General features: G+C 26.6%; 28 protein-coding genes across 28 annotated transcripts; 6 read left to right on the forward strand and 22 right to left on the reverse strand.

Moving 5' to 3' along the window:
- Positions 1 to 4627: 4627 nt before the first annotated feature.
- On the reverse strand, positions 4628 to 8945 carry OCT59_023872 (uncharacterized protein; the record flags this gene model as incomplete). Its single annotated transcript, XM_025329302.2, has 11 exons — positions 4628 to 4949; positions 5019 to 5089; positions 5147 to 5193; positions 5262 to 5507; positions 5580 to 5706; positions 5767 to 6513; positions 6585 to 6631; positions 6706 to 7003; positions 7529 to 7765; positions 7833 to 7911; positions 8116 to 8945. 11 exons carry the CDS (start codon positions 8943 to 8945, stop codon positions 4628 to 4630), a joined length of 3051 nt encoding a protein of 1016 aa, XP_025173229.2.
- A 1358-nt stretch (positions 8946 to 10303) lies between these two features.
- OCT59_023873 (uncharacterized protein) lies at positions 10304 to 12967 on the forward strand (the record flags this gene model as incomplete). Its single annotated transcript, XM_066135023.1, has 6 exons — positions 10304 to 10540; positions 10617 to 10689; positions 10765 to 10940; positions 11034 to 11370; positions 11441 to 11806; positions 12030 to 12967. 6 exons carry the CDS (start codon positions 10304 to 10306, stop codon positions 12965 to 12967), a joined length of 2127 nt encoding a protein of 708 aa, XP_065991093.1.
- Positions 12968 to 19213: 6246 nt separating this feature from the next.
- On the reverse strand, positions 19214 to 21644 carry OCT59_023874 (uncharacterized protein; the record flags this gene model as incomplete). The annotated part of the gene is made up of 5 exons (XM_025319661.2): positions 19214 to 20455; positions 20541 to 20877; positions 20974 to 21158; positions 21227 to 21290; positions 21393 to 21644. The coding sequence occupies 5 exons, from the start codon at positions 21642 to 21644 to the stop codon at positions 19401 to 19403; spliced, it is 1893 nt and encodes a 630-aa protein (XP_025173231.2). The 3' UTR covers positions 19214 to 19400.
- Positions 21645 to 24709: 3065 nt separating this feature from the next.
- OCT59_023875 (uncharacterized protein) lies at positions 24710 to 27395 on the reverse strand (the record flags this gene model as incomplete). The annotated part of the gene is made up of 7 exons (XM_066135024.1): positions 24710 to 25438; positions 25561 to 25790; positions 25918 to 26250; positions 26322 to 26658; positions 26751 to 26926; positions 27009 to 27087; positions 27153 to 27395. The coding sequence occupies 7 exons, from the start codon at positions 27393 to 27395 to the stop codon at positions 24923 to 24925; spliced, it is 1914 nt and encodes a 637-aa protein (XP_065991094.1). The 3' UTR covers positions 24710 to 24922.
- A 12444-nt stretch (positions 27396 to 39839) lies between these two features.
- Positions 39840 to 40651, reverse strand: OCT59_023876 (uncharacterized protein; the record flags this gene model as incomplete). The annotated part of the gene is made up of 1 exon (XM_066135026.1): positions 39840 to 40651. One exon carries the CDS (start codon positions 40649 to 40651, stop codon positions 40310 to 40312), a length of 342 nt encoding a protein of 113 aa, XP_065991095.1. The 3' UTR covers positions 39840 to 40309.
- A 63-nt stretch (positions 40652 to 40714) lies between these two features.
- Positions 40715 to 42521, reverse strand: OCT59_023877 (uncharacterized protein; the record flags this gene model as incomplete). Its single annotated transcript, XM_066135027.1, has 1 exon — positions 40715 to 42521. The coding sequence occupies exon 1, from the start codon at positions 42194 to 42196 to the stop codon at positions 40715 to 40717; it is 1482 nt and encodes a 493-aa protein (XP_065991096.1). The 5' UTR covers positions 42197 to 42521.
- A 1719-nt stretch (positions 42522 to 44240) lies between these two features.
- On the forward strand, positions 44241 to 45797 carry OCT59_023878 (uncharacterized protein; the record flags this gene model as incomplete). Its single annotated transcript, XM_066135028.1, has 2 exons — positions 44241 to 44379; positions 45790 to 45797. The coding sequence occupies 2 exons, from the start codon at positions 44241 to 44243 to the stop codon at positions 45795 to 45797; spliced, it is 147 nt and encodes a 48-aa protein (XP_065991097.1).
- A 13486-nt stretch (positions 45798 to 59283) lies between these two features.
- On the reverse strand, positions 59284 to 59550 carry OCT59_023879 (uncharacterized protein; the record flags this gene model as incomplete). The annotated part of the gene is made up of 1 exon (XM_066135029.1): positions 59284 to 59550. The coding sequence occupies one exon, from the start codon at positions 59548 to 59550 to the stop codon at positions 59284 to 59286; it is 267 nt and encodes an 88-aa protein (XP_065991098.1).
- Positions 59551 to 60430: 880 nt separating this feature from the next.
- OCT59_023880 (uncharacterized protein) lies at positions 60431 to 62093 on the reverse strand (the record flags this gene model as incomplete). Its single annotated transcript, XM_066135030.1, has 2 exons — positions 60431 to 60454; positions 60645 to 62093. The coding sequence occupies 2 exons, from the start codon at positions 62091 to 62093 to the stop codon at positions 60431 to 60433; spliced, it is 1473 nt and encodes a 490-aa protein (XP_065991099.1).
- A 3953-nt stretch (positions 62094 to 66046) lies between these two features.
- OCT59_023881 (uncharacterized protein) lies at positions 66047 to 67597 on the reverse strand (the record flags this gene model as incomplete). The annotated part of the gene is made up of 1 exon (XM_025330574.1): positions 66047 to 67597. One exon carries the CDS (start codon positions 67595 to 67597, stop codon positions 66047 to 66049), a length of 1551 nt encoding a protein of 516 aa, XP_025173239.1.
- A 1730-nt stretch (positions 67598 to 69327) lies between these two features.
- Positions 69328 to 70965, reverse strand: OCT59_023882 (uncharacterized protein; the record flags this gene model as incomplete). Its single annotated transcript, XM_025327030.1, has 1 exon — positions 69328 to 70965. The coding sequence occupies one exon, from the start codon at positions 70963 to 70965 to the stop codon at positions 69328 to 69330; it is 1638 nt and encodes a 545-aa protein (XP_025173240.1).
- A 2396-nt stretch (positions 70966 to 73361) lies between these two features.
- Positions 73362 to 75018, reverse strand: OCT59_023883 (uncharacterized protein; the record flags this gene model as incomplete). The annotated part of the gene is made up of 5 exons (XM_066135031.1): positions 73362 to 73657; positions 73727 to 73960; positions 74037 to 74088; positions 74158 to 74199; positions 74275 to 75018. 5 exons carry the CDS (start codon positions 75016 to 75018, stop codon positions 73362 to 73364), a joined length of 1368 nt encoding a protein of 455 aa, XP_065991100.1.
- A 498-nt stretch (positions 75019 to 75516) lies between these two features.
- OCT59_023884 (uncharacterized protein) lies at positions 75517 to 77850 on the forward strand (the record flags this gene model as incomplete). Its single annotated transcript, XM_025329304.1, has 1 exon — positions 75517 to 77850. One exon carries the CDS (start codon positions 75517 to 75519, stop codon positions 77848 to 77850), a length of 2334 nt encoding a protein of 777 aa, XP_025173241.1.
- A 6315-nt stretch (positions 77851 to 84165) lies between these two features.
- OCT59_023885 (uncharacterized protein) lies at positions 84166 to 85625 on the forward strand (the record flags this gene model as incomplete). Its single annotated transcript, XM_025330575.2, has 3 exons — positions 84166 to 84973; positions 85083 to 85262; positions 85348 to 85625. The coding sequence occupies 3 exons, from the start codon at positions 84166 to 84168 to the stop codon at positions 85623 to 85625; spliced, it is 1266 nt and encodes a 421-aa protein (XP_025173242.2).
- Positions 85626 to 87815: 2190 nt separating this feature from the next.
- On the reverse strand, positions 87816 to 90129 carry OCT59_023886 (uncharacterized protein; the record flags this gene model as incomplete). The annotated part of the gene is made up of 7 exons (XM_066135033.1): positions 87816 to 88987; positions 89057 to 89114; positions 89219 to 89395; positions 89475 to 89659; positions 89766 to 89838; positions 89924 to 90064; positions 90124 to 90129. 7 exons carry the CDS (start codon positions 90127 to 90129, stop codon positions 87816 to 87818), a joined length of 1812 nt encoding a protein of 603 aa, XP_065991101.1.
- Positions 90130 to 92309: 2180 nt separating this feature from the next.
- Positions 92310 to 93761, forward strand: OCT59_023887 (uncharacterized protein; the record flags this gene model as incomplete). The annotated part of the gene is made up of 1 exon (XM_066135034.1): positions 92310 to 93761. One exon carries the CDS (start codon positions 92310 to 92312, stop codon positions 93759 to 93761), a length of 1452 nt encoding a protein of 483 aa, XP_065991102.1.
- Positions 93762 to 95823: 2062 nt separating this feature from the next.
- Positions 95824 to 96274, reverse strand: OCT59_023888 (uncharacterized protein; the record flags this gene model as incomplete). The annotated part of the gene is made up of 3 exons (XM_066135035.1): positions 95824 to 95873; positions 95963 to 95998; positions 96097 to 96274. 3 exons carry the CDS (start codon positions 96272 to 96274, stop codon positions 95824 to 95826), a joined length of 264 nt encoding a protein of 87 aa, XP_065991103.1.
- Positions 96275 to 98757: 2483 nt separating this feature from the next.
- Positions 98758 to 99021, forward strand: OCT59_023889 (uncharacterized protein; the record flags this gene model as incomplete). Its single annotated transcript, XM_066135036.1, has 1 exon — positions 98758 to 99021. The coding sequence occupies one exon, from the start codon at positions 98758 to 98760 to the stop codon at positions 99019 to 99021; it is 264 nt and encodes an 87-aa protein (XP_065991104.1).
- A 2498-nt stretch (positions 99022 to 101519) lies between these two features.
- On the reverse strand, positions 101520 to 102221 carry OCT59_023890 (uncharacterized protein; the record flags this gene model as incomplete). The annotated part of the gene is made up of 1 exon (XM_066135037.1): positions 101520 to 102221. The coding sequence occupies one exon, from the start codon at positions 102219 to 102221 to the stop codon at positions 101520 to 101522; it is 702 nt and encodes a 233-aa protein (XP_065991105.1).
- Positions 102222 to 103483: 1262 nt separating this feature from the next.
- On the reverse strand, positions 103484 to 105413 carry OCT59_023891 (uncharacterized protein; the record flags this gene model as incomplete). Its single annotated transcript, XM_025333338.2, has 6 exons — positions 103484 to 103932; positions 104007 to 104276; positions 104347 to 104683; positions 104761 to 104936; positions 105017 to 105086; positions 105165 to 105413. 6 exons carry the CDS (start codon positions 105411 to 105413, stop codon positions 103484 to 103486), a joined length of 1551 nt encoding a protein of 516 aa, XP_025173245.2.
- Positions 105414 to 108896: 3483 nt separating this feature from the next.
- Positions 108897 to 111797, reverse strand: OCT59_023892 (uncharacterized protein; the record flags this gene model as incomplete). Its single annotated transcript, XM_025323580.2, has 5 exons — positions 108897 to 110664; positions 110735 to 111071; positions 111146 to 111321; positions 111401 to 111470; positions 111549 to 111797. The coding sequence occupies 5 exons, from the start codon at positions 111795 to 111797 to the stop codon at positions 108989 to 108991; spliced, it is 2508 nt and encodes an 835-aa protein (XP_025173246.2). The 3' UTR covers positions 108897 to 108988.
- Positions 111798 to 116029: 4232 nt separating this feature from the next.
- On the reverse strand, positions 116030 to 117502 carry OCT59_023893 (uncharacterized protein; the record flags this gene model as incomplete). Its single annotated transcript, XM_025332347.2, has 1 exon — positions 116030 to 117502. The coding sequence occupies one exon, from the start codon at positions 117500 to 117502 to the stop codon at positions 116030 to 116032; it is 1473 nt and encodes a 490-aa protein (XP_025173247.1).
- A 343-nt stretch (positions 117503 to 117845) lies between these two features.
- Positions 117846 to 118058, reverse strand: OCT59_023894 (uncharacterized protein; the record flags this gene model as incomplete). The annotated part of the gene is made up of 1 exon (XM_066135039.1): positions 117846 to 118058. One exon carries the CDS (start codon positions 118056 to 118058, stop codon positions 117846 to 117848), a length of 213 nt encoding a protein of 70 aa, XP_065991106.1.
- Positions 118059 to 119446: 1388 nt separating this feature from the next.
- On the reverse strand, positions 119447 to 121920 carry OCT59_023895 (uncharacterized protein; the record flags this gene model as incomplete). Its single annotated transcript, XM_025327032.2, has 5 exons — positions 121523 to 121920; positions 121370 to 121436; positions 121096 to 121280; positions 120670 to 121018; positions 119447 to 120552 (listed from the first exon to the last, which is right to left on the reverse strand). Exons 1-5 carry the CDS (start codon positions 121763 to 121765, stop codon positions 119447 to 119449), a joined length of 1950 nt encoding a protein of 649 aa, XP_025173248.1. The 5' UTR covers positions 121766 to 121920.
- Positions 121921 to 122912: 992 nt separating this feature from the next.
- OCT59_023896 (uncharacterized protein) lies at positions 122913 to 125212 on the reverse strand (the record flags this gene model as incomplete). The annotated part of the gene is made up of 6 exons (XM_066135040.1): positions 122913 to 123173; positions 123288 to 124031; positions 124108 to 124450; positions 124533 to 124714; positions 124809 to 124878; positions 124985 to 125212. The coding sequence occupies 6 exons, from the start codon at positions 125210 to 125212 to the stop codon at positions 122971 to 122973; spliced, it is 1770 nt and encodes a 589-aa protein (XP_065991107.1). The 3' UTR covers positions 122913 to 122970.
- A 3215-nt stretch (positions 125213 to 128427) lies between these two features.
- On the reverse strand, positions 128428 to 130922 carry OCT59_023897 (uncharacterized protein; the record flags this gene model as incomplete). The annotated part of the gene is made up of 5 exons (XM_066135041.1): positions 128428 to 129479; positions 129553 to 129877; positions 129959 to 130143; positions 130228 to 130300; positions 130686 to 130922. The coding sequence occupies 5 exons, from the start codon at positions 130920 to 130922 to the stop codon at positions 128428 to 128430; spliced, it is 1872 nt and encodes a 623-aa protein (XP_065991108.1).
- Positions 130923 to 136330: 5408 nt separating this feature from the next.
- OCT59_023898 (uncharacterized protein) lies at positions 136331 to 138921 on the reverse strand (the record flags this gene model as incomplete). Its single annotated transcript, XM_066135042.1, has 5 exons — positions 136331 to 137454; positions 137531 to 137855; positions 138245 to 138429; positions 138522 to 138594; positions 138694 to 138921. The coding sequence occupies 5 exons, from the start codon at positions 138919 to 138921 to the stop codon at positions 136331 to 136333; spliced, it is 1935 nt and encodes a 644-aa protein (XP_065991109.1).
- Positions 138922 to 143344: 4423 nt separating this feature from the next.
- OCT59_023899 (uncharacterized protein) lies at positions 143345 to 143827 on the reverse strand (the record flags this gene model as incomplete). The annotated part of the gene is made up of 2 exons (XM_066135043.1): positions 143345 to 143726; positions 143811 to 143827. The coding sequence occupies 2 exons, from the start codon at positions 143825 to 143827 to the stop codon at positions 143345 to 143347; spliced, it is 399 nt and encodes a 132-aa protein (XP_065991110.1).
- Positions 143828 to 144179: the final 352 nt, after the last annotated feature.

Here is a 144179-nt window from a genome sequence, read left to right on the forward strand (position 1 = left end):
GGAAATGCATCTGGAATTAATAATTTAGGACAATGTTATGAAAATGGAATTGAAATTGATATTGATTATCAAAAAGCATTTAAATTATATCAAAAGGCAGCAGATTTAGGAAATGCGTTTGGAATAAATAATTTAGGATTTTGCTATCAAAATGGATTTGGTACTATTGTTGATAAGAAAAAAGCATTTGAATTATATCAAAAGGCAACAGATTTAGGAAATGCATTTGGAATAAGTAATTTAGGGCAATGCTATGAAAATGGATTTGGTACTGATATTGATAAGAAAAAAGCATTTGAATTATATCAAAAAGCAGCAGGTTTAGGAAATGCATTTGGAATAAATAATTTAGGATATTGTTATGAAAATGGATTTGGTACTGATATTGATAAGAAAAAAGCATTTGAATTATATCAAAAAGCAGCAGATTTAGGAAATGCATTTGGAATAAATAATTTAGGACAAAGTTATCAAAATGGAAATGGAATTGATATTGATTATCAAAAGGCATTTAAATTATATCAAAAAGCAGCAGATTTAGGAAATGCATTTGGAATAAATAATTTAGGATATTGTTATAAAAATGGATTTGGTACTAATATTGATAATAAAAAAGCATTTGAATTATATCAAAAAGCAGCAGAATTAGGAAATTCAACTGGAATAAATAATTTAGGAGATTGCTATCAATATGGAATTGGAACTGATATTGATAAGAAAAAAGCATTTGAATTATATCAAAAAGCAGCAGATTTAGGAAATGCATTTGGAATAAATAATTTAGGATATTGTTATGAAAATGGAATTGGTACTGATATTGATTATCAAAAAGCATTTGAATTATATCAAAGGGCAGCAGATTTAGGAAATGCATTTGGAATAAATAATTTAGGACAATGTTATCAAAATGGAAATGGAATTGATATTGATTATCAAAAAGCATTTAAATTATATCAAAAAGCAGCAGATTTAGGAAATGCATTTGGAATAAATAATCTAGGATATTGTTATAAAAATGGATTTGGTACTAATATTGATAATAAAAAAGCATTTGAATTATATCAAAAAGCAGCAGAATTAGGAAATTCAACTGGAATAAATAATTTAGGAGATTGCTATCAATATGGAATTGAAACTGATATTGATAGGAAAAGAGCATTTGAATTATATCAAAAAGCAGCAGATTTAGGAAATGCATTTGGAATAAATAATTTAGGATTTTGTTATGAAAATGGAATTGGAATTGATATTGATAAGAAAAAAGCATTTAAATTATATCAAAAGGCAACAGATTTAGGAATTGCAATTGGAATAAATAATTTGGGATATTGTTATGAAAATGGATTTGGTACTGATATTGATAAGAACAAAGCATTTGAATCATATCAAAAGGCAGCAGATTTAGGAAATGTATTTGGAATAAATAATTTAGGATGCTGTTATGAAAATGGATTTGGTACTAATATTGATAAGAAAAAAGCATTTGAATCATATCAAAAAGCAGCAGATTTAGAAAATACATTTGGAATAACCAATTTAGGAAATTGTTATCTTAATGGAATTGGGACTGGTATTGATTATCAAAAGGCATTTGAATTATATGAAAAGGCGTCAAATTTAGGGATTAGTGTAGCTCAATATAATCTTGCTATGATGTATGAGAATGGAAAAGGAACTGTGAAAAATATAAATGAAGCAATTTATTGGTACAAAAAATCTGCTGAACAAGGAAATCAAGGTGCTCAAAATAAATTAGAGGAGCTTAAATAGAAAAATAAAGAATAATTCATGTAAAAGTAAATTAAGAATATTTGATTAAACATTTAAATAAAATAACACATAACAATCATTATTTTTTAAATATTATTAAATTGTCATTTATATTTTTAACTAAAATTTATTTTTAGTATATTTAATAAGAAATTTTTCATTACAATTGATAATTGCTTGTAACTATAAACAATTTATGTACTGATATCTAGTACCTATTTATTAACAATAATTTAATCTATTACTAGGAAACGGGAACCGTTGTAAGTCCGGAGCGAAAAACTAAAATTTACGATTTCATTGGTGACGATCACGTGGCGGACAGAGAATTTCACGTGATCGATTTTTTTTCATAGTGCGTAGACATATATTGTCCGGAGCGAAGCGAAGGACAATTATAATATTACTAAACTAAAACTGTTGTCAAGCATCTCCTTCAATTTCATCAAATAGTTACGTTATTGTAACGATCAATAAATTAAAAGCTATTACTAATCAATCTATCATTTGGGGCCATAATTAACAAATTTTTATTTTAGAATTATTAAATTTAATAATACAGTCGTTCCAGGGCCTCCGAACTATTTTTATTTAAAATTACTTGATTTAATAACAATAAATAGTCAGTTGGGTACATAATTATTAATTACCGTATAGAACTGCCTAAAGTACTCCAAGTCTAAATTAATTTAAATTTAAAAAAAAAGTAGTTAAAAAAAAAAATGAAAATGAAAGATGATTAATAAGAAAATCAAACTTTTTTGTTAACATTATCTCATTAGTAAAAAAAAATATACACACATGACTATAATAGCAAACCAAATTATTAATCTATAGTAAATAACATGTCACGCAATTCAAATTATTTATAAGGAGGGTAATCCAAATAAATATCACTGGGTAATCCAAATATCACCGGAGTTTTTTTAGTTATAATATATGTCCCCTTTATTCTTACAGTATGCGGAAATTTGTTTTGCTGAAGATAGTAATAAATAATATTTGCAAAAAAAAATTATAAAAATAAATGTATTTACTTAATGTCTCAAAAAAAATACAATGAAGATACTTGTACAACAGTATTTAATCAGCAAACAGAATAGATTTATTTAATTTAATAATCTCATGTCAAAATTTTCTTTAAGTTAAATATAAAAAAAAATTTCAGATTTAGCGATTTTTTAACCAATTTACTAAAATTCAGCGTATAAAACGAAATAAAAGTTGACATAACACCAATCGACACTTTGCTATTACCACTGTTTTTAATTTAGCCCCTAATTGTGTAACCAATGCAAATTTCCCGATTTCCTCCATTTTTTTCAATTGCTTTTAATAAAAGTTTCTTGTTAAGTTTATTTTTTGCAAATTTTCCATGATTTTATAAACATTTTATGACAATCTATATACTTGCAAAGTTATAAGTATGATATTTACCAGGTAAGAGTTGGTTTTCAAGTTATGAAGTTTTACAGATTTCCTTCGGGTTTCTTTTTATGCAAAAATTGTCTTAAACCTATTAAAATTTAGCATAGATATAATTCGTTAATGTTGCAACTGTCGAACATTTGTAGATCCTATATACTATTAAATTTTTATTTTTATTTTTATTACCCAAGGTATACTAAGTGTCAGTACAAATTATATATATACTATTAAAATCCATTACGTTATACTGTATGTAGGTGGTAGTCACACCACGTTTTTTAAAAAATAAGTTTATTTTTCTAAATCTTTAGCCTCTTGCGTGTTAGATTCAAGTGTCAGATCCCATAGATCTCGTTAACTACAGGAAATGAATGAAGAAACCTTATAAAAACCTTTTATTAAACATTTTGTTTATGATAAGTTTGCTTTCTTAATTTAATACCTAAAACGTTAGCAGTTAAAATTTAAAAACACAAATTTCCATTCATTAATAAATAATTTAGAACTTATAAAGTTATTCATTATTAATGTCTATTTGTTTTATTATAGGTTTTATGAGCCAAACTGAATATTTTATATTATTTATATAATAATAAGGTCATGTATCCCTAAATAATTATAGCTATAGATAGACATATTGAATTATTATGATTCTATATTTGTTAGAAAGAGTTTTGTTCGCTCTTTTATAGAAATCAAAGATTGTTCAAATTGAATCACAAGAAGCTTAGATATTAATTTTTAAATATAAATTATTAATTAATTAATTTCTTGTTATTCTATGATTTATTTTAGATTATTCTTATGCTGTAAGAATGGATATAGTTTCTTTTTATTGGTTATTAGTCACTGAAGAGTTTTGTCGTTTCAAAAATTATAAATTTAAAAAAGAATGAAAGTCAATGAATAGTCACGTGATCTGAATTTCATAGTTTATTGGCTAATCAATGTCGATCATCACATGAAATTAAACCAATGAATGGATTTTTAATTTATACTATAATTATGTATATTTAAATGGTTATATGTATAGTCATGTCAGATTAAAATAACTTTAAAGTATTAGGATAAGCTTTGTTTGTTCTTTTAGAATATTAAAAATTATTTAAGTGCCGGTCCTTATATGATCGACATAAAATTATTATGCAGATCCGGGGGGAATTTACTATGAAAAACTATGATATACAAATAATTGTCAACAATACCGATAAGGAAAACCCCAAATGTTGTGTAAACAGACACAAAAAAAATCACATTACTCTGTTCTTCATAGCCCGTTCAAACAATATATATATAAAAAAAAATACTCTCTTTATTATTTAAAACGCACTTATAGTACGGTCGACGTTGGATTTTGGTATAAAGAAGTATATTACTAGTAAAATTGCAATTTCTAAAATTTATTACAACCAAACCAAAAACCCATTATTCATGTATTTTTTGAAGATTCTGCTTCTTCCAAAGCACGAAGTGAAGCAGAAGCTTTAAAAGTTCTAGTATAATTTGCAATCCAGTTTTGAATGGTTTGAACTTTTGGAATATCATTTTCTTCTATTTCTTCTTGTGACGCACGTTCTGTAAGATTATCATACATTTCTTGTGCGGACATTTTCTTTCTTTTGTCAATATTTCCATTCAAAAACATTGTTTCCATTAGCGCTTTAATTTCTGGTTTTATTCTTTTTACCGTTCCTCGCTGATTTATTATTTGTTTTTCTTTTAGTGCCCACCCCGCAAAGAAGATACCACGTCTATAAATGAATAAATATTAACAAATTGACCAATGGCAAGAAAATATCACAATGTATTATAAAACTTACATTGTGTTTTGTTGTGTATTTTCTTTATTTGTGAGGTCAACCAAATCCAAATCAACAGAAGAAATTATGATCTAATTGGGAATTGGGTTAATATTTGTACAGTAAATAAAGGGATTGTAAGTATTTACCGTATTTATTTTCTGATTATTGTTTTGGATATTATTTATTTCTGATGCTAATAAAAAAGTATTGGAAATTTAAGATTAGAGTTCAAAATTAACAAAAATACGATCAATAACTTACAAATTGGTCTTAATATTGGAGTTACCCATTGATTAGTTGCTTTAGAAGGAGTAGTAAAACTAGGATTTGGTTTTGTAGTTGGAGTTTTTTCCAACTTTTTTATTTTCGCTGGCGTAATCGTTGTCCATTCATTTATATGAGGTAAGGCACGTGCAAGTATATGACCTGCATTAGGACCATCAACTGGCCAAGACCATTCATTCCAATTATTTATACCAGCTATAGTTCCGATCTTTGTTTTTTTGTCTATTCAAAAAAATTGTATCAAAAATTCAATCTAATATCTAAAAAATCAATATATTTTTTTTTAATTCTTACCAAATTCACGATCAGGTGTCAGTTGTGAAATGCGAGCTCCTGAAATATTCTGTATTGCTTTTTGAATATCTTCTCCATCAGTAATATTCAATCCAAGTCGTACATAACGTTTTATTGCTTGTGAAATCTACAAAAATAAAATAATGTAAGTAATAAAAAAAATAATTTTCTTCAAGTTTTACATTACTTGAGCATGATGGGAATCTATTGATGTTTTGGCTTCTCCAGCCTCTAAGAATATCCACCGTCTCACTTCTACGTTGTACCAATCATACCAATAAGAAAGGATGATCATCAGTTGTGTATTGTGATAATGTGGACCATTATCAGAAATAATCGTTATCCATTTAGGTTTTTGTTCAAGATTTTCTATTACAGCATGGAGAGAAGAGGCAGTGAACCAAGCATCTTGCTTGGTGTCATCAGACCAGTGATCGAATGCTTCAATATTCATAGTTTGTGTACCTTTGATTTTTTGATACACAAGAACTGAATGCAAAGTCCATCCGCGTTTTCCAAAAAATTCAGATTTTGTCTCACGAGAAGTTTGTGGAAGAATTCTCATCTTATAATCAACAATAAGGACTGCACCTTCATCATCCAACTCTTGAAGTCTAATATTAAATTGTGAATTTAGGTAAAATTTTCTTATAAGGTGAGATAACCAGAATATTAGTTGCTTTAGTTTAATATTCAAAAATTCGTGATGCTCGGCTGATAATTGTTTTTTTAACAGCTCAAAGATGAAAAATAATTTATTGCATTGTGAACATGCATCAGTATGTGATTCTGAACATATTCCAAAAGCATGAATTAAGCAATGACAGATACAAGGATTGTGTTTTGGTTTTCCGGTAATATCAACTTTCAACTCTTTTTCAAAATCCTTTCTGAGATATCGTCGAAGAATCTGTAATTGTTTACATAAATCGTTCTTTTTTCAAATAATAGACGCTATTATTATTATTATAACGTGATAATTACAAAGGTACATGAAATATTTACCTTCAATTGCGTATTTACAATATTATTTTCTATCAATTTTTCAAGATCTAAAAATACCTCATAAAAATTTTCATTGCATATTGAACACAGTCCCCCTAAATTTCCTTATAGACAAATCTACCACTTTCCAATCGTGTCATAAAGGATGTACGTCCCATACCATTAGGATAAAGTTCTGTGAACTTTTCCCATAAAGATTTTTTATTATTCTGCAGGTACAAGATAGGTAATCCACTTTCATTATCCGTCTTATAGGATGACATGTTTACATTATTTTTATCAGAAAAAAAAGAGTCAAATTGATCTAATTTTTCTTGTGATAATCTCATACGATGTGTGACAGGCTTCAACATCGGAGGGCAGCCGTAACCACATAATCGTGAATGTCGCTTTGCATCAATTATTGTGTGACTTCCAACCTATGATTTATAATAGGTGCATGGTGTAACAAAAAAAAATCATACGATCTTAATTTTTTTGAATAATTTTTTCAAATAATTTTTTTTTTCGAATAATTTTTTTGAATAATTTTTTCAAATAATTTTTTTTTCGGATAATTTTTTCAAATAATTTTTTTTTGAATAATTTTTTTCAAATTATAATCTCATTTTATTATCAAATAATAAATCAAATAATATATTTTTTCTAATATTTATACATAAAATCTATTCAAAATGTTTTTGTTTCTATGAACGTATATATATTTCTAAAATCTATATTTCTATGAATGTATGTATATTTCTATGAATGTATAAGTCTATATTCTATGAATGTATATAGTCTATATTCTATGAATGTATAAGTCTATATTTCTATGAACGGATAAGTCTATCAAAAATGTTTGTATTTCTATGAATGTATAAAATAAAATCTAAATAGATAAAAATTGGGCTAAATCCTTTCTGTTTGTAAGTGTGCTTTTGTTGTTATTATATTACACTTACCTTCAGGTTTTTTTCAAGTTGGGAGTATGTGAATTGATCAGCAATTATAGATATAACCCTACGCTTACCATCATGGGTTTTTTTATTTTCTTTTATAGCACGATCAAAACAATACCAAAATTTTTTTGTCGAATTTGGCATATGAATGGGTGTTGATACAAGAAAGCCCATTTTGTAAAGATTTGAAATTGTATCACTATCTTTTATAGGATTAGAGGCTCGCGTCCAGAACTGAAACTTTTTATAATAAAGTTAGTATGCAGATTGAATTATCTCTTTTATATATCAAATACAAAAAACTAACCTTTGATTCATCAGAATTGAAAGGAGTGATCAGATGAGCACCAGCCGCTTTTAGCAAAGCTCGCCATGCACGCAATTCCCTATCCCCAAATTTATGACGTTTTGGATAAATTTTTTTCAGATTTGAATAAAGCTCAAAAATATCACTATCTTGTTTTCCCCAATGACACTACTAGAAAACAATATAAAATTTCGGTAGGTTAATTAATGTTATGAATTGTTAATTTTTGACAGTGCATGTTCCATTTAAGTCTTTAAGATAACCTATATCAAAAATTGTATACCAATTAATCTTTGAAATAGTTCGTCTCTTTAGATGATATTCAAATAATTTTGACATCAGAGACAGATTACCCCAATTACTAGGCGTGCATGTGGGAACATGATGCACGCGTAATGAATTTTGTGTTTTTTGATCTTTGAGACCATAAAGTTCGCTCCCATCATACTTTTCCATAAACCATGATTTGCGCCAAACTTCACTTGGTGTAGAGCCACGAATTATTTTTATTTTTTGTGCTTGTTGATAGATTTCAATAATACATTCATTATCAACAATTCTTGAAACAAATAACGCTTGTTTCTTATTGTAAAAGTGAAGGAGAGATGATGAATAGCCTGAACCAGCATTATGCCACTCGGGATGAGATGATACCCCTAAGTCATGTATAAAAATTTTATATTTATCAATTGTAATTTGAAATGGAATAAATCTAAAACCACGAGATATTTCTTCTATTATTTTTGGATCGTTTTGTCCTATTATTGTTGGTCCCGAAAATTTAGTTGAGTTATGAAAAATTTCATTATATAAAGAGCTAATAGCTCTAGTAGGAGAGGTTTCTATTTTCCCAGAAAATGAACCTGAACTACAAAAATATCCAGGCTGTCTAGGGTGTTCTGAATTTCCAAGAACCACTGAAACTATAAACTCCCGATTATTGCGAAAAACACGAGTCTTCTGACCCAAGCGAATAGGAAAAAAAATATGTTCGTTACTATCATTTGTAGATCGGGAACTCCACCAGTAACGGGCAAATGGTCCATAGTGTAAATTTTCATTAATAGTGCCTGGTGTTAACAATGTAACTGGAACTTCAAGGTGTTTTGCCATTATTTTTGTGAAAGTAAGAAGTCAACAGCAGATTTTAAACGCGACCTTTATTACTATGAGATTATCCCCGAATGTTATTATTATCGATATTAATAATCAATGTCGATCATAACCGGATTAGCACTTAAATTGAATCACAGGAAACAGTTATTAAACTTTAAAATTATACTTTTTTTCTTTTTTTTTGTTCAACGTGAAAAATCTGAAGACCTGATTTCCTATGATGAAATAATGAAAATTAGAAAGGTCGCACTAAGTTGAAAACAGCGATAAATAATTCAAGCTTAAAAATAAAAAAAAAATTCACATCATTTTAAAGTGATTTAATTATTTCTTGATAGTTTAAGATAAAATCCGTTATTTTACAAGATTCTAATTTGTATATTCAATAAGTAAATTCTATTATATTCCAAATAGAATTGATTGATAATGTTAAATTCGTAGTCTCCGAACCAGTGAACATTTTGGGAAATCGTTTTGCAAATTAATTACCCTTAAATGGCTTTTGAACTAATTTGCCCAGAAATTTTTTTTTAAATGTTATAGAATAATGTTCCGAATGATAAAATTTGCGTCATCATATTAGTTGATTAACATATACTTGCTAATTAAGGTTACGATGTTATACAAATTGGTGATATTAGCGTGATAAACTAGCCAAAATTTGTATTACAACCCCAATTGCTTAAAATTGAGAGAATCAAGGTTCGGCAAAATTATTATATTGTATGATTAGAAATTTTTTCTTTAGTGACGCTGGATTCCAGCCTTTAAAAACACTATATTATTCAATTACAGGAAGTGTACCGATCACAAACTTAATATTTTTTATTAAAATATTATTTATAGGTTGGTAAATAATTTATTTTAAAAGGCATGATAAACAAAAAAAAAATATAAAATATTAAATTATTTATTTCTATCGATCACAGGCTGACTAGCTTATTGTACCATGTTTTACTTATATTGAGCGGTATATCTAATTTTGAATGGTAGATACTTTTGGAATGTCAGTTTCTTCCAAACTACCTTTCTTTAATAAGTTCATATCACATTTCCTGCCTGCTATCATATCTATTGCTTTTATCTAAATTTGCTGCTAATTAATTTACAAAGATAATTCCTGAAATATAATAGTAGAATTCACCGGTTGGAAATAGGTCACCAACTAATATTTTTCTTTCTTAAGCTTTGTTAAAGAAATTTAGAAATTCTGATTGTGCTGAACTTTATTAACCGCAGTCCTGCATGCTGAAGATCAGTGAAATTTCGACATAAATAGTTTACAAAAGAAAAAAAATATTTTATTTTCAAAACGTAAAACTAAATTCTGCTGCAACATTATTGTATACCCAACAATGTCTAATAACGCTGAACTTACCAAAAATTCAAATGAGTATAATTGGATTGAAGATGCAATTTCTAAAAAACTTATTAAATATTATGAATTTGAACAATTTTGCGATCTGCAAGAAATTGGTTTCGGAGGTTTTGGAAAAGTTTATCGTGCAAGTTGGAAGAATTATTACAAACAATGTGCACTAAAATCCTTTTTTAATTTCAATGACTCTACAGTTAAAGGAATTGCCCGTGAGGTAATTTTAATATCGAACATATTTCAATTTATATATGTACATTTCTATTATTAACAAACTTCTATTTATTGCTTAGATTCAACTTCAGCGCGAAGTTGATTTTCATAATAACATAATCCGTTTTTATGGTGTCACAACTTCTAGTAAAGGTATCAAAAATTTTAGTAATAATATTTTTTTTTTATATTAAATAAACTAACTTGTAAATTTTTCTTTTTTAAAAGAAAATCAAAGAAAAAAGTATATGTTAGTAATGGAATATGCCGACAATGGTACCCTCCGAAAATATTTGAAAGAAAATTTGGAAAAACTCACTTGGAATGATAAATTCAATCTTGCATTCCAACTGGTTTGCGCAGTATCATGCTTACATAACGAAGGGATCATGCACCGCGATTTGGTAATTAATTTACATCTTATTATGATTTACGTAGTGTATTTTAGCAATTAGCTCATCTTAATTTAATTATTTTAATTTAATGTAATTGAATAGCACTCCAATAATATATTAGTTCATCAGAATACTGTCAAGCTAGCAGATTTTGGCTTATCAAAAAGAATTGAAGAAATACCCAACTCTCAATCAAAAACATTTGGATTAATTCCATATGTTGATCCAAAAAGTTTTAATAGTAGTACAACAGAATTATATGTATTAAATAAAAAAAGTGATGTTTATAGCATTGGCGTATTGTTATGGGAAATATCCAGTTGCCAGCCTTCTTTTCACGGTAAACCATATGATGTTGGTTTAGCTTTAAGTATTTTACAAGGCCTTAGAGAAACACCCACTCATGATACACCTAAAGAATATATTAAAATTTATATTGGTATGTATAAAATTACATTTATATGATCTAAATCATATAATTCTAATTAATTGAAGATAATTTTCTGTAGATTGTTGGAATTTTGAACCTGATAATCGTCCAACTATTGATCAGGTAGTTGAAGAATTAAAAGTACTCATAACGAAAGAAAACGTAATTATAAAAGATTTTCACTTATATAATAATACCAATAATACTCTGTCATCAAATAACCATCAACTTTCTAATTCAACTGTTAAAATTTCTGAAAGTACTAATTCATTAAACGGAGAATTACAATTTATTCCGAATACAAAAGATATAGAATCTTTAATGTCATCAAGTAACCAGTTTGAGAATAACTTTGATACAATAGTTATTAATACTATGTTCAATCTTTTTAATGATAGTGATGAAATAGGGAAGAAAAAGGTCTTAAGTTATCTCAATGAACAAAGTATAACTTTGCAATAGATCAATAATTTATTATTAAATAATCAAAATAACTCGCATTCTATTTACTTGGAAAATTTAACAATTTAGGAATTGGAATCAGTGTTGATAATAAAAAAGCATTCAAGTTATATCAAAAAGCAGCAGATTTAGGAAATTCACATGGAACAAATAATTTAGGGAATTGTTATCAATATGGAATTGGAACTGATATTGATAATAAAAAGCATTTGAATTGTATCAAAAGGTTGCAGATTTAGGAAATTCTTATGGAATAAATAGTTTAGGAGATTGTTATCAAAATGGAATTGGTACTGATATTGATTATCAAAAAGCATTTAAATTATATCAAAAGGCAGCAGATTTAGGAAATGAATTTGGGATAAATAGTATAGGATATTGTTATCAAAATGGATTTGGTACTGATATTGATAATAAAAAAGCATTTGAATTATATCAAAAGGCATCGGATTTAGGAAATTCATATGGAATAAATAATTTAGGACAAAGTTATCAAAATGGAATTGGAATTGATATTGATAATAAAAAAGCATTTAAATTATATCAAAAGGCAACAGATTTAGGAAATTCATATGGAATAAATAATTTAGGAAATTGTTATCAAAATGGAATTGGAATTGATATTGATAATAAAAAAGCATTTAAATTATATCAAAAGGCAGCAGATTTAGGAAATTCATATGGAATAAATAATTTAGGAAATTGTTATCAATATGGAATTGAAATTAATATTGATAATAAAAAAGCATTTGAATTATATCAAAAGGCATCAGATTTAGGAAATTCTTATGGAATAAATAGTTTAGGAGATTGTTATGAAAATGGAATTGGAACTGATATTGATAAGAAAAAAGCATTTGAATTATATCAAAAGGCAGCAGATTTAGAAAATACATTTGGAATAACCAACCTAGGAAATTGTTATCTTAATGGAATTGGGACTGGTATTGATTATCAAAAGGCATTTGAATTATATGAAAAGGTATCAAATTTAGGGATGAGTGTAGCTCAATATAATCTTGCTATGATGTATGAGAATGGAAAAGGAACTGTGAAAAATATAAATAAAGCAATTTATTGGTACAAAAAATCTGCTGAACAAGGAAATCAAGTTGCTCTAAATAAATTAGAGGAGCTTAAATAGAAAATAAAGAATAATTCATGTAAAAGTAAATTAAGAATATTTGATTAAATATTTAAATAAAATAGCACATAACTAGTAAACCATTATTTTTTAAATATTATTAAATTGCCATCTAATATTTTTAAATTAAAATTTATTAATAAAAATTTTTCATTTACAAGGTATGGTGCCAGAAGTCTATACTTGACAATAAAAATATAACACTTAAAAATCTTCAACTCCTTAAAAAAAAAATACAATTTAGAAAAAATAAATTGGTAACTATATTCTTTGAGGTAAGCTCTATCAAATTATCGGTCAGATTTTTAAAAGAAGATCTACGTAAAAAGTTATAAGCATTTGAAATTGCATGATTTTCATATGATCGGCCCAAGTTTGAAACAAAATATGTTGGCAGAACTTGTGATAATTTGGGCCGACTCTATGCATTGTGATAATGCCAGCTCGAATTATCATAATATGAATCAAATGTAATTTTTTTAAAAAAAAATTTTTTATCAATGTATAGCTTTTATGAAGTGGTAGTTGCGATTTATTTCCGAAATCTACTTTTTCTTATGTTTTATCTTGTTTGTAATAAAAAATTTTCAAAAACCGCATTTCATTAGTACTTTACACAAGAAATCCCGGATCACATGATATAGAATCGGCTCAGAAAATTGACCGTATAGACTTCCGGAACAATTTATGTGCTAATTACTATCTACCTATTTATTGTGCCAAGAAATTAGTATTAATTAAACAATAATTTAATCTATTATTATAATATTACTAGACTAAAGCTGTTCTCAAGCATCTCCTTCAATTTCATCAAATAGTTACGTTATTGTCACAATCAATAAATTGAAACGATGATTGAGCAATTGAAGGTCATTGAAGAAAAGTGGTTACTAATCAATCTATCATTAGGGGCCCTAATTAACCAATTTTTATTTTAGAATTATTAAATTTAACAATAAATACAGTCGTTCCAGGGCCTCGGAACTATTATTATTTAAAATTACTCGATTTAATAGCAACAATAAATAGTCAGTTGAGTACATTTTATATCATAATTATTAATTACCTTATAAAACTGCCTAAAGTATTCAAGGTCTAACAATTTAAATTGAATTATACCAGCAGGGAGGGTATTGATATTATACTATGGGCAGTATATTTCAAGGGAGATAGTACGCTACACAGCCAATATACCGAACAATTAATCAGAGTCGTTATTTATTGATCTATTTAAATGACGCTTTATTAGCAAATAAATACAATATCCATAAACGAAATTTTATTGATTAATGGTTGGTCTTAATCAAAAAAAAATTTTTTACGTCAAATGGTTCTGCCATGTAAAGAGAAAATTTAGGAGAGCATAGTAAACATGTAGTGTATGGTTGGCTATGTATGTAGGGTATGGTTAAACATCACATATAAAATGATCACGTGACCATACGTGTTACAAAATAGAACGGTCTAGGCCTTTCTATATTTGGTAATAAACAATGTAGATCTGTATGGAACGCGTGTGAAATTTTGCATACCCTACATACATAGGTATCCATACAATACATGTTATCGTAACACCCAAAATGTTTTTTAGCGATAAAATACTCAGTTATTATAATGAGAATATGCCAAGGGGAAGTTTTTTAGTCAGTGCTATACGGTAACTGTTTCTGAGGAAGAAGCTATTAGGAAACATGTTCCTGAATTTGTTTTTGTAAAATTATTTCCATAGTAAAACTTTATTATAAACTTTATTATGAACATTCAAGGCACAATAACAATATGAGAACTTTTTCACCTGCACCAAAGGAGTTAAAATTCGGACCACTTTCTTTAGAAAAGACGCTCACTCGAGGAAATTTACAAAAATTCTGCGCTAAAATGTCATGCTCCTTTACTTTCGCTTTTATTGACAAGCTAATTCTATATACGTTATATTAAAGTCTTCTTAGATGTCAATGCTTAAGAAAACAATAATGTTGATGTGAAAACATCCCAAAAGCATCCACAAGCCAGCTGCAATGTATGGAAACTTCTGAATACCGAGTAAATATGATAACGAAGAAATTTTAGCCAGTACTAAAGATCCATATCCTATAAAATTATAGACGGTTTTTTGACGTGCACTATGAATTAAGCCTTGAATTTTCTTTGAGTCAAAAAATTTTTACTCGTTTCATTAAAAACTGGCTTGCCGTTAAATGGTAATGTCTGAATATTGCTAAGAACTTGGAATTAGTATTAGCAAAAGTCAGTTGAATTTAGTGACTTTGACTCAGTTAATTAATAATTACTGTCAAAATTGATATAATGATTGCTATCATAAAATAGGATATGGAAAATATATGGTACAAGGGCAATTGTTTAAGTGCTAATATAGATGTAGCTTACGCGATTTAAAGAAATATTTAATGGCAATCATTATCTAAATTATGCGCTTAATGCCGTTATGTTTGCTTAATTAATTATAAAAAAAAATATCATTTGATTTGAACTCTAAGATAATAACAGAAAATATCATAAAAATATTATAAATTTCAATGTTTTTCTATTATTAAAGGTAAATGAATCACAAAGTTAATCATTGACATAGATTTTATTCGGGCAATTGTTAATTAACTTAATTATAATAATAATAGTATATACTTTACAAAAAAACCCAAATTCGACATAAGGCTAATAAAATTATTTTAATAGGCTGGTAATAGGAATAAATTAGACCTATCATCAAGCTCGTTAATAGTACTAGTAAGAAAATTGTAAACGAATATTTTAGGACTAAATAATAAGACTTTAAGCATTTTAGTATAATAGTAAAATAATTTTAATACAATATAAGTTTAATAACAACACTATGCAATATCACATTTAAAATAAAATTATAATAAAAATAATATTATTGAATATTTATTTAATATTCGCTAAAAATATTATATCTAATTACTATAAAGTGTCATATTGTTAATTTTCACCCAAATTACATCGCCAAAAATAAGAATCTATTTTGAAACAATAATACATAACAAATGATATGACTTCATTCAATTAAAAAATTTTTGTTTAAATATTACCTACAAAATACGTTAGTGTTTTTAATAAAAAAAAATGAAAAGAAAAGTTTCCAAAGTTAGTTAACTTCAAAACTTACCATCCAAGTCCAAAATCTATAAAAGAAGCAGGAAATGTTAATAATTGTTTCTTTAAAAAAGAAAATTAAATAAAAAAAAATTTGAAGTATGTAACTTTGAAACTCACCATTTTGACATCACGAAGAGCTTTAAGTCCAACTTCGAAACTAACCAAGGATTCCTAATTAACGTCCAAATTCAAAGCCAGAACCTATAAAAATAAGAAACCATTAGTTATTAAAAAATAAGGAAAACCCAAGTTTTGTAGGTGTTGCAAGACTTACCATTTTCATTCCCAGTGGTTTACTCATTTATATTCAAGAGTCCGAAACCTATAAAAGAAGAAAATGAAACATTAAAAATGTTTTATTTATTAATGGAACAATTCATTAAATTTCCTCTATCCTTAGTATTGAGGAACCAGTTACCTAAAAAAAAAAAATAAATAAAAATAATGAAGTGTTAATGATTATTTCGTCAAATTTTTTTTTTAAAAAATCCTAATATCCATTTCTCAAGATCTAGAAGAACTGACTGCGTATAAAAAATATTAATGATCATTTCATTAAAAAATGATGGATTTTTTTTTAAAATGAAAACCTTGATATCTATTTCTTGAGATGTGAAGAACTGACTGCCTACAAAATAAAAAAAAAGAACTGTTAGTAAGGTTCGTCAAAATAAAAAATTAAAAAAACAAAAACTTATAATATTACACTATATTGTTAGCCATTGAAATTCCACATGCCTAAAATGAACTGAAAGACCCAACTAAAAAAAAGAACCATTATAAACAGTTCATTAAAAAAAATTTTTTAAAAAAGGCAAGATTTTACCAGAATTCTATGCGTTTAAAAACCTTACAACAATTCGTTAGAATAAATAAATCATATATTTCCAGGTTTTCTTAACAAGATTCTGTATCTAAAGAGCTGCCTAATAAAGAAGAAACAAAGAATGTTAAAAATCATTTATCAAGATAAAATTTACAGGAATGTCATGTCCAAAAAACAGTCTAAAAGAAAAAAATCAAAACTAAAAATGTTTATTTAAATAAATAGTCCTTCGTTGCACTCCAGACTAATAATTTTTTTAATGGAAAGTTAAAGAAAAGAGGGAAAGGGAAAGGACGAAGGAAAGGAGATGGAAAAAAATAAGAGTTCTTTGATTGTGCGACTTTGATGATTATCGTTCTTATAATGTAATATAAAGTCATGTGATTTGCTTACGTTACTCTTGCAAATTGAAAAATATAAAAAAAGCTTAAAATATTGTGCCAGATAAATAAATACAATGAATAAATTAATAAGTTTAAAGAGATAATAATAAAAAGTTTAACTAAAAGAAGTTAAAAAAATAGCTTAATTTTTTATATACAGTATTTCATATTGGAGAACAATTAGACTTAGACTTATTTATAAACTTACTAACTAAATAGAAGAAAATCGTATAATAAATATTGTTGATAAAAATAAATATTAGCACAATACCAAAAATATAAAATTCATTAAATTAATTTTATTATTTTCCTCTGTAATAGCACTGTAATAGTAATATAATAGCTATATGAATTTTTTAGTGAATATGCAAAACTGTCGGAAATATTGAAACTCTATTGTTAGTGTATTATAAGCCTTTAATATGGCCTAGTGTAGGCCTATATTTTCAATTTTATGTAAAAAATTTGTTTAATATGCTTTTAATAGCCCACAATATGGCTAATTGTTAATAGATTTAGCATATTATAATGCTAATACCAAAATTCGAGATTTTTGTAAAGTATGTTTTATCAATATATTTCGTTTATGACATCAGTTGCACCTAAATAAAACAGGTTGGCGAGATACAAGTCTGACATCTCGATCAACAGAAATCAAGAAATCATAATTATATATTTCCTAGATATTGTAAGTTTTTACTATTTATGTGGTTTATATTGAACTGTCTTGAACTCTAAATAGAATTATTATTGTACGGTGTTGTTTTATATTGGTTAACGTCACGATAAGTAAATAGGCACAGTTACAACTCAAGTAGCTGTGAATTATATAAATATCAAATAAAAAATTTTTTACCATCTAACATTACTAAGTTCGACTGAAATCAAGAATTAATTTGTCAGCATTAAGGGGAGGGTGCACATACAGTATTTTAATGTACTATATATTTATATCCCAGGTCTTTTTTTTATTATATATACTAGCACTTCATAAAGTATCTCACGTTCTTAAAAATAATAATTTAAAAAATCTTTTATTGCAAGTTTTAACCAAAGTTAAAGTATTTCCAACTTAAATACTATTACTAAATAAAAATATACTAACACCGAAAATAAGGTTTCCTTAACTAATTATCTAATTTAAATATTGGTCTATTACTTAAGTAAATTGAATACTACATATTTAAAATTTACTATTTCCAGCAGAAATTTTCACTGTAGAAAACCAATATGCGAATACAATAAAAGATTCATTTTTTAGTTCGAACCAAAAAAAAAAGTAAAAAAAATTATTTTTCGTCATTGGAAAAAGGCAAGAATAAAAAAAATGAAAATAATAATTAAAAAAATTTTTTATTGGCTTAAAAAAATTCAGTCTATAGTAAGAACCGGGAGAAAATGAAAGGTGATTAATAAAAATTAAATTTTTTTTATTAACATTATTATCTTAGTAAAAAAAAATATCCGTTCAAAATTTCATTAACCGAAATTGATAAATTATTTATCTGTAGTAAATAACATGTCACACAATTCAAAATTATTTATAAAGAGGGTAATCCAAATATTACCGGAATTTTTTTAGTTATATAGATGATCCTTTTTATTTTAAAATTTATTTTTGCTGATATATAAATAATAAATCATATTTGTGATATATAATTAATGTATTACATATAAATCATTACAAATAATATATTAATATAATCAGGTTTCAAAAAATTATTAAATAGACTATAAATATAAACTCATGGTCCAATAAATTTAATCAATTTTTAACATTTCGGTTAAATATGACTACAAATTAATCCTTTAATAAGTTTTACAGTTTAGTTATACTTTTTAATACTTTTACTATAATAACAACATGATCTTGCGTGACTGACGCAATAACTATTATTTATTGTACGGACGCTTAACAATCTGATGTGGCGCTTCGCGCCACATCATACCATTATTAAGCACGCCCAAATTTCATATTTTATTTAAAATAACAAAATAATAATAATCATAAGCTAATATTATCTATACTATATATAAAATATGTATTATATAATATCCTATTTTTTTTAAAAAAAAATATATATATATATTATGACCCCACTTTTAAACTTTCTAATTTACTTTGAGCATTCGGATATCCTTGATTTGCGGAACGTTTATACCAGTAAATCGCTTGATTAATATCCTCATGTTCATACATACTTGCAAGATTATATTGAGCTACACTATACCCTAAATTTGCGGCTTGCTTATATAATTCAAGCGCCTTTTTATTATTAATATTAGTTCCAATTCCATTAAAATAACAATATCCTAACATTGAGATTCCTCTCAAATAATTTTTTTCTGCTAATTGTTTAAATATTTCAAAAGCTTTTTTATAATCTTTATTATTATCTTGATCACCTTTTTTATATATCATTGCAAGATTAAATTGAGCTGTTAAACTTCCATTATTTGCCGCCCTTTTATACCAATAATTTGCCATTCTTGAATCTTTTTTAACACCTATTCCTTTATCATAAAATAAACCAATTTTAAATTCTCCAGCTGCATGATTTTCGTTAGCTATTTCTTCATAATATTGAAAAGCAATTTCTTCACTTTTTAAAGCACCATCACCAAATTCATGACATAAACCAATATAATATTTTGCTAAATTATAATTTTTTTCCGCCGCTTTAGAGAATAAAGAAAATGCTTCTTCATAATTTTTTTCTATACAAATTCCACAATAATTAAAATATCCTAATAAAAAGATCAAATTTGTCTTATTATTAATTTGATTATTATTTAAGAACCAAGTATAAATTTCTTGTAAATTAATTTTACAACTATTATTAATATAATCCAAAATATTTTCTTTAATTTTAATATCATCATCATTTTTTTCATTAATTGATATATTAATTATTTCAATAATTTTATCAGATATCATAAAAAAATCTTTTGATAAATTATTTTTGTTTATAATTGATTCATTTGATGAAGTTGATGATGATGTTGGAGTTGTTGAAGTTCCAATTTCTTTAATATTCTTTTTTTCAAAATTTTGATAAACATTTTTTTGTAAAATTATTGTTGACAATTTTCTAACAACTTCTTGCATAGATGGTCTTTTATCCGGTTCAACGTCCCAACATTCTAATAATAATAATATTTATGAACTGGTTATTATTTTTTTTTTAATGAAAATATAAATATCATTTATATATAAATAAATATTTACCTGTATAAAGTTTTGCATAGTCACTAGGAGTTTCAGGTATAATAGATTCTCTGAGACCTTGTGAAATTTCTATGGCCAAACCGATATCATATTCACCATTAGTATTAAATGGAGTATATCCACAAGATATTATCCATAATAATACGCCTACGCTATAAACATCACTTTTTACATTTAATGAGGATAATGCATTACTATTTCGTAAACTAAAACATTTTGGATCGACGTACGGAATAATTTTATATAATATTGATTTGGATTCATTTCCAATTCTCTTCGATAATCCAAAATCACCTATTTTGATAGAATTCTGATGAACAAACACTTTTTTGGAGTGCTTTTTAAATAATTTCGTATTAGATTGATAAATTATATTAAGAGAGAGTTGCGATAAATATAAAAGTAATGAATAAATTAAATAAAATAAAATTACCAAACCACAATGTACGATTCCTGCTTCGTGCATAGTCGATACAGCGTAGGCTAATTGAAGCGCCATATTTAATTTATCATTCCATGTAAGGTCCTTAAAATGTATCTTCAAATAATCTTGAAGGGTACCGCCATTGGCATAATCCATTACTATCATATAACTATTTAACTTCTTATTTTGTATTTCTAAATAAAAAAAAATTTTTTAAGTAAATTTTTAATTATAAAAAACGTAATAAATATTTTTATCATACCTAGATTAGTAATGCCGTAAAGACGAATATTATCATGAAAATTGACCGTATGTTGAAGTTTGAACTTTAAATCATAAATAATATGAATTAATTAATTGTTAATTAGTTATTTAATAAATTATCTTAATATATATAATATATATATATATTTTTTTAGATAAATTACCTCGTAAAGAGTTTCTTTAACCATGACAGTATTGATATTTAGAAAAGATTTCAATACGAAACATTTTTGAGAATTCTTCCAGTTTGCTCGATAAACTTTACCAAAATTTCCTGAACCGATTTCTTGAATATTAGTAAAATCTTTAAATTCATAATGTTTAAGATAATTTTTAGAAATAGCATCGTTGATCCAATTGATCTCTTTTGAATTATCTGTGGAAACTTTATTAAGTTCCATAGTATTTTTTGACATGTTTGAAATTATTTTTTTTTTTTTTAAAAAAAAAGGTTATTTACTGCGGGAAAAAATTTAATTTTTAAATAAATGTTTAAAAAGAAAAAATTAATTTTTTTTTTTTTAGAAAAAAAAAATGAAAACTGCGTGTGTGCATATATATAATTCTTTGAACAAAAGCAATAAAAATAAATAAATAAATAAATAAATAAAAATACCGTATATCATGAACAAAAGCAAAAAATAAAAAAAATTTAATACTTTTATGGAAAAAAGTTTGTTGTACTGAAATTAGCCTGAAATAGATTTTAAGGCCGTGAAGATCTCGGCCCAAATTATTTTAAAAAATGGGGTTGATCAAATGATCAACAATTTGCAAATTATACAAATTTTACAAAATTATACTTGAATAACCAAAAGATAATCATATATATAAATTTTGATTAGTCCCCACTGGAGATTATGTAAACTTATTTTAGACGACAAAAAAAATTATAAAATAAAACAAATAATCTGAAAAAAAAAGTATTTTTATCGAAAAGTTACTAAATTATTATTTATCATCATTTGACCAAATAATCATAAAAGTTTTTCATTTATGGTAAATATCAATCTTTGTTTCTCGAATGTTATTGTTTTTGCTTTTGAGAATTGTTTATTTACAAATATAGTAATATAAGTAAACAATTACTTTTGTTATTGTTTACATAAGTATAAAATGAAGAATGTATCAAAATATTACTAAATTTACTTGTATTTTAACAGGATTTACAAGTACAACATGACAAAGCAATCGTAATTCTATGAAATTCTGAAATTCTGTTTGTTTCGGTGATCGTACAACATTATTTTGAAATTTCATATGAATAAATGTTTACTCCTGATACTCCAAATCGACCCAATGATTATATTTGTATATTGTTATTTTATAATCATTCAGCAAATAGAATTAATATGTTGATCATTGTTACAAGATTCTTGCTTTTTCGGTAGTAGCCGTTATGCGGTTTTGTGGTGAAGCCCTCTTCAGTCATACGATGAAACATAAATAAATACATGGATGGTAATATACTAATACATAAATAAACTCAATAACGAAATCATTGTACATTATTTAAGCATATATTCTTGGATAACTGCAATTTTTAATAAGTCGTTCTAGAAATATATTTAAAATAAGTAGCATTATCAAGTTTATTAAACTGGTCTAAGATACATAAGCATCGTTAACGTCTTTGTAACTGAAAGTTTAACTTTTTGCAAATCTTCATTTTTCTGACATTTATTAATTCTTGGTGGTTAAGATACGACACCGTATATACAGTACGTTCTTTTTTTTCCAGTAATGGTTGATGTATGAGATAGTGGATGTTTCTTTTGATAATTTCAGCGGTGTCAATCCCCGCTCGGGAGCCCCCTAAATGCGATAGCGCTGCGGATAATCGATGACTATTTTAGGTTTAAACAAAATGTTACAAAATCTATAAATAAGGCTTGCTTTCGGATTTTACCGTCTTCAATTTTAGTTTTCTGTCCAATAAAAATAATAAGCGAAATGCATGATACTGAAAACCGCACAAATTGGAAAAATGTTGAAAATTATTTAGCGTTAAATCTTTTTTTTAATTTAAACGTCATCGTAAATGTAAGGTAATTTTATTTATAGTGACTAGAATTTGCGTCTTGCAGAGGACTTCGTCCCTTAGCGTAATATTTTTATTATACGAATTAAATATATACAGTAGGTAATTCTAACCAATTTTCTTAATTTTGACTAATTTATTTAATTTAATTTATTAAATTAAATAAAAAAATGGCGACTTTGAATCATTATATCAAATTCCGACAAATCCGATTTGCGGATACGAATAAGAAAACTTTCAATTTTAATTAAAATTTTTATTTGGTTTTTTTTTAATAATAAACACATAATTTGGCTGGTAAGTCATTAATATTCACTGCGACTTTACAACACTATTATAAAAAATATACCGTGGGTAGTGTAGGTAGTATGAGTGGTGTTGTTGGTGATGAATTCCTAATTAGGGATTCCCATAATTAGAATCGATTTTAATCGCGATTAATCGTTTCCAATCGATTGTGCACCATAAAATTTGTGGCAAAGCAATTCCAATGATCACAAATTTAACATAAAAACTACTTGAAACCTCATTCTGTTTATTTTAGTGTTGGTTGCCGTAATAGTTATAACCGGTGCCGTAAAGTTTTATGTCGCAAAATGTATGTATCACGTGACTTATAGAATACTAAGCGATCGTCAAGAAGATTTCCTTTTTGGAAATCAGTGTAACGTCACGTGACATACGTGACATAACGCGAAGTAGAATTTAGTAATTCGGGCTGGCATTATAGTTTCGTTTTTTATTCGATAATCAAGTAAAATCTATTCTGATTCGATTTTCGGTTAATTCGATGAATTGATTCCAAATTATTCCCTCACTATTTAGTTAATTTAGTGTTAATTTCTTTACTGTGTAGATCTTCCAACAATTACGTTATACATTAGCTTATTTATAAATAAACATTTTCACCACATATAAAAATATATTATTTAAAGTAAATACAGTATTAGACTTCAGCAAACTTTTTTGTTCTTTTAAAATAAACATGAGCCAATAACCAAACTCAATACGTACCGTTACTATTTTAAAAATTAAAAATGTTAATGATTCTAAATAACATAGAATAAGAAACATTTCCTGTAGCAGTAGTGGCTTTACTATGGCAGTTAGTGGAAATTTTATTTGTAGTAACTGGAAAGAGGGATATTGGGCGTCTTCACGAACCCCGTGATTGAGATTAGGATTGAGATTGGGATTAAAGATCAGCATGAGATTAGGATTAACGGATTACAATAAGAATCATTAAAAAAAATTTGAGAGTTTTAAGAAACTATCAAAAAAACTCGTTAATAATTTTATTTTATAAAATTTAATTTTATGTCGAGACAATAATATTTTGTTTGAATCTTCATTATATAGTAAGAGTATAATACAAAAAAATAATAAATAACATCAAAAATGCAAATATAATATGCAATATAAATTCTACAAAGATTAAATAAGTAACATAAAGCTTATTTGTTTTATTGTACAAAAGTATAATATTATGCCTAGTAATATATTAATAGATTATGAATTTTATAAAAGTAAATAGACATCTGTTTATAGTTATTATAAGCAATCATAAATAAAAACTAAAATAATTATTATAATATTCTATTTAAATATTTGAACAAATACTGTATTCTTAATTTACTTGATATAAATTGCTTTTTATTCCCTATTAAGCATTTTTAATTTATTTTGAGCATATTGATTTCCTTGTTCAGCCGATTTTTCGTACCAATGAATTGCTTTATTTACATTCTTATCAATTCCTTCTCCATTCTCGTACATCTTAGCAAGAGCATATTGAGCTAAACTATCTCCTAGATCTGCTGCCTTTTGAAATAATTCAAAAGCTTTTTTCTCATCAATATCTGTTCCACTTCCATGATAATAGCAATATCCCAAATTACAATATATTCCAGGTGAATCTTCTAATCCTGCTGCATGTTGATATAATTCAAATGCTTTTTTATTATCAATATCAGTTCCAATTCCATTTTGATAACAATATGCTAAATCACATATTCCAGATGAATCTCCTAATTCTGCTACCTTTTGATATAATTCAAATGCTTTTTTCTTATCAATATCAGTTCCAATTCCATGTTGATAACACTTACCTAATTTATATATTCCATTTACGTCTCCCAAATCTGCTGCCTTTTGATATAATCCAAATGCCTTTCTTTTATCAACATTAGTTCCAACTCCATAATAATAATAATATCCTAAAAAAAATTTCCATTTGCATTTCCTAAATCTGCCGCCTTTTGAAAGAATTCAAATGCTTTATTCTTATCAACAGCAGTTTCAATTCCATATAAATAACTATATCCTAAATAAAGTATTCCAATTGCATTTCCTAAATCTGCCGCTTTTTGATATAATTTAAATGCCATTTTTTTATCAATATCAGTTCCAATTCCATGTACATAACAGTTTCCTAAATTGTTAATTCCAAATGCATTATTTAAATCTGCTGCCTTTTGATATAATTCAAATGCCTTTTTATTATCAACATTGAATCCAATTCCTAAATAATAAAATTTTCCAAGTAAAACAAGAGAATTTAAATTATTTTAATAAATTGTTAATCTCTTGCAATGTTATGTTATGATTATTAAGATAATTAAGGATTTTCTGTTTTTCTACTTCTTTACCATCATAATAAAGAAAATTAAGTATATCATTAACTATTTTATTGAAGTTATTTTCAAAACTGTTATTTGATGACATTGACATTTCTATATCTTTTGTATTCATCATATTAAAATTTTGAATAACTTGAGATAAATCTCCATGTAATGAATTAATATTTTTAGAAATTTCAACATCTAAAATTGGCTGTTTATCGTTTAATAATTGAGTATCCTTGTTATTATCATATAAGTGAAAATCTTTTATAATTATATTTTCTTTTGTCATAATTGCTTTTAATTCATCAACTACTTGATTGATAGTTGATCGATTATCAGGTTCAATATTCCAACAATCTACAGAAAATTATCTTCAATTAATTAAATTATATGGTTTATAATACATATAAACATAATTTTATAATTACCAGTATAAATTTTTATATAATCTATAGACGTATTGGGAATAGGTGTCTCTCTGAGGCCTTGTAGAATACTTAGAGCCAAACCAACATCATACGGTATGTCATGAAAAGGAGGCTGACCACTAGATATCTCCCATAGTAGTACACCAATGCTATAAACATCACTTTTATTATTTAATACATATAACGTTGTTGTACTTCTGTTAAAAATTTTTGGATCAGTATAAGGAATTATTCCAAATGTTTTTGATTGAGAGTTGGATGTTTCTTCAATTCTTTTTGATAAGCCAAAATCTGATAGCTTAATATTATTCTGATGGACTAACACATTATTGGAGTGCTATTTGATTATATTAAAATAGAATAATTAAATTAAGATAAACTAATCATTAAAATACATTAAGCAATCATAATTAGTTGTAAATTTATTACCAAATCACGATGCATGATCCCTTCGTTATGCAAACATGATACTGCACAAACCAATTGGAATGCAAGATTAAATTTATCATTCCAAGTGAGATTTTCAAAATTTTCTTTTAAATATTTTCGGAGAGTACCATTGTCGGCGTATTCCATTACTAACATATACTTTTTTCTTTGGTTTTCTTTTAGAAAAGAAAAAAATTCGCAAATTAGTTAATTAATCAAAGTTTAATATAAAAAATAATATTATTAGAACTTTGATACCTTTACTGGAAGTTGTGGCTGTGATACCATAAAAACTGATAACATTATCATGAAAATCAACTTCACGCTGAAGTTGAATCTAGCAATAAATAGAACTCAGAAATGTATATAAATAAATTGAAATATGCTCGATATTAAAATTACCTCATGAACAATTGCTTTAACTGTAGCGTCATCGAAATTAAAAAAGGATTTTAGAGCATAATTTTTGTAATAATTTTTCCAACTTGCACGATAAACTTTTCCAAAGCCTCCAGAACCAATTTTTTGAATATTACAAAATTGGTCAAATTCATAATATTTAATAAGTTTTTTAGAAATTGCTTCTTCTATCCAATTGTGCTCATTTGAATTTTTAGTAATAGTAAGTTCAGCGTTACTAGACATAGTTGAATACACAAAAATGTTTGCTGCGGAATTAATTTTACGTTTTCAAAATTGGGAAAAAAAATTCGAAATATTTTTTTTTTTTTTTGTAAAACCATTTAATAATAAAATGGTGTTACCGGACATAAATTTTGCTGATCTTCAGCATGCAGGACTAACTACCCTAGCGTTCCCCCAAAAAAAAGCACTGGTGGCCGGCATTATGCGGAATTATGCACTGTCACGTGAACAGTGCGGTGACAGATAAGGTGTGACAAATAAGTTTTTTCCAACTCGAAAAAAACTAAGTCCCTCAGATAAATATAAACAATGAAAACACTGAGGGGTGTGACGGATGTGATGATTTTTTACTTGGACACGTGACCAGTGCTTTTTTTTGGGGGAACGCTAGCAGGACTGCGCCTGAAAAAGATCAGCGCACTTGCACAGAGATTCAAATAAATAAAAAAGATTGGTTAGGATAGTATCATGCCATGTTTATATTTATTATGAAATTTTTTTTTCTTTTTTTTTTATAAACAATTTTTTTTAACAAAGCTTAACTGTTAAAAAGAAATATAATATTAAATATTTTGTCCCAAAATAAAAATAAAAATAAATATTTCCAAATTTTTTATCCTTTTGACCAGAAATTCTACTTTAATTAAATTAAAAAAAGTTGACACTTGACACAACGCAATTCTTTGTAAATCTTCTATTAATTTAACATTTTGCGCGTGGTTTTACTATTTTAATTCAAATGATACTAACAAAATTTATTCTCACATTAGAAAAAGTTAAATCACTTTAATGATGCATTGAAAATGAAGTAAAATTTTAACTTATATCGTTTTATACGCGAGAGTTTTAGCAAATGTGTTAAAAGGATCACTGAGTCTGAAACTTTTTATTTACATTAATATTAATGAAAAATAGAATTAAATTAAATTAATGTATCTTTAAAGAGAACTTTATCATGAAATTATTAAATCTGTTTGCTGATTAGATATTGTCGTACAAATATGAAATATCCTCGTTATATTATGATTTCTTTCGAGACTATAAGTACTGTAAATATATTTTTTGTACACTTTTTACAAATATGATTAATTAATATCTCAGCAAAATAAATTTCCGCATATTGCAAAAATAAAAATGTCATCACAAACTAAAACGTTTTTTTTAAAAAAAAATTCTATGCTTGAAGTAATATTAAGAATAAAATTTAAAGAGTTTTCTATTTGTACACTGTAGAGGTCGAAATTACCTGGTGAAATTATTAATTTTGGGGCGCAGTATTATATTTAATTTAAGTGTATAAAATTTTCTAAGTATTTTCCGGAATGACGTTAAACTATCAATTGACGTAACTTTGTTACGGCAGTTACGTCGGTAAAGTTTGTACCTCTATTTACTTTATTTTATTTTATATTTTATTTTATATTTTTTAGGGGATTAGCGTCCGTAATGACGTTAAACTATTCGTTGATTTTTATTAGATTAATAGTTATTAGATTTTTTATTGGTTAATTACTTTTATTTGGGATCGGGCTATTCGAGATTTCAAGATAACCCTGGAAATGATCTACATAATCGTTGACGAACATGAACGAATAATTTATGAGATCTAGAAAAAGAAATTATTAATTTAATTGGTTCTTTATTTCTTTTTAAAAGTATTACATTCAATCAGAAAAGTAGAAAATTTAGAATTTACCTTTCTTTCTTGAATTTTTCATTTTAATATTTGATTTTACATATTGTTATGAAACTCGGGAATTGTTTTAACTTTTATCAAAATTAATAAAATGTTTTTGTAGCTTGTGGTGGCAAACGTCTTTATGACGGGCACAAGTTCTGCAACACCGGGTGTTCAAACACGGGTTTCCAAAAAGTAAATTTCTATACCAATCATTTAATGTTGAAATCGAGTTTATTTAAACTTATAAAAAAAACAACGTAATTGTCTTATTAAATCTTTTATTTCTTAAGTTATTTATTACGAGCAGATATTCGAAATTATGCGAATTTTATCCATTTTAAAATTCTTGTCTTTAGTTTAAATTGATCGTTAAATTTGATGTTTTGTTTGTCGATTTCTGTTCAGACATAACGATAAGAATTTATTTTATATTTTCTCAATATTTCTTTTTTTGATATAGAAAATTTGAAATGAAAAATTAATTACATATTCTAAATTATATTTTATTGAAAAAATAAATTAGATTTTGAATGAGTAATAAATTTCTTGGAAAGGAATTTTTAGACGAGTTCAATCTAAGTTATTGTAGCGAAAAAAAATCAAGTTTCAGTCCCTTTTATGACTCACGTCACTTACTTTTTTGCCGAAATGACCAAAAAAATAAATTTTGAAACAAACAGTAAGTTCCATCTTTTAGGAAAACTTTTGGAAAAATTTTCATATTATACCCCTAGATGGTAAGTTTATTTATATCTTAATTATTATTATTTGCTAATTATTGTTTACTGCTAAATATCAAAACTTTAACATTTAAGATATATTTTTCATGTTACATTTTAAAGGGAGTATATTGTATCTTAATTATCAAATTATTAAATTATTTACTAATTACAATTATTAAAACATTTAAAACTTTAACTTTTGGATGTATATTTTACTTTATAGATGGTAAGTTTATCTATTTTGAAATATATTTTAAAACGAATTTTTTCTGAAAATATAATATTTTATGTTAATAAGATTTATCAAAATTATCATAGGACCAGTATCTTATCTCCAATACAAGCAGATGAAATTACAATCTATTTTTGGGAAATAATTGAATAATTAAATAATATCATTTTTATTATTAGAATCTAGATATATTACACAAACTTACAAATTTTCTTTGGGCGGTAATTCGGTAAGTGATTTATTTAAATTATTGATCTTTTTTTTTATCTTATCTTTAATATAGACTTGAACGAGGCTTATAATGGTTTAATTAACAACTCATATTTGCACTATTCATCGATCATTTAAATCTAGTGATAATTCGTTAACAGTTAGAATTTGGTAAATTAATTATAAGTATAAATTAAATCATTAAATCTTTTATTATTTAGCAATAGATTTTTATAGTTTTTTTTTTGCTATTTACTAAAGGAAAATCTCATATTTTATTAACTGAAATAATAAATAAGTTTAAAATATATCATTTTTGTAACAGGTATAAATAAAAAGAAAATAATAATAATAATATATTTATAAATGACAGTAAAATTATATGTTAAAATCACTCAATTTACAGTCGTCACTGGATATATCAAACCCTACCCTCTGTTCCAGGATGTTTAGTTCGAGTTCGATATAGGCGAACTCGTTATATACAGTAGTTGATTGAAATATCAGATATTGCATGTATCTCTGTTAAATATATTGTAACTTAATATTAGAATTATGTGTCAAACATATGCTGGAAATATAAGATCAAAATGTTTTTAGAATATGTTGAATACTAAATATGTTTTTGTTATATATAAAAAATATATTAAAATAGTTATTTTTATTGTAAATTAACCGTCTAAAAAAAAAAGAAAAAAAATGAAATGTTGGAAAACATTTTATTAAAGAAACAAATTAAAAGAAAAAAAAAGCCCTTTTATCTCCTGAAAATCTCGACTTACTAGTAATTTGATTGACACAGCTTAAAAAATGGTTTCAAAAAAACTCAAATGAAAACCTTTTTCGTATTAGTGTCTTAAATCTTAAGACACATTACACTTACAATAAATCATACCCCTTGCATTTTCACAGTTTTTGAGGTAGTCTAAAGTTGTTAGCTTTTACTTTCATCAATTTATCAATTGTTTTGGAATCATTCTTTTGTGTTAGTTGATCGAACAAATCAATAAATCTCTCTCAACCTAGCAGCTAGTAGTGTTTCATCCAATAACCGGATTCAACCGGACCCTGATAATTTTTTTTTGAATATCCAGATGGTCGCGAGATAAATTCCGGTTAAAAATATCCGGATTGATCCGAAATCCGGATAATAAAATAAAAAAAATATATATATTTAAATCGAATTTATGTACGTAATTGTGGCGCAGCAATTTTGAGAAATCGATATTATTGTCTTTTTGTATAATTCTTATATGTCTTATCTTTCATTTTCATGTTTTTTTTTAAAAAAAAATTTTTATATTATAATAATATATTTAGTGTGCAAGTGCCAAAAAAATTTACATTTTTTTCGAGTTTTCATAAAATTGAAACTACTAATATAATTCAAGCAAAATTCATAGTACCGGCCGACACGTTATATATATATAATTTTTAAAATAACAAAGTTGCCATGAATTTTTATTTACTGAGACCGGTCTACAAAAAAGAATTACAGCTGATTTCATAATTTACGAGAAACTTAGAGAACTCGGAAATATTCGGCAAAGCTCAAAATAAGATAAAATAAATTATACCACCATTCTCGGAATAGTACTCTAAAATTAGCGTATAATTTTTATTTTATATCAAGCTTTACCGAATATTCCGAGTTCAGGACCCAGAAATATAGTTTGCGTATTTTGAACTAAAAAATCATAATTTTTTGATAATACCAGTCAAAATTTTATTTCCTAATATAGTAATCGACTGACATTATCATAATTTCGGCCCTGAAAAAATGTGTACAGCTCATAGTAAAAAATTTTTTCATCACCTGACCCTATATATATTTCTGGATCCTCCAAGTTCTTTAAAACTTGTTAAGTGTCCCGTACATTATGAAATCAGCTGTAATATATATATCCTTATCCGGATTTTGGTTTCTATCCGGATCGAAACCCTCATAACCTTTATAATGGTAAAAGCAAATAGATGAGGAGCGTTAGGAAAAAATTATTTCATCCAAACATAGTCCTTGGAGTCATTACCTCTCTGCAAATTCAATTGCATAGTATTTTTTTTTTTGCATTTTCAGTTCTATTAATCGCCTTCTTTTTGACTTTTCCTAGAAATTGTAAGTGATCAATCCTTCTTTTCATTTGTCTTGAATGATATTTCTTTACGCACCAAAATTTAAAAAACATGTCTTCTAAAAAGGAAAATACAAAACTGTTAGAACGGTTCATTAAAATACATAAAGACAAAAATGAAGTACCAACTTCTAATGCATTAACATTACCGGGTAAAGAATAAAACGAAAAACTCATCAGAATAACAAATCCTTTTTGATATATTTTACACGTTACTTTTTCATTGAAATTGTATGCAAATAGCGATTGAAAAATCAATAATTGAAGATTGTCTGGAAACTGAAGTACATTTGGAGAGTTAGGAACACAAAGAAAATCTTTAGCACGGCACGAAAAGACAAATAACAGACAGCCCAACAGCAAGGATGGCAACTCACTTAAGAAATAAATCAAGTATGCTTCCCCACCCCATGGTTTTTTTTAATTCTCGACAATATTTTTAAACTTCCCACATAAACGACTATTCTGAAAAAAGAATGTAAAATGACAAAGTTATAACGATTATAAAATGAAAACCCCTTTATTGGAAAATTTAATTTAAAACCATTATTGATATAACTTATAAAAAATTATGTACGCCAAAATCTTTTTAAGAATGAACAATTGTAAAAGAGTTAACAGCACAATGATAGAGAATGAAAAAATTAATGACAAACTGAGATAAAAAATTGAGGTGATGAAAAAAAAAGAACTACGCAGGAAAAATTACACAAATCATGGATAACGATAGTCTAATATTTATTAAGTATCCTAATAGAGGAAAACTTTCATCTCCTTTTAGCTCTAATTTTCATTTAAATCAATCGCCATTGCTCCTAATATAAAAAAAAGTGAACGAACCTCTAACAAAACTTGCCAAGAAGGTTCAAAGCCTAAAATTAATTTATAATAGAAACTAACTTACAACAATTAGTCATTACTTATTAAACTCCAAAAGTCTGTTTAAAACAAAACTCTATTCGACAATATAGAATTATTAAATCCATCGAAAAAATAATTAGCGGAAGCTGGTAAAGAAAGTACGAAGAGAAAAAGTTTCGTTATATTTTTTTATATGACCGATAGTATAAGTGCGGCTGTTGCGTTCACGTGATATTTAATTACCGAAAAGTGCTAGGATGTCACACCGACTAATTAGATCAAAAGTATATCAGCTAGCTATAAAAATTTGTATATTGGAGGCTTATTGTTACACGAAACTTAAAATTGATCAAATTCATCAAATTCTTTATTAATTATTTTACTTTACTATAAAAAAACCCAAAATTCCCACGAACATCATATTTATTATTATTCTTTCTTTGGTTGGATACTATTCTTAAAAACTATTGCAAGGTAATTACGTTCATTTTTTCAAAGATTTTAAAAATGGGTTGATATTTCTTCTTAAAAGAAAATATTTGCAAAATATGATGTTCAAAACCAAATTCTTTTATATTAAAAGGTGAAATAGGTATCTGAACGTGACCTTGTTCTTAACCTATCTATAGACTTGCTGTAAAAATTTGAAAGTAAGTACACGTTTCAATAATAATGTGAAACATTTTTAAATATACTAATTAGCATATAATAATAGATAAAATGCTGAAGATCTCTAAGAAAAAAATTCAGTCATGTAGAGCGAGCTAACTTCTTTAGATAGACAAAAAGCAACCGTGCAAGACACAAGTAAAGCATGTGATGATGATCAATCAGAAAAATTTTGATTGACCTTCAAATGATAGTTGGTGTGATCATCAGATGACCTAATTTGAGTCAGTTCTTGAAGTCGGTTCGAAATCGGTTTGAAGTTCAGAACGGTTTTTATGGTTAAAAGTAGTTTTAAGCCTAAGAGATTCAGAATCTTTTAAATTTAAGATCGGTTCCAAAATCGACTCGAGTCGACTCATTTTGAACTGATTCCATCCCTACCAAGCACTCATACCGATTGCCATGAACTATTGTATTTATAATATTATTAAGTGTAACTGAAATATTCTAATGATTATCTCGTGCGATTCTGTATAGTTTACTGCGGTTTTTAAATACAATAAAAATCTCACAATATACAAATTTTATAGCTAGCTGATATTGCCTATAATTATCGTATCGTCTTAATTTAATTTGATGATCAAAATACTAACTAAGAAATTCAACATACGGTTAGTCGAATGCCAAATATAGTTAACATTGGCATCATCTGCCGTAATATTTGCTTACTTTGTAAAGGTTGTGCCGTATTTTCGTCCGACATATTGTAATTAATACATGTCACGTAACTTATATAATTGTGTAACACAACGCGAAGATTGACCCGGTATTATGAATTTGGCCGAAATTAAGCATGTGTCGTAATTTCGAGCCGTAAATCCGAAATTAGGACTACGACCCTCCAAAATGCGTAATTGTTATTTACGGCAAGCAACACTATTAACATTATATATGCTTATATGCTTATTTTAAGTTTAGAATACGCTTATACCTTCAAGCTTCAAGCTTTATGTGTTAGAATTTTAAAAAATATATTTGTCGATCACTTCCTTAATTATGATTTTTATATTGTATTAGCGATGGACTTTAACAGTTAACGGTTTCCGTTTTCCTCATTAATATATTATAATTATTGGATGAAGGACATTAGATCCACAGCTAGTTTATCCACGCATGGACCAGATGGTAGTTAATGTATATTGAAAAAAAAGTGATATGCATGGGGTAAATAAATGATGAACATAATAGCAATAAAATGATAGACGAAAAAAAAAGATATGCAAAAAACATAATAAAATGGTAAAAATGATAGACGTAAATAAATTTAAAACTTGTGAAAATGATTAATTTAGTAACATAATAGTAATTAATAGAATAAAGAAATTAGAAAGAAGTGCAACCCTCTGCGGGTTTTTATTTTTCATATTGAGATAGGTTTCACTACAGGGTTTCACCTTAGCAATAAAAAGTATCTTTTAAAAAAAAATCAAATCAAATAATTACTAGTAAGATTTTACTTTAATAGATAAACTTTAAAAGAAAAGTTCAATTAAACAAAAGTGAAAATAGGAAAACCAGTGATTCTTATCTGCGTCTTTGAAATCATCTATATTTTCAAATAAAATCTTATTTAATTTTATAAAATTATTTTAAAAAAATAATGTTTGTTTATTTTGCAAAAAATACATAAAATATAGCTTTCCAATTATACCGTAACACTATAAAGCATTGGTATAAAAATGCAAGACTAATTCGTCCCATGCCAGTCTCTTTTATTTTAGACGTATAATGAATAAGCAATAGTTCCATACAGAAATATTAGAAAAACATATTCTAAAAATGTGCGAGGTAGATGGCGACTGCAACAAGGAAATGACCTTAAACATACTAGTCGTGCTACTACTTTTATCATGAAAGGTCTCCATTTTTAACTCTTTTGCTAACATTTTTTTTGTCAAAAAATCTCCATCACTTATTTTTCAGACGTGAAAATCAGTAGTAAAAGTTCCCTAAATTATATAAATAATACATAAGAAATTCAATTTCTTTATTTAATTTTTAAAATAATAATATATTTAATATAAGAAAATCAATTTCTTGGCTTAATTTCAACTAATAATTCAGAAATTTTAATGCTATCATACGAAGTTTTAGTTTTAATAGGAGTACTCATATCTACTAAATTAATTTCATATTTCCTAAACAATAAAGCCATCAAACAAACTAATTCTATCATTACCAACTTTCTTCCCGGACATAATCTTAATCCTCCACCAAACATGATAAAAGAATTCTTTTTTGGCTCAAAATTTTCAACCATCCATCTATCAGGATTAAATTTATTAGGTTCTTCCCAATAATCATCATTATTATGAATGGCTTTAACATTAATTATAAACAATGTATCAGCTGGCCATTGATACCCTGCTATTTCATTGGGTTTATCAATATATCTTGTGAACGAGTGCATTATCGGGAAAACGCGAGCTACCTCTTTTACAATAGCTTCACAGTAACTTAAACTATAATAGTCATCTTTAGTGATTGATCGTTTTTTATTACCTTGAAATATACTATCAATTTCTTCTAGCATTTTCCTTTTCACATCCGGATTATGTACAATATAATAGACAATTAATGAAAGCATATTCGAAGTCTGTATTTGAAATAAAAAAAAGGAATGATTAATATTATTTTAAGTTGAAATTATAAGCGTAAAATAAACCAAAATTTACTTTACAAGTTCCATTAAAAATTCCATCAAATAAATTAACGCGAATTTCAGAATCAGTCATAAATCTACTGGCTCCATCATTTCCAATATAATTAACATCACGAAATGTATTTTTGATAATCAACGTCGTCAACATATCATGCGGTAAGGGTTTATCCAATGGTGTATTTTCAATTCCACGCCTACGTTTCTTAATGATTGCATCCAGTCTTTGATTAATAAATCCCATGTTTTGAAGTACATCATCTGATATATTTTTAAGAAACGGAACAAAATTTCGTAAGAAGGGAGGAATCAAGAAAAATATTGAATATCCCATAAGAACTTTACGAAGTGATTGGAATAATCTCACAGAATCTTCTACTATTATTGGTGGATAAAGAGATTTTTCGTTACTGAGAGTATCAAAATAAGCTACCATTGAATAAGATTTTTCACCAGTTAACATTCTAATAATCATGTCATTTGTGTAATGATTAAACCATTCAGGTAAATTCAATCTATTTTTATTTTCTTTAATAATTTCTCCTTTAAGAAATAACTTATTCCAATAATTTTCTAATTCATTGAAAAGTTTGTTTGTCCAACCAATAGCTTCATTAGTAAATTCCGGTGACAAAATAGCTTGATTAAAAACATGTCGATTAAATATCCACGATTTGAAATTATTATTAAACGTTATTCCTTTTCCTGCAATTCCCAATTCTTCTAATCCTTTGCTATTGTGAAATCTCATCTCATGCGTATTTTTTGACATAAAATCTTCAAGACATTCTGATCGACATAAAACAATTGTTCGTTCCATACCGTTATAGATCTCATGTACGTCACCATATTTCTCGTAACAATAATCGTAAAACATTGAGCCATTTCCATTAAACCACCAATAAATTTGAGGCAAGTTACCGATGAATGGTAATGGGAATGGACCGGGTAAAGGATTGACACGAGTAAAATACGTATAATAATAATGTGCCACAAATGTCACTAGCATTGTACTTAATAAAAAAATAAAGTCATTAATCATCTTATCTAATCAAATTTATTTCTTTTCTATTTTATTTATTTTTTTTATCTATCTTATCCCTTCTTTATTTTGTCTATTTTGTCTCTTTTTTTTTCGTTGAACAGCTCCTTCATATATTTTTGTGTTTTTTTTTATTCTATTTCATCTAACTTTCAACTTCACTATTTTTTTCGGGTATATTTATAAATTTTGTTATATCAAGCGATCTGCAAATTATTTTGTACACTCTGACATTTGAAAAAACATTCCCTTCACGAATGAAATAAATCATCATCCCGGTTTCCCAAAAGTAGGGGAATTCAATAAAGCTGATCTTTATAAGGATCTACCGATGTGGGCTGATGTGTAAATTTCAATGTTTTGACACGTGAACACGTGAGTACGTTTTGAACTTACATAGTAATAAATAATAAGATCGTTTGAAAATGGAATCTTTTCTTTCCTCTTCGTTTTGTAAAATGGCGCAGTAAAAGCCGCACCTTTTCGTGTAAAAAAATATTTTACTTTAGGTTCGGAACTCGGAAGATACAAAAAAAAAATTTATTTTACCTTCGTGTCATATATACTAAAATAAAGAGATTTTTAAGAGTATTAAATGACTTGATCCTTTCTCTATTCTTGAAAAAAAATTATATTACGAAGGTTTAACTACTTTATTCAGATTCCTTATTAATATGTACTAACTTTAAAATAAATTATGTTAAATTAGGAGTTCCATTTTAGATATTTCATTCTAAATTATAAAAACTCATTTGTTTTAACCTTTTATAAATTTACTTTATTACCTTTTTTAGAATTTTTTTTTTCGTTAAATTTTTAATCCCACGTTTTGTGGTAATCAGTATAATCAGTGAACGTGGCAAACGTGGCAAACTCATGCGCAATTTTGAAGATCAGACAAATGACATCGTCAGCTTATAAAAAAAATTAAATCTTTCCATTTTAGAGTAAGGTACACGTTGATCCAATCGTTTGCACAATTTATTATCACACTTATACAAATAATAAGACTTTAGATTATAACGTGACATCAACATCGAAGAAGAAAATATTAAATGTATTATATCGAAGATGACCTCTGACGGGACCCCGAAATATATATAAAAAGGTAAGGTGGGCCTTCGAACTTTTTACTAATAGCTGTACGCAAGGGTTTTCTATAAGTTACTGGAAAAAATGCGCAAATTAATTTTCTAACCACCGATCATCATGTGATTTACCTATTGTTTTTGTTGATCAAACTTAACTGTTAACGCTTATCGAAGAATAATTTTTTTAAAAATTTTAATAACTTTATATATATTATATAAATGTATTTATTAAATGTACAAGCATTACACATTTTTTTGCATTAAGTAAAGTGCTACATATTTTTTGCACTAATAGTTATTTATATTTATTTTATTTATCTCAATGAAATATATATATAAAAAATATATATATTTATTTTTATTTATCTCAATGAAATATATATATATAAAATATATACAGTATATATATGATCAGCCAAACTACTAAAATACGCAAAATAAACCCTTACTTAAACAATTTAATGGTCTGACCGTGGCAAAAAAATCCCCAGGTTGTACGTAAATCAATACCCAGAAATATATGTATAAGGGTCAGGTGGCGAAAATTTTTTTTACTATGAGCTGTATGCAGAGACTTTTTATATATGGGTAGTACGCATAATTGACACCTGATATTGAAAATCCTGCAAATAAAATTTCAGACATTAAGTTATTAATTATTTTATCATGACTTCTATATTATTTATAAAACCAAATACTAATGTGAAAAAAAATAGAATTTATTCTAATTTGCCATTTTTTCAGTAATATTTTCCAAAATTTTACTTTTTAATCCTTAGAAATTTCTTTCAATTAATACTAGCGGTTAACGTACAGTAAATATATAAGATTAGCCAAATTTAAGCCAAAAATACGCAAACTAATTTTTTACATATAAAATTTCGATAAAAAATACGTAATCTTGATGACCTAACTATGGATGAAAAATTCTTAGATTGTACGCAAATCAAAACTTTACTCTAATTTCACTATGATGGCGACGCATCTGTGTATCCTACCCCTGTATATATATTTCTGGGTCCCCATAAAATTTCTCTATGCTGGCGACGTAATTATGCACCTTACCCCTACATATATATTTCGGGGGGTCTTCCTCTGACATTTTTTGTCGACAAACTTTTAATCAATTTTTATTTTATTTTATTACTAGAAGAGTAGTACTCCAAAACTATTACAAATAAAAGAAAGACAACATTTACATGTTCTACAACTAATATACGTGTATAGAATTTTGGACGTTAATCCCCTACAGGACCTCACCCTTCGGACTATCTATTCAAAAAGCTAGGACTACGCTAACCTTTCAAATGGGAAAAAAGAAAAATAAAAAGTGAAACCCGCCCATCCGAAAGATAAAGAGACCTATAAAATAAAAGTAAATAAAATTTGTCCTAACTAAAATTGTCAATCTAAAAAGTAAAAATTAAAGATCCGTATTTTTCTTTCGGCCAAGGCCGCCACCTGTAAATACTGTAAGAGGTGGAATGGTTCACACTATTTTAAGTTGTTTGTAAAAATCAATATATATAAATGAATAAATGTAAAAAAAAATGTAGATTTAACTACTCGAAAAAGGGTAATTTGACTCTAACTAAAAAATTAAATATAAAATAAACTATTTTGAATTTGACGGTCCCGCTTCTTCAGAGTCATAATCAATATATGGAGCAGGGCGGGAACGTTTCGATGGTGTATCTATAGGTGAGGAAAAAGATATCCTATTATCATTGATGTTGCGTTTGTAAGGACGGGATTCTAAGGCTGCGGTATCATCCGAGACAACCAGGGGTTTGTATGAAGGGACGAAAATAGTAGTTTCTCGTCTAATTTTGTAATCTTTAAGAAATTTCTTCAGGTCTCGTTCGAGAAATTTAGTTGATCGACCCGTGTCGATACGCTCCTTTCTTTTTGTTAAATAATTGGGGATATATTTGTGGAATTCGTCTGTTGAGTACATTAAGAAATCAACTTGTGATTTACGAGCGTCCAGGTACTTGACACTAGTACCAAGGTGTATCGCCTATTGTTTGCGTTCCTCTATTTCTTTTGTTCTCCTTTCTTGGTTTTCTATGCGTGATCTCTCAAATGCTTGTGTTACTTCTCGATGTACACGTTCATTAAATTCTTGTTCAGCTTGTTCATCGATAGATTTTTCCAGATTATACATATATGTGAACCATTCACGAGAACCTGGAGTAATAAAGCAATTGTTAACGTAAATGGGGTCTTTGGGTATAATATCACGGTATTTTTTAGGAATAAACATGTTAGGAATAGGGTTGAACGGTTCGGTAACATCAGGAGGTTTTGGTGTGATTTTAGATGGTGTAGGTGGGTTTAAATGTTTCGATAAGGTGTTGATATTCTTCCAAGTTTTATTTTCATTGGGGTGTCGTTTAGCGTAAAATGGAACCAAAAATGGATAGTCCTCAGGATTCGGTTCGATAAAACTTTTCTTATATACTAAATGTCGAATGGGGAATTTAATGTACTGATTTTTTAAGAATATAAACTTGTGTTTTCTAGCTGTTGCTAATATAGCTTGGTGATCGTCTCCTATAGCTTTACCAAGAACGTGCCGACAAGCACGAGTAAATCTTTTTTCTTGTTTTTGTTGAGTACAGAGATTAGGACTAAAAATCCGTTGAAAGTTGGAAAAGACTTTTCTGTACATATGTTTACTGCCCAATTTAAGGATTGAATTAGCATCCCGAGCGTGGATTGAGCTGATGTAAGAAACGCCCGTTCTTTTGGAGTAATGATGTTTAGGCTGACTAGAAAGCCATCTGTGATATAAAAGGTTAGCATGAGAAGATTTATTGTTAATAAAATCTTCATTTGTTTGTTTTTTAAGTATATTATTTTTTGGTTTGATATTCTTGTAAAAATGGTGTTTAGCTAAATTTTGTTGATGATTGATGCAAGCACATCGATCATGTGACATAATAAAAGGACTAGGGATTCGACATAAGGGAGGTGTATAGGGGTTATCAGAATTGTTTTTGAATGAACAAGGGATATAAATTCCAAAATAAAAACGATATCTTTTGTAACTAAAATTAAAAAAAGTTTTCGTCATCGTGTTCTTTTTTGCCATCAAAGAAGCACGTGATTCAATAATTTTTCTTCTATCCAATAATTTGTTGCGAATTAAATTGAAATATTTTTGTTGTACACGACGGGGTATAACTCTTTGTAAAGAAAAAAAATGTGTGAGCATGCAACTAATTTGGTATTTGTCATTCGGGAATGAACTCGTGTTACTATAACTAATAGGTTTAGTGTTCATCTGATAATCATTTGTGTATATTTTTAAATGAATATTATTGGTGTTCGGGGAACGATCAGCGAGCTCAAAAAAGAAACTCCTAGATCGGCGTATTTCATATATCTTGTTAAAACCTGATCGATTTGGTTTGATCACGTGAAATTTTTTCAGGGACACCTGTAGGGGAGTTTTCGATAAAATTTTTTCCGAAGGAAAAATTTTTTCGGAAGACATATGTATAGTGTATAATATTTATTATAATAAAGGATAGTAAAAATGTATGTAAACGTGAAAATAAATGGTATATTTAAGCGACAGTAGGAATAAAGAAAAAACTCTACTATAACTGCAAGGTTGAATATTACGTAAGGGGGTATATATGACGTTGTCTATTGACTGTATAATTCTATTAAAAGTAAAACTTTTACCATATGTATATACTAAAAGATATGGAGTGACTTGAGAATATTCGCGAGTTGTTGTAAGATAAAGAAAAGTATTAGCAAGCGAAAAAAAAGTGTAAAAAAAACGTCTATTTTGTAATAATAAAAATATTTTACTGCGCCATTTTAGTAAAAATTGGGTTTATCGGAAAGAGTTTTTTTTTTCTCAAAACTTTTAATCAAATAAGGGATTAATTTTGAAACAATATAGTCCAGTGAGATCACGTGAACAAAATACGGCTAATAGGACAAACACAAACTAATTTAGATTTATTTAAGCAAGGAGGACCTTCCAATAACAAACAAGATAAATTAGCGGAAATATTGAATTTTGTTATTGACAATGATGTAGTTTTTAGTTGATTTTTAGTTGTTTTTTTATATTTTTTTTTCTTTTTTTCCTTTCGTAGGTTTTTTTTTTCATCTAGGTTTTCTCACGGCAGGAACTTGCAGCTTCGTAGTCAGGTTCAGTGTTTTTTCTAGGTATTTAGTTTTGTTTGTGTAGGACATTTTATATGCCTGGTTACTGTGGGTCGATGGGCAGTTGTTTATGCGGCTTTATATAGTCACTTAGATATACTGTACATATGGGTGTTTTTATTACACTTGGTATCTCTGATTATATACTTATCACATGAGTTCCATCGCTGTAGGACATGAACTAGTTTAGAATGTGGATTATGAAATTGTAATATACTTTATATGATTGATATTATAGTCATAGCTCGATATAACGATTCGAGATAAACCGATTTTGGCCCACAGCGAACTTTTTTCTTAAACAAAAACCATCTATAATTAATTTATCACTATATACCGACCTTATTATAAATTTCGCGATATTATATATAGCGAAGTTAATCATAAATCCATATTTATTTATTCGCGATATCTATGACTATGAGTCTCAATTTCGGTACAAATTTCTGTATGATAACATTGTATTGATAGTATAAACATATTCTAAACTCTAAAGTGATATAAAAATATGATTTTATAATATATTTTTTTAGATATACCGAATTTACTATACATACTTTTTAATATATAAATCGGTATAATAAAAATATTTGATTTATCGAATATTCGTTATAACGACCCAAAATCGGCTGAACAGAGGAGGGTTCGTTATATCGAGTTCTGACTATAATAACATGATTATAACGAGTAACGGAGTTAGTTCAAATATATTATAACAGATTAGTTCGGAATTTTCTTTTTTTTAAAAAAAATAATTACTTTTTATTGTTTATAACAAATAGAATTAATAAATTGGTAAATATAGTTAATTTTTTCGTAAATAATCAACTAAATGATAAGATTCATTTGAGTTACAATACATTAACACAGAGAAATTTCGTGTAATTCTTGGTAAAATTTTTCAGTGAATAATTTTCCGAAAAATTAAATTTTCGTATTAACTAATGATGTCATATTTCTAGAAAATAGTTAATTGCAACTATTGGACGTTACACTTGACTTGGCAGTGTGACTTATATAGTAATATCGAAATTCCATTCGTGAAACAGAAATAACGGAATATCGGATAAATATCGGCAATAATAAAAAATTAAGCTTGATCGACATTTTAATTTACTTAAACGTCAATTCATCATCTAAGCAGTATTAAAAAGTTACGTTAACGTTTGTTTCTTGGCAATGACTTTTTTTTCTTATAAATAAATCCACTAAAAAAATGTCTCGATTTTTTCAGAGCAATTTTAAAATACATTTAAAATACATTAGAAAAATTAAACAATTTTAAATATCATAACAATTCTTCTTTATCTACATTTCTTTTTTTTAATTTTATACAAATAATAATTTCATTGAGAATGCAACAAGAAAAGATTCCAACGATTATTATTGTCGGTGCAGGTATAGGGGGACTTTCTCTCTATCATGCTTTGATAAAGAACAAGGACAAAAAAGTATTCAATGTAAAAATCTATGAACGTGAATCTAGTCCTACAGGTATAAAAATTTCTAATTTCTAGTTAAATATGACGTTAACAACATTAAATTTAACTAACTCATAATATCACGTGTTAGATCGATGGCAAGGATATCATATAGCCTTATCCAATTACGGAGCTAAATCTCTTTTGAACTGTGTTCCGTCCTCGATCGCTTCAAATCTTCCAAAAGCAATGCCAAATCCAATTTCTGATGTAGAAACTCATGGAATAACTATCACTGATCAAATAGGAAATGTTTTACTTGCCCCTCCAACTAAATCATTTAAAGATGTTTACGAAATCGCAAAAATATCTCGTGGTCTATCATCAATTATTACTTATCGTAACCAGTTCAATGGAATAAAAAATGTATTAAATATGTAGAAACTCAAGAAGGAGTTTGGGTATTTTTTGAAGATGGTTCACAAGAATTCTGTAGTATTCTAGTTGGTGCAGATGGAATTAATTCTCCAAGTAAGTTATAAGGCATTTTTCAAATAATGTCTATTATTTAAATTATTCTCAATTAAACAACAAACATTTTTTTTTTATTTCCTATTAGTACGAAAACAAAAATTACCTGAATTACAAATAGTTAATTATGGAATAACTCATGTTAGTGCAGATGTTTCCGTACCTAAACATCTTATGGATAAGGTAAATAAAATCCATGGAAATGTTTTGATCCGTAAAACTCTTGGAACAGAAGGAGATTCAACACTCATGATGACACGTTTAATACCAATCAAACAAAAACAAAATGATGAGAAAAATGAACCTCATTATAGGGCAACATTAGTTTATTCTTATCCCTCTGAATTGGATAACGTTGATGTTGAATCTGATAAAGTTAAAGTTGATGATAATGATCCTGCATCAGTCATAGAACATGTTAAACGATTAATTCGAACATTAAGACCAGATTGTAAATTGACTGAATTATTGGTAGAATTGTGGGACTTGGCACCTAAAACAATTCCGAATGATCCAATAAATTTTCCATTTAAAACTTATAATCCTGTACAACGAAGAATGATGCGAGATATTGATCCAATGTCTATTAAATCATGGACAGAGTTGTATTATTAGGAGATGCTGCTCATGCTATGAGTCCTATATTAGGATTAGGAGCAAATAATGCTATTCAAGACGCTGATAAACTTTCTCAAGCATTACTTAAATATACGGACAATAATATTTCTTTTATTGAAGAATATGAAAAAGAAATGTTAAAGCGAACATCTGCAGATGTATTAAAATCAAGAGCAGCCACATTTAAGACTTCCATGCCACTTGGGCCTTTTGGTATTATGATTAGAAACAGCATTTTGAGGACTATAAACGTTATGATAAACCTTTATAGTTTTGCGGATAACTTAATTTTTAATAATTAAAAAACCATTAATATTTAATTTATTATTTTTAGAATTTTAGAATCTTTATTTATTTATATATAATATTTATATGTATTTATATACGTACAATATATGTATATGATTCTAAACACATAGAATATTAGAATATATAGTATATAGATAGAACAAATATTTATTTTTGTTAGAATTATCAAGAATAAAGAGACACTTTAAAAGTTTAATGACATGACTTATTTTTCCTTTAATTTTTACATTGTAAATTGAAGTAGCAATTATGTTTTCGATTTTAACTACTTTTTTTATTTATTTATATTTCACGTGCATCCTGTATATGACCTTGCAAATATAACTTTGTTTTTTTTACAGTCGTTATCAAAATTTTTTAAAAGTTTTTTTTCTTTTTATTCAAATAAAAATCTTTGAATTAATTCCAAATTTAGATATCGTAATATATAATATATTCGGAATCATCGGATTACTATATCTATTTTTTTATATTTTAAAGTTGCAACATATTTTAAAATGTTTATATAATAATGAAATTAGTGAAGAAAAAATAGTTTCTGACATGTGACACATTCCAAAAAATGGATTTTGCAGGGCTGTTCCTTAAAAAGTTAATTATAAACATTTCTCTAGTCCTTTTTTTTAATTACAGTCGGAACTCGATATAACGACTACAGTTGCCATTGGTTATACCGAACCTGTATATACTGAAAACTCGTTATACTGAACCAAGATTATTACGAATTTTATAATTTTGAAAACTGTAAAATAAAAAATAAAATAAGAAAATTGAGCACGAAATATTTTTGTATAAGGAACTAAAAGTCAATATCAATTACAAATGTAACCATAACAAACGATCGTAAATCATTTGCAGATTTTTTATTATCCTTTCTGAACAAAGTACGGTAACGTATTTTTTAAAAAAAAAATTAAACGTAGTAACATAATTTCAATGTCCTTTTAGTTTTATAAGGTTTTCCATAATCAAAAGGAATATTAACAAAGATTAAGATTTGATTCTAATTCAAGAACCAAGAATTAGGTTACAATGATACCAATTACCAAACAAATAAGTACTAGTTGATCTACATTAAGTATAAATTATGCAAGTTATTTACGCCCTCGTCTCGTTATATATTTATTTTTTCTTTTTAAAAAAGAAAATGTCTTCGAAATTTTTGAAAGAGTTATCCGACGATTATGAAAAACTTTTTGAAACAGAAATAGGATATGATGTTATTATATTATTATATATGCAGGAGAAGAACCAAATGTTAAAGAAATTCATGCTCATTCAAATATTTTATGCGCCAGATCTCAATATTTTCGTTCTGCATTTTCTAATGAATGGGCTAAAAAAGAAGATGGGAAATTTATTTTAAGAAAACCAAATATTCGACCACATTTATTTGATATTATTCTTAGGTAATACATGTATAACTTTTATTACGATAATTTTTATTTTTTATTTTTATTTTTTTTAAAAAAAAAATTTTTAAATTAATTATTAATGATTAATGTGTTGATTTACATTTGTAGATTCATTTATTGTGGAAATATAAAGGCCCTACTATTTGGATAGCAAAAATCAAAAATTCTACAAAATTAATTGGAGGTTATAATCCACTTGATTGGAATGGAGATTGTTGGAAAAGTACTAGAGATAGCTTTTTATTCAGTTTTGCAGATTGGAAAAATATTTCTAATACTACAACAAAGTTATCTTACATTGATGATGAAGATTATGCTGTTTATTGTAGTAATAATTTTGGACCACAAATGGGTGATTTTACTTGTAAAATAGTCAATAATTGGGAATATTATGGCCCTTCATATTACTACACTAGTTTAGAAATTCCAGAGCAAATTACAATAGAAGATTACGAAGTATTTCAAGTAATTAAAAAATAGTGTAATATTATTAAAATGGAAAGAAATTAGATAACAAGTAATAATAGTGAAGTTCGAATGAGTTGCTTTAATATCAACGTAAAAAATAATATAATTTATGTATGATTATAATGAAACATATGATTTTTTGATTTATAAAGTGAATGAGAAAAAAAAAATGCACGTATGTAAACTTCGATCATAAAATTTTTAATAACTGGAGAAAATTCATTTCAGTTCAACCCACAGTTATTGGTTTAATATCAGTCTAATAAAAGATTATAGCAAGTATTTTAATCAAAAATACAATAAAATTTATCCTTTGAAATTATAAAAAATAAATATTTCAATCTAAATATGAAAAAAGAAACTATAAAATTAAATATTATGAATTTTTCGTTAATTCTATACAATTCGAAACTCAACTTCTACAATAAAACTTCTATTTTGTGCAACTAATATTTAACCCATATAAACACAAATCACCATTTCCAAATGATGGACCGTAATTCCAACAGTTATGTGTAGCGCTCCTTTCATTTATTACGCGACTATAATTATTATTTCTAAAAGAAATATAAAACCATCTTTAGTAATACCATAAAGATTATTAGATTTCCATTCAATCAGATTATATCTTCCCAAAATTTTATCACCGTCTTTAACTTTAATAAATGTAACAGTACGGGCTTTGTTATCACAAATTTCATGGAATTTTTTAATCGTACATCCGTCACGAGATCCACGAAAAATTAATTTAAATTCATATCTTGTCCGTGTACTCTAACCTATCAATCCATTTTGAGATTAATTCAACATGTTGAAATGTAATGATTGTAGAATCAATATTTTTTGGTCTTATTGATCCTATTCCAGGTTCTGATATTTCATTGAAATCATCTTTTGAATAGTTTTCAATGTCGGATATTTTGAGCAAGTCCCCATTAATCACATGTTCCCAGACTTGTAATTCATTCAATTGATTAGTGATTAAATTAATGCAGTATTTTGAAGATGTAAAAAAGAATTATTTTCAAAACTCGTTCGATATATCAAATCAAAGTTTTGTTCCATTCAATCAGATTTTCTTTTAATCAAAAAGGTTTCTAAATAAAGAAATATTTCTTGAAGGCTAAGTTCATTAGCAGTGACTAAGATTTTGATGATATCGAAACCTCATATTCTTCCAAAGATAATTTTCCTCCATAAAAATATCTAAATAAACACTTTTGAATTAATAAAGTATAATGATTATAAATATTTATTTTATATATTTACTTTTTTTTTTTACCTTAAAACCACATTAAAAATTTCAGGTGAAATATTTGGTGCGCCAAAGTTCCATCATTTCTCTTTTTATTTGTTGACAAAACTCTTCGTAAATAAGGGGAACGATAATTTAAAATAAGTATATGAGCACGAAATATTTTACGTCAGGGTCATTGTCAACTTAAATTGTAATATCATAATATCTTCATCATTTAAAGATTTCAAGCAAATTTTGTGATAATTTTGGTAAAAGTTTATTATCAACAATTATTACAATTATTAAATGGTTAAGAAATTTAATTTATATTTATATATTTTAAATTTTTCATAGATTTTATAACAAGACCATTGATGTCAGTGCGAAGTAACGGGAGACTACTAATTTAAACTAACTAAATTATTAATTTATAAAATTATTTGAATTATTTGATAATTTCTTTTAGATTGTAGGTAAGTTACATATTATTTATATAATATTTGCATGTAAATATATATAACAAAAAAAATTGTCATCGCTTACTCTGTATAAAATTATAAATAGCCTTAGGAAAACACGTGATACCTTTACGCCTGATCTGAAAAGATTTTTTTGGTCGGAATTTTAATTTTTTTTTTTGAGGCTGAGAGGGCTGTGTAATTATTGATTAAATTGATCATGCGATCATGCATATTTGTATTCCTAAGCAGTCCAGCTAATGGCTAAGGTTTTGACTCTCCGCTGTATTTAAGGCAAAAAATGATGATTGTAGACTAACCGATATGGAAATTTGCTGGTTTTTCATATGATTTAAAATTATAGTAAAGATGACGTCATGGTTGATAGACTTATATCACGGGATAAGAAAAAATAATATAAAAAGGGGACATCTTCCTAACAACTACCTAATAAAAAAACTCTACCGAGTTCTAAACTCTTCTAACAAAAAAAAAAAGATAACGGGACGATCCATACAATAAAAGGCTTTTATGGATAAAACTAAACTCTCCTAACAAAAAAAAGATGCCGGAACAGTCCATACGAACAAAAAAGTCTTTTATAGATAAAACTAAACTCTCATAACAAAAAAAGGGGGGACGGGACAGTCCATACGAACAACAAAAGGCTTATATGGTAAACTCTTTAACAAAAAAAAAAATCCTTGACTGCACACCGCGCTGACCAGACGGCTTTAAAGGTTTTGAAAGTGGAGATTTGTATTCACTTTTGATATGTTTAGCGTTAATGGTTTTTTACTTTATTATGAACTTTCTAAAGAATCACAACCATTACGTGAGAGCTCGAAATGGGCCGCGTTTGGTTGAGTTTATTTTTACTTTTTTTTGTTCATAGTCTGTGTAGGTCAGAACCGGTGATATGGCATGTTTAGTGTTAATTGTTTTTTACTTTGTTATGAACTATCTAAAGAATCACAACCATTACGTGAGAGCTCGAAATGGGCCGCGTTTGGTTGAGTTTATTTTTTACTTTTTTGTTCATAGTCTGTGTAGGTCAGAACTAGAGATGTGCCATGCGCATTATGTGTTGCTATTATGCATTGCGCATAATGCGCATTATGCGCATGATAAATTTTGTAATAAATTATAAGTTGTAATTCTGGTAAACTTTACACCCTAACTCCGGCCAAAATTATAAATTAACAAAAATGGAATTTATAATAAATTTGTATTACATTAGATCTTTCACAAAAAAAAAATTTTTTTCTTCGTTCAATCAGTTCAAAAATGCCTCCAACTAGCCCTATTTGGGCTCACTTTAATAAACTTGGACATGTGGCTGGTTTTCGGCAAGCCCGTGCACAATGCAAATACTGTAATCATGAACTAAATGCTGCTGCTAACAAATGTATTGCACATTTAAAAACCTGTTCAAGTGCAAGTATAACAGTTCTCCAAGGATTTTTTGGGCCAGATTTTAAACTTAGTGCAAAACAACGTATTAATTCCCATTTACCAACAGAGCAAAATAATATTGTTACTATTAAGAAACAACCGCAAAAATCAATAAATAATTTTGTTGACAAAATAACTTCAGCAGAACAAAATGAAGCTGAACTATTATTTGCACAAGCAGTTTACCGATGTGGATTATTCTTATCATTATCTGAACTAGAACCAATTAAAATTCTTTTTCAAAAACTTCGTCCTTGTTTTTAATTGCCCTCACGAAAAGCTTTATCAACAACATTACTTGACACGGTATATGAGGATACAAAAGATGAAATAAATAATTTGATTAAATCAACTGATTATATTTGTTTGATTTCTGATGGATGGTAGGTGATATATTTTTTTTAACTATTATTTATATATTCATTATAAATATCTTGTATAAATATTTTTAGGTCAAATATGTTGCAAGAACATTGGACAAATTATTTAATTACCACGCCAAGACCAGTATTTTTCTCTGCTCATCAAACTGGTGAAATCAAACAAACAGGAGAAAATATTGCAGCCGACATTGATAAAGTTATATCACAGATTGATCATTCCAAACTTTCAGCAATTATTACTGATAACGCATCTTCAATGAAGAAAGCATGGAAACTTTTGGCTATTAAATATCCAAACATAGTTTTCCTTGGCTGTGTAGCTCATTCCTTAAATCTTCTAATTGGTGATATTATGAAACTCCCTTGGGCGGATAGTACTATAAAAAATGGAAAGAAAATCGTTAAATATTTCAAATCACATCAAATTCCAGCTGCAGTTCTGAAACGATATCAAAGATCCAGTTATGATAAGCAAATTTCACTTAAATTACCTGTAAAAACACGTTGGGGATCATCAGCTATTTGCCTTAATTCACTTCAAGTAAATCAGCTTGCTATTGAATTAACGGTAACAGAATTATCACGTAATCAAACTGTTAGAATTGATGATGATATGAGAAGTATTGTATTAAATGATGGGTTTTGGAAAGATGTTGATAATTTACTCAAAGTTCTCAACGAACTTGTTATTGGAATTTCTATGTTTGAATCGGATACACCTTTTTTATCTAAAGTATTAGATTGGTATTACAATCAATTAGAATCATCAGGTAAAATATCATTTTTTTCTTTGGTAAATATAATCTAAATTATTACTAATCAAATTTAATTTCTCAAGTTTATTTTTTTGATATAAACGGAAATAATACGAGTATTAAAAATATTATCAAAAAAAGGTGGGAAAGTATTTACCACCCTGTTATGGAAGTTGCGCATCTGCTTGATCCATCATTCCATGGTTGCCATCTTACTTCTAATTCAATGGATAGAATTTCGCAGTTTATCCAAAAATATTATTCGGATAATGCAGTAATTATTTGGACACAAATCTTGAATTATAGGAGAAAAACTGGAGTTTTTGCGAATAAACTTGCTTGGGAAACTTCTGATAATGTTGATCCTATAACTTGGTGGAGTGGAAATTTTAGTGATTCTGCACCTGAACTTACTCAAGTAGCAAAAAAGGTTTTATCTATTCCAACATCATCTGCTGCGTCTGAAAGAAATTGGTCAGCATTTGCATACATTCATGATAAAAAACGAAACCGGTTGAGAGCTGATCGTGTCTTTAAATTAGTGTATATTTATAGCAATTATAGATTACAAATGCCACGAGAAACGCCAGAATGGAAAGGGTTTACAAACGGGTTTGATAAAAATACTTCGTTAGACGGGGGAGTTGTAGATGACGAAATTCAAAGTTCAGGCGAAAATGAAGAAAGTGATTATGATGAAGATGTAAATAGTAGTAGTGAAAACGAAGAGAGTTTTAATGATAATGAAGCTGATGACTCTGATGTATCTTGTTAATAATTCAGTAAAATAAATAATAAAAAATTTTATTTTTTTGTAAAGAAATCGTATTTTTTTTTTCTGTATAACAGTACTATGTGTATCATGTGCATGATGCGCATGATGCGCATCATGCGCATCATGCGCGTGATAAAATGAAATTTCCGCATTTTGCCCATCCCTAGTCAGAACCGGTGATCTGGTATGTTTAGTGTTAATTGTTTTTTACTTTACTATGAACTATCTAAAGAATCACAACCATTACGTGAGAGCTCGAAATGGGCCGCGTTTGGTTGAGTTTATTTTTTACTTTTTTGTTCATAGTCGGTGTAGGTCAGAACCGGTGATCTGCCGTGCTGATTAAGAAATTTGTATTCACTTTTGGTATGTTTAGTGTTAATGGTTTTTTACTTTATTATGAACTATCTAAAGAATCACAACCATTACGTGAGAGCTCGAAATGGGCCGCGTTTGGTTGAGTTTATTTTTAATTTTTTTTGTTCATAGCCAGAGAACTAGTGATATGGTATGTTTAGTGTTAATGGTTTGTACTTTGTTATGAACTATCTAAAGAATCACAACCATTACGTGAGAGCTCAAAATGGGCCGCGTTTGGTTGAGTTTATTTTTTACTTTTTTGTTCATAGTCGGTGTAGGTCAGAACTGGAAGTTACATGCTTGGAGGAAGATGATGAAAAGCGTGGGTTGTACGAACATAACACCTTATAAAAAGCAAAAATTGAAGGTAAGTTTTTTTTGGTTTATACTAAAATTAAAAATTGAATCAGATTTTTACTAAAAAAAAAACTTACTTTTATTATAGCCTGAATTTTGGACGTACGTGGTAAATTCCAGTAGCGAATTCTATTATAACGGAAAAGTTTGGATTTAGAGAAATACAAAAAAATTGCAAGTAAGTTTGAATATGATGTCGTTTGTTATTTCATAATTGAAATAAACTTACTACAAACGTTTAATTAGTGCCTCAACGAAATAGTCGCATAATGGTCCAGGATGTCCTGCAAAAATCAAACCGGTTGTAACCCGAAATTTTATCTCTGAAATAAAAGATAGAGAATTGAATTCTCTGATAAAGAATATGTCATGATGAGCTCTTATGGTGTTGATCCGAAAATAACCTACTGTTACTATATCTAAAAGATAAAGAAACTCTTTGGCAAAAATTTGAGGATATCCTGATGGAATAAAGAGGACCTCTTTTATGGCACTTTTGGAAAGTGGTCAATATGTGTATTGAAAAGATTTGGGTGGGCTATGTAATTTTTGCAGTGTATATTGTTATGGAGTGTTTAATACGTTAATTAGTTTGGTACAATTACATGTAGAAAAGGAATCACGGGTATACAATAAGAATATTACATAACAAAATTTTGTTTGAATTTATTATTTATAAAAAATTTGAAATAAAAAAATTGGAAATAAATATTATTTTCTAATTTTTATTTTTTTTTAAAAATAAACTTAAGAATTAAAAATAAACTTAAGAATTCACTAATAAATGAACTTGAAAAATTACGCCATCATCTAAAATGAGGTTTCGAAAATGAGCTTATTATAAATGACTATATTTTTCTTTATGTTTTGTTTATCTATCACTTCGTCCTCCTCGAGAAATTTTTCCGCTCTGTACTGTAAAGGTCGAAATTACCTAGTGAAATTATTAATTTTGGGGCGCAATATTATATTTAATTTAAGTGTATAAAAATTTGAAGTGTTTAAATGTACTGCGTCCGGAACTGTGATTCATTTGGTGGTTTTATTGGTGATGTATTTTGTTTCTAATTTCTAACCCGTTCTACTTGAAAAAAAAAATAGAGTGAAAAGATTACAAAGGAATAATTAGACCGGTGCTATATAATCTTGCTTGCATTATGAATGCATTTTGTAATCAGTTTGTTGAACTTCTTTTGCATTTCGGCACATGAAATAATTTGAAGTTAAGGTGCAGTAAAGAGTTAGGCGTAGCTAATAAATTGTCGGGCTAATTCACATGTCGGAAAAATTGCATTTCGGTGAAATAGCTGTCTGTAAATTGTACGTAACCAATGTTTTCAGCCTGGGCAACAGAAATGATTTGTTATTTTAATATATAATTAATAAAATAATATTACTAAATTAAGGAGTATGGTATCGATTATGCAAGTATCGACAAAAGATTTGTAAAATAGTAATCCCTATATAGTAATCGCGGATATTGATGTCGCATGATGAACGAAGGGGATGCCGATGAAATAAAAGGATCACGTGAAGATACCACGTTTCACTGCATAATGCAACGTTATGGCCCATCATAAAGACGTTTGCCACCACAAGCTACAAAAATATTCCTTTATTAAATAAAATAAAATATTAATATATCCCGAGTTTCATAATAAAATAAAAGAATAAAATGAATAATTTCAATATAAATCTAATTCTAAGACTATTTCTACTAATTATAAATCCTTAAATCAAATTGCGATAATTTCCCCTTATTAGTAATTCTTAATAAGCCATTAATTAAAATAATTAATGTGGCACTTTTTCATCCAAAAAGAATCGAACAGTGAAAGTATGATGTGAAAATTTTTAATTCGAAAATCTCCCTAATGTAAAGGATTTTAAGGTATATTTATATCTTTTTATGTTACACTAACATTCTAAATAGCGTCCCCATAGAAATTATTAAAATTTGTATAATAAATTAATTTCAACATAAAAAAATTTATATCATTGAAAATATTCCTTACTTTCTTATTAATACTGTAAAATGAATCAAAGGTCATGTCTGCAAAATGGCTTGTCAGCAAGATAGGAATTCGTTAAAATGGTTTCGAAAAAATGTGATATCGATAAAATGCCAAGTAGGCAACCCTATAAAAAAAATTCTGAAAAAAACTCCGATAAATAATCATTTTTCTAGTTCTCAAACATGTGATCATTTTTCTGAAAAATTAAATTTTTCATAGGGGCAAAATGACGTAAATTTTATGTCGGTGAAACAGGTGTCGGCAAAATGGGTGAATACGGAAAACATCATATTATTTATTTACCAACATGAGGTTCACGATCTTTTAGACTATTAAAATATTTTTAATAATTTTTTGCATATTTATAAATTGAAATCATTTTTTTCACAATAATTTTCAAACTTTTAAAAAACATGACCTCTTGATCCAGTTATAAAAAAATTGTGTAACATAATACATTACGTGCCAGCTGTGATATATAAAATATTAAATTTATTTAGAGATGATATATTAGAAAATCAATTTCTTAATTCAATTTTAACTAATAATTTGACACAAGAAATTACAATATCATCACTTTTAGTTTTAATAGGAGAATTCATATCTACTAAATTAATTTCATATTTTCTAAACAGTAAAGCCATCAAACAAACTAATTCAATCATTGCTAATTTTCTTCCTGGACATAATCTTAATCCTTCACCAAACATGATAAAAGAATTTTTCTTTGGCTCGAAATTTTCATCCATCCATCTATCAGGATTAAATTTATTAGGTTCTTCCCAATAATCATCTTTATTATGAATAACTCCAACGTTAATTATAAAGAATGTTCCAGCTGGCCATTGATATCCTGCTATTTCGCTAGGTTTATCAATATATCTTGTATTCAAGTGCACAATTGGGAAAATGCGAACTGCTTCTTTTACAATTGCTTCACAGTATTTTAAACTGTAAAAATCATCTTTAGTAATTGGTCGCATTTTACCTTGGAATATACTATCAATTTCTTCTAGCATTTTCTTTTTCACATTTGGATTATGTGCAATATGATAGATAATGAATGAAAGCATATTAACAATCTATATTTGAAATGAAAATAAAGGAATTGTTAATACAACTTCGAGCTAAAGCATATTGCATTTATGATGAGAAGATCTAAAAATTTACTTTACTAGTTCCATTGGAGATTCCATCAAATAAATTGACGCGAATTTCACTATCAGTCATAGACCTATTGCCTTCATCGGTTTCGATATAATTACCATCACGAAATGTATTTTTGATAATCATCGATGTCAACATATCATGAGGTAAGGGTTCATTCAGTGATGTATCTTCAATTTCTTTTCTACGTTTCTTAATAATTGTATCCAGTTTCTGATTGGCAAAACCTATGTTTTGAAGTATATCATTTGCTATATTTTTAAAAAACGGAACATAATGTCGAAGAAAGGGGGGAACTATGAAAAAAAAAAAATATCCTATATGAATTTTGTGAATTGATTGAAATAATTTCTCAGAATCTTCGACTCTCGCTGACTGATTATCAAATTTTTCATCACTAATAGTATTAAAATAAGCTGCCATTGAATAAGATCTTTTACCAGTTAACATTTTATTAATCATGTCAGTTGTGTAATGACTAAACCATTCAATTAAATCCAATTTAATTTTATTTTCTTTACTAATTTTTTCTTTAAGAAGTAACTTGTCCCAATAACTTTCTAATTCACTGAAAAGTTCGTTTGTCCAATCAATAACTTCATTAGTAAATTTTGGTGATAATATAGCTTGATTAAAAAAATGATGATTAAATATCCACGACTTATAATTATTATTGTATACTATTTCTTTTCCTTCAAGTCCCAATTCTTTTAATCCTTCGTAATTTGGACATCTCATCCAATACATATTTTTTGATAAAAAAATTTCAAGATATTCTGCTCGACATAAAACTATACATCGATAAAAATTGTTAGTCTCATATATGTCACCATATTTCTTGTAACAATATTTATAAAACTTTGGAATATCCCCTTTAAACCAAACAGCATAAGGAAAAGTGCCAATGATTGGGAATGGGAAGGGGCCAGGTAACGGATTGACACGAGTAAAATATTTGTAATAATAATATGCCACATATATCATTAATACTGTACTTAAAAGTGACAAAGCATTAATTTCGAAATTCTCGAGTGGATTAAAAATCATCTTATCGAACAGCTGCTTCAGCTCCCTTAACTTAATTTTTTTTCTGGTTATTTATATATATATATATATATATATATATTTTTTTAAAAAAAATAATTTACATATACGATTATCGCTCGACATTTAAATCAACTTTCACATTTTATTTAAGATGATCGTCAATTATACAATGAAAAAATGCATGTTGAATATTACCATTTCGTTTAACTATATATGGTAAATTTTTGTCAAATGGGATTTTTTTTCATCAACAAATGATCAATTCTTTGCAGAAGTAAATAAAGGTTACAGTACAATTTATAGACAGCTATTCACCAGCATGAAATTAATCGGCGCCATTTTGCTGATTTGCATTTACTGACATGAAAATTTACCTATTCGATTTCACCGAAATGTCATTTTACCGACTTGTAAAATTATCCGACTTGCCATTTCGCCAAAAATTTATTGGTTGCGCCTCACTCCTTATTGCGCCTTTTTTCAGGTGTCAACAACTAAATAAATTCAGTGATGGTAAATGACCAGGTCATTAGGCCAGACCCCTGAATGACCTTCGAACGGCCTAGTCATTTTGGGTCATTTGTCATTTGAGTCATTTGGAATTCATTCAGGCCAAATTTATGATGCCGGCCAGAATTACAAATTTATAAATTCACGTGATATAATTTAAATACATATGGGCCAAAATTATGATGTAATTTTTAAAGAACGTCCTTATCCTATTCGGGCTTCTTATCCTAGACCCTCCTTAAATATGATTGGTTTAATCAGCTACCAAAACAAGACTTATTTTGCGTAATATTTATCTTAGAAAAATTTTCATAATTTTTTTTATAATATACGCTAATACGCGCATAACATTTATCAGAAAATTTTCAAAAGATTTTTAAATTAATTTTTTTTTTTATTATAGCTGATAGGAATTTTTTATGACAAAAAAAATGATATAATAATAAACTAACCAACTATTAGAAACATTTGAAAATCGGGTAAAGAATTATTTATTATATTTCATTTATTCCCTACTTACAAAATAACCTTGTATTAAAAAAAAAACATACCATTATTAAAATGAAAAATACTTCCCGAATTTCCATTGACGTTTTGTAAATATAAGTATTAAAACAATACACATGTTAGTAAAATTACAAACTTTAGTTGAAAGAAGTTTCAAACAATACATAATAATTTTAATCCAAAACTCAGAATAAACTCACCTATTGCAAGTGTTAAACGTGAACACTTTGTATTTATCAGATTTAAAAATTTTTGATAAAAAGGTTTTTTTTTTATTGTCCTAATATATAATTATGAAAATAACAGTAATAAAAAAATATTTAATATAAAAAGAAGGAAATAATTTGTGCAAAAAAGAAGAATATAAAAGAAAAAAGATTAAATGAAAGAGTAGTCAGTAGTGTAAGAAAGAGTGAAAGAAAATGGCTGATAATGATCAGCTGTGCCACAAGGTCTAGGTTAAGGGGTCTAGACCAAGATGCTAAGCAATTCTAAATAAAAATAGGAAAATAAACAAATACTATTCCAATAATTTATCATACTTGCATTAAAATACTTATTATAAGAACTGTAATAGTATACAACAAATAAAGAATATATAGCAGAATTATTAATCTTCAATCACACATTCAAAACCTTGAGTCTCTAAAATTTCAGTAAGTTTGCGACTTGTATAATATGCTTGTGGATGAGATTGTATAATAAAAGTATTTTCTTGTTCTTGTACTAAAGTTTTGTTTGCTTCTACAAATTCAAACATATCATTTTCTAATTGATTATCAATATTAGATACTTTATATTCATAATTTCCTTCTCTGTTAATATTATAATATTTATTAATACATCTAATCCATTCAGATATAATATTTTCAAGCATTATTATAGTCGGTCTATTGGAAGAATTTGAATCCCAACATTTTTTCATTAAATTTACATAACATTTTGGAGTATTTTTTATAATTTCAGGACGTTTTCCTTTACAAATACTCAAACTAAGGTATTGATCATGTACTTCATGTTTAAATGGAGGAATACCTGATGTAAATTCCCACATTATCAATGAAAAACTATAAATATCACTTGCTGGTGTATAGGGTTTTAATCTCAATATTTCAGGTGCCATATAAGGCAAAACTCCATAAATTTCATTAATTTTATTATTAGAATCTTGTAAATCACTTATAGGTTTACATAATCCTAAATCAATAATAAATAACTCATTGTAATTATCTGACATTAAAATATTACCATCATGTAAATCACCATGAATTAAATTTGATTCATGAATTACTTTAAGTCCTAATATAATTTTTTTCAATAATTGTAACTTGTCTTGCCATTTAAACTTAATTATATCAGATAAACATTTTCTCAAACTTCCTTTTTTTGCGTAACTCATTACTATTATATAATTTAAATTATTTGGATCTTGAGTAAATCCAAAAAATTGAATAAATTTCGAAAATGATTTTTTTTGACAATTATAATGATATTTCCACTATACAAATAATAAAAATAATTAAATTTTTGCAATAAAAATAAAATTTCTATTAAATATAAATACTATACCTCATCCAGAAATTTACTATTTAAACTTGATGAATTATTAAGTATTTTAAGAATAACCTCATAGCCTGTTTGAAAAATACATCTATTCCATTGTTTTTTGTAAAAATTCCAACTATAAATAGGTCCATCCAACCAGATAGCTTTATGAATTTCACTAAATCCCCCTTTATCATAATAATTAATACTTTTCAATTTATTATAAGGTATCCACTCTAAAATTTCATAACTATTTTTAGCATTTAGTTGTCCTTCTTGAATAAATTCATCAATAAATTCATTTTTACTAGTCCATTTTGAAAAATCTTGTTGAAATCGTTTTGTGTTACATTGTTGGCACCACTGGTAATCAGTATATGGTTGGTTACATTCATTACATAATTCAATTTCAGTTATGGGGCTTACTTTGTCACTTTCTGTTACTTTTTGATACCAATAAAAGGCTTTTTCTAAATTCTTCTCTGTTCCTTTCCCATCTTCATAACATATGGCCAAACTATTCATTGCTTCTTCATCACCATTTTCTGCTGCTTTTTGATGCCAATAAAAGGCTTTTTCTAAATTCTTTTCTGCTCCTTCCCCATTTTCATAACATACAGCAATATTAAACATTGCATCGGTATAACCATTTTCTGCCGCTTTTTGATACCAATAAAAGGCTTTTTCTAAATTTTTTTCTATTCCTTCACCATTTTCATAACATATGGCTAAACTATTCATTGCTTCTTTAAAACCATTTTCTGCTACTTTTTGATACCAATAAAAGGCTTTTTCTAAATTCTTCTCTGTTCCTTTTCCACGATTATAAAATGTGGCTAAGTTAAACATTGCAATTTCATTACCATTTTCTGCTACTTTTTGATACCAATAAAAAGCTCTCTCTAAATTCGTTTCTGTTCCTTCTCCATTTTCATAACATATGGCTAAATTAAACATTGCTATTTCATTACTATTTTCTGCTGCTTTTTGATACCAATAAAAGGCTTTTTCTAAATTCTTTTCTGTTCCTTTTCCATTATTATAATAAATAGCCAAATCATTCATTGCATTAATATGATCATTTTCTGCTGCTTTTTGACACCAATGAAAGGCTTTTTCTAAATTCTTTTCTGTTCCTTCTCCATTATAATAACTCCCTGCTAAATTAAACATTGCTTCAATATGATTTTTTTCTGCTGCTTTTTTATACAAATAAAAGGCTTTTTCTAAATTCTTTTCTACTCCTTCTCCATAATAATAACATATGGCCAAATTATTCAATGCATTTTCATCACCATTTTCTGCTGCTTTTTGATACCAATAAAAGACTTTTTCTAAATTCTTTCCTGTTCCTTCTCCATTATAATAACGTGCGGCTAAATTATTCATTGCTTTCTCATTACCATTTTCTGCTGCTTTTTGATACCAATGAAAAGCTTTTTCTAAATTCTTTTCTGTTCCTTCTCCATTATAATAACATATAGCTAAATTATTCATTGCTTTTTCATTATTATTTTCTGCTGCTTTTTGATACCAATAAAAGGCTTTTTCGAAATTTTTTTCTGTTCCTTCTCCATTATAATACCTTTTGGCTAAATTAAACATTGCTTCAGTATGATTTTTTTTGGCTGCTTTTTGATACAAATGAAAGGCTTTTTCTAAATTCTTTTCTGTTCCTTCTCCATCTTTATACTTATTGGCTAAATTAAACATTGCTACTTTATCACCATTTTCTACTAATTTTTCTAAGGAACTGATACATTCTTTACACCATAACTCTTCAGTAAAAGGTTTATTACAGTATAAACAATCTTCGTTGTTCACTGTATCAGTAACTTTATCTGAGATATTTAAATTGCTCAATTTAGTTTCCATTTAGTTATTTTAGAAATTTATTTTACTGAAAAAAATTATAAATTTTTTTTTAGAAAATTTATTTTTTAGACTTTTTCCTTATTCGTGAATGAGTTACTAAAAAGGAAATTTTTAACCAAAAGTAGAAGTTACAATAAAAAAAAATTTTTTTCGGGTCATATTTTTTCCGGTGCACTGATCTGCGTTGAGCATAATCTTTCTAAAAAGTTTCAGCTACCTTCTTCTTTATTGTTTCTTGCTAAAAGTAACTTGGTAAAACTTGGTAGAGGTAAATAGTGCTCCAAATCTAACAATATAATCTTTCTTACCTTACTCTGAGTTTTACCGGGGTAGCATATCCATTATCACCTACTTAAAAAATTTTCAGTATCATCTTATTCTTAAAAGAGAATTTAAACTCTCTTCAATGGTGCATAATTTCTTACTGCGGATTTTTATGAAGATTTATTTATTTCTATTTTATTTTTACTTAGAAGTCGTGAATACATCGTTTAGTTACAGATTCGTTATGACTACAAGGCACATTATGAGTACACAGCTAAACTAGACAAAATCCAACGGGCGGACCCACCCTTCGTTAGAACGAACTGACTAATGGAAACATAGTCGCTATAGCAGTAAACGAACAAAGGAATTAGAAGTTAAAGTAAAAATAAAGGGAAGTGTACCGAGCAATTAAATAAAAAAATGATCCGTATTTTTCTTTCGACCTTTTGGGTCGTCACCTGTAAAATACTGTCATAGGTGGAGTGGTTCACACTATTCAAAATTGTTTGTGTTTGTAATAAAATGAATACATTGATGTATACTAATATTTAAAATGCTACACGTCAAAAGGGGATATAGACTCATTACTAAGTTAAAGCAGTAGATAAAAGAAATAAAATTAATACATGGTATCTATAAGTCCTACTACTGGGGAGTCCTTAGGGGAACCAGTTGAAGGACGTGATCTTTTCATCGGATTTGAGGAGTTATTGGAAGTAGATGTGCCGGTGTGTGAGGAGACGTTTGTTTGTTCGGATTTCGAGGTTTTTCTTATCGTTCGACGTCGCTGGATCTATTGTGGAACGGGGTCGTGGATTGTAATATTCTAGATCAAGTTTATCGAACTCGTCTTGTAATTTTTCGGATCTGTTAATACGTTGATCGGTTTTGCGTTTGGCTAAAAACTTAGTCACTATCCGGTGATACTTGTTTTGATGATTAGTTAGAAACTTTGTTTGATCAAGTCTCTCCGGAAGTTTGTGCATGCTCGTGCCGTGGAATTGAGCATCACGGACGCGAGCGGATTTTACGAAGAAAGCCCAAAGTGCTATACAAATTGTATAAAACTATAAAAATCATCTTTAGTAATTGGTCGTATTTTACCTTGGAATATACTATCAATTTCTTCTAGCATTTTCTTTTTCACATTTGGATTATATGCAATATAATAGATAATGAATGAAAGCATATTTGCAGCCTAGATTTGAAATAAAAAAAAAAGGAATTGTTAATATAATATCAAGCTAAATCATATTGCATTTATGATTAGAAGAGTGTGAAATAAAATGAAATTCCTCTAAAAATTTATTTTGTGCATTCCATTAGAAATTCTATCAAGTAAATTGACGCGAATTTCACTATCAGTCATGGATCTATTGGCTTCATCGGTTTCGATATAATTACCATCACGAAGTGTATTTTTGATAATCATCGATGTCAACATATCATGAGATAAGGGTTCGTTCAATGGTGTATCTTCAATTTCTTTTCTACGTGTTTTGAAGTATATCATTTGCTATATTTTTAAAAAATGGAACGTAAGATCGTAAAAAAGAGGGAATTATGAAAAAGAATAAATATCCTATATGAATTTTATGAATTGATCGAAATAATTTCTCAGAATCTTCGACTCTCGCTGACTGATGATCAAATTTTTCATCACTAATAGTATTAAAATAAGCTGTCATTGAATAAGATCTTTTACCAGTTAACATTTTATTAACCATGTCAATTGTGTAATGACTAAACCATTCCATAAAATCCAATTTAATTTATTTTCTTTACTAATTTTTTCCAATAACTTTCTAATTCATTTAAAAGTACGTTTGTCTAATAAATAACTTCACTAGTAAATTTTGGTGACAAAATAGCTTGATAAAAAAATGATGATTAAATATCCACGACTTATAATTATTATTGCACGTTATTCCTTTTCCCTCGAGTCCCAATTCTTTTAATCCTTTGAAATTTGGACATCTCATCCCATGCGTTCTTTTCGATAAAAAAATTTCAAGATATTCTGCTCGACATAAAACTATACATCGATGTAAATTATTAGTCTTATATATATCACAATATTTCTCGTAACAATAATAATTATGAAACATTGAGATATTTCCTCTAAACCGAATAGTATAAAGAAAAGTACCAAATAATGGAAATGGGAAAGGGCCAGGTAAAGGATTAACACGAGTGAAATATTTGTAATAATAAAATGCTACATATATCATTAATACTGTACTTAACAGTTAAAAGTGACAAAGCATTAATTTCAAAATTCTTAAGTGGATTAAAAATCATCTTATCGAGCAACTACTCCAACGCCTTTAAATTAATAATAATTTTTCTGGGTTATATATATATATATATAAATTTTTAAATTTGAAAATTGCTGAAGAGAAAAGATGGAAGATGATTTCCAAATTGTGTAAAAGGTACATCCCAAAACATATTGACACATAATTATAAAATAAATTTTTACTTATATTATCGAGTTATTCAACTTAATAACTAACAATTTATTATTTTCATAGATAGGATGGCTTTCTCATGTGTGACATGTGCGACGATAAATAAGAAAGTAAAGATAAACGGAATTAACGTTAAGTTTTCATAAGGAATCCATATACAGTATATGATTATCACTCGAAATTTAAATCAAAATTACGTCATTCTAAATTTGATTTAAGATGTGTGATCGTCAATTATACAATGAGGAAATGTATGATATACTTCCAATTAGTTCTAATTGAATATCACAAGTTCATTTAACTGCATATGGTAAATTTTGTTAAATGAGAATCCCTTTTTTTCTTTGATTGATTGATAGACTGGTTAAGCTTTACCGTATATCATTTTCCCTGAAGTCAATTTTCCGATTTGCCATTTCCCGAACTGGCTCATTCCCTAAACTCCAATATCCCGAATGAAAATTTTACTAGATTTAATAAATGACGTATAACAATTCTTTTTTTAAAATAGATTTTATTTATATTTAATAAATCATAATGACAAAAAAAAATAATAATCCTTTAATTTTAGGTTTCTTTTTAACTACCCGCTCCATTTTCTCCATTTCGATTACAAAATTTAAAATAAAATAGCATTAAATAGTCAAAGTTTTAAATAAAATATAAAAATATATAATAATAATAATAATAATATAATATTTTTTTATGTAAGAACCTAAATAGAAAAAAATAAATAATTTTTTAATTGCCTTTTTTTTTTTTTTTAAAAAAAAAAAAAAAATTATAGTTTAACAATACTAAAAAAAAAAGAAAAAAATTTTAAAAAAGAAAAAAAAATATTAGTATTAATAATCAAAAAAAAGAAGGATGGGAAAAAATCTAGTTTGAACTAAATCGCGTTAAGACTTAAGATATAATACAAAAATCAAAAATCTAATCCTCTTATATATGAGGATCCGATCCAATCCAAATGGATCGGTGAACGCACCCAATTTATCAATGTAAAAATATTTTTTTTTATTAAAAAAAAATGTTTGTTTTATATTTATTTAAAATAAACATATAAAATTCGACTTTATTTAATGAGTAAAATAATATAAAATAAAAATTGTAAATAAATAAAATATATTACTATCTCAAAAACCTTAACATGTAAATTTACATAGTAGATCATAAGAGATAGTATAATAATCAACTATTTCAACTCCTTTAGCTTTAATCCGATTCATTAAATTCCACTATTTCAATTCCTTTAGCTTTAATTAGATTCAATAATTTTAATTCCTCATCATTCAATTCTTTATCCAATTTCATACTAAGAACTTTTAAATAATTGTTACTTCTTTCAATATAATTTAAAACAATTTTAAGTAATTCTAATCCAATAATCTGATTTAAATTAATCACTTCAAAACTACCATGACAATTCTCTAAAAATTCCTTAAACTTAACGGTATCACAAGAATTAATATAAATAGAAATTTCACTAATACTAATAGATATATTATTTGCTAAATATTCAAAAAATCTAATATCATAAAGAATACTAAGACTTAATGCTCTTGTTCTTAAATTTTTAAAACATTCTACCACTGATAAATCAATATGAAAATTAATTCTTATTTTTAAAAAAATAAGATTTAGACAATACATTGATATATTTTCAATAAGAGAAATAATTGGGCTTTCAATGGATAATCTTTTTAATGATGCACCTAGATATTTGATCATTAAAGATGTGACGCCAATATTCCAATAATTGCATATAAATAATAGTTCCTTGAGCTTAAACGAAGAAAAATTTAAACTCTCACATTGATTTAATAATATACCTTTACAATATCCAAATTTTAAATATTCTAAATTATATAAATCATTAAAGCTTTTTAAATTAACATTACTAAAATCGATGCCTATGAATTCAACGTGAACTAAAGAATGCTTTTGAAATCCTAAAGACAAAAGAATGTTATTTAATAAAAAATGACATTTCCATATCTTAAACATTTTAAGTTTGTTTTGCACTTGAATAATTTTACAAAGCTTTTCTATAATAGTAGTATTATCAATCAAATTATTGGATACGTCATGAAATGGTGAACTTTTAGTTTGAGGAAAACGAATTACTAATTTTCTACAATTTGTACAGATATTTGCTATATTCTTTAAAAATTCTTGTTCAATTTCTCCTTTTGAATTAAATTCTAATGATAATGAATTTAATTTTGTTAAATTTGAAGTGAAGTTTTGAATGTTAAAGTTTTTAAAACTTTCTTCATAAAATAAATATAATAAAATATCTAATTGTTTAATGTTTCTACTTTGACGTAAAATTGATTGATGAAATATCGGAATAATATCTTTATATATTTTTTGAGAACTTAATAAATCTGAACAATATTTAGCAAACCATCCATAAATAACAGAATTTATTAATTTACTATTATAATTTTCCAAATATTTTGGATATTCAAATAAAGGGTTGTGTTCTTTATCAAAATTAATATTATTATTAATCTGGCTTAATCCAAGTTGTTTCTTCAATTGTAAAATTTCTGCTTTATTAAAGCAAAAAATTAAGGTCAAGGTTATTGAATAATTTTTTTCAGTTTTAACATTTTCAAAAGGATTTGCATAAAGTAAAGGAATAGTTGATCTGCACCAAAATCGATTAACTAATAAACATTTAAATAAAGTTGAACGATCATTTTGAAGGTGTTGTAAAATGGAATAAATACAATCATCTGTTAAATAAGGCAAAGTCATATTAGAAATTTAGGAAGGAAAAAAAAAAGTTTTCACGGAGTTATCAGAGAAAGCTAGTTTAGTTATTATAAGCCCACATGTTGTACATCTTTTGTAATACTGTAGGCTGTAACACATACATGAGTGATTTATAAGCAGGGTCAGATGATTAGCATTCCAATTAGTAAAACCTTAACAGGTGAACAGTTGTGAGACTATTGTAGATCTTTTGTTATCTGTTATTAAGTTGTAATTTGGTTTAATAATAATATATGGCTGTTCCTGGTTAACGTGTTGAAAGCAATTTAGAAACTGTTCAAAAAAAATTTTAACCAATTATCGCCGTTTTCAAAATGATGTATTCAGTTAAATTGAATAAAAAAAAAAAGAAAACCGAAAACCGGACGAAAACCGGACGAAATATGGACAAAAAACGGACGAAAACCGGGCGAATATTGCCTATTCGAATATACAATCACAAATAAATTGCGTATACTATTTTGAAAACGGCGATAATACTAAAAAATACTTAAAAAAAAAAAATTTTTTTTTTGACTAAATTAGGGAGACCTTATTTCATTAATTTCGTTAAAAAATTGTTCGATTTGAGCACGTGACCAAAGTTGTTTGGATCATAATTCTGGTCAGTTATATAATGCGGGCCAGAAGTATGCAAATCACTTTAATTAACCGGTTCCAACCTCCAGTTATTAAAAGAGAAATTCATAGCATACATGATATTTCCAAAAATAATACTGTGTATTTATCAATTACTTTTCTTATTTTAAATTAAAAACATCCCACATCCCCAATATTACATGTAAAAAAATATTTTCAGATGAATAGTCGTGCTAAATGAATTGAATTTGTTAACCATACTGACACTACCTAACTGGTAATCTAGTATGTGAGATTTATGCTAAATTTTATTGTGAAATAATTTTGTAAAAATGAAAGAATCGGGATAGTGGCATGTTAGTCTTATTGGTTTACCTGTTAATGTTGTAAATTTTGAATCTCTGCATTTTAGAAATAAGTTCAACAGGTACAGGTATGTAAAAACTGAAATTTTGTAATGTTAGCTTGAACATTTTGGGGTGTAGACTTTGTTTACATTTTACAAGAGTCTCGGCAAAAAGGTATCAGCGTGGAAGGGCTCCTGAATATATACATAATGCAAGCAAACCGCCTGCTTATTATTGCCTGTATAGAAGACGCTAAAACCCTAAAGACTCTCAAATTTGAGAAGGAGGAAGAATGGTCCATTCTTTTTACAATCAGCTGTAACAATCATTTTTAACTGGTTAGTAGATGTCTTAACTGGTTGACCGTCTTAACTGGCCAATCATTGGTTAAAATTTTCCATAAAATGTTTTTTAATAAAGTAGTAGCAGTTCAAATTTAGAATATTTTACTATTAAATTAAATATTTGGCCACTTATCTGACCAAAATTATGCATAAACCTGGCTAAAATTATATATAAGCCTGGCTAGAATTAAAAATTATATATAAATAATCTAGCCAATAAAATTGCAAGTTTAATGTATCGCGTGATATAAATAGATATTTTAAATTTGGCCGCTTAAAAATTTTTTTATTGTGACTAAGTTGTATGCACTATACGCTTTTGTTTATGTTAATAATCGACTAATACAATAATAATAATGTTTTATTTTTAGAATAAGAAAATTTATAATTTATATAATAACGTTCATACATAATAATTTTTATAAATATTACTAAACAATTACTAATCACTTTTCTTTAAATAATTATAAACTTTTATAATTGAATCATCATAATTTTGTACTTTGATATTATATGAATTAAATTCCTCTACTTCACCTTTCAAATAAAATAAATCCTCATTATTAAATAATAAATATTTATAAGAAGAATTCTTAATAGATAAATATTTGACTCTTTTCTTTTTCATAATATATTCTTTTATAGAAGGTAAAATATCATCACCATCCTTATTATTAATTAATAATTTCTTAATAAAAGTATTTTGAGAATTCTTTAAAAAGAATTCAAAATTATCTTCTTTAATATGAAGAATTAAACTTAAATATTCTAATTTAGAAGGAAGGATTTGACCCAAATTTTGTAATATTAATGAACTATATTTAATATATTCAGTAATATTACTATTTGATATTAATGATTGAAAGATATTAATAGAAAGATAATTAAGATTTTGATTAATATTTTCAATTAAATTTAATATAGGATGAATAATTTGAATTTCATATTCATGTAAATCAAGTAATTTGATATTTTTACAATATTTCATAATTGATTCAAGTAATTTTTGTTTTGATAATAAATCATAATTACAATAACCAAAATTTTCTAAATAATCACCAAATTTTTGTAATAATAAATGTAATGATTCATCAATTTGTGATCTATAATTTATAATTAAAGATTTTAATTTAAATGGTTTAGTTAAATTAAGAATTTGTTGAATAAAACCAGTATTTAAAGGATAACAATAAATAAGATGAATAGATTCCAAAACATTTAATTGATCAAATACATTATCTAAATTAATTATATCTTGAAAATTGATACAATATAATATGATAGTATTTAAAGTATTTGAACAAATAGAATTAGAAATCTTTGATGATGATAATAATGATTGATATAAAGGAAAACTTTTGTTATCTAATACAACTTTTTTAAGATTTGGATGTAAATTAATTAATTTTAATATATGATCTTTAGTTAATTTATCATCATTAGTTTCATTAAAATATAAGAAACTAGGAGTTCTACCAGTATAAAGTTTTAAATATTTAATATTATGAATAAAATTTGTATTTTGTAAAATTAATTCAAAAATATCATTAAAATAAGAACTATAACCATTAAGAGTGACCTCAATTTCAAAAGTATGTAAATTTACTTCATTTTCAATAAATATTTTAAATAATGACATATGAATTAATCTTTTAAAATCAGTTTTTAAATTTAAATAAGCATTTTTTATAAAATAACGTTTTTTGAATTTTATTAAAGTTCCAACGGAAATTTCAAACCATTTCTCAATAGAAGTAATAATTTCTTTTGTATTTAAATATTTAATAAAACTAGGATAATTGAAAAGTGTATTATTTAAAGGTAATAATTTATCAATTTCATAATCATTTAATTTTGTTTTTAAATCACCTTTTAAATTATTTAAATAAATTCCAATAAATTTATAATTTCCAGTAGAAATAGAAAATGGGTCTTTCCATAATAATGGAATCGTTAAACGACACCATAATCTATTAACTAGAATACATGAATATAAAGTTGGAAAATCATCTTGAAAATATTTTATAATTTCATATGCTAATTCAGGTAAATCTCCTGAAAATATTTTTGAGCATGACATTATTGTAAGCGAAGAGAGAGTATAGTCGTATGACATTGTCGGCTGTGCAGATTATATCAATTTTTTTCGGAGTGGTAAATCCGATATGTTGCACAATTTGTGTCAATTAATTTTGCGTAACGTGTTCAATAAATAATACACTAGCTAGTAGCACTACATAACTTATTGTCATAAAAAATAATACCCAATAATTTACCAGAACCCTATACAAACAAAGAATTTTTTGTTTTGTCATATAAATAAAACAATCGATTCTTTGTTAAAGGAAAAAGTATAACAAGAACATTAGACATGTGTTCAATAAATTTAATTAATGTTTAATATTTATTGACATCAAATTTACAATAGGCAGCCCTTTGTAATTAAATTCAATTATTATGGCTGATTTTTGACTCCAATGAGATGTAGAATTTTATAATGATAAAACTCAAGAATCAAATTGCTTGCTTATTAATAATTCTTCAGCAAATATAATTTATAGTCTATCAGCTTGTAAAAGAAATGATACAATAGTCAAATATTTTGAAAAAATTTTACATAAAATTATTATTATTTTTTTTTTTAAGGAAAAAATGAAAAAGTAATATTTTGCCCAATAAAAATTTTGATGAAATTTGATAGATGCATCTAATAAATTTAGTATTTTTTTTAAAAAAATTACAAATAAATAAACAAATTAAGCATCTTTATTTATTTTTTTGCAAAATGAACGAATTAAGTTTATTTATCATTTCATTTTTTTCCGCTTATTATACGAATATACAGATGATTTCAAAAAAGGTGAAACCCCAGCGCTATCACAGGAATCACCGATTTCCCTATTCTAATTTCCACTTAATTGAAAAAATAATCTCTTTAAAAAAATCAAATCAAATTACTAATTAATAATTATTAAGATTATTATTAATCTTGAAATTATTATTAATTTTATTAATTTGGAAAAAAAATGAAACCCGAACCTATCTCAATGTGAAAAAGAAAAATCCATGGAAGATGCGTATTCTTTATTCTAATTAAATAAGTAAGAATAAAAAAGGAAATTTCTATAGAAAAAAATATAATAAAAGTAAATGGTAATTATTATGCAAACATAATGAATGAACTTTACTAAATTAATCATATTCATACTATGATTATCAATTTTATTTACGTCTATCATTTTTAATTATGTTGTCTTATTTGCACATCATTTTTTTGTCAGCACTTTTTTTTTTATTAACCTACCATAAACTGGTTGCGGATTCAATGCATAAATCTCGAAGCTTAAAGCATATTTAAACTTAAAAATAAATAATAAGCTTAAGCATATATAATGCTATAAAATATCGAAAAAGGCTAAACTATATTCTGGCATCAAACCAACATATATTGAACTTCTTGGTTCGAGCGATCAACTTCAAATTCTTAGCAAATATGCCCATCTTTACTTGTAGTATCGATTTGACGATCAATACGTTTCTCAGTTTCTCATTTTTGGTTTCAATTCTCATCCTATATCGGACATTATTGGTAGATGATAGATATGTAATGTAAGACAATACCCACATATGGAAAAGAAAGAGAATAAATAAATTTTTTATTTATAAAAAAATTTATAGAATAAAATATAAAATATTGACTGGTTATAACTTAATCACGTTTAAATGGAATGGGATGATTTAATTAATAACGCAGAAATTTATTGATGGATACGTAAATACTAATGTATTAGTAGAATTTATATTTATTGTTATTAATATTACAATAAATACGGTTCTTTCATTCCAGTTGTACCAACCAATAGAAATGTTTATTTGCGTTCTAAACAAATTTAAAAAGTTCTGTCGCACAAACAAATGCAAGTAGACCAGGTCAATCAAATTGAACTTCAACCAATCGAAAAATGCAACCAAGTGTGAATTGAGAAGTTAATCCGAAGGGGTGTATCTTTTGCGTCATCTAAAGATAATATCAAAACGTACAGTATATTTAAGAGGTTTAAAATAACGACAATACAAGGAATGAATAGTTATTTTTCGATTTTCGATGCATAAAGTCAACAAGGAATTTACTTGTAATTATAGGTGATGTGACACAGTGTTCTAGAATCTCAAGCTTGTCAATAAATAAATATTTGTTGATATAAAGTGTGCATAGTAAATTTTGTTTGTATTTAATGTAATCAAATAGGTTTTGCCAATTCGTCATTTGAGTCCGGACCAATAATAAAAGTTAATTTAATTATATGAACACAAGATTAAGATTTGTGTAAAATTTTTATATTTATTGAAATAAAATGATAAACAAATGATGTGACGTACAGGTGTTACAAACACAAACATTAAAAAAAATTTTCGTGCCACGTAAATGATACAATTTGGAAAGGTAAATGGTATAAATAATAGTATTCTAATATTCTAATTCATAGCAACACCAGGACCAGTTCTTTTTTTAGGATGGTATCTAACCCAACAATAAGTAGGTATAGTACCTACAATAATACCTAACACAGTAAATCCAAATATAATACCACCTTGTTGAGCTTGAGTAAAAAGTTTATGTTGTACAGGAAAATCTATTAATGTGTATTGTAATTTTGACCAAATTATGTGAGTTTTATTTACTGTATCCATTATGTATATTGAATCTGATGGGGTAAATGAATTTTTTAATGATGATTGTGTACTTGGTTTTGCGTTTTCACTTGATTGCACTATATATATATTATATAAAGTTAATTATAATTAATATAATTTTTAAAATAAAAATTTAAATGCCTTACTTCCAAAAGCAACAATCATATAATTTCCAACCAATGTAGCAGTATGGCCATAACTTTGTAATGGTTCCAAAGAGTTATCACCCAATTGTAATGTGGTCCAACGAAATGGTTGAGATGATGTTGCTAATACTGAAATTAACGGATTTGGATATTTTTTACTATCCGAATCGGAGGATGCCTTTCCTAATATAACATCATTTATTCCTCCATAGATAATTATTCTTCCATCCAACGCTAGTTAAATTAATTTAATGAAATTTAAATTTGTAATTTTTGTAATTTAAGAATTTTAAGAGAAAAAATTACTTACTAACTACTGCGGAATGCATGGTTCTACCGTTTGGAGGATCACCGACGGTTGGCTTTTTTTAAAAAATTTTGATTAATTTAAGAATAATATTTGATTTACACGTTTCATTGCGTTAACTTACTTGAAAATCCCATGTATTAGTTTTTGTATTGTAAATAGTCAACTAATAATAATAATGATTCAATTTATATTTTTTTCATATATAATATTTTCACACGCCTTGTAACTTTGTACTTACATTACTAGTTTGAGCAAATTGATGATCCCTAGAGAATAATTCATCACCAAAACCATTATTTCCATTACTGATTATACTTCCACCAAAATAAACAATAACACCGTTACGTAACAAAGTAGTAGTAAATCCATGAAGATTACCAAATTGAGGTAAATTAAGAACAAAATTCCAACTCAAAGATCCAGTATAAAATAAATCCACTTCACCGTTATTATCCCTTATGCTGAATGTATAAATTGAATCAAAATTCTCGGTATAATTTGAATTAATTGCACGAAATGATGAATGTTTTTGTGAAGGATTTTTATCAATATTAGGACGAATCCATTGATTTATACTAGTATTAAAAGCAAATACTCTTGATAAATCAAATTCAAATAAATTATTTTGTAATCCTCCAAATAAGAATAACGCTGTTTTTTGTGGATTGGTGGTTGTTTGAGATGGTTCGCTAAGTCCTGGTGATGTTTGAGCGAATGCGTGAGGTAATATGAAATCCATATTTGTTTTTTTATTCAAATAAATTATTTGAGTTTGACGAGATGATAATGAAGATGGAGATACGTCTATTGAAATGAATTCATTTGTTAATTCATTGTTCATAATTCCTCCTAGAATATAAAGTGTAGAATTTACAGAAAATATGCATGTTGAAGAATGGCCATATCTTGGTGATAACGATTGTGAATTTATCGTCGTCGTAAGTAAGAAAATGAAAAAAATTATATATTTTTTATTATTCATTTCGAAAAAAAAACGAAAAAAAAATTTTTCTTTTTTTTCTTTCTTTTTTTTTTTTAAAGGAATAAAACTTTTTTTAAAAAAATCATATCAGATATATAAATAGGCATAAAAAACATTCTAAATGAAAGTATATAAATAGTTACAATTCTTTTTAAAAAAAAATGATGTGCGACTGATGTACTACTAAATATACCTATAAAACAATGGTTACATTTCCTAATCCTGCATATTTATTTGTTTTTTCTATTACGCATCTAATACGCATCTTATGTATCACATGCGCCCCTTTGTTGGGTTCCTTCTATAATTGGACAATGAAAAAGGATGTTTTCGGACATCATTTACCGTAAATATTTATAAGTTAACAAAGTTTTATGGAAATGTGAAGGATCTGCTCCGTCATTTACCAAAACTTTTAAGAAAGTGTTTTGTAAAAAACTGGCATATTTTAACTCTTTGTACCCAGGCTTTGTTGAAATTACTTTTGATATGAACAATATGGCGACGCCAACGCCCCCTATCTCACAACGTACTCGTTCAGGAACGGCCAAAAACTTGGTCCAAGATAAAAATGACGGTGACCATGAAGTTTTTTCAAAAAAAAAGGAACCTGACAATATTGTTACTCCTCTGCAGACTAATATAAATGAACCGCTAGAACCTAAAGAGGCTTCTAGCAGACGCGAACTTCGTAAAAAGAAACAACAAGTTAGTTTTAATACCAACAAACAAGTTTTACAAAATACGTCTTCGCCAGTATTCTTGGTCTCTTCGCCCGAAAAAGTCAGTACAAACACAGTGGGCCAATCAACGGACCAAAATCTAGACGTAAACAATGATGCATCTAACAAACAAACATCTAGTTCTGCTATTGGTCAAACTTCTGTCGATCATAACAACATCACATCAAATGACCAAATCGTAAATGATCAGCAAGTTATCTTACCCGATATAGAAATGATCATGGATGAGCAAGAGGACGACACTAATCAATTCCATAAATTAGAAAATAGTAAAATCATTGCCATACTTAAAGTGCCAATCAACAACCCTGATAATATTGATGAATATAAAAAATTTATGAAGATCGTACAAAATAGTATTCTCGAGGATTCTATGCTTAAACAAGAAGATATTATTAGTCTTCAAGTTCAAATTATGACACAGAAAGTTCCAGAAGGCACAGTTGCACAAATGAATGATAACCAGAAAAAAGTTAATAAGATTATTACAGGAATTTCTTTACAAGCAACATTAATCTCTCAACAAACATGGAAAGATTTACAAGAAACGCCTTATCGATGTGATGGTATAGATTATTTTTTTGAAGAGGTTATAACAAATCGTACACGACAAAAACAAAATAATGGAAATTCACAAGATAGGGTCGTACAAGTGTTTAATGCGTCACTTCGTTTGACTACTGCTATAATTAAACCCTTTATGCGTAAATATGGAGAATTAGAAGAAGAGAAATGTTATTCTCGAAGGCCTCATGCACATGCACCAAATCGTCAAGTAGTTTATATTACCTTTAAAGATGCTAATAGTGTTCATCGATTTTACGATAATCACGTGCTTTGGATCTATGGCGAAATGTTATATGTTACTCCATTTTTAATGGATAAAAATATTAGAGAGGGACTCAAGCAATTTTGTATGAAGTTAAATGGACTCCCTCCTAACGCACAGGCAGTAGAATTTAAAGAATTCATAGATCATCATAGCGTTGTAGAATTTTATATTCCTCGGAATACATATACCAATGATACACAAAAGTATGCTTACGTATATTTTAAAGACGAAGCAGCTATGGTTGCTGCTACTCAAGAAATTTTTTTAGTAAGAAACAAACAGACTGAATGGTCAGATCCCAGTGTGCAGTCATGTTTTAGATGTGGATACACAGGTCATTATATGAGAGACTGTGATTATGTGCCCCCTCGTACGAGACCAATGAGGAAGAATGAATATTTTAGACAGATTAAAGAGATTCGTCAAAATCGTTTTGCAAGAAATAGAGCAATTAATTATAGTAGCCCTGCTACATATGCTCAGATGGCAGCACAGAGTAATAGAAAATTTAGAAAAAGAGATTATAATGCTGGTAATACGCGAAATGGTAATCAGAATGATAGGTATGTAGATAGATCTTGGAATAGAGACAATATAAATCATGATTTATATGAAGGTGATGATGATAATAGAAATTCTTTGGATGATGAAGAAGATTTTATTATGAATGAAGTAGGAATGCATGAATGGGATGAACAACCTAAAACGCGGCCAAATGTAAGATCACGTGATGTTTTGCGTGGTACTCAGAAAGGAGGTTCGATACATATGAAAGATAAAGAAAAAGAAGAATGGTATCATAGACAGACTAACGATAACTTACAGGATATTAAAAATGACTTTGCGAAAATTAAAGATATGATGGATTGTATGTATAAAGAACAAGCGGCGATGAGAAATGAGCTTAATTTGATTAAGGTTCATAGCAATCCAAATCTTAAAGATACAACAAAAAATACAAATCAAAATCAAAGTAAAAAAAGAGGAGGAGTAGTATTTAATAGTAATAACAAACGTACTAGAAATGAAGAAAGCAGCGGTTCAGAAAGTAATGCTGCTAATAATGTTTATATTCTTTCAAATCGAATGGACCAAGCTGATGATACAATGAAAAAAATGATGGATATGTTACAAAATATGAGTACTAAATTTGAACAAATATATAATAATCAAGAAAATAACGCAAATAATAAACAAAAAAGCACTGTTATTAAGGGGGATAACAATGCTTTAACTTCAACAAACAACAACATTTAATTATGACAGACAACCATAATACTAATATTTCCAATCAATTAAATATATATAACTCCCCCCTAACTAGCAATAATGAAAAAAGAAAAAGTGATGATCCTGTCCATATACGTAATTACAAAAAAAGAATTAAAAGAAAAAAGAACAATAAAAATGATAATATTACTATTAACAATAATGATGATAATATTTTGAATGAGGAATTAGAAGATAAAATTAATCAAACAAATGTAGTAAATAATACAAAAGCGTTTTTCAATGTGGGAACTCTCAATATTAGAGGAATGACGAAATTAAAAATGATGAATATTAAAGATACGTTAACGAAATATAATTTTGATGTTTTAGCGGTTACTGAAACAAAAATTAATATTAAATATGGAAAATTTTTAACGCAAGAAGTTGGAATTAACAAAAATTATACAATATTTGGAACAATAGATAATACCAATATTAATAGTACAGGACTCTTAGTTTTTATTAAAAATAATATAGCAAATCACGTGACCAAAGTTCAAAATCATATGGGAAGAATATTAGAAATAAATCTTAATTTTAGCAAACATAACAAATTATCGATAATATCAATATACAATAAAAGTGGTAATTCAGCTGAGGCAAGGAATTTACAACAAACTATTAATCAATTAGTGATAAATATGATTAAAGATGCGCGAAGGAATCAATATCAGATAATGCTATTAGGAGATTTCAACCTCAGATACGCTAAATATGAAAAATTAAAAAATAGAGGCGTTAGAATAAACAATCAACTTAGTATCTTTAAATATCTGGAAAACCATGATTTTATAGATGTCCATAAAGATTCTTTAGAAATAGATGATCAGCAACTAATGGAACGCTTTAGCACATTTAGCAATTATACTACATTCTCTCGTATTGATTATATATGGATGACGAATAATCTTTATAATGCAGTAATAAAAACAAATATAGTAGAATATAATAAAATGGATACTGACCATAGGCTAATATATGTTAGATTAAACAGAGGAATCATAATTTCACAACCATCATTATCAACCAAAATAAAAAGATCTTATAGAGTAAAATATCACTATGAGGAATTAAATGATGATGATAAACAGATGATCACTGACACAGCCACTAAGGAATTAGAAAATAGGTTAAAAAATTATAAACCTAATAATATAGAAGAGAAATGGAATATTTATAACCATGTGATTTCTACAACAAAGAAAAGTCATATAAAGCATAGCGAAATTAAAATATCTTTTGAAAGAGAAGATCAAGATATCAAAAATACGTTGGAATATAGATTTTATAGATATATAGTTTACATTAGAAGGAATTTAAAAAAAGATAAAAAATTCGCAATGATTAAAGACAATTGGAAAATTATAATTAAAAATCTACGCTCTATGATTAAGGCCTTAGAAATTAATAATGAATTTTATGTGTTAAGTTATAACTTTAGTAAATTTCTTAAGCATACATATTTGAAGGAAATGGAAGAACTATATTCTATAGCATATATATTTTTGAATACTGAGATGATTAAGAAGAAAGAACAAAAGATTATGGATGCAATAGCTAAACGACAACAGGATTTAGAATACAATCAAAGACGTATGATTGATAATGTTATGGAAAGGGAATTCAAAAAAATTAATATAGATAGGTTAATAGTGCAAGATAAAGATGGAGAAGATATTTTAGTAACGAACGAAGGGGAAATTAAAAAGTTAGTAGCAAATCATTTCCAGAATTGTGCAGGATCTGTAAATTGCGAAAAGGAAATTCCAGCTGAATGGATTGATGAGTATAGGCCAAAAGAAGAATTATCTGAATCAATATATGATAGTGTATTAACTCCTATAACTTTAGAAGAAATAATTGAGATAGGAAAAATGTTACCAGGAAAAAAAGCAAATGGTCCAACAGGAATTTCTTACGAAGATATAAAGCTTACTCTGATACCCTTAAAAGAAATCCTTCAAGAAATATTTAACGAAATATTAGAAACAGGAACATTACCAAAAGATTGGCTTCGTGCTCATATATATCCGATACCAAAACCCAAGCCATGGCAATACGATTTGAACAATACACGACCAATTACACTTTTAGAAACTGCAAGGAAATTTTTTGTTAAAATACTAACAAATAGACTTTCTAAAATTTTTATTACTAACGATATTTTAAAAGGATACCAATTTGCAGGACTCCCAAAGAAATCAACTTTTGAACCTTTAAGGATAGTTAATGAAATCATCAACTATGCAGAGCAAAATAAAAAAGAGATGTGGTTTCTTATGTTGGATATGTCTAAGGCCTACGATAGAATTAATATACCAATGCTAAGAAAGGCACTCGAAAGAATAAAAATGCCAAAGAGAATAACACAAATTCTGACAGGATTGTTCACAAATAGGACGAATCAAGTCTTTACCCCAACAGGATTGACTGAGCCCTTTGATATGTTAACAGGGATTGATCAAGGTGAAATAATATCACCATTGCTTTGGATAATATATTACGACCCCTTACTAGCAAGAATAAGAAATACAAATCTTGGATTTCGAATGGAAGCGAAAGAATATTTGGATGTATATGAAAATGTGTATCGCTCTAGATCAGTTACATTTCCAGGATGTGCTTATATGGATGATACGGGATTTATCACAAACAACAAATTAAATTTAGAACGAATTTTAAAAATAGCTGATTCTTTCTATAGATTAAATAACATAAAAATTAATAAGCAAAAATCAGAATTGCTCCTTAGGAAAAATGTTAGTAAAAAGAAACCTTTAGAAAGTGTGGTTAAAATCAAATTTGGAGAGGATGAAATAGAAGTTAAACCAACAGCTCGCAACCAATCATCACGATTCTTAGGAGTTTGGATCAACGCCTTTAATGATAATAGACATGTGGAACAACAAATCAAAAACGAAATCAAAGCAATAATAAAGAATATATCTTGTAGAAAAGGAATTACTGATAAGATGATGATTTATCTTTTCAATATGCTGATTATTCCAATAGTTGAATATAGAAGTCAACTATATGTCATAGAAGAACGAGTATTAGAAAAATTAATGGCTCCTTTCAGATCGTTTATTAAAAATAGGTTGAAATTTGCGAAAACTGCACCCAACGCGATTTTAGAAACTCATTTTATTTATAATTTGAATAACTTGGTTGCCAATCAAAAACAAGCCAAAATTACAAACTTTGTCTTACAGGTTAATGATACAGGTATTCTGGGAAAAATAATGGAAGTTAGATTTATCAACATACAACAACAATTGCTATTAGAAAACCATCCAATATATGTTATTGATGAAAAGTTAGTTCATAAAATTAAGCAAATTAAAAATATTGGATTTAAATACCATTTTATTTTAAACAATATAAAACTTTTAGTAGAAAATAATTTTAAATTTGCAAGAAATGATAATATTATGCTTAAATTTAATGTAGAAGGTGGACCAACATTGATTAGAGACGTTGTTTCAAATGGAGTATATATCAAGAATTTTAAAACTTTACAAGATAATAATTTAATCTTTATGGATCAAATCACTACCTTGGATAAAAAATATTTACTATCAATCGAAGAATTAGAAATGAAGAGATTTGTTAAGCTTTTAAATACAAAAAGAATGTCAAAAAAAAATGGAAAACTTTATGAGAATATATTGGCAGATTTAGCAGACTCTAGGATAAGTTACAGAATTAAATCAAATATTGTTGAACAAATCTTAGCTGTAGACGAAGTTTATAATCTAAAAGGGACGATTTTATTACCCACCACTGTTTTACCAGAAAAAGGAGCAACGGTCGTTTCAAAAATGACTAGAGGAGTGTTACAAAATCGAACAGTTTTTGGAAGAATTATTAAAATAGATAGGGATAATAATGTAGTGTTTTTTAATCATTTTGAAAACTTGACAGATGATTATGAAAAAAATATAATCCTAAGAAAGTGTAAAGGTTGTGAGTTAGGGATAATTAATGCAGATGTATTCAAAGGAGAAATTAAAAGTAATTGTTTAATCGTGGAACATATAGAAAGGGTATTTTTACTATCACCATATAGATGGAATAAACAACATCATTCGAAAAGATTACAAAATTGTACTTATTATTACGAAGGGGTCAGTGTTAATTTCTATGATGAAATGCTTAGATACGATAGTGCTTTTAAAAATAGTATTATACATCAAAGACTAGATAATAAAGACCTGATTCAATATGATGATAGACGAGATAAAACAGATAATATCGACAAAAATCTGGAAAAAGGAAGTAGATACAATATTGCATATCAAAGAATAAAGCGTATTAAGGATAGGATAGCGTTAAATAGTTCAAAGAATATATCTATATATATAGATGGATCAGTTAAGGAAAACAAGACAGAATATATTAAGTCAATTTTTGGGGTTATGATATATGATGAAGATGATAATCTTATAGATAAATACTTTTCAACAGTAGAGCATTGGTTGACTTCAACAAAAGCAGAAACTATGGCTTTCTTTACTGCACTATTAATGATACAGGATGATAAGAACTATAAGATATATACAGACAGTCAAAATGTAATTAAAAACTATAGGTATCTAACTAATAGATGGGAGACAATAACTACAAGGGATCTATTAAAATTTGACAAAAATAATGCCATATGGTTTAATATAAAAGAAATTTTAGATGAATTATCACTACATATAGACGTAATTAAAGTAGAGTCTCACTCAGATAACGAATTACATAACACAGTGGATAAAGAAATTAAAGATTGCTACGAAATAGAAGATAAACTATCTAACACTTTAGTTACATACAATACAGAACAATATAAATTCCCAGTCTTATGGAATAATTACGTGGTAGAGATGAATTTAAGACGGTTTATTAGACTTCTGACTAGAACACAAGGATTGGAAAAATTCTTTAATCTGAATAGAAATTGGAGATATAGAATATTAGATGTTAAATGGGAAATTGTTTTCGCATATATTGGACTCCAAATAGAGGGTGAAACAACTTTTAAAACTGATAATTTTATATGTAAACAAAAAAGAATGAAGATACAACGTTTGATAGAAGAAATTCCAACAATTGAACAAATGAAGAAATCTTCGTATGATATTTACCGGAATTTTAAATGCGTGTTTTGTCATAAGAAAAAAGAAACCTTTAATCATGTGTGGACATGTAGATATAATAGAAAAATTTTAAAGCAGATAATAGGACGAACAATAGACACTATGGTTACTTTATTAAAGGAATATGGGGCTACTTTTGATGAAGTACAAATACTAACAAATATTAAAAAACTTGATATTTTTTTTCCGAAGTTTAGGGATAACAAGTTTAATTTTGTAGATTTAATTAAAGGCATCTTTCCGATTCAATTGTATGACTTTATTGGAAACATCTTGGGAATAAATAACAATATGAAGATAATAGAGTTGGGAACAAAGATTTTACAATATGTTATGGATGAAACAAAGAAACATATTTGGATACCTCGTTGCGAAAAATTGAAAATAATAGAAAAGAATTATGGGATTAACAAAAAAGATAAGAAAAGAACTGATTCTAAATTTTGTAGAGAGAAACAAGAAGATATTTTACAATACCCTGAAAATATGTATAGAAGATATGAAGATTTGGAGGGTGTTAAAGAGCATATTTTATTTGGTAAAGAAATCCTGGATTTTACAGTAGTTGTGAACCGGGTGGGTAAGATAAATTAATACAACCATTTCTTGTTGTTTCCATTAATGACTTAATGGAGTTTAGTGCTTTTTGTTTTGTTTTACTTTAACTTTGGTTGCCGTTGGTAAGGTTTTACGAGTTTAATTCTTTACTAAGGTTTTTTACAAGATTTGTTGTCAGATAGTTTTACTATAGACCTTTTATCTGTAAATTGGCACTCTGTACTGGGTTCTCTTTAATAAATAAATATGCGCTTTGCGCCTTTTGCCTACCAAAAAAAAAAAAAAAAAAAAAAAAAAGTTTTATGGAAATGTTAATTTATTAAAAAAAACTCCTTGCATGAGAAAAAAAAATATTTAACAATTCAAGTTAATCATTATTCCCGAGAAAAGTTCAAATAAATTTTTTTTTTTTTGCATTTACTTTCTCTCTCTCTCTCTCTCTCTCTCTCTCTCTCTCTCTTTTTTGAATCATGTTTTAAAAAAAGAAAAATTGAATTTTTTTTTTATCATGTTAAAATATATATAGTACGCTACGTTAATTATAAAATAGTTTAACTGCGGCAATAAATCCAAACTTTCTATTGGAATTAATTATACAATGTCAAAATTATTAATAAATCTCCTAATAAGCGTACTTTTGTCGTCTGCGTTTGTATCTACATACGCAATTTATTATCCTCCATCACTTTATGGACAAACATCAGCATATATTTCTTCTAGATTATATATTTTCGGTGGTACTATATTAAACATAAACAATTCAGTGACGTTTAACCATAATATATTTTATTTAGATTTATCAAAACCATTCAATACAACATCAGTATATCCATGGTCTAATGAATTAACCACTTTAGATATTTCTCATGTGAACGCATCGGCATGTGTAGGAGGCGCAATACAAGATAATATATTTGTATTTGAGGGAGTGCCTGAAGTTCTACAAAAATCGGATGGAACAATTGCACCTTTGATTTATAAATTCGATAGTCAACAAAAAACAGTTAATCCACCACAATTTAATGTTACGATAGATATACCTAGAAGAAGAAGTGTACAGGCAGTTTGTGATAATCAAGGTAAAATGTATATATTCGGTGGTATAGATGATTTTACTAGTACTGGTATATTTATTTATAACAGAATGGATATATTTAATACAATTGAATTATCATATGGTTGGAAAGTTGGAAATGTTACCCAATCTGGTGGTGGAAGATATGGTTATTCCGCAGTATTATTGAATAACGATGAAAAAATTGTTTATATTGGTGGTAGATTACTTAGCGGTGATTATGTAAGAATGAACGATATTTACATTTATAATACTAATTTGAATCAATGGGAATATCAGAACGCTGGTGGGACCGTTCCAAATGTACGAGAGGGTCATTCTTCCGTCATAAGTAAGGAAATTACTCTTCTATTTTGAAATTTCGTTTTTCTTCAATTGTAATTTTATACTAATATTTTTTTTTCTTAAAAAAAAAAAAAAAAAAAAAATCTTTTTAATAGCACCCGATAACAGAATTATAGTTTATGGTGGATCTCAAGCTGATCCACAGTTAGCCGTATTAACTTTAACAGAAGGAAATACGTTTTCTTGGTCAACTCCTAATGCAAAAAATCCAATACCAGGATTATATTTACATTCTGCTAATTTAATTAATTCTTATTATATGTTCGTTACGTTTGGTAAGTGTAAATATGTATATGAATTAACGCTTACGTTTATGAGTTTTTAGTTTTTAATAATTTAATAATTATTTTTTTTTCTTAGGATATCTCGAATCAACAAATAGAAGGAATAATGAGATTTATATTTTAGATACATCAAAACCTCAAGAATATTCTTGGATAACTAATTTTGATCCAAAAAATCCACCAAATGTAATTAATTCAAATGGACCTGCAGAATTAAATGCTGATGATATAGCAATACAAAGTAAAAAAGTTTGGGTTTTGGGTAGTATTATTGGTTGTGTTTCAGGTTTCGTTTTATCTTTAGCTTTTATCATTTGTTTAAGACAATGTGATTGTTGTGGTATAAATGATTAAAATGAATAATAATAATAAAAAAAATTAATAATTTGTTAGTTAAAAAAAACAATATTTTGTATTTTAGACTAATATACATAAAAAATACATAAAAAGTACATCAATTTTAATCGTTTTAACAGAAAATTATTCATTAATTAACGACGAAATTTAAATAAATAATATGAAAGTAATGATCAAATTTATTATTAGTTTTTAAAATTTATCTTAAAGTTCCTTGCATATTAACGTTAATAAATTATTTTATCTATATCTTTTTCATTTTCATACATTAAACTTTTAGCATTCCTAATCCGAATTAAATTAAACCGCGTGATATATTTAGATCCTGAAATTTGATTGGTATTTACACTATTTACAAGCGTGCGGACAGACAGAAATTCCCCAGTTTTAAGTGTACCTGATACTGTATGTCTCACGCTTACGCTTCGGAAAATTACCAATATAAAGATTAATATAATTAACAGGGGTATTAGGAATAGTAGTTTCTCTCCGACCTTGTGAAATTTTATACATTAAACTAAAATTAATATTTCTTTTCACTTGATATTTACCATAGTAGTACACCAATACGATATATATGTTATGCGTCAGATGGCGATTTGCGTCAGATGTAGCTGACGTGCGTCAAATATATTTTTAATCCCGGCCAAAATTATGACTCTAACGAAACTCTCGAAATCCCGGCCAAAATTGTCTGGCCGGCACTATGAATTTCGGCCCGTATTATGAATTTTATATAACACAAAAAATTCCACTTACCTTGTGGCTAAACTTTTATCCGAAGTCCCGTGATTTATAATTCTGGCTGGCACTGTAGATTTGGCCAGAATTACTGTACATCTGACACAAATCGGCATACATATATATTCATCCATCAATACTTTTGAGTCAATGTAGAGAACCATACTAAGTAATTTTCATATGCTTAATCTATTCTTCTTGATAATTCAAAGTCCGCCAACTTTGATAGTATAATGATGAATTAATTAATACATTACAAGAATGTTGTTACGACATAAAACAAATAAATTATACTGTATTTATTAAAATATATATGTTAATTAATATAATTTCAAAAAAGAATTACCAAGTCTCCTTGAACAATTAATTTCTTGACATAATACAGAACAAACTAATTGGTATCATGCCAGAATATATTTAACTTAAAGAAGAAATAATGTTTTGTTGGTTTTTGCACGTAATAAATAAAAAATTGAATAAATTTAAATAAGTCTTTTTTATTGACTAATCACAAAAAATTGATTTTCGAAGATGGTCTTTAAACTTAAATGCAAAGAGTCATTACCTTTATTTATATGTAATAAAGAAATTATAATTTTTACAAATTAACAATCTCAAGATCCAATTTGTTACTCCAAAGCCACTTTTTGCTATTATATTTAATTAATATTGTACGTTCGTAATTTAGCTTAAACTTCAACGAGGTGGAAATTATTATTTGCCTTATGGAATTAAACTGAGTCGGGTATTGATAGAGTGTTCGGTAAAAGTGGTCATGTAACTTTAAATGCGATTTTCTCAAAATCGCGTAATTGTCCTTTGCTATGGTGGACCCCATATAATGTTTTTTATCGATAGCTTTTTCGATCATTTTTCCTTATTTTTGGGGTTCTTGCATTTTGTTATCCTTAGATACAGTGGAGCAAGTAATAAAATCGTTTACGGTAGGAGAGCACAATTTATGGATTTGCGAAACCTGTTGATCTTCGGTAGTATAATATGTACGGCTTGATTAAATAAGCTAACTTTAATCTTCGTCGATCCTAATTTACGATCAAAGTTGTAAATTTTGGAGGTTACGAAAAATCGTGCCACGCCCTCCGCTTTTGGAATTTTTTTTTTATTAATCGGAATTCCAAAAGAAACGTGGAATTAATTTGCCAGAATTAATTTGCATTTAAATTATTAACCGTGACGCAACTGACGCATGTAATGTCTGGAAGTATCTAATTAAATAAAATTAAGTTAATAAAGTTAATGCTTAAAGCTTATTGTTAATAAAGCTTATTGTTTTAGCAAAATGGTTAATTTAAATTAATTTTATTGATGGATTTTCTTCTATACAATAATATAATACCTATACAATAATATAATACTATTTAATAATTTAATATGTATAATATATATTTCATATATCTGATATTTCATTTATTTCTATTTAAACTTTTAAACTATTCTGCATAAACATTTTCCCTCCCTCTTCTTAAGTTTTTCAAGTTTTTTTAATTTATCTTGTGCATCTTTGTATTTTTGATCAGCAGATTGTTTATACCAATAAATCGCTTCATCTATGTTTTTATTGACTCCTTTCCCATTTTTATACATATATGCAAGATAATATTGAGCTACAGCATCTCCTGATCTTGCAGCTTTTTGATACATTTTAACAGCTCTTTGATATAACTCATTCGCTTTTTGTTTATCAATTTTAGTTCCAATTCCATTATCATAACAACGTCCTAACATCATTATTCCATGTGAATATTTTCCTTCTGCTGATTTTTTAAACAATTCAAAAGCTCTATCATAATCTTTATTAATGTCTTTACACATAAGTGCGAGATCATAAATAGCTACTATATTTCCATTATTTGCAGATTTTTCGTACCAGTGAAATGCTTTTTTTAAATCTTTTTTAGTTCCTAATCCTATTGCATAACAATAACCCACATCTAACTGACTTACAGCATAACCTCCTTTAGCTGCTTTTTTAAAATATCTGAAAGCTTCTTTGTCATCTTTCGCAACTCCATGCCGATATCCAAATTGATAAATAATCCCAACGTGATATTGTGCTAGCATATGATTCTCTTCAATTCCGATAAATAAACTAAATGCTTTTTTCAAATTTTGTTTCGTCTCGATTCCTAAATAATAAAAATATCCAAGTAAAAATATAAAATCTGAATCATTTTGATTATTTAATATCCAATTATAAACATCTTTTGAATCTACATTAAGATTTTTAAGGTAATTAAGAATATTCTGCCTTATTACTTTTCCTTCTTTATTTTCATTCAATTCATTAGAAATAAGATCAATTATTTCATTAACTATCATATTGAAATCTTTCTTGGGTGATTTCATAGGGTTTACTTTATTTGTATTATATATATCAATACTATCTAAATTTTGAAGCATTTGAATCATTTGAGACCATCCTTTATTTGATGAATTTTCATCACTAGTAGTATTTAAAGGTTGTATCCGTTTTACCTTAGTATTATCATTTTGTTGATGATGATTTGTTTGTATATTTGAATTTGAAATAAATGTTTTTAATCTTTCAACAACTTCATGCATAGATGGTCGATTGTCTGGTTCGCCGTTCCAACATTCTAAAAAGTAAAAAATACAATTAGTTAAGTAAACATTAATGTATATTTAATCCAATAAATTATATTTACCAGTATAAAGATTAACATAATCATCAGGAGTATTAGGAATGACTTTCTCTCTCTGGCCCTGTGAAATTTCATACATTAATCTAAGGTCATTTTTCTTTTCATAAAATGGTGGGACTCCACTTGATATTTCCCATAACAATACACCAATACTACTGTATATACATCACTCTTCTCATTTAATTCTATTACATTATTGCTATTCAATAATCGTTTTGGATCAATATAAGGAACCATACCAAGTAATTTTGATCGTGATTTAGATGTTTCTTCAATCCTTTTTGATAAACCAAAATCCGCCAACTTGATAGTATTTTGATGAATCAAAATATTACAGGAATGCTATTATAATTTAACACAATATAATTAATAATTAAGCTAAGCAAATAACACATAGTATATAATGTTTGCTTTAAATTACCAGGTCACGATGTATAATTCCTTCAACATGCAAACACAACACGGCACAAGCTAACTGGTATGCCAAGTTAAATTTATCATCCCAAGTAAGACAGGTGAAATTTTTCTTCAAGTAATTTCGAAGGGCACCACCATCAGCGTACTCCATTACTAACAAATAATTTTTTGTTTGATCAATTTTATTTTCTAATAAATTAAAAAAAAAAATGTTTTAGTTTTTTATTATTTTAGTTTATCGCATTATCTGTTATAGATATCAGATATATATTTCCATCGTTATTAGATATTATACCTGATTCAAACTTTGTTATTCCGTGAACGCGAATAACATTAGAATGAAAATCCACTTTTCGTTGATGTTTAAGCTGTATTAAAATTAAAATAAATCATAAGAACCATATAACCAATTTTTTTTTTGCCTCCATCACGTGAATATTTATTGACAATTACCTCATGAACAATTTCTTTTGCAGTTACATTATTAATATTGAAAAATGATTTTAATGCTAAATAATTTTCCGAGTTTTTCCAATTTGCACGAAATACTTTTCCAAATGCGCCAAAACCAATTTCTTCGACGTTACTAAAATGCTTATATTCGTAATAATTTAAATATTCTTTATCGATAGCTTCTTCGATCCACTTAATACATTCATCGGAATTTTCTGTATATTGATTATATTCTACTTCTTTATTTATTAGACATGGTGGAGCATTAGTTGACGGCAAAAAAAAAAATAATAATAATCCTATTCACTCCGCTTACCTATTCACATGAGCTAACTTTAATTTACATAGAAAGATCTGCACCTTTTATTTTTCTCAAAGTGAACAAAGTTTATAGTACAATTATTACAACACGGAAAGATCCGCACTTTTCTGCGGTTATGATTATGTCATTATGTCAATACTGCAATAGCAGCCTTTCTACTTTATCACATGAATTTTGCCGATCATTTGTCGATCATTTTCAAATTTATTTATTACATCATTACCGATACGGTATAGCACATCCCAAAATCCAGCAAATAAATTTATTTTATTTGTATTAATTTTTATTGTTCGAATTGAATTATTATCAGCTAATTTTATAAATATTACCTTTTAATTTATATAATTTACGCGTTTCTTTAATATAAATATAAATGACTATAGATTTAAAAAAATTAACATAATATCTATTATATTTCAAACTTTCCAAATTAATAATATTAACTCTTCTTTAAAATTTATTAAAATTAATAAAATTGAAAATGTAATAAAGGGCTTTAATATGTACCATCTACACAAAATAATTTGTTACAGATGCAAGCTATATCAATATGAATAATTTTGTATTCATTGAAAAGAAGAGAGTGAGATCTATCTAATGAACTAAAAATCGCATGAATTGAGTTATTGCTTGATGAATAAGTGCATTCAAAACATTCATTTTCAATTTTTGAATTTGATCATTAATATTTCAGTGTATTTCACCTTTTAAAATAATGCAAAAATTATTTGTTTAGAATATATACATACAGAGAAAATAATGCCACATCACTAATATTAAAAAACTATCATAAAATTTCTTAATTACCAACAAAGCTTTTCATAAAATCTAGTTAAAAAAGTTTTATGACACTTTTGTTAAAAATTATCATGCTCTTCCACTTAAAATATAAATGAATGAATTAGACAAAATCTTATGGTACGGCATTATTAAATCGTTAAAAATAGATAATTTTTAATAAAAATTCTTAAACTTTGATAAAAATAAGTAAATTTTCCTCCAAATATTCAAAAAATTCATCCCAAACAGCTAGAAGTACAAACAATTTTTTTATTTCAACTCAAAAAAATTAATTGTTAAAAACCTTTAAAAATAATGCTTATTGCCCATTACGGGAGTATATTAATATAACATGACACACTCTTAGCGTTTCCCATTTTTGGGTACAGTTTTTCAGAATAAATATATGGAGTTGTATTAATTAAGGGTAGATAGAGTTTGGTTTTGGTACGAAATCTCGAAAATCATTTGAGCGACTGATACAAGGGTTACGGTACATTTCGCTATACAAGACCGACAACAAAATCTCGACAATCCAATATCTGGACAAGTCAAAATCCTGACAAAATTATAACACATTTAAACTAAATATTACATATTGCAAAAACTGTTTTATTAGAAACACACATCACAAAATTGTCGATATAATGACTTGTCGGGATTTTGGATTGCCGAGATTTTGTTGTCGATCTTGTGTTAGTCGTGCAAGTGACTGTCGAGATTTTGATCATACCATAGAGTATTACTATTAATTGGTCGTCATATATTCGAAATGTCCAAAACATAATCAAATTTTCAGCAAAATATGAACTCCTGTAATAAAACTTATATGGTTAGAAGCCACGGTACTGTACTTTTATTTTTTAACCTAAAATATTTCTTTATTTAAAAAAATTACTGAGAAATCTTGAAGCTTAAAAAAGCTGGCGAATGTCATTTGTTTTTGGCCGTTTATATTATCGGCTAATTTCCCGGTAAATTATTTTGCCGATATAATTGTTTTGCCGATCATATACTGGACAATTTTTTATTAGGAATGCCACGTGCCGTCTATCTTTATAGAGTTACCGGGTGAAACATTACATGGGATATGATATAAATTATTAAATTGATTAAAAATAATGTTACACGACGCATGATTCCGAAAAATTCCGTTTATTTATTACACAAGTGAAATGGAAGAAAATTCTCACGTTTAAAATTTCAATAAAAAAAAAAATAAAAAATAAAAAAAAAAATTTTTTTTTTAAAAAATAAATAAATAATAAAGAAAAAAAAAATAGAATGGCTTGTCATCTTCCAGCTGACTGTTTGGATGAAATATTTGAATATTTGGAGGAAGATAAACTCACTTTACATTCATGTTTGTTGGTTAATCATCTCTGGTGTGAAATTTCCGTTAGAATATTGTGGAGGAATATTTGGAATTTTAAAAGGTTAAGTAGAAAACGTTCATTGAGAGTATCATCATCAATCCTTAGTACATTAGTTGCTTGTCTTCCCAATGAATCAAGAGAAATCTTATATAAAAATGAAATTTTCCTTTCAACACCTACATCAAAACCACCACTATTTAATTACGCATCATTTTGCAAAGTACTTTCAATTTGTAGGATTAATATAATTGTTGAAGACGTCCTTAAAAATGAACCATCAAGTGTAAATTGTTTAGTTACAAATGAAATTATTAAAATGTTTATGAATCAAATTTATGCTTTGAAAAAATTGAACTATTACTGTAATCAATACACTATTAATTTAATTAATTTTTCTTTTACTTACTTTCCTGGAGCAAAAGATCTTTCAGAGTTATATTGCAGTTCAAATCTTCCTTCTAATTTTTTTCATCAATTGTCTCAAATATGTCATAATTTACAATCAATTTCTATAGATTTTCATTATGATGTTTCAAATGGGTTAAAAGAATTGATTTTTTTACAAAATAATTTAAAAGATTTGACATTATCAGCCTTTGATTATGTGAGTTGGGAAAATATTATACCTGCTATAACAAAACACTCTCAAACAATAACAAAATTACGACTTTATAGTGATAATGAATTACCATTTTCATTTGTTGGTTCATTCTCAAATTTACAAGAATTTATATTTTCATTTTCTGATGGATCAAGTTTTGAAGATTTTAAAGAGTTACAATATGTTAACTTTTCTAAATTACAAATTTTAAAAATTCCTCTTCAATGTCCACATCCTGATTATGTAAAGAAATTTTTAGAAATTAATGGAAAGAATCTGAAAAAGTTTTATACAGATGAGAATGATAAATCTTTAAATTTATCTATTGCTAAGTTTTGTCCAAATCTTACAAGTCTTTTTATAATATTCAATAAAGGTGAAAAGGATATATTGAAAACCATATTTAATAATTGTCAACACTTGGAGAGTATTAAAATTTGGGGTGGAAAAGAATATTTAACTGAAAAGGAAGTATTTGAAATTGTTGTAAATCACTCACCAAAAAGTTTTTGTGAATTAAAAATGTATAATAGTTCAGTTTCAGATGTTTTTCCAAAAGATTTGGAATCATTTTTTATAAACTGGAAAAAAAGAATACCAAAAAAATTACTTAATTTAATAATTATTAAGGAATTTCATTTTAATATGGAAAATATAAATATAATTGAAAAATATGAAAATTTAGGTGTTGTTAAATTTGAGATTAAAGGGTATGAAGAGGAAGAAGATGATGAAGAAGAAGTCTATTCATTCTTATAATTATTAGCTTTTTATGATTTTATTAGTTTCTATTAAATCTAAAATTTAAATTTTTTAAACTAGCCGATGTGAGTGAATTCTACCCGAACCAATTTATTTACTTTGTGCCGCCTTATATAATTAAATATTTAAATTTTTATTTTATTTTCATACGAAATATTTTTTTTTTAAATTAAATTAATTTTTGAGTTTCAAATTAGTTTTAAATTAGTTTTAGATCAGATTTAAATCTTTTAAATTAGTTTTGAACTAATTTCTATTAATTTGAGTTGCAAATATGTATTACGTTATTTATGTAGTAAAATGCCAAAATTGTCTTAAAGCTAAATTCACATTAAGTTGGTAGTACATTCAGTAATTATCTTGTGTTAAACCTAAATTCACGCACAATCAGTAATTTATCTTGTCTTGAGACATTGAATATGGTCTAATGGTTTAAACCGTGTTTAAATACCAAAATTATTTTAGACCAAATTTCTCCTACCAGCAGCATCTTCTGAACCAAATTAAAGGAATTGAAAACTTTTAAACTGACATTTAGTCAAATATGATCAACATATAACCGAAAAATTGTTTAACAGTAATTCACTTTTTTTTTAACTCATTCTTGATAAATTCTTCTTTTTTTTTCGAAGTACATTATAAGCTACTGATTACTGATCAAGAATCTGATCAAGAGTCTATTTAATCTCTTACTAAAAAACACTTCTTTCTATAAATCGCTTTACAGAATTATCTCCCAAATGATAGTGTCAATAAATTGTTTATGCCTAGGAAACACTTCTTTTATGAAACTTTTGTGGTTACCGTTGCTAATGTTAACGATATTAATGAACTTAAGTCAAAATTATTGATTTAACGATTTATCACCTCAAGTTTCTTGTCTATAAAGAGCTTTATTATGATTATGATACTAAGTTTAATTGAAGTATATTAATCTTTGGAAGGTTAACATCGCTGAAAGTGAAGAGGACAGGCTTAAAGAACTTGATAAAGATAATATTGTTGGTACCAAGTTGAGACCTGTCCTTAAATGATTATATTTCAGGTTCTATGCACGAACCACTTGCTCTCCCACTACGCGCTTACTTAATCATGTGACTATAATTAAAAAATAATGAATGTAGTGTAGGCAAAAATCATAAAGCTGGCCAAATTACATTCAAATGACCAAGGTCATTTGTCATTAGTCATTTGCCGAACACTGATATATTATATTTTATTCCAAATTGGTTTAATATTACAAAGATATTTTTATTCTGTGAAAGTAAAACTCATTACATACCTGTAATAAATAGTTTTTTTTCGTGATATTTATAGAAAAAATATATTAATCAGCAAAAGATTCTTGCTTTGTTTGTAGTTATTAATTTTGATCCTATAGTCCGTGAATGGCGTGATCTATATAAATAATTCAATACCTTACTTTCTTCAGTAAACTGGTTAATAATTATTTAGATAAATTAAGTGCAGGAGAGATAAAATTCTTTAAAAATTCTTATTGGGCCGAGTTTCGATCAATTTATTATTTTTGTCCTTTAATATTGTGAACATATATTCTATTAAACTTATTGTATTGGAAAAAATAAAGGAAATTATATGATAAATGAACTTATATTTTTCTGATGTGATTACTGCGGATACTGAGTAGAAAATGTACGATTTATTTTAATCCACCTCAAAAATAATTTTAGATAAATCAATTAAAGTTTTAAATAACTTTATTTAAAAACTTATTCGGATAAAAAAAAAGGTTAATAATAAATATAAAAACAAATCACTCTTAAAATATAAAGTTAATAACAAATTTAAAATTATTTGTTTGTTTGCGATCGATTTTAAGTTTTCTTAATGGTTTTGCTTTCTAACGTTTGATTGTAATCAAAGTTGAGCGTCTCTTTTTCAATATTTTTTTCTTTTTTGCTTATTTTATTCTGTTATAAAAATTCCCACTAAGATATAATACTAAGGTAAATAAAAATGTGAACTAAGTTAAATAAAAATTTTTAAATATTATCTTTTTAAATAATATTCTGACTATTCCCGAAGAAACTATTATAATTTAAATCTCATCATTCAAATTATCTTCTTCTTGATTAATTTCATCGAGATCTATTATTAGTAATAATTAAATAAAATTAGACGAATTAAATGAGAAACTATTAATAAAATAATAAATAACTTCAAATAAATTATTTTACCTGATTCGCTAAGTTGAACATCAAAGCATTCTGAAACTATAAAATAAACAATAAAATAATGTTAAAATAAAAATATGAAAAAAAAATTGTTAAAACCTGAATAAGATTTTTCATAATTAAAATTGAAGATTTACCTGAATTAACTTGGAAAGATGTTAAATCTGATGAATTTACAGGCTCTGGAAGATTTATAAAGTTTAAAAGTCTACTGGTATAGATTGCTTGAGGATGAGTTTTAATACTTTCAGACTTATTTTCATTTGATCTGTTTTTCAATGTTTTTTCTGTTATTTTTTCATAATATTCATTCATTTGAGAATAAATTCATCATCATGATCATTAAATTCTGTTGCACACCATTTATTTAATGTTTGATACAATTCTTTAGCATATGGTCTATTTTCTGCTTTAGCATCCCAACATTTCATAATTAAATCTACAAGAAATTTTGAAATATCTTCAGAAATTTTGGGTCTAAGCCCTTTACATATTTTAATAGCTAAAATATGATCATGAGGAACATCATTAAATGGAATTTCTTCAGAAAGGAACTCATTCATAATTATTCCAAATGAATAAATATCAGCTGCTTTTGTATATTGATATCCACGTAAAACCTCTGGTGCCATATAAGGCAATACTCTATAAACTCCTTTTTTATCTGATTTTTCTTCATTATTTGCTGGTTGACACATTCCTAAATCACTTATAAACATTTTCCCACCTTCCAATATATTACCCGAATGAAAGTCTTTGTGGACTTTTCCAGCATTATGGATATCTAACAGTCCATCTGCAATTTTTGATAAATCATAAAGTTTCATATGATTATAAGAATTAAAATTGTAATTTCTTAAATTTCCATTTTCACAATAATATAAAACCATCATATAATTTTTGGTATTTGGATCTTGAGTTATTCCATAGCAGTTAACAACATGCAAAATATAAATCTGAAGATAAGATTTGATCTAATAATTAAAATTTTTTTTTAAAAAAAACAAAATTTAATAAAAATTATAATGTCGAATTAAATATAACATGGTAAATTAATTTTTTATTTAGTTACCTCATTTAAAAAATCTGTACTAATATCAGAAGAATTATCCAAGCTTTTTAACGCAACCGTCACGCCGCCTGTAAATCGGTGCCATTTTTGATTTTCAATATCCCAACGACCAATATTTCCTTCAGGCCATACGGCTGAATAAATTTTACCAAAGCCTCCTCTGGTAATATAAGTGACATTTTGAAATTTTTCAAAAGGTATCCATTCAAGACATTTTGTATATTCTACTTCTACAGCATTAAGTTGTGAATGTTGTATTAATTAATCAATATCTTTATTTCCACTAGTCCAATTTTTAAAATTTTCTTCAAATCTTTTTGCATTACAAGGTTGACACCAATAATTTCCTGTGCCAGTATCGTTACATTCTCCACATATACCATATACTTCTTTTCTTTTTTCTATATCGTCCATATAAATTACTCTATCATCAATCTCTTCTGATTTAGTGGCAGAATTAATAGAAGAAACATTAACATGAGACTAAATAAATGATTAAAATATATTTTATTTAGTATTTAAATGATAATATTTAAATTATAAAGTGAAATTACATTTACTGATCTTTGTTCCAATCAGCATTTTTCCATAAATTTCTTGGCTTTTCTTTGGATGTTTTATTCAAAATTTCCATATTAGTATTTCTTGACTTTTTTTTGAATATCTTTTTTAACGATTCTATATATACAAATTTATTGAACGTAAAGTTATTTTATTTACGGAGCTCGGAGTTAAATGTATACAACAACATGTATCATGCACATCTGAGGCTACGATCCATACCAATCAGATTCAACAATTTTTTCAGCCAAAATATTGTATATTAACAACGACTACATATATATAATGCAACTGGTATTATATTTTTAATTACATAAATTTTTTTTATTAATATTTCATATTAAAAAATTAATTTATAATCATAAATTTTGTGCTGTCAATACACTTTAGTTTAGTTGTAACATGTAATGGTTTATAACTATTTAAACTTTAAACGATTGTTTGTTATTAGCTCTACGCCCATTCAGGGCGGAATTACATAATGGCGCCCATTACAAAAAAGGAAGGAAATTCCTAATTTTGCTATTATAACATTTTTTTCAAATTTTTTTTTTTAAATTTAATCGTGACGATAATATCTTGCAATGTGAAAAAAACTAACTATTAATAGTTAAAATGGGTATAATAGTTGAATACCTATTTTTATGGATTCTATAATAACAAGCGAACGGATGTACATTTCAAAGGACGAATTCATATGTATAAAACAAATTTTTATGCACTATGCACTAACAATGCAGAAAAAATATTGTTTTTAAGAAATCATAATTGAAAGATTTCAGTCGAAATAAAAAAACATGTATGCATTATGTCTATTTTTTACATTATAGAATAAGTGAACTATTTTTTTTTTCTTAATTAAGGATATTTATAATCTTTTGGGAAGATAAATTAATGATCCTTGACAAATATAAAAGTAGCGACACTTTTGCTTCACTCCCTAACCGAAAAAAGATTATCTAATTTAAAACGATAATTTTTAACACAGACTTTTTTCAACAAAATTTTTCAAAAGTCAAAATGGTCGCCTTGTTTTGTATGATCTTTATAGGATTAACTCAAACCTCTATTGAATAAACGCCAAGGAGAAGTCGCTTACGCTGGCTTTAGTGACGGGTTACAGGATGATTTACCTATACTAATTTTGGAAGTACTTTCAAAATTTATGAAAAGATCAAATAAGCTTCGCGTTAATGAATTATTTGCCAGAAGTTTCGAAAAAGATGCGAATATCAACAAATATGAATTTATTATAGTAACCGAGGAAGGAAGGAAGATTGATATTACCAAAGACGTTAGAAAAAATATCAAAATTAACTCATCTGGTGGTACTCCACCTTTTCGAAAAGATTATGAAGGTGACATTTTTTCTGTTGATAAATTCGTTGGTGGTAAATTTATAGTTAAACATGATTGGCTAGTGCTTTAATTAAACAAGAAAAATTTTATACAGTAAGTACACTTTAATTAATTAGAATTTACGAATATTTTTTTTTTTTTAAAAAAAAATATATTACACACTGTATGTAATTTTAAATTATCAAAATAGTAAATCATTCTATAAATTTATTTTCATAAGTTTATATATGAGAATATTACAAGTGATTAATTATCAAAAACCAAATTGGCAAAGCTTATATTGTGTTTTGGAATTTTTTTTTAAAGTTAGAATCTTCTTAATTTATTACAATATAATAATTTTCCCTATCCGGATTTAATGCATGATTTTCGCTCCCCAGTTTTTTAATCTTATTATTTTGGATAATAAGATTATTCGTAATTTTTCCGTAAAAGTGTGTCATAATAATCAAATTTATTTTAAACTTAGCAGTGACGGCAAAATCCAAAAAAAATGATATGATTATATCTACTAAAATGTGTTTAGTTTTGTTTGTAAAAATAGACGTTGCTAAAAAAAAGCAATCGAATCCCAACTTTAGATATATTTTATATATTTGTATGTTCTTTATCATATAATTAATAAAATATCTCATTTTACAAAAAAAAAAGCAATCGAATCGGCAAAAAATCACGTGATTATTGGATTTCATATGTGATTAAAGGTCGCGTGAATAAAAATTTACGATTGATTCTAAAAGTATTAACACGTCATTAATTAGAGTTTATCAGTAAATAATATAAAATATTTAAAGGGGCCAAATCTATTGTTTCAAGTTGTAAAGAGAAATTCACTGTATTTAGCAACGTAAATGTTATTATCATAAGTCCAAGAGTTTAAATTTAAAAACTTGCAATAAATAAATAATGATTTTGTTGTTATTTAGCAAAAAAAAAAAATTAAATATTAATATATAATTCTAAAATTTCAATATTAAAGATTAGACTTCTTTTTCTAAAAAGTAAATTCATTCCTGAAATTTCAATGGAAAGTAATATTAATTGTTAATACTTTAAAATTATGACATATGCTAATACTGAAATTTTACCAAAATTAGTACTTTTTGCTATTTTGTGGCTAATAAAGAATCAAATTAAAAATTAATATATTCATATAAATCACATTTTAATTAATTGAAAATTATATTTGGAAATTTCACCGGAAATTATTTATATGGCAAGGACTTTTATCAAAATTCGGGTAAAAAATTCCTTGATATTATATTAATTGAGGTTGCTAGTTGTTATATACTAAATTGTTAAAGAGAATTTTACATGATTTACTTTTTATATAAACTCTTCCGACGCAAAAGTGTGATTAAACTTGACTCTTATATTTAATTTAATATATGCGGGTCAAAACAATTCTGACAGTTACAAATATTTGTTGGTAATCATACCATATTCATAAATAGAAGTGGTTTTTTTTACTTTGTAAAAATTAATTTCTGCCGTGGAAATTTTTTATTTAAAAATGTCTATTAATCTCATGAACGATTTCTTTTATAACAGCGTTGTCAGGTTTGAGCAATTTTAATATAAATTATTGTTCTGAATTTTTTGATTTACCGAATAACCGTTACCAATTTCATATTATTTCTAGTCCAATTACATGTTATCGTAACACTGTTTGAAATTAAACTGGCCAAAATTAAATTGGCAGTTTTTCGGGCCGGGCACTTTAGATGCGGGCTGGGCCAGTTGTGAAATAGAGTTCAAAGCAGCTCTAATTTATAGTTATTATGCTTATTTTTAATAAAGTATAATGCAAAAAAAATTTTTTAGTAGGAAGTAATTTTGCAAAAACAAAAATTCATAAGCAATTTTCCTTCTTCATAAAAACAACCAATTACTAATTAATATGAATGTGTAATAAATAGTTCTGAAGTTCTGGAATGACTAAATTTATTAGTTAAATTTAAAATTTGGCAAGTTAATCAGATATTAAATTTATTCTTAATTATATATAGTAAGATTTTATAAACTTTTTGAACGAACTGAATGAAATTATAAAATTAATTCTATCAACATTTGATTTTTAAAGAAATTACAAAGTATTGTTGCTAGGCGAACAAAGTTTATTACTATATTAATTTTAATTTCACATTACTTGATATAGTTACCTGATAAACCTTACATTTACTTTACCTTGTAGAAAATAATTGAAGTTCAAAACTTGGTTATCCTTTAACCTTTATTTACAGAATTTTTTAAAAAAAATCTTGCTAATATAACAAAATTAGTTAATAAATATAAGAATATGTATTGCATCAACATCTATAGAGCAAATATAAAATGTAATATAAATTTTATAAAGGATAAATTAGTAACATAAAGCTTATATGTCTTATTATACAAAGTAAAATATTAGCTTAGCAATATAATAATAATGGGTTAATTATTATTGTTTAACTAAATTCTTGTCATAAGTAAAGTGTTTGTAGTTATAAGCAACTATCAATTATAATGAAAAATTTTTATTTAATATACTAAAACAAATTTAAAATAACTATTATAGTTATAGATATGTTATTGATTTATTTTACATAAATTGTTCTTTTTAAGTTTTTCCAACTTATATTGGGCATCTTGATCTCCTTGTTCAGCAGATTTTTCGTACCAATAAATTGCTTTATCTATATTTTTAACAATTCCCTTTCCATATTCATACATCATAGCAAGATTATATTGTGCTGACTCATGTCCTAAATCTGCAGCCTTTTGATATAATTCAAATGCTTTTTTCATATCAATATCAGTTCCAATTCCTTTATTATAACAAATTCCTAAACCATATATTGCATCAACATTTCCCAAATCTGCTGCCTTCTGACATAATTCAAATGCTTTTTTCTTATCAATATTAGTTCCAATTCCATATGCATAACAATATCCTAAATTATTCATTCCAGTTGCATTTCCTAAATCTGCAGCCTTTTGATATAATTCAAATGCTTTTTTCTTATCAATATCAGTTCCAATTCCTTTACTATAACAAAGTCCTAAATTATATATTGCATTAACATTTCCCAAATCTGCAGCCTTTTGATATAATTCAAATGCTTTTTTCTTATCAATATCAGTTCCAATTCCATTTTCATAACAATTTCCTAAATCATTTATTCCAGTTGAATTTCCTAAATCTGCAGCCTTTTGATATAATTCAAATGCTTTCTTCTTATCAATATCAATTCCAATTCTATTTTCATAACAACTTCCTAAATTATACATTGCTGATGAATTTTCTAATTCTGCTGCTTTTTGATATAATCCAAATGCTTTTTTCTTATCAATGTCAGTTCCATTTCCAAAATCATAACTAGAGCTCCGCACGGGTCGGGTCGGGTCGGGTAATTTGTCTGACCCGAACCGAAAATTTTTATCAGGTCGGGTCGGGTCGGGTAACCTGCTCTGACCCGACCTGACCCGTCTGACCTGAAAGTATTCAGGTCATTTTTCTATAAAATAATATGAAAAAACGCCGTTTTGGCGATTTTTTTCATAAAAGTGGAAAAAAATGCCGTTTCGGCATTTTTCCATTTAAATAATATGAAAAAACGCCGCTTTGGCGATTTTTTTCATAAAAGAAGTGAAAAAAAAATGCCGTTTTGGCATTTTTACATAAAATAATATGAAAAAACGCCGTTTTGGCGATTTTTTTCATAAAAGAAGTGAAAAAAAATGCCAAAACGGCATTTTTCCATAAAATAAATGAAAAAATGCCGCTTTGGCGATGTTTTCATAAAAGAAGTGAAAAAAATGCCGCTTTGGCGATTTTTTTCATAAAAGAAGTGGAAAAAAATGCCGTTTCGGCATTTTTCCATTAAATAATATGAAAAAACGCCGTTTTGGCGATTTTTTTCATAAAAGAAGTGGGAAAAAATGCCGTTTCGGCATTTTTCCATTAAATAATATGAAAAAACGCCGTTTTGGCGATTTTTTTCATAAAAGAAGTGGGAAAAAATGCCGTTTCGGCATTTTTCCATAAAATAATATGAAAAAAGCCGCTTTGGCGATTTTTTTCATAAAAGAAGTGAAAAAAAATGCCAAAACGGCATTTTTCCATAAAATAATATGAAAAAACGCCGTTTTGGCGATTTTTTTTCATAAAAGAAGTGAAAAAAAATGCCGAAACGGCATTTTTCCATAAAATAATATGAAAAAACGCCATTTTGGCGATTTTTTTCATAAAGAAGTGAAAAAAATGCCGAAACGGCATTTTTCCATAAAATAAAATGAAAAACGCCATTTCGGAGTATTTGTTTATAAAAAACAATGCCGAAACGGCGTTTTTTTCATAAGGTAACATGAAAAAACGCCGTTTCAGAGTATAAACATTTTTTTTGAGCTAAAGTATTCGGGTTAACAGGTCAATCGGGTCGGGTCAAACCTGTAACCCGACCTGATACCGGGTCACGAATTTGACAACCTGACCTGAATATTTCGGGTCAACCCGACGGGTCACCCGAATTGACCCTTACCCGTGCGGAGCTCTAATCATAACAATGTCCTAAATTATTTATTCCTAATGAATTTCCTAAATCTGCTGCCTTTTGAAATAATTCAAATGCTTTTTTCTTATCAATATCAGTTCCAATTCCTTTTTCATAACAATGTCCTAAATTATTTATTCCAAATGAATTTCCTAAATCTGCTGCTTTTTGATATAATTCAAATGCTTTTTTCTTATCAATATCAGTTCCATTTCCACAATCATAACAATATCCTAAATCATTTATTCCTAATACATTTCCTAAATCTGCTGCTTTTTGATAAAACTCAAATGCTTTTTGCTTATTAACACTAATCCCAATTCCTAATTCATTAAATTTTCCAAGTAAGTAAATAGAATTTGAGTTATTTTGATTATTTAATAATAAATTATTAATCTCTTGCAAAGTTATATTTTGTTCATTAAGATAACTTAAGGTCTTTAGTTTTGCTACTTCATCATTATCATTAAAAAAATTGAACATATTATTAACTATTATATTAAAGTTATCCCAAATTGGTTACTTGATGACATTGAAGATTCTATTTCTTTTGTATTCATCATATTAAAATTTTGAATAACTTGAGATAATTCTCCATGTAATGAATTAGTACTTTCAGAAATTTTAACATCTAAATCAGGTAGTTGATGGTTATTTGATGATTGGACAGTATTGTGATCATCATATAAGTGAAAATCCTTTATATTTATATTTTCCTTTATTATAAGTACTTTTAATTCATCAACTACTTGGTTAATGGTTGGACGATTATCAGGTTCAATATTCCAACAATCTACAAAAAAGAACGTCTTTAATTAATTAAAATCAACATTGTTTGTAAGTCATAGTTAAATTGTATTTACCGGCATAAATTTTTATATAATCTGTAGACGTATTGGGAATAGGTGTCTCTCTGAGGCCTTGTAGAATACTTAGAGCCAAGCCAACATCATACGGTATATTATGAAAAGGAGGCTGACCACTAGATATCTCCCATAGTAATACTCCAATGCTATAAACATCACTTTTTTTATTTAATAAATATAATTCTGTTGTACTTCTATTAAAGCTTTTTGGATCAGCGTAAGGAATTAATCCAAATGTTTTCGATTGAGAGTTAGATGTTTCCTCAATTCTTTTTGATAAACCAAAATCTGCTAGCTTAATAGTATTCTGATGGACTAACACATTATTGGAGTGCTATCAATATTAAATTAACGTTAAAATAAGAAAATCATTAAAATAAAACACATAGTAATAAATTGTAAAATATCTACCAAATCACGGTGCACGATCCCTTTATCATGCAAACATGATACTGCATAAACCAATTGAAATGCGAGATTAAATTTATTGTCCCAAGTGAGATTTTCAAAATTTTCTTTCAAATATTTTCGGAGGGTACCATTTTCTGCATATTCTATCACCAACGAATATTCTTTTTTTTGGTTTTCTTTTTAAAAAAAAACAAATTTTATTGATCAATTAATTATTATATTTTATGAAATAAATAATATTAAGAATATATCATACCTTTAATAGAAGTTGTGACACCATAAAAACGAATAACATTATGAAAATCAACTTCACGTTGAAGTTGAATCTAGGTAATAAATAAATTATTACATCAAAAACTCAAATATTTATAATAATAATGAAAAATGTTTGACATTATAATTACCTCACGAACTAATGCTTTGACTGTAGCATCATTAATATTAAAAAAAGATTTTATTGCATAACGCTTATGAGAATTCTTCCAATTAGCACGATAAACTTTTCCAAAACCACCAGAACCAATTTCTTGAATATCATAAAATTGGTCATACTCATAATACTTAATAAGTTTTTTAGAAATCTCTTCTTCAATCCATTTATTCCAATCATTTGAATTGCTAACAAGTTCAGGCTGTTCAGCGTTATTAGACATTGTTTGGTACGAAAAAAATTTTACTGCGGAATTTAAATTTATGCTTTTCGAAAATTGAAAAAAAAATATAAATATTTTTTTTTGTTTCAACTATTTATGTTTAGCTATTTATAAATAAATTTTTTTTTTTGTCTAACTATTTATAAATATTTTTTTTTTTATTTATGAATGATTTTTAACTATTTATAAATAATTTTTTTTGTTTTACTATTTATAAATATGGTATCACTGAACGCCAAAGGCAACTGTCGATCATTTTACTTCTAATTTAAGTTAGATCATCAAACTTTGATGTTTTAACTTCTAATTTTTTAATTATCTGTGTGAAATAATTAATAAAATGAATTTTAATAATTTTATTTTAACTCTTCATTTAAATAATTTAATAAATATTTTAAAAATTCATTTTTTACTCCGCAAAAGTGTGCAAATTATGATAGAAACATTATATTTCAACAACAATAAAATATTGTTTATCATATATTCATATTTGAAATTAAGGAATTATAATTAATATGACGAGGAAGCTCAAGATCTTTAAGCCACAATGACTAATTGGAGTAATCAAAATAAAAGATCATATAACCTATAATTATATCAAATTACAATATTATCGATCTACAATCTTCATATAAATAAATTTTTTGTACGAAAGAGGTTAATTTTATTCCCACAAAAAAAGAATAACCATTAACGTGTTTAAAAAATCATAAATTATTGCCATCAGTATTTATATTTCTGATTAATAATTTAACAATATTCTAAAAATTTTATTGTAACAAAAATTTCTTTATAAAATTTTAATCAAATAAAAATTCATTGTATCTCAGTCCTAATACAATAAAAGCAAATAATATTATTGTGAGGTTTAATCTAGATCCTAAAAAAAAAATTTTATTAAAAAAAATTTCTTTAGTGATGGATTTAATTTAAGGTAAAAGTACTCTCATATTCGTAATATTAGATTTTTGAAAGTTTCTCCATTTGTTTGAATTAATTATTTTTTTTAAACGGTGATTTGTTTGTTGATCACCGATATTATTATGCATAATGATCAAATTCAAGAAAAAACAATATATAAAAATGAATACCTTTTGGCTATGTACCGCGTAATACTACTTTATAATAACGAATTAATTGATTATTTAAAATCATTAGGTAAATTTTTTCGAACGGAATGCGCTACCCATGTCTTCAAAACAGCCTTATCAATTTCATTTTGTTCATATATCATTGATAAAGGTTCAATTGATTCATTGTAATCAGACTTCTTTAAACTAGAACTGTTTATATTATCTATTCTTTATAATTTCTAATCTTGTTTTCAAGTGATTCTTGCCAGTAGCATTTAGTTCCAGAACAACCATTAGCAAGATATTATAGTGATATACGTCCATTTATCCTACGTACCCAATACTTTGGACAATAATTGCAGTTGCGATATCCATCATGTACTGTATATCAGATCTATTATTAAAATTATTTATTTATGAGTCACAGTAAATCAAACTTTATGATATTAATAGTGCAGTAAATCTGTTTTGAAAATATTATTAACATTTGCGTCTATTACACTACGTTTTGGATCGGTTCATATGATCGCCAATTCTCACTTCTACTTCTTAGAACATGGATTACTCAATGAAGCCTAAAATAGTCTTTTTTTGTGTACATGTTTCACGTTTTTCCGCATATCTCAAATTTCGAGCAAGAGGACATCATGAAAATTAATTAATGTAAATTATAATTTAATTATAAAGAACCCTAATTGTCATAATTTTTTAAAAATTGTAACGAAAACAAAAGTATTGTAAAATTAAAAAAAATCGCTTTTTTTTAAAAAAAAAATAATATTTCTACGGCATCCTATAAGTGAACAATTATCTGACTAGGTTGCACGGTTGAACAGCTTTACCATAATGACGAACACACTGTGTATATTAAATATTACCAGTTTGCTAGTATTGTCCTACTATAAAATTATAGAGTACCGAATTTTTAATAGTAAGCCTATAATTTTTGACACATGATGTCATATTTTCGTAAAACAGTTTGTGCTTAGATTTAACATTATTATTTTATAATTTTATAGACCAATTTATATTTAAAGACAATTATTTATCATATTTTGTGAATTTTCCACATTAAACAATAAAGTGAAATTCAAATAGTCTCGAAGAGTACTACAACAAATAATTTTTTGCTCGGCGTCTAACAAAAAAAAGAAGAAATATAGTCTTTGAAAAAAAAATTAGTATTATATTTTTATTTAATATTTATCAATACCTGACTAATTCCGTAATTCTAAATCTCGTTGAAAAGCTAAATTTATGAATGTATAATAAAAAATAATTTATTTTTGCGTATTTAAAGAATGTATAGTTCAATTTTTTAAATAAAAATTATTCATTAACAATTTCTTTTACAGTGATGATATTAGTAAAATTAAAAAAGGATTTTTAACATTAATTAATGCTTCAAATTTTCTAATTTACATGGAAAACTTCACTTTTCCAAATGCTCCGGAACCAATTTCTTGAATATTTTTTAATTTCAAATTTAGTATATAAAAATGACGTCTGCTGATCATTTGACGATCATCTCCAAAAAAGGAACAACGTAATTTTTGACGAAAAAAAAAAATTTTTAAAATAAAACTTAATATAAGCTTCGTATAGCCTTCAAATTATAACTTTTAGGTAATTTTGACTGCTCTACAAATTTACTTAATATCTTAAGAAAGGTTATAAATACCATTTTTGAAATTTATGACTTGGGGTGAGAAATATCGAATCTCACCCGGGGTGAAGAATAAATTCACCCTTAAATTTATTCTTAATCATATATAATAAGATTTTATAAACTTTTTGAACGAATGAAATTATGAAATTAATTCAATCAACATTTGATTTTTAAAGAAATTATAAAGTATTGTTGCTAGGCGAACAAAGTTTATTACTATATTGATTTTTATTACTTGATATACCTGATAAACCTTATATTTAGTACTTTACCTTGTGGGAAAATAATTGAAGTTCAAAACTTGGTTATCCTTTAACCTTTATTTATAGATTTTTTTTTAAAAAATCTTGCTAATATAAAAAAATTAACAAATATAAGAATATGCATAAACATCTAAAGAGCAAATATGAAATGTAATATAAATTTTATAAAAGTTTATAAAGGGATAAATTAGTAAAATAAAGCTTTATATGTCTTACTACACAAAGTAAAACATTAGCTTAGCAATATAATAATACAGTCAAAGTTCTCTATAACGAATCCCACGGGCCGGAGATTAAAATTCGTTATAGTAAGAAATTCGCTATACTAAAAGCCATTTTATTATAAATACTAAGATCTGTACCTGAACTTTTCTTCATTATAGCAAATTATTCGCTATATAAAAATTCGCTATAGAGAACTTTGACTGTAATGGGTTAATTATTGTTTAACTAAATTCTTGTCATAAGTAAAGTGTTTGTAATTATAAGCAACTATCAATTATAATGAAAAATTTTTATTTAATATACTAAAACAAATTTAAAATAATTATTATAGTTATAGATATGTTATTAATTTATTTTACATAAATTGTTCTTTTTAAGTTTTTTCAACTTGTATTGAGCATCTTGATCTCCTTGTTCAGCAGATTTTTCGTACCAATAAATTGCTTTATCTATATTTTTAACAATTCCCTTTCCATATTCATACATCATAGCAAGATTATATTGTGCTGACTCATGTCCTAAATCTGCAGCCTTTTGGTATAATTCAAATGCTTTTTTCATATCAATATCAGTTCCAATTCCTTTATTATAACAAATTCCTAAACCATATATTGCATCAACATTTTCCAAATCTGCTGCCTTCTGACATAATTCAAATGCTTTCTTCTTATCAATATTAGTTCCGATTCCATATGCATAACAATATCCTAAATTATTCATTCCAGTTACATTTCCTAAATCTGCAGCCTTTTGATATAATTCAAATGCTTTTTTCTTATCAATATCAGTTCCAATTCCTTTACTATAACAAAGTCCTAAATTATATATTGCATCAACATTTCCCAAATCTGCTGCCTTTTGATATAATTCAAGTGCTTTCTTCTTATCAATTTCAGTTCCAATTCCATTTTCATAACAATTTCCTAAATCATTTATTCCAGTTGAATTTCCTAAATCTGCTGCTTTTTGATATAATTCAAATGCTTTCTTCTTATCAATATCAATTCCAATTCTATTTTCATAACAACTTCCTAAATTATATATTGCTGATGAATTTTCTAATTCTGCTGCCTTTTGATATAATTCAAATGCTTTCTTCTTATCAATATCAGTTCCAATTCCATCATCATAACAATGTCCTAAATTATTTATTCCTAATGAATTTCCCAAATCTGCTGGCTTTTGATATAATTCAAATGCTTTTTTCTTATCAATATCAGTTCCAATTCCTTTTTCATAAAAATGTCCTAAATTATTTATTCCAAATGAATTTCCTAAATCTGCTGCTTTTTGATATAATTCAAATGCCTTTTTCTTATCAACATCAGTTCCAATTCCTTCTTCATAACAATCTCCTAAATTATATATTCCCATTGAATTTCCTAATTCTGCTAACTTTTGATATAATTCAAATGCCTTTTTCTTGTCAATATCAGTTCCAATTCCATTTTTATAACAATACCCTAAATCATTTATTCCAAATGGATTTCCTAAGTCTGCTGCCTTTTGATATAATTCAAATGCTTTATGCTCACTAACATTAACACCAATTCCTAAATCATTAAATTTTCCAAGTAAATAAATAGAATTTGAGTTATTTTGATTATTTAATAATAAATTATTAATCTCTTGCAAAGTTATATTTTGTTCATTAAGATAATTTAAGACCTTTTGCTTTGCTACTTCATCATCATCATAAAAAAAATTGAACATATTATTAACTATTATATCAAAGTTATCCTCAAATTTGTTAATTGATGATATTGAAGATTCAATATCTTTTGTAGTATTCATCATATTAAAATTTTGAATAACTTGAGATAATTCTCCATGTGATGAATTAGTACTTTCAGAAATATTTAAATTAGGCAGTTGATGGTCATTTAATGATTGGACATTATTGGTATCATTATACAAGTGAAAATCTTTTATAATTATGTTTTCTTTTGTTATGATCACTTTTAATTCATCAACAACTTGATTAATAGTTGGACGATTATCAGGTTCAATATTCCAACAATCTACAAAAAAGAACGTCTTCAATTAATTAAAATCAACATTGTTTATAAGTCATAGTTAAATTGTATTTACCGGTATAAATTTTTATATAATCTATAGACGTATTTGGAAGAGATGTCTCTCTGAGGCCTTGTAGAATACTTAGAGCCAAACCATCATCACACGGTATACCATGAAAAGGAGGCTGACCACTAGATATCTCCCATAGTAATACTCCAATGCTATAAACGTCACTTTTTTTATTTAATAAATATAATTCTGTTGTACTTCTATTAAAGCTTTTTGGATCAGCGTAAGGAATTAATCCAAATGTTTTCGATTGAGAGTTAGATGTTTCCTCAATTCTTTTTGATAAACCAAAATCTGCTAGCTTAATAGTATTCTGATGGACTAACACATTATTGGAGTGCTATCAATATTAAATTAACGTTAAAATAAGAGAATCATTAAAATAAAACACATAATAGATTGTAAAATATCTACCAAATCACGGTGCACGATCCCTTTATCATGCAAACATGATACTGCATAAACCAATTGAAATGCGAGATTAAATTTATTGTCCCAAGTGAGGTTTTCAAAATTTTCTTTCAAATATTTTCGGAGGGTACCATTTTCTGCATATTCTATCACCAACGAGTATTCTTTTTTTTGGTTTTCTTTTTAAAAAAAAAAATTTTTTATTGATCAATTAATTATTATATTTTATGAAATAAATAATATTAGAATATATCATACCTTTAAAAGAAGCTGTGACACCATAAAAACGAATAACATTATGAAAATCAACTTCACGTCGAAGTTGAATCTAGGTAATAAATAAATTATTACATCAAAAACTAAAATATTTATAATAATAATGAAAAATGTTTGACATTATAATTACCTCACGAACTAATGCTTTGACTGTAGCATCATTAATATTAAAAAAAGATTTTATTGCATAACGCTTATGAGAATTCTTCCAATTAGCACGATAAACTTTTCCAAAACCACCAGAACCAATTTCTTGAATATCATAAAATTGGTCATACTCATAATACTTAATAAGTTTTTTAGAAATCTCTTCTTCAATCCATTTATTCCAATCATTTGAATTGCTAACAAGTTCAGGCTGTTCAGCGTTATTAGACATGGTTTGGTACGAAAAAAATTTTACTGTGGAATTTAAATTTATGCTTTTCGAAAATTGAAAAAAAAAATAGAAATATTTTTTTTTGTTTCAACTATTTATGTTTAGCTATTTATAAATAAATTTTTTTTTTTTTGTCTAACTATTTATAAATATTTTTTTTTTTTTATTTATGAATGATTTTTAACTATTTATAAATATTTTTTTTTGTTTTACTATTTATAAATATGGTATCACTGAACGCCAAAGGTAACTGTCGATCATTTTACCTCTAATTTAAGTTAGGTCATCAAATTATGATGTTTTAACTTCTAATTTTTTAATTGTCTGCGTGAAATAATTAATAAAATGAATTTTAATAATTTTATTTTAACTCTTCATTCAAATAATTTAGTAAATATTTTAAAAATTTTTTTTTACTCCGCAAAAGTGTGCAAATTATGGTAGAAACATTATATTTCAACAACAATAAAATTTTGTTTATCACATTTGAAATTAAGGAATTATAATTAATATGACAATGACTAATTGGGGTAATCAAAATAAATATCATATAACCTATAATTATATTAAATTACAATATTATCGGTCTACAATCTTCATATAAATAAATTATTTGTACGAAAGAAATTAATATTATTCCCACAAAAAAAGAATAACCATTAACGCGTTTAAAAAAATCATAAATTATTGCCATCAATATTTATATTTCTGATTAATAATTTAACAATATTCTAAAAATTTTATTGGCAAAAATTTTTTATAAAATACAGTATTAGTCAAAAAAATATTCAGTGCGAATAATATTTATATTGTAAAATCATTTCAAGGTTTAATCTAGATCCTAAAAAAAAAATTTTATTAAAAAAAAAATTATAAAAATTTTATCAAAAATAATTTCTTTAGTGGATTGTAATTTAATGTAAAAGTACTCATATTCGTAATATTAGATTTTTGAGAGTTTCTCCATTTTTTTTGAATTGATTATATTTTTTTTTTAAACGGTTATTCAATATTATTAAACATGATGATCAAATGCAAAACGGAATGCGCTACCCATGCCTTCAAAACAGCCTTATCAATTTCATTTTGTTCATGTATTGATAAGGGTTAAATTGATTCATTGTAATCAGCTTCTTTTAAACTAGCACTGTTTATATTATCTGTTCTTTATAATTTCTAATCTTGTTTTCAAGTGATTCTTGCCAGTAACATTTAGCTCCAGAACAACCATTAGCAAGATATAGGATATACGTCCATTTATCCTGCGTCCCCAATACTTTGGACAATTAGACCGACAGTGATTGTAAGTTGCGATATCGATGTACTGTATATCAGATCTATTATTAAAAGTATTTATTTATGAGTCACAGTAAATCAAACTTTATGATATTGATAGTGCAGTAAATAACTGTTTTGAAAATATTATTAATATTTGCGTCTATTACACTACGTTTTGGATCGGTTCATATGATCGCCAATTCTCACTTCTACTTCTTAGAACATGGATTACTCAATGAAACCTAAAATAATCTTTTTTTTTTGTATATGTTTCACGTTTTTCCGCATATAAATGTAAATTATAATTTAATTATAAAGAACCATAATTGTCATAATTTTTTAAAAATTGTAACGAAAACAAAAGTACTGTAAAATTAAAAAAATCACCTTTTTTTTTAAAAAAAAAATATTATTTCTACGGCATCCTATAAGAGAACAATGATCTAGGTTGCACAGTTGAACAACTTTACCATAATGACGAACACAATGTGTATATTAATTATTACCAGTTTGCTATTGTCCTATAAAATTAAAGAGTACCGATGTATGAGTAACACGGGTCACTGCAACGATTAATTAGCAAAAGGAAATTCATAAATAGTCTATCAAGAAAACGAATAGGAATTAAGGAATTTAACGTCACCCTTATTAGGGACCGCAAATCAGATACTACCACCCCACTTAACATACTTTTCTCCAACTCCAATAAAGTATGCGTATGAGGATCCTTATCATGGTCCTGCCATAATTATAATGATTCGGTATCCTGAGATGACGCGTGTGTTATCAGTAAGAAACAGGTCTTTTACCTTATTTTACTTTCACCTTTACCAAATCTTGTAAATCTCATACAAAGGTAATTCGCAGTTCTAGTGTTCTTAGAACTTTCTCTCTACTCTTTTGACTGGTAAAGGAGAAGCAGAACAGAGGCTGGAATGAAATTTTTTAATATGACACTTGAAAATAATTTATTTTTCCTACTTTTACGTGGACGCCTTAAACTTTTGCAAGACTTGGAAGTTGGACTAACGGTCATAGTATGTTTAACAATTCTTCCCATGTTTTTATATGTGCATATTATTAAGCGCGTAAAATATTATTAAACACGTAAAATATTCAAGTAAGGAATATGGAAAATTATTGCAAAAGTTTATTATTGCAGAGATGGGATTTGAAAAATTAATTAAAAGGATAGGTATTTTTATAGTATTTCTAGTTGTACAAACTCTTTGTGATACAATATAGGTTTATGATATACTGCGCATCAATAAAATCAGTGGCTTGCGTTAGTTATTCTGTTATAGGTTGTTAAAACTCATAATAGTCTATATGATTGCAAATATATAAATTTTAGCTGACAAAAAATATCAGTCCGTCTAATATCATTTCGGAATTTTAATAAGTTAAATTATTCACTTCTTTTACATCTTTTACGATAATGATCTATTTAGAAAAATAAATTTTATGCATGATAATATGATCAATATAATTATGATGCTCTTACCATATAGTTACATATTATTTTATTACCATATGACAATTAAGGAGAAACCCATGTTAGTCATATAATGAATGATAAAGGGGAAAAGTTGATCACCATCATGATTTTCTTTTAATAATACTCGTCCACTTTTCTTTACAACTTATTAATTTCATTTTCTTTTAATATAATTAGAGATAAAAAGTTTTATTAACCAGTTATTCCCCCGCATCAATGACATTATTTATAACGTGTCCTTATTAATATTTTGCGAAGAGAACACAATATGGCGCAACTTGAGATACGTCAGATATGTCACTATTCAAATGTCTGCACCTAGCTCGATATAACGATTATGCGATGAATTTCACGATAAAGCAATTTTTTTAAAATTTATCTTTATATATGAACATATAAAAATCGTTATATCAAACTTACAAAGAAAATTTTGATATAGCGATACTTTTTAATGAATCGAATGGTTCGTTATATTGAGTTCTGACTGTAGTTTGCATTATATTTTTATTAATAGACTTTGAAAAGAGTTATTATAAAAAAATTATTTCTTTAGTAAATTAGTTAGTCAATAACTTTCGTAAATGTTATTGTTATTGTGCATGAAGTTTAATTGTTGTACGAATTATATAAGAAATGATTTAATTCGTCCCTGTCCATATTGTTTATAAAATCACACGGAAAAACATGGCAAGAATTTTAATGACCAAGGAAATTAATTTTAAATTACACTTAATTTGTGATCCGGATGTCGACCAGTAAAAATTCGTAAATAATAAGAATCTGCCGTCGTCACAAAGAGAAGTGATTTTTTAATTTTTATCGGAAGAGAAATTAATAATGCATTCGAAAGCGCTATAAAATACTGTGATACATTTTCATTTTGTTGCACTGGATGCATTGATACCTTACCCACAAAAATGCCAATTAAAAAATTTCGCCCCATTTTTTGATAGATCTCAATGATTTTTTCGATTATCTCCGAAAGTTTACTACAATAAAAACAAGTAATTATTATCATATGCCTCGGGTTTGGGTTTATACTAAGCGATATAAAAATAATATAAACAAGATTTAAATTTAAACGTAACGATAGTTTTCTTTTTTAAACGATATTTAATAAATTTAAATAAATGAGACTCCGAAATTGGGAGAATAAATATAAAATATAATAAATAATAATGATAAAATATTCATTTAACAAGTAATATATAATATATACATATAATAAGCAAACAAATAAGGGTGATTGATATGTTACCCTCCCACTCAATAACTGTATTGTTATGCATGTCACTCAAGATCATGCCTAATTTTAACAGTTTTTATAATTAACTTATGCAAAAATAATGGACTACTAAGATCAAACACAACCCTAATAGGCTAGACTAATATATTTGAAAAAAAAAATGTCAACCATAATCAAAAGCCCATTGCTATAAACGTAATTAATCATTGATTAATTAACTTTTTTTTGAATCCATTCAAAATCATCAAAAGTTTGACCATATGAAACATTCTCATAATTTTCAACTATTCCTTCTGCTTTATATCTTTCCATAAAATCAATATTATTTAAACAATAATTGCTAGAACAATAAAGTGGAGTAGTTTGTAATAAAATTGGATGTCTTCCTTTCCAATTATCAAGAAATAATTTTATAGAATCTAATTTTGGAGATTCATTAAAATAAAATTTAAATTTAAATAAACAATTTGGTGAAGATTTGGCCAAAACTTCAAATAAATGATCCCAATCAATTACCCTATCATTATGTTCTATATTATAACTATCAAACATATTATTAACTAAAATATATAAACCATTCAAATATTGACAATTAATTAACAATTTTTCTAACTCTAATATATTACTATTCCGGATGACCAATTTAAGATATTTGAGATATGTACAATTTTGATAAATAGCTTGAATGATCCTCTTATTATTATTCTCATCATGACTTACATAATCAATATTTATTTCATTAAGATATCCTCTTGAATTTTCAATTAATATTATTATAACCTTAATTGGAACTCTTCTAGCTTTTAAAACTTGTAAAAAGGGAAATGATAATCGTTCCAACCAATTACATGCCTTTAATTCATTAAAATTATCATCCAATTCCAACCTTTTTAAATTTACAAAAGAAGTTAGAGTCTTTGTAACAGGTATATTTGTTGTAGTAAAATGTTGTATAATATTTGCATGTTTAATTAATGAATTTTCAAGAATTTCACAAAATGGTTCATCTGTTTTATAATGACACTTTGTTATGAATTTAATACTAAATAATTTTTTTGGTGTTTCAATCAATTTAATAATTTCATAATTATTATTATCATCTTGAATGAAAAGTTCCAATTCTTTAATTAATTTACAAAATTTTGTTAATCCATTTAATACTTCATCATTTATATTAGTATTACAACTAAGAAATCCAATTTCTGAAAAACAATGTTTAGCTCCAGGAATATTTTGTATTTTATAATCAAATTTTTGTGGTATATAAAGATGTGTGAATTTTGTATTTTCATTAATAAAAAGTTTAAACATTTCTTGTTTAATATTTAAAATTTCTTTTTCTTCATTTATATTATTAATTATTATCTTTTCAATTTCTTTTAAATTTAAATGTCTACAAAAACTAATATAATCAAATAACGGTTTGTTATATGAATTTATTAAAAATTTATAACGTTTTGTTAAATGATTTGTTAATTTTTCGTTTGTTGAATGTGAAACAATAACTTTTAAAAATAATTTTTCATTTCCTCCCTTCAAATATTTCCATGGATTTTTCCATAAAATTGGTACAAGTATTTCACACCATGTCTTGTTAACTAAAATGCATGATCGAAGCGTCTTTTTATCATTTTGTAATTCTTCAAATATCAAATAGAGGACGTCTCCGTTTAAATTGAACATTTTTAGAAAGAAAATTCTCTTGTTAAAAAAAATATTAATCATATTGTATTACTTAATGACGTTTCATGTTGTACACTCACTATACCACATTTATTGTACAAATATAGATATATTTGCCGTGTGATCATGATCATGCGAGTAACAGAAATTCACGTGGGCAATCATTTTTCAACAAGTGGTCACGAAGATCATTACGTAATTAATGCAGATCTTAATTTAATCGTCAATTTTTTTTTTTTTTAAAACAATAGTTTTAGGACGTACATTAGAGTATTTTTTTGAATATATTGCTATAGATATTTTAACAATTTAACAGAATATATTACTTACTTGAAAAGTTCTTTTATTCTACTTCTTCAACCATCAATGAAATTAATTCACACTTTATCTCTAAATATTCTTCTTTTTCAATATCATCTATTCTCAAATTAATATTTTTATTATTTCTTTCTTCAAATTCATATTGTATATTTTGCTCAACTGGTTCAAAAAAGTCTTGTTGTAGATTAATGTTAAGAGCCAAATTAAATAGATTAATATTATAAATGGATATCATGTATTTCTTTTTACCTAATATTTATTATAATAAAAATTAATATTTTTTGATGTTGTTTGGCGTGCCAATGTCATTAGACATTCAAATCATTTCGATGCTACTAAAATTCCATTAAATAATTCTTAAAATAATTTGCCCTGAAAGTTGTATTACCAATTTGCTGTAATGTCTTTTGGACTAATTCTTTGACGACAATTATACCAGAAAATACATACAAAATTGTGACGTTTTTGTGACCATCTTTGGATTTATAAACACAAGAAAACCCATCTCCATCTGGGACTGGCTCATTTCACCGAGACCGACAGTTTTGAAATCCTAATCCACTTACCCTAACCTAATCCTAACCCAATCCCACCCTATTTTCTTACCTAATTCCTAAATTCCCTTGTCGGTGAGATAATTGTCGGCAAAACATTTGTCTGCGAAATGACCCTGTCGGCGAAACGACTGTCGGTGAGATAATTGTTGGTGAAATGATTGTCAGTGAAATTAATGCGACATTTCCATCTTTGGTAAACTTGATAATTGACTTGTAAGCATCAAATTATATCTGTTGAAAGTTTTTCAACCAACCATTCTAAATTAATAACAATTTTTGTTATAAACTGAATGTCATTTATATCATAAAGTCATTAATAGAAATTGAATCAGTTAACAATTCGGAAAGGTGATCAGAAATTTCTCTCGAATCCATTTAGACATAATCATTATCTATATTTTCTTTAGATTTTTGTTTATTTTGTTTGGTAGTTGATGACAATTAATACATTGTTTAATTGGATTTTCGGGCATTTTAGCGTTAAAGAACAAGTTATCATTAAGATTTGTTTGTGGTAGCCTTGACAAATCATTTTGTAAAAAAAAAATTACTAATAAAATATATCATAAAAGAAGAAAAATAATAAAAATAAAAAATATATCGTAAAGAAAAAGGAGAGAAAAGGATAAAAAAAACAAACTATATATAATATGATAAATAAACTATAAAATAGACCATCACAAAATATATAATTATTTTCGTGTCCACTTTTCTGGGTGATGCTGAGTTAAATTTTTGATTTCACATTGCACATCGAAATGACATATCAGTTATACTGGTGCTGTGAAGGATTGATAATTAAGAGAAACAATAGTAACAACTAACAATAGTAATCCCTATTTTAAACTACTTTATGTAATTAAGAAATGATTAATGTCAAATGTTCAGTATCGAATATTTGCACGAAATCATTAAACGAAAATTAAAGAAACGTCCAATAAATAATACAAACGAGAGAAATTTATATAATTTATATTTATACATTTATATTCAACATTAAAAAAAAGAATCATTAATAGGATAAAAAAAAATATCAGTTTATTTACTTATTAAAACAATAAACTTTTTAATTATTATGTCCTAAATATTTCAATTTATTTTGTGCACTTTGAAATCCTTGATTAGCAGATTTTTTATACCAATAAATGGCTTGATCTATATTTTGTTTAATACCTTCCCCATCTTCATACATTAAAGCAAGATTATATTGAGCATCACAACATTCCAATTTTGCTGCTTCTTGAAATAATTCAAATGCTTTTTTCTTATCAATATTAGTTCCAATCCCATTATTATAACAATAACCTAATAAATTCATTCCATCTGAATGATCTTCTGCAGATTTTTTAGCTAATTCAAAAGCTTTATTATAATCCTTTTCTGTACCATCACCATCAAGATATAAATTAATAAGATTACATTGAGCTCTAATATTACCTAAATCTGCTGCTTTTTGATATAATTTAAATGCTTTTTTCATATTAATTTCAGTTCCAATTCCCATACTATAACAATATCCTAACCTATTTATTCCATTTGGATTTCCTACTTTTGCTAATTTTTTTGATAATTCAAAAGCTTTATTATAATTTTTTTTAATACCTTTTCCTTCTATATATATACTAGCAAGAACTAACTGTGCTACAACATTTTCTAATTCCACCGCTTTTTGATATAATTCATAAGCTTTATGTTTATTAGTACAAGTTATAATTCCATGATAATTAAAATATCCAAGTAAATAAATAGAATTTGAATCATTTTGATTATTATTATTATTATTTAAAAGCCAATTATAAATTTCTTGTAATTTTATCTCTTGATTATTAAAATAATTTAAAATATATCTTCTTATAACATATTCTTCTTTACCTTTATTTAAACATTGAAGATAAAATTTCATTAATTCATCAATCACAATACCTAAATCTTCTTCAGATATATTTTTATGAATATATTGAATTGTTGGTTCTGTTTCTTTTATTTCTTTCAAATAAATTTTATCAAAATTTTGAATAATAATTTTTTGTGATTCTTTAAATAAATCATTATTATTATTATGATTGTTATCTAACTTTTCATTATCATCCGTTTGTATCTTAATAATTTCTCGTAATTTAGAAATTATTTGATTCATTACTGGTCTATTATCTGATTCTCCATTCCAACATTCTAAGACACCATCCGACAAACGTTAGAATTACGTTAGAATTAATTAAATGTGAAAATTGAATAAAATAATAATTCAATAGAATTTTTAAAACAAAAAATAATTTGAGCGATATTTACCGATATAAAGATTAGAATAATCAAGAGGAGTATTTGAAACAATAGTTTCTCTGTAACCTTGTAAAATTTGGTTTACCAAATTAGAATCGTACAATTTACCTTCAAACGGTGATTTACCACTTGATATCTCCCACAAAAGTACTCCAATACTATAAACGTCGCTCTTTTCATTAAATATAAACGATCGTACTATATTATTTGATTCAACAATTAAACATTTTGGATCAATATAAGGAATTTTATCAAGTAAATCTGATGATTGTTTAGATATTTCTTTGATTCTATTTGATAATCCAAGATCTACTAATTTTATAGTAGTATTCCTATGAACTAATATATTACCAGAATTCTATTATAAAATAAAATATAAGCGATCAAACCGTAAAGTGAATTTAAATAATTTAACGAAAAAAATAATTTAATTACCAAATCGCCATGTATAATTCCTTTATCATGTAAAAATGATATAGTATATGTTAACTGGTACGCCAATTTGTATTTGTCTTCCCAAGTAAGATTCTTAAAGTTCTCTTTCAAATAACTACGAAGAGATCTACCATCAACATCTTCCATTACTAATAAATATTCTTTCGCTTGATCATTATGATTTTCTAAAGAAAATAATTTAATTAATGTATTAGAACATTTCTTTCCTTTTTTTTAAAAAAAAAAAATCTATAAATTCGAAATACGCATATACCTTTATTTGTAATTCCACAAAAGTTAATGATATTTTCATGAGAATCAATTTCACGATAAAGTTTAATCTAAATTTTACAAAAAATAAATTAGTAATTAAATTATTATAAATTACTAAATTAAAATATAATATTTTTTTTAAAAAAAAAATTACCTCTTGAACGATTTCTTTTATATCAACATTATCAATATTAAAAGATTTTAATATAAAATAATGATCCGAATTTTTCCATTTTACACGATAAAAATTTCCGAAATTCCCATTACAGAATTTTTCAATATATAGAAAATCATTATAATCATAATATTTTAAGTTATTTTTAAAAATATTTTCTTCAATCCAATTAATCCATTCATTTGTATTTACGGTAACTTTATTATTTTTTATGTCGGACATGTAATCCTTATTATTAATAATGATTTTGATTATATATTTTTATTGGAAATTTTTTTTGGACATGAAACTTGAATAATAATTTAATTTTTTAAATAATTATTTTGAAATACTTTATTGGAAAAGAATTTTTTTTTCTTTTTTTTTTTCTTTAAACGTATAAAATCTGATTTCATGCATAAATGTTATTTGTACTAAAATAATTTTGTCATACCTTGTTGATCAATCATATGACTTGAATACAACATTTATTCGATGCATGATTTTAAATTTTTTATTACAAAGATTTAACAAATTATGACCAATCTTGACCAGATTCAAAGTATAAAAATATAATATTCATATGACCATTACGTAATTAATATAATAACATTAATTACGTTGTTTTATTGTCGGAAATTTGTTTTTATATTTCTTTGGCACATGACCAAGAATTCTTCCTTTTTACGATATTAATAGCATGCATTTATGGTCACATCTCCGTTTAACATATAATATTTGTTGTATAATACTATATAAATTTATTTTCATATTATTCTTTGCAATTAATTACGAATGATTAATTGATTGAACAAAAAATGATTGTGATCGACATCGCACAATATTCCAAAAATGATTAAGAAATGAGACTCATGTGTTATTTCAATCATTTTTTTTAAAATGTGCATTTTTATTACGTACGGATAATTTTAAGAAAGAATTTACTTAAATAGTTCATCCATACGTTTAGCTCACCTATTTGTCATCTATTTCCGGTATAACGTTTAACCAAATTTTTAAGAAAAAAACATAACATTTATTTTTGACTATAAGCTTTTCTTTATTTATTTATTTTTTTATTGATTGTATAAATGAACAAATTATAATATAATTTGGCATGTGAATAAAAAATTATAAATTTCTAAAAAAAGGAGGTTTCACCTTTTCCGTGAGGTGACCAGTGACCACACAACAAACACATATGCAAGCGTATATCATGGGAATATCAAACATAATATTTTGCAAATCTTTATTTATTATTTAAAAATCAAAATAAAAAATAAAAAGTATAAACTATATAGAATCTTATATTATCACGTGACATAATGGATAGCAGAATATTTTAACACTTTAACGGTATTTGAAACTAAAGAATAATAAAACCTTCTATTTTGCAAATAGTAAAATATTTTATTAAATTTCTCAAAAATTTCATGTAATAATTCATTCTACTCTTGAAGATTATTTAATCTAGTTTGAGCACTTTGAAATCCTTGTTTAGCAGATTTTTTGTACCAATAAATTGCTTGATTAATATCTTTTTTAATTCCATTCCCATTTTCATACATTAAAGCAAGATTATATTGAGCCACATCAAGTCCTAAATTTGCAGCTTTTTGATAAAATTCAACGGCTTTTTCCATATTAACATCTGTTCCAATTCCATTTTTATAATAATAACCTAATAAATTTATCCCATCTGAATATTCTCCTTTTGCTGATTTTTTTGATAATTCAAATGCCTTTTTTTGATTTATTTCAGTACCTTTTCCTTCTTCATACATTAAAGCGAGATTATATTGAGCTTTAATATTTCCCAAGTTTGCCGATTTTTGATACAATTCAAATGCTTTTTGCATATCAATATCAGTTCCAATTCCAAGATCATAACAATATCCTAACATATTTATTCCATTTGAATGTTCTCTTTCTGCTAATTTTTTAGATAATTCAAATGCTTTATTATAATTTTTATCAACACCTTTTCCATTAACATACATATAAGTAAGATCAACTTGTGCCACACTATTTTCTAACTTTGCTGCTTTTTGATATAATTCATAAGCCTTTTGTTTATTAATATTAATTTTAATTCCATGATAATTAAAATATCCAAGTAAATAAACGGAATTTGAATCATTTTGATTATTTAAAAGCCAATTATAAATTTCTTGTAAATTTAATTTATGATTATTAATATAATCAAATATATGTTGTTTCCTTACACTTTCTTCTTTTCCTTCATTTAATTCCTTAAAATAAAGATTAACCAATTCATCAATTATGATACTTAGATCTTCTTCAAATATACTTTTGTTAATATTTTGAGTAGTCGGTTCTATTTCAATTATATTCGACTTCATAAAATTTTGAATTATTTGAGGTAATTCTCTATTTAAATTTGGTACATTCTCTGATTGTTTTACGTTTGTTTCTGTAATAATTGTTTTTAATTTATCAACGACTTGAATAATAGTTGGTCTATTGATCGGTTCGTTATTCCAACATTCTGAACAGATGTAAAAATAAGAAATTAATATATCAAAATACGTAAAATCATGATGTTAAAAAAATTATATATTTACCAGTATAAATCTTTATATAATCTTCGGGTGTATTTGGTATAGGGGTTTCTTTCAGTCCTTGTGAAATCTTATACATTAAACTAAGATCATAATTCTCTTCATCAAATGGTAATTTCCCACTCGATATCTCCCATAATAATACACCAACACTATATATGTCGCTCTTTTCATTTAATAAATAGGTTTGTATTTGATTGTCTCTTTGTCCATTAAAACATTTTGGGTCAATATAAGGAATATAAGGAATCGTCCCGAATAACTTGATTTTTTCATCAATTCTTTTTGAAAGCCCAAAATCGGTCAATTTGATATTATTTTGATGAATTAATACGTTATTTGAGTGCTATTATTAAAATATAAAGAGAACTATTAAAATTATAGTCAAAAAAAAAAAATACGTATAAAATAATAATAAATAAATTTACCAGATCGCGGTGTACAATTTTTTCGTCATGTAAATATGATACGGCACAAGATAGTTGAAAAGCCAAATTAATTTTATCGTTCCAAGTAAGGTTTTCAAAATTTTCTCTCAAATATTTACGAAAGGTACCACCATCGGCATATTCCATCACTAAATATTTTTTCACTTGGCCATCTCGATTTTCTAAAAAGGAATTATTAATGGATATATCAAAAAATTTTTTTTTATATATAAACATATATAAACACGTTATTTCAATTATATAATATATTCATACCTTTATTATCTGTAATTCCAAAAAATTTAATGATATTTTCATGAAAATTAAGTTTGCGATAAAGTTTAAGCTAAATTAATAAATAATTTAATATGATATAATATAAAAAAAAATGCAACTAATATATATATATATTAGTTACATATAACGTATTGTTATTATATTTTATTTATTACCTCACATAATATAGTGGCGTTGTCTAGATTAAAAGATTTTAATACAAAATATTGATCCGAGTTTTTAATATTTGCGCGATAAACATTTTCATAGTCCCCGTCGTCGATTCTTTCAATATTATAAAAATTATTGTACTCGTAATATTTTATATTATTTTTAGATATAACTTCTTCAGTCCATTTGTCAGAATTTCTGGAAGTTTGCAATTCATCTTTGTTATTAGACATTGAAAATATTAAAAATTTTCTAAAAAAAAAGTTTTTTTTCAAAAAAAAAATTAAAATTACTCACAAAACCATGAAACGTAAAAATGTGTATTAATATAAATAGTACAGAGCAGGATTTTACTTGTTTACATGTTTTACTTCGGTTGGTTAACCGTGCATTATTGTTAAAATTGATTTCAAACCACGTGTTCACTGCATGAAGGAATTGTTAATCATTTTTCGGAACGTATCATTTTTAGTAATACATATGTATATTTTTTTATTTTACATTTTAAAAAAACAATGCAATACTTATTTAATATTTTATTACATTAACCCCCTTATGCTTTACTAAAAGAATTTTTTAAGAAATAAAATAAATTTTCAAAAAAAAATTTTTTTATTATATTTATTATAGGATTTATTTATTTATTTATTTATTTTATTTATTTATTTATTTATTTTTTTTTTTTGCGATATCGATAGATAAGAATCCGTATACAAGCCTCGCGGCAAAGTTATAATGATCGACATCTGGCTTGCCGTAACGAAAAATATACATATATTTACAGTGGATTTTCAATTAATTGAATTCGTTAATAGCCCTTTTCATTTTAGCTTAAATGATTTACGTTCAAAATTTAAATTTAATAAATTTAATTTAGTTATAGATAATTTTCTCTGAGATTATTACTTTTAGGTATTTCTATTGATCTACTTATTAATAAAGAAATTTTTTTTTTTTTTTTTTTGTTAGTAACGTGCGCGTTAACTAATGTTGAAAAAAAAATTCAATATATTTTGTTGATCATTTCCATTTTCGAGATTTGTTACACATTTCGTTACCAAGTATACCAAGTATTAGAAAAATGAAGTTTAAATTAGAGCTAAAAAAAAAAGTAACACTGAAATCTTCGTAAAAAAAAGAAATAATTTATATAAAAAGAGGGAATTATTGTATTTTATTCTTAAAAAAATTTCTATATTTTTTGTTAAAATTAATCCTGGAAAATAATAAAAATAATATAAGACATAACGCATAACAAATTCTAATTTTATGAATTCAATAACCAATTATACATTTCTTGTAAATTAATTGCTTTAAAAATAAAAGTCCTGATAGATGATTTAGTAAACGCAAACTTTTGAAATTTATCTTTTTTGATCATTCACTTGGTTTCATTATGAAGAAAATAAATTTTTTTAACTTGACCACGTTCCTTTAATTGACTTCTTGGCACAGAGTAATAAGTGTGTTCTTAATTAAATTTCACGAGAGTAATAAAATAAAATAGTATAGCCTAATAAAATTTAAAGGATTTTTTTTTTTGCTTAATCAATTAAAGCTTTCATTAAATAACGTTTGAGGATAAGCCGTAAATTTTTAATAAATATCTTCAATAAATCTTGAGTGAAATCAATAATAATTAAAATTATAACCATCTACTAGGAAGAAATAAAAAATTTTTATCATTTTTATCGGATCAATAAAATATAACGTATCATTTTTATGAAATCTAATTCTTTCGTCTTAATCAATCAATCATCTTTAGTCTAATGGCTTTTATGTCGCTCCCTGAATGTGTAGACAGTGTTGTGACTGGGAATAGGACATATCCTTGGATGGAACAGGATGGGACAGTCCATAATTCGGTCAAGATATTGTTGACGTCCAAGACAAAATTTAATTATAAGATGATTTACCGTACTTCATTAATGTCGTGTAATTTAGTTGATTACACGAGTAGGTAACGTCCGAAGGACCTAGTCCTTCAGACTAACGTCCTTGGGATAATATCTTGGACGGGACATCAAATTTTTGTGGGCATTGTCCCGTCATATCACTGGTTTACCTATATTATATAGGTAGGTAAACCAGTATGGATTCAAAACAAATTGGGTCTCAATTTATATACGAGCAGGTATCTGGACTTTTCGCCGAAGTCATTTCGCCGAAGGGATATTTCACTGAAGGGATATTTCGCTGAAAGGACGTTTCTCCGAAATACCATTTCACCGAAACCCAATTCCATTTCGCCGAAGCCATTTTATCGTATAGACATTTCAGCGAAAAATTATTTATTCCATTTGGTTATTTTATTGTTTTTATACTAAATATATAAAGAAATTTTTTCTAGAAAAATTTCTGCATTAGCTAATTTTTATTAAATTTATCTCGTTGAGTCGTTGTTTATAATATATTAATAGTCTTTTTTTACTTACTTTTACGCGAATAAATGTTTTCAGGAAAATAAAGTTATTTATTTATTTCTTAACAATTAATATCAGTTACTTGAATGTTAAAGTGATAATATCCTGGAAAAAAAAAATTCCCTAAAAAATAATTTTTCATTGCGCGTTTTATTAAAATGTTAATCGCTACCATTTTTGGCGAAATGGACTGTAACCATACATCCTGAAGATAAAGATATAACAACTTTTTATCTTGTTTTTGACGTTAAATTCTCATAATATTTGGGATGTCCGTTGGCACTTTCATGGTCACCTTGATTATAATCTTGTCCTTAACTTTTTGAAATAATAAAAAAATTCAATAATTTTTTTACTTTTTAATAAGGGTTTTATTTTTGTCAACCCTTCGAGATTAGAAAACTACTTTAAACTAAAAGATCCACCAAATACTGTTAAAGTAAATCAGTTTTGATTTTGAGTAACATGAATTTAGGGATGGCAACGGTTATGATCATAACCGTTTAACCGACCGTTTAACCGTCATTTAACTGACCATTCGACCAACCATTTAACATTTGACTGACCATTTTTAACCATTTGACCGACGACCATTTAACCAATTATTTAAGTAAAATGGTATAACTGACCGTTTAACCGACCGTTTAACCAATTTTTAACCGACCATAACTGACCGTTTAAATTGCTATAACCGATTATAATCGACCATAACCGACCATAACCGACCGTTGTCATCCCTAAACATGATTATTATTTGTTGTACAGTACTTTAGCCTTTATGTTTCATTTTATCTTCATTTGTTTAAGAAATGTTTTTGATATTTTCTTTTTCAAAAGGTAAAATCATTTTAAACGTTTTAATGAAAAATTAATTAGTTTATTATACTAGGTATAAATAATAATTTTATAATAAAAATCAACATTACATAATAATTCAACAAATTCTTGGTATTTGGATAGATAATACAGTAAATATACAATTTAAAAAAAGAAAATGTCTTTAAATAATTTTACATAAAATGTTTCTAATTTTTTTTAAGTATTTTTAATTTATTTTGAGCATCTTGATGTTCTTGTTTAGCGGATTGTTCATACCAATAAATTGCTTTGTCTATATCTTTTTCGATTCCATCTCCCTTCTCATACATAACAGCAAGATTATATTGTCCAGTTTTATTTCCTAAATTTGCAGCTTTTTGATATAATTCAACTGCCTTTTTATTATTAATACTTATCCCAATTCCGTTATTGTAACAATATCCTAACATCGTTATTCCGTTTGAATGTTCACTTTCAGCTGATTTTTTAAATAATTCAAAAGCTTTTTGATTATCTACATCAATACCTTCTCCTATATATAAAAGTCCAAGATTATTCATAGCTATCAAATGTCCATTATTTGCAGCTTTTTTATACCAATTAGGAGCTTTTTTAAAATTTTTTTCAATACATTTCCCAATATGATAAAAATAACCTAATTTATGTTGTCCCATTGCATAATCTAACTCAGCCATTTTTTCATAATATACAAATGCTAGTTTTTCATTCTTTGTAATCATTCCATATCCAAATTCATAACAATTTCCAACATAATATTGTGCTAATATATGATCCTGTATCGATGCATTAAAAAACAAGTTAAATGCTCTCCTATTATCATTGGGTGTTCCAATTCCATAATAATTAAAATATCCAAGTAAAAAAATGGAATTTGAATTGGTTTGGTTAAATGATAGCCGATTATAGATTTCTTTTGAATTTATATTATGATTATTAAGATAATCAAGAACATGCTGTTTTGACTCATCTTTTCTATTAACCTCCCTAAAAATAAGATCAACTATTTCATCAACTATTATAACTATTATGCTTAAATTCTGAATCATCTGAGATGATTCTCCATGCAATGGATTTTTTATACTAGTTGGAATTAAACTTTCATTTGATGTACTAGGAATAATTTGATTAAACATATTTTGTTGATAAATTGTTGTGCTACTTGAATTTAGAGATATTCTTAATCTATTAACAACTTCATGTATTGATGGTCGTTTACTTTGTTCACCATTCCAACATTCTAATAATTGTATTTGATTAAACTATGAAAAAAAAATAAATATAATTAATAATATAGTGAAAATCAAACTTACCAGTATAAAGATCAGAATAATCATTAGGAGTATCGGAAATAATTTCTTCTCTTCGACCTTGTGAAATTTTATACAATAAACTAAGATCATAATTTTCTTCATGAAATGGTGGTTTCCCACTTGATATTTCCCATAACAATACGCCAATACTATATACATCACTCTTCTCATTTAGTTTTAAATTATCCGTTATTACTTTCGGATCGGTATAAGGAACCTTACCAAGTTCTCTTGATTGTGAATTAGATGTTTCATCAACCCTTTTTGATAATCCAAAGTCTGCCAACTTAATGGAATTTTGATGAACTAACACATTACAAGAATGCTATAATACATATAACACAAGTAGTATTAAATTAATTGTTAACTTAATTCATGAAATATATAAATTTTTTAAAAAAATCACCAAGTCCCGGTGAACAATCCCTTCATCATGCAGGCATAATATAGAACAAGCTAATTGGTATGCCAAACTATATTTATTATTCCAGGTAAGTCTATGGAAGTTATTCTTCAAATAGTCACGAAGGGTACCACTGGCTGCATATTCCATTACTAACAAATAATCTTTTGTTGGATTAAATATATTATCTAATAAAAGTAGTTATTATTAATTATTTTATTAAAAAAACAAAAAAATATTTAAATCATTTTTTATAATATTCTCAACAGTACCTGACTCATGTTTTGTAATTCCGTAAAAGCGAATAATGTTATCATGAAAATCTACATCTCGTTGAAGTTTAAGCTAAATTAATAATTAAAAAAAATAAATATAAAGAAGATATAAAAAAATAAATATTTTTTAGAATATGCAATTAAATTTTTTAATAATAATAAAAATTACCTCATGAACAATTTCTTTCAAAGTAATTTTATTAAGACAATAAAAAGATTTTAACGCTAACCCTGTAAAAAATCTGATCTGTGTTTTATCTTTCCATGTTTTTTCCGTGAATGTATCATTTTCATGGAATTTATAGCCTTAAATCATGGAAATTTTCATCTCGCTAACACGGATATCCGTGAATGTATCATTTTCACGGAATTTTTACGGAAGACACGGAGAAATAATGGAAATATTTTTTATAGGGTAAATAATTATCAAAATTTTTCCAATTTGCACAGAAAACCTTTCTGAATGCCCTGGAACCGATTTCTTGAATATTTTTAAAATCTTCAAATTCATAATATTTAACATGTTTTTTAGTGTTGCCGGCCGTAATAGTTGTAACAGGTTGTAAAGGTTGTAACGTATTGCCGTAAAGTTGTAACGTTTTGCCGTAATTTTCTAACCAGTTGTAATTGATGTAATGTTCGTAATTGGTGTAACATACAAAATAGCTAATTTTTAAAATAGATGTAACCATTAATAACGGATGTATTGATTTTATTATAAAATGGCATTTAATCCTTAAAAAATAAGAAAACTCACGTGAATTTTCTTAATTATCTTTATTAATGATACTTAAATCTTGATCATTGTGAATTATCGCATATCCGATATGTAATTGGATTATCAACTCTTTTCTAGGGAAATGAACAAGTTAATATTTTTTTTTATTGTTTTACTTTTATTTTCAATCTTTTTCTTTTGGTTGATCTCATTTTATTTAGCAGATTCTTGGTTCTTTACGGACTATGGAAAAGATAGGTCTTTCTATTTAGGAACGTAACTAATTTCTTTTTTGTTTTCTTTTTTGTAGAAATGCTTTGGACTTTCGGACTATTTGAAATGGGATTTTTGTAGTAATTTGAAAGGTGTTTTTCTTAATAAGAGTAAAAGCATGTGAATTTCTATTACTGGTAATTTACCATTGGTAGTATTATTTCATTACATTAGTATTGAGATAAATAAAAAAAAGAATGTAATGAAAATTTTCCATTTTAATAATTTACCGACATGGTTTGTGACATTTTTTTAAAAAAATACACGAGTAAAAATTATAAATTAGATTTTTTGCATTCATTCATAGGAAAAATTACGTCACTTATAATCAAAAACTTGATTTTTATTGAACTATTTTCATCATAATTTAGTTAATAGCAGAATTACGTCATGTGTTTATAATCAAATATAATTTACCGATCTACAACTTAATTACAACTTACAGCATAATTACGTATTACAACTCTAATACGGCACTTTACAACTTTTGCCGTAGTTGTAAATCAGGGTTACAACCCAAGTTGTAATCCAAAATGCCGTAATTGTTACTTACGGCCGGCAACACTAATGTTTTTTACTGATAGCTTCTTCAATCCAATTAATCCATTCATCCACATTTTCATTATTTTGCATTTTGTTACTATTGTTTATTATTCGAAATAGTGAATAGAGTAAGCAATAAAAATTTTGACGGGAAAAGAAATTAAAATTACTCCCAAAATACCACGAAACGTAAAAATGTGTATTAATATAAATAGTACAAAGCAGGATTTTACTTGTTTTGGCTTCGGTTGGTTAACCGTTATTTTATTTTATTTATTTTATTATTTTTTATTTTATTACTAGAAGAGTAGTACTCCAAAACTATTACAAATAAAAGAAAGACAACATTTACATGTTCTACAACTAATATACGTGCATAGAATTTTGGACGTTAATCCCCTACGGGACCTCACCCTTCGGACTATCTATTCAAAAAGCTAGGACTATGCTAACCTTTCAAATGGGCAATGAAACTAAAGACGAACAAAAAGAAACCTAAAAAAAAGAATTCAAGTCAAGTCATCCGTATTTTTCTTTTAACTAGAAACTAGTTATTGTATGTAAATACTGTCATATACAAAATGGTGTATCCTTATAGGTCCGTAATTGTTTTTTAAGGGTAAAACTATATATTAGAGTAATCAAAGATCCTGCCCAGGTGAGGGCGGGATTTCAACTTTTTTTCTTTTGTTCCTCATTAGAGGTCGTTGGAGTCTTCCTTTATCATCATCAATCTCGTCAGGAGGGGGTGTACGGCGATGAAAGAAAATATTATTATCATTAATAATTTCCAGGTGAGCATCTGATATAAAAAAAATATTTTTGTCTTTGTCGATCGGTGGTAAATATTCAGTGATTAGAGGACATGAACGTCTCAGTATATAATCATCATAAAGTTGTTTAGCTTTGGTATATCCATAGTTGTATTGAGGGATGACACGTTAAAACGTCATCGAACTTTATAATCAAAAAGATTAATATGGTATGTATTATTATAAAACACTCGGGGATCACCATTAAAATCTGGAGGTAAAGGTGGTAGTGACTTCTTGAGTTTATTTCGTTTTTTAATTCTACGTAGCCAATTCTTGGCACGTTTCAAATTTATCTTTTCCTTATTACTTCTTCCTTCATAAGATGGATGTATTGAGCCACGTTCAGCAACATGGCTTAGTTGATTAAAAACAACTGATTGTGTGTAATGATCACGTCCTGGCCTGAGTAAATAAGGTTTATTATAATGAATTCTTCATTCAGAATTGATGATGCATTGTTTCAAATGATTCCAACGTTTGATTTGTTGTGGTGAGCGAACGATGTCAAATTCAAGATTTCTATATTCTTTATAGAAAGGTCGAAGCGTGGGGATACCTTTCTTTGATAAAGTGATGGTTGGCTCCATAATTTCTTTCAAATTTTGATTATTGTTACCTTTGTAAGGTCGGTATCTTTTGATTACAACTTCATATTTCACGCCTAGTCGTGTTGAATGAACTTTTTTGGCTCGGGGATTATCAGTCAAGCATTTGTTACAAAGCAGGATTACTAGGAAATTTTGAATTGGTTTGTATATTTAAATTGACATTTTTTATATTTAAGAGGTGTGTTTGACATTTCCATCGATTTCTAGATAGAACGAAAGCTGCAGGTTGATCACAGTGTTTACCAAATCCAAATGAATTATTCATACCACATGGTAGATAGAATCCCAGGTAGATCACGTGGGAACCAGAACTAAATCTAATAAAAGTATTGGTTTGTCTATTTTTAATATTATCAGAAGATAATCTATTTTTAATTGCTAAAAATTTTACTAATAATAGTTGGCGTAAACGTTTAAAATATTTTTTAACGGTTTCAGGTGAAAATTGTCGATTAATAGCAAATGTGAAGGTGAGGTATGTCCCTATTAGGTAGTTGATGTTAAGTTTTTTACTACTTGAATTGAAGATCCTTTGATGATCACGAGTCATTTCAATATCATTGGTGCAAACGGTAAAAAAATTTTTCCTTGTTAGATCTAGATCAGCATGTTGATCTAACTCAATGAGGAAATATTGAGCTTTTTTGGTGTTGTATAGTGTACCACTGCCACGTGTATCAGTGATTTCATATGGGTTGATTCTCTTCGTGTGAAAGGAAAAAGAGTAAGTATTGCAAGGGCGGTATAAACGAACAATAGCTTTGGAGCCTTCTAGAGGTCCTTTGGAGTGGGAGTTCTCTGTACATAAGTTCTTTTGAGAGGTTTCCATATTCGTTATAAAGAGAAGAGGGTATTTATAAATACCAGTGTGAGCCAAAAATTGTTCCTTATTATGTATATGAAAAACAGCAGGAAGAAAATATGACAAAAAAAACTATGTAAAAATATTGGGTATATCTTTCGAAAGTAAATAAAGTGTATGTCTTTTAAAAGTAAATAAAGTGTATAAAAGTTCTCTTTCCAATATTAAGTGGAAAAGAAAGTTTTTGTAATAATAAAAATTAAAACGTCCAACTTTGTAAATTTTGTTCCAGATTTTTGTGGGAAAGAGTTTCCCGGTTAACCGTTATGGCAATGCATATTGCATTATTGTTAAAATTGATTTCAAACCACGTGAAATGTCACGTGATTTTTCGTGACCTTTTCGGTCTTTTTTTTAGACCAAATTATTTTTTAAAATATTTGTCCCTTTGGTCTTTGTGTTTAGACCGAAATTATTTTTTTCGGTCTTTTTAGATCGAATCTTTTTTTGTAATATTTTTTTTTTATTTTTAAAACCGATATTTTAAAGATATTTTTCGTTCCAGGTTTTTTTTTAAGAATTTTTCTAACTATCACCGGAGGTGATGTTCACCGGTGACTGAAATTATGACGATCGACCAGCATTAAAAAATATAGTGCCGGTAAAAATTGATAATTCTGGCCAACGGTGATGATCACCCCAGTAAAAAACTTTTTTTAAATTCGAATTTTTTGAATTTATTAACATTAATAAAAAGACTTTATTGCTATTTTTTTATTACATTTTTTATTGTATTTATTCATTTATAATTAACACTAATAAGAAGACAATTTTCTTGGTTATCTCTATTGCTATTTTTTTTATTATTCATTTTTTATTGTATTTATTCATTTATAATTAACACTAATAAAAAGACAATTTTCTTGGTTATCTCTATCCTATAGCATAAGTTGTAGTAAAATTTTAATTATAAAATCATAATAAATGATAACAGAATCAAAGACGGAGAAAGGACCTTTGTGATATAAGCAAACTAAAGTTATAATTATAATAGGCGATAATTGATGCAGGGGAAAAAGAGAATTTTAAAACTCTAACGACTATTAACAGTGAGTTCGTAAAGATTTCTTAAGAAGCGTCTGTAATAATATTATTATATTAGTTGAAGACAATAATAAGAACCCACGTGAATTACATGTGGTTTGTTTAATAGAAATTTAGCTGATTTTTGGAAAAATATATTAAGTACTTTACTTAGTAACTAACCCAACTCATATAGTCAAATGAGGTGCGTCAAATCGGCTAGTCAAATTAACCCTATTACCACACAACAGTCGCAACGGGCTGCAGCTAGTTTAATACTTACAGCTGATTTCATAATGTACGGGACACTTAGCAAATTTTAAAGAACTCGGAAATATTCGGTAAAGTTCTAAATAAGATAAAATTATACCACCATACTCGGAATAGTACTCCAAAATTAGCGTATAATTTTTATTATATCAAGCTTTACCGAATATTTCCGAGTTCTTTAAAATTTGTTAAGTGTCCCGTACATTATGAAATCAGTTGCAACTGATATTACAGCAAAATTCAAAATATAAAAATTGGGTTGTCTGGTAGCTGGGTAGTCAGGTTATTAGAAAAGTATAAATAGCACGTGACATAAGTATAATAGTAAACTATAAAGTATTAACTGACGAAAATGCTCATTTAGTATTGTTCTTTATATTTATATAGTATACTATATCATATATATATAGTATATTGTTAATACGGTATATATAATCTGATATACGTGCTATTTTATACTTTTTTAATAACCTGATTACCCGAGTAACCCGGCTACCCGATAATCAAATTCCCGTATATTATGAATTTTGCTGAATTTTTCTAATGGATCGACCCGGTTTGTCCATTAACAAATCGGGTTTGAACACTATTTTAGATAAATCAAACCTTCAAGAATATGATACATAATACCAGTTTTAATTGTCCAACAATAACCATTCCAGAGTAAATCAGTTTGGATTTTGGGTAACATGATTATTATTTGTTGTACTTAGCATTTATGTTTCGTTTTATCTTAATTTGTTTAAGAAATGCTTTTGTTGCGATATACTGTACTAGAATATTTCCTTAATAACATTATATCGATTATTTTCTTTTTCAAAAGGAAAATCATTTTAAATGTTTTAATGGAAAATTAATTAGTTCATTATACTAGGTATAAATATTAATTTTATCATAAAAATAAACATTACATAATAATTTATTAACTAAATTCTTATATTTGGAAAGATAATTTTTAAAAAAAAGAAAATACTACCTTTAATTGTTTCTAATTTTTTTTAAGTATTATTAACCTATTTAGAGCTTTTTGAAATCCTTGTTTAGCAGATTGTTCATACCAATAAATTGCTTTGTCCATATCTTCTTCGATTCCGTCTCCCTTCTCATACATAACAGCAAGATTATATTGTGCAACATCCTCTCCTAAATTTGCGGCTTTTTGATGTAATTCAACTGCCCTTTTTTTATCAATACTTATTCCAATTCCGTCACTGTAACAATATCCTAACATCATTATTCCGCTTGAATATTCTCCTTCAGCTGATTTTTTAAATAATTCAAAAGCTTTTTGATGATTTTTATCAACACCTTTTCCATTTAAATATAAAATCCCAAGATTATAAATAGCTATTAAATGTCCATTATTTGCAGCTTTATTATACCAATTAGAAGCTCTTTTAAAATCTTTTTCAACACATTTTCCAAAATTATAAAAACAACCTAATTTAAATTGTCCCATTGCATAGCAATCTTTAGCTATTTTTTCATAATATACAAATGCTGATTTTTCACCTTTTGTAATCATTCCATGTCCAAATTCATAACAATTTCCAACATAATATTGTGCTAATATATGACCCTGTACCGATGCATTAATAAATAAATTCAATGCTCTCACGTTATTTTCGGGTGTTCCAATTCCAAAATAATTAAAATATCCAAGTAAAAAATTGGAATTTGAATTGGTTTGGTTATATGATAGCCAATTATAGATTTCTTCTGAATTTATATTATGGTTATTAAGATAATCAAGAACATGCTGTTTTGACTCATCTTTTCTATTTTCTTCCCTAAAAATAAGATCAACTATTTCATCAACTGCTATACTTAAATTCTTCTCAAATGAAATATTTATATTAATTTGATTATTTGTAGACATCATAAATAATTCATTTGCATTTGTATTATTGAATTTTTGAATCATTTGAGATAATTCTCCATGCAATGAATTTTCTATACTATTTGGAATTAAACTTTCATTTGACGTAGGAATAATGTGATTAAACATACTTTGTTGATAAATTGTTGTGCTACTTGAATTTAGAGATATTCTTAATCTATTAACAACTTCATGTATTGATGGTCGTTCATTTGGTTCACAATTCCAACATTCTAATAATTATATTTGATTAAACTATGATAAAAATAAATACAAGAACTGAAATTAATAAGTGAAAATTAAATTTACCAGTATAAAGATCAGAATAATCATTAGGAGTATCGGAAATAATTTCTTCTCTTCGACCTTGTGAAATTTTATACATTAAACTAAGATCATAATTTTCTTCATGAAATGGTGGTTTCCCACTTGATATTTCCCATAACAATACACCAATACTATATACATCGCTCTTCTCATTTAGTTTTAAATTGTCCGTTATTGCTTTCGGATCGATATAAGGAATCATACCACGTAGTCTTGATTGTGAATTAGATGATTCATCAACCCTTTTTGATAACCCAAAGTCTGCCAACTTAATGGAATTCTGATGAACTAACACATTACAGGAATGCTATAATACACCAGCAGTATTAAATTAACTGTTAACTTAATTCATGTAAGGCCACACAAATTCGAATTTTCGGTTCACTTCACCCGGCCGGGTCACTTTTTCAAATTTCAATAAAAAAAAGTTTATATATAAAAAATTTATCATGTGATCAGGACGTAATTTTATTGGCGGGTAAGTTTATCACGCGGCTGAGAACTTCTAGAGCGAAAATAAATTCCTCCCTTTTAAAAGTCAACCAATCAAATGTCACGATTTTATATATAAACTTTTTTTACTAATAAACAATAAACCCCGGGTCCCCGGGTTGATTTTAAATTTCAATGTTACATGAACCGAAAAATTGAATTTGTGTGGCCTAATATAGAAATTTTTTTTTAAAAAAAAATTACCAAGTCCCGGTGAACAATCCCTTCGTCATGCAGGCATAATACAGAACAAGCTAATTGGTATCCCAAACTGTATTTATTATACCAGGTAAGTCTATGGAAATAATTTTTCAAATAGTCACGAAGAGCACCACTGTTTGCGTATTCCATTACTAATAAATAATCTTTTGTTGGATTAAGTATATTATCTAATAAAAAATGGTCATTATTAATTATTTCATTAAAAAAAATATATATTTCAATCGTTATTAAATTTATTTAATAAAATTCTCACCTGTACCTGACTCATGTTTTGTAATTCCGTAAAAGCGAATAATGTTATCATGAAAATCTACATCTCGTTGAAGTTTAAGCTAAATTAATAATAAAAAATAAATAAATATAAAGAAAATATAAAAAAATAAATATTTTTTAGAATATGCAATCAAATTTTTTAATAATAATAAAATTACCTCATGAATAATTTCTTTCAAAGTAATTTTATTAAGATTATAAAAAGATTTTAACGCTAAATAATTATCAAAATTTTTCCAATTTGCACGAAAAACTTTTCCGAATGCTCCGGAACCAATTTCTTGAATATTTTTAAAATCTTCAAATTCATAATATTTAATATGTTTTTTATTGATAGCTTCTTCAATCCAATTGATCCATTCATTTATGTTTTCAATATTTTGCATTTTGTTACTATTGCTATTATTCGAAATAGTGAATAGAGTATGAAATAAAAATTTTTGACGGTAAAAGTAAAAAAAAAAGAAAATATATTCTAATTATGGATTTGTTGTGTAATATTAAAATTAAATTAATTGTTGATCAACCGCAGTATTTGTTTTTTGATAAAAGTTATACTAATTTTCGCCCCAGATTCCCATTGGATCCGACGTGGAATTCCATGTAATGACGGCAGAAGACATGGACCCGGATGATTACAAATGATTACAACTGAAATCAAAAAAATTCCAGATGTCGATCAATCGGACCCGGTTCACCGGCCAGAATCAATAGAAGTAGTGGCGAAAATTAGCTAAATTTTAATAATTCAGTTAATATACGAGCAAATATACCAATTTGCTTAGCCCGCCAGAGCGTTGGGGAAATAAGGGATTATAAATTATACGCTGAGTCACAAACTGACAAAATTTTGATACTGGTCTTTGTCACGTGTTAATAATAATTGCTGATATAATATTAAATCAACCGCTTTACAAGTCATGGTGTTATTATCATTTATAAAAATAATTAAAGAACTTCCTTAATATTATTTTCATTATATATAAGATTTACTGAAGATAAATTACTATTATTAACACATTCACAAATTATTATTGTTAAAATCGCCCGTGTTCAAAATTCAGTAAATATGTTTTTTTTTTTAGTAATTTATTTTATATTATTTAATATTTAATATTTTAGATATCAACATAAATATTTTTTTCCTATTTTGGAATACTTTAACAATGTGAAGAAATTGTTACCTTAATTTTTATGCTTAACTGAAAGATAAAGAAATACTGAAACAATTTTTAACCTAAATTATCAAACAAGTATATTTATTTTGTTTGTTATAGGATGTTATTTTTTTTTTGGTTTTTATTAAGAGGAGCATTTGTGATACAGTATCTATAAATTATACTTAGAACGTTAGTGCTCGTTATATAAACGGGCTATTTCACGGATCAGCCTCATGGCGATCATTATGATCGGTGAAATAACTATCAATATATATTTTCACCGGTTAACAATAAAATAATGTCTGGATTTTCATTTGAAATTTTTTTTTTTCATTTTAATCTAATATGATCTAAATTGAAAAATAAAGCTCAATTTTGAAAAAAATTTTTTATCAGTCTTTTGACGAATTTCAAGAAACGAGATCTAAAATCTACGTATATGATTCTATATTATAAAAACTAAAAAACTTGTTTTGCAGGAATAAATTATAAATACTGTAATATTCAGGTAAAGGATATATGAAATGAATTTTTTTCTTTTGATGCTATAATTTTAAAAAAAATCTCATGACAAAACGAGTATATAGTAAATTAGTATGGTACGATATAATATAATAATTAATAAGTAAGGTTTAAGTACAGGTACGATGAGTAAAATATCATAGGAATTATAATATCACATGAATAACCTTTGGGCATGATTTAGTAAAAATTCCGAATTACAGAATGAATCTTATTTTAAAATAAATCTTTAATATAAATTTTTTTTTAAGATGTAAAAGTGTAATTTAAAAGACGTTGATATTAAATTTTAGTATTTTGCAGTTGTATCATAGACGAAATGAAAATTAATTTATAGAAAAATTTCCTTTAATTTTTTAATGGTAAATTTTTAAAATGAAATTGAAAAAGAAAAAAATAATATAGGTATTATATTTTATTAACTTCGTACCGTTCCGGAGAAACAGGTACGGTGAGATCGGCAAATGGAAACAGCATACCGGTTAAAGTTTCATATCTAAAAAACAATAAAGCACAATACCGTAACAAATGCACTAAAATATACCATAAATAACACCCTAACAAACTTGATGTTTGAATTAAATTTACATAATTATTTTTTTTCTCAAAATATTGAACAAAATTTAATATCACAAAGACGATTTCTAAGCCTAAGATTGTACCGAAATTATATATTTCTATATATTCAGTTTGTTAAATAAAAAATAAAATAATGGGTAAAATTAAAATGACATAATATTAGAGAACTGCATAATTCATTGCTGCTATGAGTCGCTTTAATAATGTTCATAAAACTAAAATTTGAAAATATTATACAGTAAAATTCGATAAATCGGAAATTTCGATATACGAAAATCCGTTATATTAATTGACCTACATTATATTTAACATTTTCTTTATTTTAAGTAAAAGAAATCATGAAAATGAGTATAAAATATTTTTTATTGCGAATAATTACATCAATGACTACGGCCGGAATTAAGATTTCATAACTCTGGCCAAAATTAAGATTCAATTTTATTGGTTACTGTATATCGAATCATTTTTTAGAGAAATTTGATCTCTGATTTTTTACTAATAAATTTCGGTATATCCGGTTTAAGCCCAAATCTGGTTTAGACAAATTTCACTTACCAGTTACTGTTATATAATGCGTCTATCCTCCATCCAAAGATATAGTGCGAATAACCATCATGTGCAGATACGGATTGACGGATGGAAAATATCCGCGGATTGTAACACTAATTTCATTAATATTCCATTATCAGTTATCTAATCCCCACTTTCGTTAAAAATAGAAATTTATTACTATCCGGTTCATTGCATCGCGTTTCTCTATTTCATTACCAATTAACATTCACAAAATCAATAATATTAGTCCTTCGCGGGTGATGAGTCATGAGTGTAAGTATTACTTATTAACTAAAGTGGGTGATGTTTATTCTGGCATTGTTAGTATTCCTAATATTAGTAATTTAAACCGTTCTATAATAAAAAATAATATAAGGAAAGGCTATATTGTAAATTTATTTATAAAAACTCCTGTAAAAGATAAAAATAGTTCTGGTAGATGATTTAATAAACGTAAACTTTTTGGGATTTATCTTATCACTTTTATTAATAAGTTAGACCATTCACTTGTTTCATTATAAAATAAATTTTAAGCTTGCTATCGTTTATCTTATTTTAGTTGTTGAGCCTAATACAGTTAATATCGTAATTAGAAATGCAATGAGATTAATATTTTAGATAAATCAAACCTTCAAGATTAGATAACAAATTTGACTAAAAGATCCACAAAATACCGTTCCAAAATAAATCAGTTTAGATTTTGGTAACATGATTATTATTTGTTATATTTTTTGTTCGTTTCATCTTCATTTGCTTAAGAAATGTGCTTGTTGCAATATACTAGAAATATTTCCTTTATAATATGTCATTTAAATTCTTTTTCAAAAGGTAAAATCGTATTAAACGAGAAAAGTAATTAGTTCATATAAATAATAATTTTATTGCCACGGCCAAGCCAATTTGTTTGGCCGTTGACCGATTTAGCCGATCGGCCAAAGCCAACGGTCAAAATTGACGGGCCAAAGTTGATTGGGAATTGACCGTGACCAGGAACTAAATCAGCCGTTTTGGCCGGCCAAATCGGTCAAACATAATGTTAATCAAATGGCCAAATATCTAATTCATTTTCATACTTATTCATTAGAACGGTAAAAAATTGTTTTATAAAATTATTTTATTAAAATGTCACAATTTTGGTGATTTTATTGAAGTATTACAGCTGATTTCATAATGTACGGGACACTTAGCAAATTTTAAAGAACTCGGAAATATTCGGTAAAGCTTGATATAAAATAAAAATTATACGCTAATTTTGGAGTACTATTCCGAGAATGGTGGTATAATTTTATCTTATTTTGAGCTTTACCGATTATTTCCGAGTTCTTTAAAATTTGTACATTGTGAAATCAGCTGTAATAGTAAATGTGTGCCGATCTCCCTTTACCTATATATATCCTAAAACGCCCCTTCGGTGAAATATCCCTTCGGTGAAATGATATCGGCGAAATGTACCGTACCGTACGAGCAATGACAATTATTATTGGGTGTGTACCGAAATTGGAATGGATCAAGTGCGACTTCCACTTGACGATAAAGATATAACAACTTTTTACCTTGTTTTTTTTTGCGTTAAATTCTCATAATACTCAGGATATCTGTTGACACTTTCATGGTCACCTTGATTATACCCTTGTCCTTAACTTTTGAAATAAAATAATTTAATAATTTTTTACTTTTTTAATAATAAGGGTTTTATTTTTTGCCAAACTTTCGAGATTAAAAAACTACTTTTGACTAAAGATCCACCAAATACTGTTAAAGTAAATCAGTTTTGAGGTAACATGATTATTATTTGTTGTACTTTATGTTTCATTTTATCTTCATTTGTTTAAGAAACGTTTTTGTTGCGATATACTATATCATTTATTTTCTTTTTCAAAAGGTAAAATCATTCTAAATGAAAATTAATTAGTTCATTATACTAGGTATAAATCATAAAATCAACATTACATAATAATTTAATAAATTCTTGTCTAAATATACAATTTAAATGTCTTTAAATAATTTTACATAAACTGTTTCTAATTTTTTTAAGCATTTTTAATTTATTTTGAGCATCTTGATGTCCTTGTTTAACAGATTGCTTATACCAATAAATTGCTTTGTCTATATTTTTTTCAATTCCATCTCCATTCTCATACATAATAGCAAGATTATATTGTCTAATTTTATTTCCTAAATTTGCAGCTTTCTGATATAATTCAACAGCCTTTTTCCTATCAATACTTATTCCAATTCCGTTACAGTAACAATTCCCTAACATCGTTATTGCTCTTGGATATTCACTTTCAGCTGATTTTTTAAATAATTCAAAAACTTTTTGATGATTTTTATCAACACCTTTTCTATGTAAATATAAAATTCCAAGATAATCATAGCTGTCAAATAACCATTATTTAATTAATTACGATTTTCAATCTCCAAAAAGAAAAAGGAAAAGGGGGAGCTAATCTTGGATGTACCGTATCTCCGAGATCATCTACTAACATCGGTACATTGTACCGATGTTGGTAGATGATCTCGGAGATAAAGGAAAAGAGATGGCACGTGACTTATTCTTCCATCAATTTGTCGAAGACAGGGAAAGTTTTTAGGATACAAGTGAGACAACATTACAAATACAAGGCCGTAATTGCAAAAATTTTGTTGAAAGAAAATTTTGAAACTACTTCAAAAATGGCACTTTTGGAATTTTTATTAGCAAAAATTATATTAGATGGTACAACGCAGCAAATGGACTGAAAGCAAGACAGGAACGAGATAAATGGCAATTGGTCAGGAACCTAACTAAAGAAGAAATGGAGAATATAAAAAGGAGCAGTGAATGCGTT

This window comes from Rhizophagus irregularis, chromosome 4 (assembly GCF_026210795.1).
Source record: "Rhizophagus irregularis chromosome 4, complete sequence".
Taxonomy (NCBI): domain Eukaryota; kingdom Fungi; phylum Glomeromycota; class Glomeromycetes; order Glomerales; family Glomeraceae; genus Rhizophagus; species Rhizophagus irregularis.